The sequence below is a fragment of the Antechinus flavipes genome, chromosome 3 (assembly GCF_016432865.1).
Source record: "Antechinus flavipes isolate AdamAnt ecotype Samford, QLD, Australia chromosome 3, AdamAnt_v2, whole genome shotgun sequence".
Classification (NCBI taxonomy): Eukaryota; Metazoa; Chordata; class Mammalia; order Dasyuromorphia; family Dasyuridae; genus Antechinus; species Antechinus flavipes.
In genome coordinates this window covers 256,166,215-256,310,393 of record NC_067400.1, presented here as the reverse complement: position 1 = coordinate 256,310,393, position 144,179 = coordinate 256,166,215, and the positions used below count along the sequence as shown (strand labels likewise).

Sequence of the window (144,179 nt, the reverse complement as noted above, 5' to 3'; positions counted from 1 at the left end):
AACTAATTAATACAAGGCTTGTGTTCACACCTTTACTCATTGGAGTTCACAAGTATGCTAGCTTCACAAAGTACACTTTCTAACTTCAAGGGAGTCCACACCTCCCTTAAAGCTTTTTGGGCCAGAGAGCACTGTGGGAGAAAACCCATAATCCCTCTCTCTCGTATCCCACAATTCCTCCCTCTTGGATAAAAGAAACAGACAGAGGCTCTCGGTCAGATTTCAGTGGAATTACGCCAGAAGTCCTCTCTCCGAGGCAAGGCAAGAGAGAATACATTTTTTTCCACTTGGCTGGCTGGTGGCAGAGAAGAGCTTTCAGAAGATAAAGCTACGAGTGAGAGTTCAGTGGACAACCAGATTCATCTTCATCTCACACCACTGTAGTTGGTGGCTGGGCTCCCCAGAAGGAGACAAGAGAGACATTCCATCTCTGTGTTGGTTGGAGGCTGAAGAAAGCAGAGGCAGAGGCTGAAGGACAGAACCTTTGGATTTGGAGACATTCGGAGGGCTCTAAGCCTCTAAGCCCTGTGTTTTGAGAAGAACAAGAATTCCAACATTTGAACTCATAACATTTTCCAGTTCATTTTACAGATGAAAAAACTGAAACAAATAGGGTTAGATGACTTGCCAAGGATCACACAACTATTGATTGTCTGAAGCCAGATTTGCACTGAGGAAAATGAGTCTTTCTGGTTCCAAGTCCAGTGTTTTTTTCCATTGCACCATCCAGCTGTCCATCTGGGGGATATTTAAGTTATTAAAGTAGCCGAAGCTACTCAGATAAATTCATGCCCAGTTTTTGTCCTGTCTTTGTAAATTGACAAAATGATAGGGTACACTTTACCATTGATCATAGAGAGAAAGAATATGGTTTGTAAATTTCCCTGGTAGAGAATGAGCTGTGCACAGGGAAGAACCAGGAGGTAGGGGAAGGGGAAATGGGAAGCCCTTGTTCACTTGGATTCTAAATAAATCTAGAGTTGTAGCTTTTTTGTATCATGGACCTCTTTGACAGTCTGGTGAAGCTTATGCAGCCCTTCCCAAAACAAAAAAATGCTAAATTTCCATTTGGAGATTTGATGAAATTAATGATGTAATTTCCCCCAAAGTTTATAGATCCTTGAAATCTATCCATGGATCTCCTGGACTTCATGTGAACTTCAGATGAAGAATAAATCCCTGATTTTTATGGAGTGACTCAAGATAAATAAAATATAAAACTTTCTGATTCTAGAAACTGACAAAGAAAATGTCAATAATATTAGCAAAAAAAAAAACTTAAAAGTATATCATGGCTAAATTTTTATAAGGGCTAGTTGTTAAAAGATTTACTAGAAAAACTCTATTTCTCTGAGACTTCCTAGTTTAAATCAAACCCTCTGTATTAACATTATGTAGACAACTGACTTTTCTTTGGTCACTTGATATATTAAAAGCAACAAAATAGAGGTAGCTAGATGGTGCAGTGAACAGAGCATTGGCCCTGAAGTCAAGAGGCCCCAAGTTCAAATCCACCTTCAGACACTTAACACTTCCTAGCTGTGTGGCCCTGGGTAAGTCACTTAACCCCAATTGCCTCAGCAAAAAAAAAAGTAACAAAATATTTTCCTCATGGAATGTTTGCATGTTTGTCATAGAAAGGAAATGAGTAGGAAGGGTTATTATAATGTATGAAAGGAAAAGCAATGCAGTCCTGGAGGGTTGAATTGGTCTCCCAACATTGTTAACAGTCAAGTTTTTGGTAACTATTCTGGCTCTCCACCTCTCTCCAATTGGCTATTCCAGTTCCTGATGAGAGTTCAACTCTGGAAAGTCTAACAGTAGTGACAAATTTCTTCCATGTCATTTCTCTCTATTCCTTACGTCACAGTAATAACAACCATATACATGTAAGTGTTTATGTGTGTGTGTGTGTGTATTTCTTGATGTATACTTATATCGTGATTATGCCTAATTATAAGAATTTATTTTCAATGAAGTGGGGAGTAGAAGGGATAGAAAAATAGATTTCTCTTAGTTTAAGAGAATAAAAAGGTAAATTAGATATCGAATATTGCATGCACTTTCAACGGAGGTCATTGCATTATTAGTCTTTTTTTTTTTACTTTATTACAAAAAACTTTTTATGTGTGGTAATAATCTATAAATGTTTATAATGTAAAGACAAAACACAACATTAATTATTTTTTAAAAGAGTATTATATTCAGTCTTCAGTACTACATTTTAGAAGAACTTTCACAAATTCCAAGGGAGGGTCCAACAGGCAGATACTTGGGATGTTGAGAAGACTGAAGACACTGATACATACAAGAATTGGTTAAAGAAACTGGGGAAGTTTAACCAGGAGATAAGAATTGCAAGGAATGGATAGAAAGAGAGGTAGACTAGAACCTGCTCAAACCTTCTTGAGAGAGCAAATTGTTAAATTTTCATTATGAACATTTACTCTTTGGAAACTGCTAAATGTCATAAATGATTTGACTTACTGTGTTGTCAAAATTTAAGAAACTGACAAAGAAAATGTCAATAATATTAGCAAAAAAAAAAACTTAAAAGTATATCATGGCTAAATTTTTGTAAGGGCTAGTTGTTAAAAGATTTACTAGAAAAACCCTAGGAGGGAAGACACACCATTACCTATTTAAAAAGCTTTCGTGTGATAAAAGTATTAGATTTGTTCTTGTCCCAGAGGGCAGAACTAGGACAGGTAGGTAGAAATTGTAGTAAGGCAAATTTTAGCGCAAGTATAATCCCAAAGTTCATTGGTATGTAATTCTTTCCTCATTGATAGAAATGAGGGGTAAGCAGAATTTATAAGAATGGAAGAGAAACAAGATGTGGTCTCTTCAAATTCTCTCTCTCTCTCTCCCCTTTCTCTCTCTTTCTTCCTCCTTCCCTCCTTCTCTCTCCCTTCCTCTTCCTTTTTCCCCTCTACCTCCCTCTCTCTCTCTCTTTCTTTCCTTCTTTCTCCCTCTCTCCCTCTCCCTCCTTCCCTCCCTTTTTCCTCCTTTCCCCCCCTCCCCCCTTCTCTCCTCTACTCTGGAATGGAATTATCTCACTCCTCCAAAAAAAGAGACCTTATTCAACCTCTATTTCCTGGTATATATTTTTACACACACACACACACACCCCTTCTGATTTTTATGTTTCTATTAACTTGAACAAATGGGTTTCTTTACTAATTGCTATGGGCATTGATTTGGTATTTCACAGGAAGAGAGCATTGTATATAAATCTTGGGCTGCAGTGTTCTTCTCTAAAATGTAATATTCTCTGGGAGCAGGTTTCTTGGGGGGCTTCTGGGAGCAGCCTTAGTTTCAATTTTAGAGTAATCATCCCAAATGCAGCCAGGAGTTAAAGTCCAAATCCTTTATTGTCTCCTTCAAAGTCTTATCTCTTTCACTTGGGGCTCAGCTAGTTTTTCTTAGAGGCCTTCTGTAATCTTGGTTCTGAGAGCTTAAACTGCCTTCCCTGACTTGTGAATCTCCTCGACTGAATCCTGGCTGAGACTTCAAGAGCTTCTACTGGGCTTGTGCTTTCTGGCCCTAACAGCTCCTCCTTATATGCCCCACACTGAGTATACATCAATCATTATATCAGTAGGAAACCATTATTTGTTGTAGTATTAAATCAATGCTAAACTAGATTTAACCACTGTCTCCTCAGTTCCATTTACTTAGCATCTTGTTTCAAGTTCTGGCCCATAACATCGGGCCTCTCTTTTTCCCCTTTAGAAAGAGCAAATTAGAGGGCAGCTAGATAGTACAATGGGTAGAGCAGGGGTCAGGACTCAGGAGGCCATGAGTTTAATCTAATCTCAGACACTTATTAGTTGTGTGACCCTGGCCAAAACACTTAATTCCAATTTCCTTCAAGAGAGAAGGAAGGAAACAAAGAAACAAAGAAAAAATTAGCTTGAACATAAAAGTTAATTCCACTAAATCAGTACTATTTAAAGGAGCAAATAGATATAATACTATCCTGTTATCTACTCTCTCTGAAGAGAAAAGAGTGATTTATCTCTAACCCCACCTCTTGTTTCTTCTCCATTGATAAAGGACTGGAAGAGGAGCCATTAGATATATTCAGCCCCCTCATCTGCCCCTCCCTCAGAGCCACAAATATCAACACAGCTACCTACTATGTAAGAAAAAAATTCTAACAAATTCAAGTTGTCCAAAAATGGAATAGACTACTTTAGAAAGCAATGGATGTCCCATCATTGAAGGTATTCAAGAAGGGCCTAAATAATCACTTGTTAGAGATTCTGTGAAATGGATTCCTATTCTAGTACAGATTGGACCAGATAATCTCTGAACTCTGACATTCTGTTAGCCTCTGAGTCATAGCTGTGGTAGTACCTGAAAATTTCATTGGTATATGTTAAAAAAACAGATTGTCTTGTTGACTAAGTTTGGGGTTCCCCCCCCAAAAAAAATGACTTGCAATCACACAAATATGATTCTCTGTAATACTAAGTCTTCAAAGTAAGAAAATAGATCTACAGTTGGAAGTCTCAGACCAAAAGCCATACTAGAAGGAAAACAGGTCCCTGAAACTGGGGAAAATGTGCCTGCCTAGAGTACCAATTGGAAGAGAGGGGGGGATGCGGAGAGATTGGAGAGTATTACTTCTCATGATACATCTTATTTCACATATATCTTTTTTACTTAGAGTTGTTGTTCCACTCTTTGTAACCCCATTTAGGGTTTGTTTTTCTTTTTGTTTTTGTTTTTGTTTTTTTAGCAAAGATACTGGAGTGACTTGTTACTTACTTTCTCCAGCTTATTTTATAGATAAGGATACTAAGCAAACAGGGTCAAGTAGTTTCCAAAATCTCCTAGGTAGTAAGTGTCTGAGGCTGGATTTGAACTCATAAAGTCTTCTTGATCCTAAGTCTAGTGCTTTATCTATTGTACCATCTATATTAACATTGGTTTTATTAGTTCCATTGGTAAGAAAAAGTTCTTATATCCCTATCTCCAAATGAAAAACTATCATAAAAAAAATAGTAGGAGAATTAATAACTATCTTCCTCACCTGATTAGAAATGAGCCCATTCATCATGACTACTTGTTTTAACATAAAAGAGCCTCTGATAGTATTTTATGCTTGACTTTTTTATTAAAGCCCTGAATGGGTTTTTTTCCAGAGGTATGAAATCATATACATTAATTACCCTATAATTTTGCAAAAGTTTTTATTATTATAATAAACTTAATAGTCATCAATAAACATGAACATTTTAAGATATCAAGAATAAAAAAATTACATAAGAAACCATGACTTTCATTAACACTGTTTTGAAGTGTATATTAATTTAATGCAACACTACCACATGCTCATCTTTTTACATTATGTAATATCACTATCAAAATCAAAGTATAGGAGCAGCTGGATGGCACAGTGAATAGAGCACCAGCTCTGAAGTCAGGAGCACCTGAGTTCAAACTTGATCCTGGACACTTAACACCTCCTGTCTGTGACCCTGGGCAAGTCACTTAACCCCAGTTATCTCAAAAAAAAAAAAAAATCAAAGGATGTTCAACTTTCATTATAATACTGTCTTCAAATCTGGTTCACACAGTTGGCCTTTTTTTTTTTTTAAACTGAACTTCCCCTATACTAGGTCTTGTTAATGTAGATTAAAGACAGCTTATTAATTCTTATTAGTCCATCTTTGGAGACGGTTTTACCAGGTGTGCCCACTGAATATACTACAACTTTTTGGAGTCACGGGTGAGAGTTAGTTGGTAGGTGTACAACAAAGATGGAAGAGGAGCCCTGAAAAGGGATTATTAGCAAGCCCTCACACTAGTCCTCCTTGAACACTCCACATGTACCAGATTGAGAGTGACCGACAGACTTCAACTCCATCAGTTGGTTAGGGACCCTGTGAAGACTTCCCCTGGCAGAATGGAAAGATGTGAACAATATGTTCCAACCATGACTGAAGCAGGTGCTGTGGAGTTCTTAGAACTTGACATCCAAAATGTCATGGTTTCCATTGCATCCCAAACAATCTTTGGTTAATTTGACATTTGTCTTGTCACTGGACATCAGTGACCCTGGAAGAGAGTAAATCCATTTCACACAAAAGTTAAGACATTACCAAATGATGTCATTAGTCCTCTTTGAAAACAAAGGATGATTTTTAACTTTAACTACACACAAAATCATATTGCTAAATAGTGACATAACTGACACTAGAATCTGGGTTTCTGACTTTGTAGTTCAAAACCATTTCTTCTAGATTCTGCTTTAAGGTTGCTAAATCCCTTGCTTGGGGATTCAAGACATACTGAATTATGAGGAATACTACTTTGTTGTTATACTCTCTCCTGTAACTTTTCCCAAACTCTTAAATACAGAAGACCAAAAGTTCTGTTATTGACCTTCATCTCATTTCTTTAGTCTTTCCCTTGGTCTTTTCATCCGCAAATGTGGGCTCACTTCTATACAGATATCTCCCAAACCTCCCTTCTTCCCAAAGCTCCAATTCTACATCTCAACTTCCTGCTAGAAAACTTATCTCAAAAAACATGCTAACCCTTCTAACAACATATTCAAAACTGAATTCATCATTTTCCCCCAAATTTTCTGCTCTTCCTAATTATCTTTCAGTCATTCTTGATTCTTCTCTATTCCTTATTCCCCAAAGTCTTAGAATTTCTACATCTAAAAAAAAAAAAAAAAAAGAATTTCTACATCCATCTTTCTATTCCATCTGCTACCACCCTATTTCAGGACCTCACTGTTTTTTTCCCAGACTATTACAAAAGTCTCATAAGTAATTTTCTCACCTCCAGTTTATCTTCCTTCTAATCCTTCCTTCAGGGCACTTAGGTGGTACAGTGGATAGAGTACCAAGCCTAGAGCAAGAAGATTCATTTTTCTGAATTCAAATCTAGTCTCAGATTCTTCCTCCCCATATGACCCTGGGCATGTCACTTAACTCTGTCTGCCTCAGTTTCCTCCTCTGTAAAATGAGATGGAAAAGGAAATGATAAATCACTACATTATCTTTGTCAAAAAAAAAAAAAACTCTAGTGTCAGACACAACTGAACAACAATCCTTCTTTCACACTACTCACTAGCCAAGTAATCTTTCTAATATACTACTTAAATCATGTAACTCATGCACTCAGAAATTTTCATAGGATCTCCATTATCTATCTTTTTTAATTATTATTTTTATTTTTGCTGAGGTAATTCAGGTTAAGTGACTTGCCCAGGGTCACACAGCTGAGAAGTGTTAAGGATCTAAGACTAGATTTGAACTCAGTCCTCCTGACTTCAGGGTGCTTTAACCATTATGTCACCTAGCTGCCCCTTCTATTATCTATCAAAGAAAATGCAAACTTCTTATCCTGATATTCAATCATTCTATAATCTGAATACAACCATATTTCCAGCTTTATTTCATAATGTAGAATATCCTTCAGCCAAACTGTCCTCTATTCTTGTTATGTGCTCTCCTGTCTCTCTAGCCTTTGATTTTTACCATTCCTCATTTCTGAAATTGATTTCTTCCATTTCTTTTGAGATTCTTCCATTCTTTCATTTCAATTCCACTGGACAAGTATTTATATTAAACACTTTATATGTGTCAGGCATTATGCTATAAGACAAAATAAAACTGCTCCGTCTTTCAAGAAACTCATATTCAATTGGAGAGGAATAAACATTCACAAATAAGTAAATATAAAATATAAAGTAATTTAGGACAGAGATTTTAGAGGGCTTAAAAGAATGTTAAGGGATATAGGAACAGGAATAATGGAGGGATGGGCTGACATGGATGGATATGAAACATCAGGGATTGGTCATCAGAAAAGACACTTAAACTAGATATTCTCCCACTCAAAAGTAGTGATAAAGTACTGAATAGAAGCTTAATTAATAAATAAATATGCCATAGTGAATGAAAAATGTTGTGACCTAAATATTAAAGGTCATCACATTAAAAAAATTAGAGGAGAATTTGATCAATCAATTTTTATAGCTTATAGCTAGAGACTTAGGTCTTAATTATAAAAAAGGTTAGGAAGAAATAGAAGTGATCACAAAGGATATAGACAAATTTAAATTATATAACATTGAAGAAGTTTTTCATAAACAAAATTAACACAATTTAAGATAAGGGAAGGGAATATGTAGGTATAAAGATAAGGAGGATGATATGAAGGAATATGAGGGAAAAGGAGTGGAGAGGAAAGTATGTGCAGCATGCAGTCAAATGTCAAGACTTCCTTTGAGATGTTTCATAATACTTCCTGTTTCTGGCCAGATCAAAAATATCATGAGAACCATATATAAAGTATTTCGGTACTTCTGCTATTTTGGCCCTAGTCAAAAGTAGGAAGTGCATAGAGGCATGAAAATGAGACAGAAAAGAATAATAAGATGATTGAAACATAACAAAACCAGACACCTTGTTGGGTTTCTTTAACATAACATAAAATACCTTATTAATACCCTAAATGTTGTTTCTCTAATTATGTGATCTGAACTAAGCTACAAAAGTTTCTCTCAGATCTTCCAGATGATCTCTTAAGGTCTCTTTCTGTTCTAGTATTCCATAAATCTGACTCAACACCATCTATTTACTTAAGGAACTTATATTTACCAGAGGGAAACAGCATATGCCCAGATTAATAAGTACAAAATATGTTCAGAGTAAATACAAAAATAATTTTGTGAAAAGTACTAGCAACTAAGGAAATCAGAAAATGCTTTTGTAGCACCTTAGTGGAGTAACCTTGGAGTCATCCTCTACTCTTTACTCTCCTTCACCCCATCGTCTACCATATCCAATCAGTTGCTTACTTTTCTCAATTCTGCTTCATCTCAAACCCATTCCTTCTCTAAACTGAATTGGTTCAAACATTCTGGAAAATAATTTGGAATCACTAAAGAAAAGTCACTAAATTATTCATACCCTTAGAACCAAAGATCTCACTACTAGGCATCTAATCCAAGGAGATCCAAGGCAGAAAAAAAAAATCATGTCAAAATACTTAGAGCCATATTTATAAAAGCAAAACAATAGTAAAAACTGGAAACAGTATATGACCATGGATTGGATAATGATTGAACAAATCAGTATATAATAGAATACAATATATTATGTATCTGTAAGAAATTATAAATATGAGAAATTTAAAGTATATATGGAGACTTTATCAATTGATTGAGAAAGAATTAAAGAATCAAGAGAATAATAAAATGACAACAATGATACAAATGAAAATAACACAAATTGATTAATCACAGTCCTGAAGAACATATAAAACACATTTCCTGGCTCATAGTGGAGAAGAAGACTTCAGTGATACAAATACTATCAGTGCTTTTGTTAATCATTTTGCTTAATTGTATTTCTTTGTTATAAGAAAGGCTTCAGTGATGATATATTGGGAAATATATGGCACTTGGAGGGATATATATATATGAAAATGATTATTTTATTAAAAACAAACAAAACTTTGAAATAATATAAATTAAATAATAGATTTTTAGATATGTATGTGGGGAGTATTGGTTATTGTTGTTTAGTCATTTCAATCATGTCCGACTATTCATCAAATTCCATCTGGTATTTTCCTCTCGTTTGTACCAAGAACAGTCAAGCAAATCCTCTTATTTGTCATGTCTGAAAATATGCTTCAGAATCAATGCTTATTAATTGAAAAAAATTACACTGAAAATATATACACACCTCATTGTGTACTTATACTCTGTTAATTCTGTCAAAAGATATGAAAGTTTATTTCATCATCAATCTTTTGGAGTCACGATTAAATACAATAATCCATCAACAAGTATTTATTAAGTCCTTATTATATGCCAGGAATTATACCTACGTTCTGAAAATAATAAAGGAAAAAAAAAACCTAAAGGATCTTTCATTCTAATGAAGGAAAAACATATACATAAATAGGCATACACAAGATAAATAAAGAGTGAGTGGAAGGCAATCTTGGAGGGGAAGGCTATAAAGGAGGAGGGAACATAATTGGAAAATGCTCCCAGAAGAAAGTGGCTCTTGAGCTGAGTCTTAAAGGGAGGCAGGCTAGAAAGGAGAGCATTCCAAATATGGGACAGCCAGAATAAGAGCATTGAGGTGGAAGTTGGAGCATCACAGTTGAGAAACAGCAAGTAGATCCCTATTATTGGCTCATGGAACATGTGGAAGAGCTTTAATATGGTAAAAACTATAAAATAGTATATATATTATATGTAAAATATATATAATTATACATAATATAGCACATATTATAAATATATGAGGGGGCCAGTAAAGAGCTTTCAGGGGCAAACAGAAGAGCTAATATTGGATCCTAGAGGTAGTAGGGAGTCAATAATAACTACTGAGTGACAAGTCTATGTTCAGGAAAAATATATTGGCATTTATATGGAAGATGAGTTAGAGGGGACAAAAATGAGTTAGGAAGTACAACTGGAAGGCTATTGTAATAGTTTAGGTTATGAGAACTTGAAATATAGTGGTGGTTGTTTTTGTTGCTGTTTTTTTTGTTGTTGTTGTTGTTGTTTATCCTTTGTTCTGGAAGAGGACCAATGACAACACAGGGATGAACTAGAGTAAAGTGAGGCAGAGCTGTTCAAAATTGTCAGTCTATCTCTTCTAGTCATTGAAGTCCAGTGGCAGGACAAAAGTCAAGACAACCTGTGATGGCCCAGGATGCAGTGGATGATTTTGGTTTTTTTGATGTCTGACCCAACCTCGTAGTACTCCATAATACCCACTTCAGCCATCTTTGTGGTCATTGGAACAAAAATTTCTCATCTGTCCATTCCATCAGAGGATGTCTTCACACACTTGGAGTAAACATCCCCCTAATTCATGACAAATTAGAGGTCCTTTGGTTATCCTCAATCTGGTTTAGCTCTTCTGCTGAAATAGTTTTGCCTGGAAGTGGTTGCTGTGCCATGGTTGAGAGATGAATTATTGTAGTAATTCTGTGAGTAGGGAAGGGACCATATTCCAGAGATGCTGTCTAAATAGAAATTAGAAAGTTTGTCAACAAATAAAGGATAAAACTAACGTTTTATACGTGGGTGACAGAAATGAGCTCAACAGTAACAAGAAAGTTCAGAATGGGATGAAATAATAAGTTCTGTTTCAGACATCTTAAATTTAAATTGTTTTTCTTTACAAATGTTAAAATTACTATATAAATTATTTTCCTGGAATTTTTCCAAATTGAAGTCCAGTGAACTGATACACTTGAGATAGTGTATTAATGTACTTGTCATTTTTTTTTGGGGGGGGGTCATATTTGCAAATACAATGATTAGGAAGTAAAATTTAAGCATTGTTTTAATTTTCATTTTTCTTAATTTTACTATTTGAAATATTTTTTCATATGATTGCTGATAGCTTGAATTTCTTCTGTAATAACAGACTCACTCCTCCTAAGGTCAAATATGTTACATTTCACTCTTTCATAAGGATCCCCTGATACACATAAGAGTAATGGGGCAGAGGGAGTGTCCTAGGCTCTCTAAAATTGGTTCCAGCTCACAATGATGTTGTTCCCTCAACTGTACATGGGAGTCCCCTGCACCCTGGACCATTACCATTAAAAGTTTAATTAACATTTTTTACACAAAAATATTAACTTCAAAAGATATTATCATAAATATAAAACCTTATTTCTCCAATACATGGGAGGCATAATTCCACTCTTACCTTGCACCACCTCTAGAGAGTAGAAAAGGATCAGTTAGTTGACAAATTAGTTTGGATCCTATAGAACACAGTCCAAATTCCATGTCCAAATTTTCCTCAGGCTTGAATCCCAGACACTCCGGCGTCTCAGGGCTTCCACAGTGAGCTGGTTGACTACATCATCCTGCCTGAATCCTGGTTCCAAGGTCATCACTGTGGCACAGACTCTTGGATCTAATAGGGATTGCTACTGGCATCTGAAACTGGATAAATGAAACAGAACATCTCTAGGCTTATTTGTCAAATTCCAGGTAAAAGAGAGGGAACAAGGGAAGGAAATCATTCCCTTTTTCCTGATTCAATTTGTTTTGGATGAATGCTTCACCCTGTGAAGAAGCACATCTACCTTATTTTCAGTTCTTTTATACTGCAGGTTCAATGGATATGAACAGTTTATTGCTTTCAAGAATGTCCATACTAAAGATAATGTGGAATGTTGGAGGGGATGTGGGAAAACAGGGACACTGATACATTGTTGGTGGAATTGTGAACACATCCAGCCATTCTGGAGAGTGATTTGGAACTATGCTCAAAAAGTTATCAAATTGTGCATACCCTTTGATCCAGCAATGTTACTATTGGACTTATACCCCAAAGAGATACTAAAGAAGGGAAAGGGATCTGTATGTGCATGAATGTTTGTGGCAGCCCTCTTTGTAGTGGCCAGAAACTGGAAACTGAGTGGATGCCCATCAATTGGAGAATGGCTGAATAAACTGTAGTATGTGAATGTTATGGAATATTATTGTTCTGTAAGAAATAACCAACAGGATGATTTCAGAAAGGCCTCGAGAGACTTACATGAACTGATGCTGAGTGAAACGAGCAGGGCCAGGAGATTATTATATACTTCAACAACAATACTATGTGATGACCAATTCTGATGGATCTGGCCATCCTCAGCAATGAGATGAACCAAATCAGTTCCAATGGAGCAGTAATGAACTGAACCAGCTACACCCAGTGAAAGAAACCTGGGAGATGACTAAGAACCATTACATTGAATTCCCAATCCCTATACTTTTGCCCACCTGCATTTTTGATTTCCTTCACAGGCTAATTGTACAATATTTCAGAATCCGATTTTTTTTTGCACAGCAAAATAACAGTTTGGTCATGTATACTTATTGTGTATCTAATTTATACTTTAATATATTTAACATCTACTGGTCATCCAGCCATCTGGGGGAGGGGGTGGGGGGAAAGGAGAGGAAAAATTGGAACAAGAAGTTTGGCAATTGTCAATGCTGTAAAGTTACCCATACATATAACCTGTAAATAAAAGGCTATTAAAATAAAGAAAGAAAGAAAGAAATAATGTCCATGCTATTTTACAGCTTCATAATTAATGCATCAGTGTGTCTGTTCTCCTGGTTTCTCTAATGATTATTACTTTCTTTTTTTGTCATCTTTATCATTCTGATGAATATAATGTAGAACATGAGAGCTGTTTTAGTTTTCATTTCTCTTGTTCTTAGTGACTTGAAACATTTTTGTTTCAAATGATTGTTGATAGCTTATATTCCTTCTGTTGAGATTCTCTACTTAGATCTTTTGACCATTTATCTTTTGGAGACTATATTTTATTCTTATTTTTTTGCATCAATTCTCTATACATCTTGCATATCAGATTTTTCACAGAGAAACATACTATTAAAGTTTTTTCAATTACTTATTTTATTTTTCATTCTAATTTTATTGGTCCTATTTGTGCAAAATCTTTTCAATTTTATGTAAATAAAATTGTCTCTTTATTTGCTGTGATACTTTCTATTGAATGCTTGGTCAAGACTCTTCCTTTACTCTTTATAGTTGCAAAATATTTCTCCTTCTGTGTTTACCTAATTTGCTAATGATAGGAGATTTTCTGTCTAGTTCATGTATCTATTGCAGTTTATTGTGGCATATGGTCTGAAAGTTGGTTTAAGGTCTAATTTCTGCCAGCTTTTCTTAATTTCCCAGGAGTTTTCATTGAAACTTAACTTACCTTTAGGCAGCTATGTGACATAAATCAGTAAGACTCATTATCCTGAATTCAAACATGACCTCAGACACTTATGAGCTGTATGAACTTGGGCATGTCACTTAATCTTGTTTGCCTCAGTTCCTTCTCTATAAAATGATCTGAAGAAGGAAATGGCAAGTCAAACCATTACGTTTGCCAAGAAAACTCCAAACAGAGTTATAAAGAGACAAATACAAGTAAATCATGTCTGAGCAATAAACAACCAATTTACCTTTATTCTGATAGTTGATGTGATTGGGTCAATTAAGTAGTGTGCAATTGCATTCTCAATTGCAATGCTTTTGGATTATATATAATCTGTTTAATTTATCAACTTTTCTATTTTTATCATCTTCAATAGTTTTGATTATTGATGTTTTATAGTATAGTTTAGGTCTATTACTGAGTATGTTTATTTTCTTAATTCTTCTCCAGGCCAAACTCAGATTACAAAGCTTTAATTTATTATTTTTGTATTATTTTTCTGTTTTCACTGTTATAAATATTGTTTTCCTGATTCTGCTTAATTCTTTATCAATTCAGACAAATCCTCTGACATTTCTTGGGATTCTTTATATTTATACTTTCTTAATAGCACATAAATATCCTGTCACTTTCACATAGCACAATTGATATAGTCATTCCACATTGATGGGCACCTACAATTTTTCCAGTTCTTTTGGTATTAACTGTTCTTGATCTAGTCAATATGAGTCCAAAGGAACATAAAATTAATGTTTTTACATTTATATTCAAAATGAAAATAAAGGTTTTTAATACCAAAACTAAGAATCAAGACTACAAATTATATTAAATTTCCTTGCTCAGTGAGAAGAGCTAAAGTGATGAAGATGAGCCAAATGCTATTTATTCTGAGAATGTAACAAGATTTTAAAGTTGTTTGCTCTAGAGATTTGTAACTGTTTTTAGGTATTCTTTTAAATTTTTTGACATTTTCCTTCTTTTTTCAACTTTGACAACCTGATAGATGTGAGATAGAACCTCAGAGTTGTTTAATTTTTATTTCTCTATTAATGATTTGGAATTTTTTCCTATGATTATAAATAAATTGGATGTTTTCCCTTAAGAACTTCCTCTTCATATCTTTTGACCACGGCTATTTTGATCAATAGTAGAATTACTGAAATAATCATTCAATCAAAACTATTGATTGACTACCTTCTTTACATCAGACATTTTACTAGGTACTAGGGATAGAAAGAATGAAATAATCCCTATTTATAGGAACAGGATGACTTAAGGACAATATTCACAAAATAACAGAATAAAAAGTTGAAAGAGACTATCAGAAGGTTCAAAACATATGGTAATTATAGCTAACATTTATATTGCACTTAATATGTGCCAAACACTGTGCTAAATGTTTTGTAATTATATTTTTGATCTTCATAACTCTGGGAGGTATTTTTATTATTATTATCCTCATTTTATAGATGAGGAAATTGAGGCAAACATGAATTAGATGATTTGTCCAGGGTCATACAACTAATGCCTAAGACCGTATTTGAACTGAATTGTTTTGATTCCAGGTACAATGCTCTATTCATTATGCCACTCTCTTCAGATACAGAAGGGAATTCCAGGCAAAAAGTAGTCATCCATTTCTTTTTGAAAACTTCTTATGAGGAGAGATTGATTACCTCTGGAGGCAGTCTAATCTCCTTCTGAAATACCTCTACTTGTTAAGAACATTTTCCTGTTGTCAAAATTAAATTTACTTCTTCTACCTTTGACTATTGCTCCTGGCCCCTTGCAGCCAACCAGAACAAGTCTAACTCTCCTTCTGAATAACAGTTTTTTAAAGTTTTGAAAGATCTTGCCCCATGAGTCATTGCTTATTCAGGTTAAACATATCCAGTGCTTTTAATTTATTTGTGTATGACATGGATTTAAAACTCTTCTTTTGGTCTCTAGTTTATCAATACTCTCCTTAAAATGTTATATCTAGAGCTGGGCATAAGATTCTATATGTAATCTCTCAGAGAACAAAGGGATTATTCCCTAATTTCTCTTAAAATAACCTAAGTCCCTTTTTTTCCTATTTTGACAACAACACATCATTTTGACATCAAATTGAGTTTGCAATTTGCCAAAATTCTCTACTTGTTTTTTAAACATACTTTCCCCAGACCTCTACTTGTTAAATTGCTTTTTTTAACCTAAAAATGGAACTTTCCATTTTTCCCATTTAATTTCTTATTAGATTCAGCCTACCTGAGTTCTTTTGGTTCCTGCTTCTATCATTATCTAATCAATAAGCCATATAAGCATCTACTTGCTCTGTGCCAGGCACTGTTGCAGTTGTTGGGGATGGGGGTGCAAAGAATAAAATGGTCCCTACTAACAACTCACATTTTAATCAAGGAGACAATAAGCATATGTTTTAAAAATACATCATAAATAAAAACACACACACAAACACATACACACACATACACACATCCCAAAACCCTATTGCAGTTTTAAGCTACTAATGAAATAATATAACATTACTAAATTTTTAAAAATCAGAACAAATAAATACATATAGAACGTCCCATAAGTCTTAGCGAAGTTTTAAGCTATTAATTACCAAAACTCTTAGTGCAGTTTTTAAACTATTAATCATGCATCACTCAATAAAAATAAATGCAGCATAAATAAATACATATTGGGTGTCTCATAAGTATTAGTGCAATTTTAAACTTTAATAGCTTAAAAAAAATTTAAGCTTAACAACTTTAGGGAGGTAGAGCAATGGGAAACAAGCATATGGAAGATGTTCTCATTTCCTTATACTTCCTCTATCTTATAAAGGCAGTGACTCAGAAAGATAAATGGCAACTCACAAGCAAAACTCAACATTGGTGATTTGGACTAGCTGCTTGCCTCTGATCACATAAGGTAAATTATTATTGAGAATCACTTTGGGATTTTTCGAGTAGGACAATAATAAAACCAAGAACTTTCTTATTAAAAAAAAAAATAAGCTTTAATAGCCTAAAATTTTTTTAACCTAAAAGTCTTAAATTTTAATAGTCTAAAACTGTACTAAGAGTTTAGGGACACCATATATATATACACACACACACACATACACACCAAAGTAATTAAGTACAAAGCTCTGTGTAAGAGTAGTAGTTCGATTAAGGGTGTATGTGCAGGTGGAGGAATCAATAAAGATTTCTTTTAGCACATGATGTCTAACTCACATCTTAAAAGAAAGAGGGATTTATAACTCAAAGGTAAGGAGAAAGTACCTTGTAAGCATGAGGAACAACCATTACAAAGCCATGTAGATAGGAAATGAACTTCATGAGTCAAATAACAAAATGAAGGCTAGTTCAAAGAATCCAAGGTTTTTAATTATTGCTCCCAACTTTGTCTCGGCAATCACTGCTCACACAGCTAGTAAGGAGGTAAAAATAAGAGAAATAGGAGTAAAAGAACTAAACTTGAAAACAAGTCTTAAGTTTGACATTTGTATGGCTTTGAATAAGCTATTTTCCTTTCTAGATTTCTTTTTCTTCACCCTATTCTGGAAAAGAAAACATTTTTTTAAAAGTTATTAGGGAGTTGATTCACAAGTAAATAATTTAAATTACCTAGTAGAGATTTGGAACAACAGTCAGTGAAATTGGTAAAATCATGGAAAACAAGAGATACAACAAGAATGGAAAAGAGAACATGGTGATCCAATTAAAAAAAATTTTAAGTTAGGGGAAGGAAATAGGTCCTATAAACTATAAGCCACTGAGCTTAATCTTCAGTTACTGGGAGAAGTCTAGAGTATATCATTTAAAAAGATTATTAGTGAATATATAATAATATTCCATTACATTCCATAATTTGTTTAGCCATTATCTGATACAAGATCATTCACTGTTTCCAGTTTTTGTTTTGCTTTCAAAAGCACTACTTTTTATGCATCACATTTTCACTTTTTTTCTTGTTTGCTTGAATTTTATTTTCTTTATGATTTTTCCTTTTTGATCTGATTTTTCTTGTACAGCAAGATAATTGTATAAATATGTATGCCTATATTGAATTTACATGTGTTTTTGTTTAACATATATTGGATTACTTGACATCTAGGGGAAAGGGGGGGTAAGAGGAGAAAATTGGAACACAAGATTTTGCAAGTGTTAATGTTAAAAAAATTATCCTTGCATATGTTTTGAAAATAAAAAGCTTCAAATAAAAACAATACTACTTTAAATATTTGTGGTCATTGGTTTAGCAACATGAATAATTCTAGTTTATTTTCTAAAATGTGGGATCAAGTAGAAGATCCAACAATAATGTTTACCTAGATTTTTCAAAATTTTGATGGCTTCTCTAACTTGCTAATCTTATAGGTGAGATACTTAAATAAATTTAGGAAGCATTATTAAGATCCTGCTGTTAAGCACAGTATCAAGCAATAAGGTAGGAACTGGAGATGCAGAGAAAAAAAGGAAACAATGTCTGCCCTCGAGGAATTTATATTTTACTGGAGAGAAACAACATATACACATTTACATAATTATAAAATATAAGAACAGTAAGTACAAAATAAGTACAAACAGTAAGTACAAAATAAGTACAAACACACATACTTAGTTAAGTAACCTTGAAGTCATCTTCTGCCCTTCACTCTCCATCACCCTCCCTGTACATCCAATCAATTGCCTACTCTTATTCAGTTTTTCCTTCTCTCATTCCCTTCTCCACACTTACACAGGCAGCATCCTAATTCCAGTTCTCACTAGCTCTTACCTAGACACTTAAATTATATCCTAATTTTACTGGCTGCCTCCATTCCCTGCCCTCTCTGATCCCTTCTTCAAACAGTTGTCAAATTGATATTCCTAAAGCAGAGATCAGACTGTTTCTGATCAAGAGCTCAAGAAGTTTCAATGACTCACTCTTTCCACTAAGATAAATACCAATTCTTCTTTTCAGAATTTAAAGCTCTTCACATTCAGATTCCAAGATATTTTTGAGGAATTATTTAACACTACTTCTCTTCATAGGCACTACACTGCAGCCAAACTGATATTCCATATCCAGTCTCTGTACAGGCTTTGTAAGGCTATATCAGCCTTTGTGTATGCTGCTCCCTGTCCTGAGAATGCCCTTCTTCCCTCTGTCTTTGGAATATTTAGCTTTCTTTAAGGCCCAACTAACCTTTCTAAGTCCAGATTCCTAACCTATCTATCATATATATGATGATAATATTTACACTATTTTTTTTCATATAGTCATTGTGAGGAAAGTGTTTTGTAAACTTTAAGCACTATATAAACATGAGTCATGATTGGTTTTGTTCTTTCCCTCAAGTACTCAGAATATTTGTGATATATTTATTCCATTCTCCATTCTGGACCTTCCACTGTAGACTGAACTGTACCAAGGTGGTTTTAGAGGCCAACCTTTGTCCCCTTTATCTTTAAAACAAAAATAAACACAATGGTATTTTAGCACCTCACATGCAGTTAAGTGGAGAGAAGTCATGCTCCACAGCTCAAAGAGCTCATTTGTGGTATTGAAAGTGTCTGAATCCAACCCAGGAGAATAAATATACTAGCACCAGTAGCATAAATGATTGTGCATGGATCTAACTATGTTTCTTCTTTGCTCAGAAATCTAAGGTGACTATCTATTGCCAGCTAAGTAAGATTCAAATCCCCAGCATCAAAGTCTTTATCACAGCCTAGTGCCAGCTAATGTTGGCAGCTTCCTCTCAGATTGATCCTCTCTATGCATTCCACCCTCCAAGTCATACTACTTACTATTTGTCCTTTTAGACATGCTCTCCACTTATCTTCCTCCTGACATTTAATTAAGCTGGTCCCCAGACCTGGAATGTCCCCTTTCCCAGGCTGAATTCTGCCCCCGCACAGGATTATGCAGCTAGTAAGTATGTGAGGCCAGTTCTTACTGACTCCACTGTTCTACCCATTGAGCCAGATATGTTTGTATATTGTCTCCTCCATTAGATTGGGAGCTTCTTGAATATAAGGACTGTCTCTTGCATCTATTTGCATCCCTAGTGCCAGTGCCTAGCACACAAAAAGTGCTTAATAAATACTGACTGACTGACATGTATTTTCAAAGACAGAGACACCGACCTTTGGGCCATTCTACAAACATCTCTTAACTCCTGGTCTTTTCTCTGGATGTCCTTTATGCCTGGAATGCTCTCTCTTCTCTACTCTGACCATTATTCCCTAGTTTCCCTTAATCCTCAACTAAAATTTTTTCTTCATCTGGAAGCCTTCCCCAACTCTTCTTAATTCAAGTACCTTCTCCCTGTGATTTGTTTTTCTATTTATCCTGTATATAGTTTGTATATATTTGGTTGCATGCTGTCTCTCCCATTAGATTATAAAACTTCTTGAAGATAGGGACTGTTTGTGCCTCCTTTGGTATCCCCAGCACAGCACAGTCCTGGTAAATAGGAGCCATTTAATAATTTTTTATTGATAAATGCTTTGATTGATGTGTGAGAGACTAAAGTGTGGATAGCCATACTCTTTCCCACAAGACTGCCCCTTGATTTGCATAACTCTTCATCTGCAGCCTACCTGATTATTATTCTTCTCTAATTTCTCTGCTGTCCCCCCAGGGTAACCTCCAATAGTTACATGCCAAGGCTGAGGCTGCTGGCAATTCTTGTTTGCCTGAAGCTCAGGAAGTTCTTTAAATTTTAAATCAACATGTCCTTGAAAATATTTCTTCTATGCCCAACTTATAGTTCAGCAAACATATGGGTTCTGTTTAGCATCATGTCATATCCATTCTCTGTTCAGACATGCTTTTAAATCTACCCACATTCCAAATTTACTACCATCCTCCTTACCTTTACAATCCCTAACTTTTCCTAACTAGCTTTTGTTTACCTATACCTTATCTGACAGCTGTGTATTTGGTGAGATAACTAAATGTTAAATAGATTTAAGGTCATAAATTACAATGACAAAATTATTTAAGGAGCCATAGGTAGTCAGCCTTACATCATTAACAGCAGATCTGGAAAGATCAGCTCCAGAGAAAGGTCAGTGCCAAGTTTTATTCTGTCATAAGGTAAAATAACATTTCCTAGCCACTGCTCCTCTATATGCAGTTCTCCTCAAATGTAAACTTGTTGATGTAATGACCGCATATTTAAAATCAGCTGGAGTCAGGAATTCAGGTTAAGGGAAAAATCTTCAATATTTATTGAAGTGAAGAGGTGAATAAAGATTGCAATAGCAATATGGGCAAGAAAGATTGCTATAGCAATATGGGCAGCTGCGACAGGAAGCCAGCTAACAGAGAGAGACCTGAGCTGAGCAAACCATCGCAATAGCAATGCCAAGAGTCTCTCCTTCCCCTTCTTTTTCCACTCCCCTGCCTCCACCCACCAAAATCGTCATTTCCTATACAACACATCAGGACTTGCACAAAGAGTGGGCGGGGGCCATTCTTTCTCCAAGCTTATATATTAATAGAGTATGGTCCAATTACTATTTAGCCTCATGTGCTTGGGACCTCAGTGCATCAACTCAAGCCTCAGCGCATTACATGTTGAGGGCAGGAAAGGCCCCTTTTTTGTGTTTATTTTTAACCCCAATTCTTAGGACAGTATGGTTCCTAAAAGTTGCCCAATAACATTTTTTTCATTCATTCTCCATGGTAATTATCTCTACTAAAATCCATCCTTAACCAACTTAAAGGAAGTTTTCACAGTAGTTCTTGTATCTGATTCACACATAATAACTATATCTTAGCATTATAGACCTAGAGCTGGAAGACACCTGAGCATCCCCCTAGTCCATCTCCCCTCATTCTACATACAAGGAAACACTGAGGTCCAGGGAAGTGATTTTCCCATTGTCACATGAGTAATAAATGTCGGAGGTAATATTTAAACCCAGGTAATTTGACTTCTGAGCTAGAGAAATCTACAGATGGACTTCAACCATCCCAATGCTAAGTAAAACAGAGGACCTGGAGGACTGTAACTTACTTATACAGATGAAGAAGGGGTCCAAGATGCAGGATCTGAAGGAAGATTGATGGAGTAGCTTTTGAGAAAAAAAGAATCATCAGGCTCTAGGGTTGGAAAGGGCCTTAAAGAGTCAACAATCCTTGTTTTAACAATAAGGAAACTAAGGTATTGACAGGGAAAGTGATTTGTTTAAAGTAGTCAGTGACAGGGCCTGCATTTGAACTTAGAGCTTTTGACTCATAACCAATGTTAATTCTATTCTATCACATTGTATCCAAAAATTACAGATCATTAATACCATATGATGCCCAATTTTCCAATTTAGTAATGTTTGCTGATATCAAAAAAACAAAGACGATATTATACTGTGACCTAAAGACCTTCCCATTGCTTCCACTTTTTAAAAAATTTTTGACCAGATCAATTGAAAGCAGTTCTTATTATCAATACTACAACCTGACACAAACATGAATTCCTGAATTCCACTCAATAGCCTAGAGCTGGTAGGTTTATCTGATTAGTATAGACCTAGTCTAGGATACTCCCAAGTATATCACAGTTCTAAAAATTAATCTGTCCTTCTAGGGGGTTCAGTAAACCTTTGCAGGTTCTAGTTATGCCCAAACTAGTCATTTGGACCCACCCCCTTTTGATTCATGTCTTCGAAATAGCTAAGAGATGTCATCTCAATTATGAATTAGGGTTGCCTATATAAAGGCTTCCATCCTAGAGTTTATGGAAAAGATGAGAAGACTTCTCAAGATACCAGAAGGGTAAATAAGATCCACTCTATAGTTCCCCCTACTATAGGAAAAAAATAATGTGGGCCAGGTAGGTGGCACATACCTACAGTCATAATTCCTGGGGAAACTGAGAATGGTGGCTTTTTCTTAAGTCTGGGGACTCTAGGCTGCAATGGTCTGTGCTGAACAAAAATGTACTGGGTTCTGTGAGCAATCCTTATACTTTCAGCCTGGGCAAGATAAAGAGAAACCAGTCTTAAAATATAATAATGTGACCAAGTTGCCTAGAGTCTGTCAGAGGTTTAGAAAGTTATTAAGCCAATCTACACCCTATGGGCAAATAGTGTTTATCTGTTTGTATAGTTGTGTACCCAGAGCAACAGAGTATATGGGAAAGAACATTCCATTAGGCCAAAAAGGTCCTAGTTCTATTCCCATATCTGCCCCTAACTAGCAGCCAAAATGTTTTGTTTTCCCCAGGTGGTATCAAAATTCTATATAATTCAATTGAACAAACATTTATTCATCAGTTTTACTATGTGCAAAGCACAGTGCAAGGTCTAGGATTGCTGCACATGTGGTAGAGATTATGGAATCCTGAAGAAAATAAAAAGTATCCTTTGGGGAAGTAGAGAAAGGAGGGAGAATCTCGGAGCATATTATCTTCAAATAATCTATTTGCAAGGCTGTGGTTGTCATACTATAAGATGGCACACTTAGTACTTCATATGGCTCCTGGCACATAGTGGGCACTTAATGTTTATTGGCTGACTATAAAGCCGATTGGTTGCCTGAATACACAACAGCCAAGAAGTGAGGGGCTAGAGTTCCTCCCTCCATTCTTTCATTTTCCCTTTATGAGCACAGAACTATTCCTATTTGTCTATAAGTAGGATTATGAAGCAGAAGTCCCAGGAGTTATTTTATTAAAATAAAGGAATCAGATGTGATTTTGGGAATTCTTGAAAAATGCTGTTCCTCTAACCCTCCCCCAAAAGAGAAGATAGGAGAAGATATTTCCATCTACTCCTTTGCAAAGTGCGAGGTCCACTAGTGTGGAATATTGCAGATATTATCTGTTTTTAAAACATTTATTTTTGCTGATTTTTGTTCTTCCTCTTTCTATTTAAAAAAAAAACAATTCTTTGTCATAAGAGAGGGAGAGAAATACAAGAGGAAATTAAGACAATATAATAACAATCAATAAGAATTTATATTTAAAAAAGAAAAGTACTTTACCATTTTTAGTAGAAATAACAATACAAAAACAAAGTAAATGTCTATTGACTGGGAAATGACAACACAAACTGAAGTAAATCAGTTCCATCATGAGGAAAGTGAGCCTTGGGGAGCCTTTTTTGCCAACTTTCAGCTTCTATCTTCCTAGTGTTTCCACCCAACTCAAGCTCCAGCACCAGAACCCACCTCCACCTCCACATACTCTTGACCAGACTGCCAGATTGTCCATGTAGGTCACCACAACTTCCCTTTCATAAAGTCAGGGCTAGTGAAGGATTATTGGACCCCCAGGAGTACAGATTAGTTTTTAGGACTGTAGTCTATTTAGCAGTTTCCTAGATTAGGTCATGTGAGGTATCCTTGCGGATAATGAGACTGGATTTACCTTCTAAGTCTTGTTTAATGGAGAAGCCCATTGTGTTCAACTCAGACTTGGAGGTGGGGAAGGGAATGGGAAGAGTATATCCTTTGTCTAGATTGCCCAAGGCTGTAGGTGATCTGTGATGGAGAGTGATCAAAGTCATGTCCCCTCATTAGAATGGATCCATCTCTCATTTATAATTCATTCTTCTCATTAATTGTTAACCAATTAGAGTTGATTGCCACCCTTAGGAAAACCTACTCTTCCAAGGGCATATAAGGTTTGAGTTCCATGAGAGATCTTTACATCCAAGAATGCCACTGATCCCTTTTGTTAATTATTCCTTAGAATAATTAATAAAAATGATTAGTTACTCAGAAACTATGCCTCTTAAGTAAGGCAATGTAAAAAGTAATAGATTTAAAAGGTGAGGATTCTGGGATCCTAACATTACCATATATCATCTTGAATATCATCTTGAATCAGTCACATCTCTTTAGAAGAAAGGTTCTTCATCTGTAAAATGAGGTGGTTGGACTACATGAAACCTCTAAGGTCCCTTCCATCTCTAAAATAATCTGTCTTCTGTTAAATGTCAACTAGACCACAACCAGTCTCTACCTTGTGGATAACCACAGCGAAACAGTGGAGCCATTTTCAGATCTCTCAGCTCACAGAGGCCAGGGACAACTCATCAGGAAAGGTTTGGGATACTAGGATGTGAGAGGAGCCCCAGTCTGGGATCCGATTTTTGGGAGCCACTGAATCAACAGCAGTAGCAGCAATGGCAGCTTCAGAAGATCTCAGCCTCATTTTAGTGGGGCTAAAACAGTTGGTCAGAGGGAGATTCCAGGAATCTCTTTGTAGAACTAAGGTAGGACTCTGTTGCTTTGCCCAGAGTCCTCAAGCTCCAGCACCAGAACCTACCTCTACCTCCACATCCTAGACCAGGCTGCCAGAATGTCCGTGCCATACCCTTTTGTAGGTCACCACAACTTCCCTTTTCATAAAGTCAGGACTAATGAAGGATTATTAGACCCCCTAGGAGTGCAGATTATCCTATGCCCATACTCAGATCAGGGTAGCAGTTCTGGCTCACAGTACAGGTCTCTAGAAGGATCTCTGAAAACAGATGCATCATATACCTAAAGCTTAAGACAATACATCCTCCTCCCTGGAAAAAGAACTCTAATAAAAAGTTAAAAGTCAAGTAATAGGCTGGGTAAATGATCAAACAATAGAAAAAGATTCTGACCATAGAAAGCTACTATGGTGACAAGGAAAATCAAAATACATACTCAGAAGATGATAACAAAGTCAAAGCTCCTATATCCAAAGTCACCAAGAAAAAATAAGAATTAGTCTCAGGCCAGGGAACAAAATAAAATCAATGTAATTCACTCAATTTCTACTATTAACCAATTGTTATCTTTATCTTTTCAATACACTATTGGTTAAATCAATAAAGCTTTTTTTTTTTTTTGTAATTTCATAATTGCCATTACATTAAGTCAGGTACAGATCAAACTACTTAGAGATTTCACAATGCACTAGTTCTGAGAAGGGCTATTTACACGTCACCCTTGCACCTGTGCTGTCACACTAAGTGCTACTAGGGACAAAGGATCTTCCCAGGCACCAACTAGGCAAGGTCTGCTGAGGGCTGGGCCTGCACCGGAGACCCTGACTGGGCTTGGGTGGAGGAGTGAGTCATTCCAACAGAGGGCACTGGCTGAAACCCAGGGACAGTGACTGGAGCCAAGACCTTTCTGTTAGTGGTAGTTGCAGAGCCAGGGCAAAGTGAAAGCTGACCATGGGGCTAGACTGGCTCGCCAACCCCAAGATGCAACTTTGGCACCAGGTGCTGCTCAGGCTAGGGCCAGTTGCAGCTGCTGGGATAGGATGAGCAGAATGTACTGAATTGGGGTGATGCTTCCAGACTTGTCTAAATAGGCAGGTTGCAGAATACCTAGAAGCACAAGGCTGTTGGGATCATTGTCAGTGGGCACATACAAATGCTGCCCCCTTTCCACCAGGTAAAGCAGATTGTAATTCAAGTTTCCCTATATTTTTCCAGCATTTTGGGGGGGAATCTTCTCTGGGATGAGAAGGGTTAACAGAGAGTGGGAGAGACTCTGAGATATGTGTTGCGATGGTCTTATTACAGATCTCCACAACTGAGGTACATTCATGACTCCAGGGAATGGGAATGGAGAAAGCAGAAGGGTTTAAAACCCAAGGACATCTTTTACCCATATCTGAGCAAAGAGATATTTCCAAGAGGTGTCAGGTGAATAATGGGTATGGTCTGAATATCCCCAAAGGCACATAGTTCAGAAGTGTATGAAACTTGGAAATTTAGCAGATGCATGCAATAAAGCACACAAGGCATGCAGAAGCCAATTACAAGAAGTATACAGTTAAAAAAAAAATCTTACCGGAGTAATCCAGGATGGAACAGGCCAAGGGATAGGCCCTGGAGTTTTCCTCACAAAAGCAAGCTCAAGCAAAGTATAAGTCCAGGAATTAGAATAGGAATAACCTGACTGGACTCACCAGATGAGGGGAATGAGGAAATGTCAGACTTCAGAGAAATCTCCAGTGGTATCTAGCCCCTCCCACTGGTACCAGAACATCCACTTGGCCCAGTTTCATCCAAACTCACTTCTGACACCAATTTAAATGTCAACTGAACTACAACCAACCTTACTGGAGCCAAACAAATCAGACTAGAGACAAGAGAGTCAAGAATCAAACAGAAGTTTAATTTCAAAGTGAGGCAAACACTTGCAAACAGAAGCCTTCCTGAGAAGGAGGGCTTATGGATTATGGCAGGGGTAAGGTTTATAAGACTGAAAACCACAAAAAGTAAACAGTTCCCACAGTGGCATTTGGGGGCTCAGGTCCTGTGTCAACAGTCCCCAAGTTGATTTTCTCAAGTCTTAAGGGTTATTGAGCTTTGTGATCATTCAGCAGAACTAGAACTAGAGTTGGCATAATGGAAGCAGACGTTCAGCCCCTGGTTTGGTTCACTTAGCGATTATAGAAACATAGAAATTGTTAGAGTGCTAGGAGGTTTGATTTATCTCTTTCTGCTGTAGCCTGTTGGCTGCTTCTGGCTCTCAGGTACCTGGAAAGTTATTGATTAATATGAAAGTCATAAATCACTCAGAAAATACCTGGTACTGATCAAAATAATACATTTTGCTTTGCATTTCCATTCTCCTTCCCCACTGCTGTTGATGAGTGAGATCAAGAGGGTGAATGCAAAGGAATGTTTACTTTTCCAGAACATATTGTGCTTCTGGGTCTTAACTCTGGAAACAGGATTGTCTCCAAATATCTTGACAGAATACTTTGAATGTAAAATGTTTTCATCACCCACCAATAAATATTAGTATCTGCCATACAGTTTCTAGAGTGCTTCTGTTACTACTCTCTACAAATGGAAAGGCAAGAGGTCAACTATCCCAAGAAACTTCCATGGGCAACAGAACATAGAAATTGTCTGGAATTTTATCTGAGATTCATTGAGACTATGTGATCTCACCTAGCCACTCTGAAAGCCCTAGAGGAAAATGGAGCAGAAGTAAAGGAGAAAGGGAGGAATAGAAGATCTAGAAACATCAATGTAGAAAATATGACATTTAGGGAGATTCTACCTTGGATCTCTCTGATGAATATACTGTCTTACTATTAATCTTCCTTTACACAGCTAACAAAATAATATCTCCACACATAAGTTTGATCATGAGTGAGACTCCTTTGCCAAAAATCTTCAATGTCTCTTTGCCTCTAATATAAAATATAAGTTTCTTTAAACCATAATCTGGCTCAAACCTACTTTTCCATCCTTATTTCACATCATTCATCATTCCCCTTTATGCACTCTATGTTTAAGCTAGGAGTCCTAGTTTCCTTTAAGGTTCTCAGCTCATGTGCTTCATATGGGAAGCTTTTCTTGCTCCAAATACCCAGTTGTTAGGGTACCTTCCTGACTCCATAAATGATATGTGTATATATGTACAAAGACACATAAATATGTATGTGTCTCTCTCTATATGTGTGTGTGAATATTATATGTGTTCATACATGAATACATGAACAATTTTAAGCTATTAGATTTCATAAAGACTTTTGCGATATCCTCTGTATGTATATACATATACATATGTATATATTATGTATTTATATTTAATCTGTTAACATGTTATATCTCTCAAGAGACTGCAAGCTTTTTGAGGGCAGTGATTGTTTTTCATTTTGTCATAGTATCTATTTCTAATGTCGAAAACAGCACTTTGTAAACAGTGAATGCTAACAAAATGTTTGGGCTAGAAACTGTATTGTTTCCTCATTTTAATCCTGTCCTTTGTATACTTTAGAGAGCTATGCTATCCATTTAGTGAAATCCTTCTCTTTCTTCAGAGTCCAACCAAGATGCTAGCACCTCCATGATCCTCTTTAGGTGAAAACATTTTCTCCTGTCTTAAATTTTGCTGCTGTTTTCTGGATCTCTCCTTTGCTCTTATCACATTCTACTTTGTAGCATATTTATTTGTGTTTACATTGTATCCCCCAACTAAACTGTACATTATATACTCCTTGAGGACAGTAACTGTTATTTTTCCACCCTTGACACTAGAAACAGCTCTTTTTCTCTATTAGACATTTAGTAATTTTTTAATTGAATTGACTAAGCCTCAAGGTCTAAGGAAAGAGAAAAGAAGGGGGGAAAGGAAACAAAGAGAGAAACTGAGAGACAGAGACAGAAAGACAGAGATTGAAATATATAGATATATACTGATTCCCAAGACAAGAACAAGCACACCTACTTTTTTGGCTCTATCTTATATCAGGGCATTCAATGCTTCGACCAACTGAACTTTTTCATGCATTTCCATTCTCCTTCCCCACTGTTGTTGATCTTTACCTATTTTCTAAAGTCCAATTAGAATTCTTCCTTCCAGAAGCCTTCTTTGAATCTCTCAGTCCTCCCCTTTTTGCATTTTCTAAATAACTAGCATGCATTCATCTGTATTATGGTTATATCTTCCTGACTATAAGACTAGCTGAGCGGGGCAGGAGGGAAGGCTATTAGTAATTATGTGTAATAAACAGTCCCCTAACCTCAGGAGGGTGGGGTACTTTTCTTAGTTAAACTTAAGTTTCTCTGTACTTCAAGAGAGTTCAAATATCACAAAGGCAGGAAAAGAACAGATGTCCATGGGGAACAATTTCAGTGTGCAGTCCTCCCTTTCCCCATTCCTCTCAACAAGAGACAACATACAATTAGGTAGATTTCAGATGGGTAAAAGTACAAAAGTTATTATACTCAAGTCAAAACCTCAAGGTACTTCAGGGCTCAAATCTGTATAAATTTTAGACAAAAAGTAACATAGCCCCAATAATAGACTGCCCTATCATCCATAGGGGAAGACACTAATACAATTGGGACCAACGAAATAAGAATATTTTTTGAATTGTCTAAAAGCCAGGGGCAGGGATACAGGAAGTTTAACTGTACCATCCAGCAAGAGACTAGAGGGATGGACAATAAGAGGATAATAATCCCTAGTCTTTAAGTTTATTTTGTTGTTGCTGTTATTCATTTTCAGTTATATCTGACTCTTCATGTCCTCATTTCATAGCAAAAATACTGGAATGGTTTGCCATTTCCTTCTTCAGCTCATTTTGAAGATGAGGAAACTTAAGGCAAATGAGTAACATAGTCACTCAATTAATAAGTGTCTGAAGCCATATTTGAATTGAGGAAGATGAATCTTCCTGATTTCAAGCCTCAGGCATTATCCATTGTGCCACTTAGCTACCCTCTGAGTTTCTTAGCGTTTAGCATATATGCATACGAGGGGAATTGAGACTTCAATGGCAAACTAAGACTTCATCAGTGTTACCCTATTTTCACCAGTTCACACTCTCTTAGCTCCTAGTATAGTAATCTGCATATAGTTAGAATATAACATTTGTTTTAATTGAACTCAAAGATCTACCTTAAGACATTAAAGGCAACAAAAGACTCCTTTTACTCCCAGGTAGAAAACTAAAAACAACTTGATCCAGAGCATCAATTTCTAACATAAAGAAAAACAGATGAAGTACAGTGGGGATTTACAGAGGATGTAGAAGACATGGTCCATCACTCCAAGCTGTTCATGGTCTACATTTTTTTAAATAAAAAATAAACCACATTTAAGTCAGAAATGTGAAGTAATTGCCTTTCCTCTTTTTTTGTGTGTGACATTGCTTTAGATTTTTGGTTTCTCTTTTTCTTATTGGGCTTGCTTTGCTTTTCACAGGATGTTTTCATCCTCTCATACCTGGGTTCAGAGTGAGTTAGGAAATATGAAATGCAATACTATTTCCTAGTTAAGAGGATGGTATGTTTTTTTTTTTAATAATGCTATCTAAGAGCCTTTTCCCAATTGACAAATCATCAAAGAATATGAACAGATAATTTTTCTAGGAAGAAATAGAAACCCATAAAATCCATATCAAAATGCTTCCAATTATTAATAATTAGATACAAATTAAAGCAATTCTGAGGTTCCACTTTTTTTTATTGTTATAGCTTTCTATATACAAAACATATGCATGGATAATTTTTCAATATTGACCTTGTAAAAACTTCTATTTCAACTTTCCCCTCCTGTTGTGAGTCCAAATGTTGGGTTCTTGTTCTTCTCAAAACACAGCCGGTTTAGCTTAGAGCCCTCCGAATGTCTCCAAATCCAAAGGTTCTGTCCTTTAGCCTCTGCCTCTACTTTCTTCAGCCTCCAACCAGCACAGAGATGGAATGAATCTCTTGTCTCCTTCACTTGGGGCTCGGCTAGCTTTCTGGTGAGTCTTTCAGACCAGCTTGGTCTCAGTGGGGGAAGTGCAGGAGCCCAGCCACCAACTCCTCTCCAATGCAGCTGAACTCTCTTCTGCGACCAGCCAGCCAAGTGGAAAATATATCCTCTCTTGCCTTGCCTCGGAGAGAGGGCTTCTGGCGTAATTCCGCTGAAATCTCGACTTGTAGCTTCTTCACTCTGAAAAACTTCTTTGACTGGCCCATTGAAGCTCTATTTATGCTCCTTCAAGAGAGGGATTGTGGGTTTTCTCTCATAGTGCTCTCTGGCCCAAAGGGAAGTATGAACTCATAAAGTTACAAAGTTTACTTTGTGAAACTCCCATACTTGTGATCTCCAATGAGTAAAGGTGTGAACACAAGCCTTGTATTAATTAGTTCTACTTAGTACCTTGTTTCAGGTTCTGGCCCAAAACATCTTCTTGTAAGATTAGATCAACTCTAATCAGTTAGCAGTTTGTAAGGATTCCAACACCCTCCTTCCCTCCACCCCTCCCCTAGCTGGCAGGTAGTCCCATACATGCTAAATGTTAAAGTATATGTTAAATACAATATATGTATACATGTTTATATAGTTATCTTGTTGCACAAGAAAGTTCAGATTTTGAAAGATAAAAATAACCTGAGAAGAAAAAAACAAAAATGCAAGCACACAATAATAGAAAGAGTGGAAATGTTATATTGTGGTCCATACTCATTTCCCAGTGTTCTTTCTCTCTGTGTGTAGCTAGTTCTGTTCATTACAGATCAATTGGAACTGATTTGGATGCTCTCATTGCTGAAGAGGGCCACATCCATCAGAATTGATCATCATATAGTATTGTTGTTGAAGTGTATAATGATCTCCTGATTCTTCTCATTTCAGTTAGCATCAACTCATGTATGTCTCTCCAAGTCTCTCTGTATTCATCCTGCTGGTCATTTCTTATAGAACAATAAAATTCCATAACATTCAGATACCACAATTTATTCAACAATTCTCCAATTGATGGGCATCCTTTCAATTTCCAGTTTCTAGCCATTACGAAAAGGGCTACCACAAACATTTTTGCACATACAGGTCCCTTTCCCTTCTTTAATTCCTCTTTGGGATATAAACCCAGTAGTAACACTGCTGGATCAAAGGGTATGCACAGTTTGATAACTTTTTGACTATAGTTCCAAATTGCTCTCCAGAATGGTTGGATCTATTCACAACTCCACCAACAATGCATTAGTGTCCCAGTTTTCCCACATCCCCTCCAAAATTCATCATTATCTTTTCCTATCATCTTAGCCAATCTGACAGGTGTGTAGTGGTATTCTGAGGTTCCACTTTAAACTCAATAGAATGACAAAAGATGACATAAAAGGACTACAGGAAAATAGGCATATTAATACACTGTTGTGAGTTGCTGGGAGGTGTGAGGTATGTTGCCTCCCTCATTATATTGTAAGCTCCTTGAGAGCACTGATATTATTTTGCCTCTTTTTGTACCTCCAGTGTTTAGAACAGTACCTGACATATAGTAAGCACTTAATAAATGTTTACTGATTAATTCAGTTATTCTAGAAAATAATTTGGAACTATGTTCCCAAAAAAGTTACAAAATAGTACATACCTATGATCCATCAATACCACTAGTGGGCCTATACTAAAAAAGGGGGGAAAGGAAAAGGACTTATATAAACAAAAATATGTAAAAGCATCTCTCTTTGTGGTGGCAAAAAAAACCTGGAAACTAAAAGTATGCCAGTGTCCATTAATTGGAGACTGGCTGAACAAGTTGCAGATATAATGGATTACTAATTGTGTTGTGATGATGAGGAAACAGTCTGGGAAAACTTATATGAACTAATATAAGAAGATAAATGAGAAAACAAACAACTATAAAATATTTAAGAACTCTGATCACCAAAATCATTAGTTATTACTCCAAAGGACCAGTGATTACATACACTACACACCTCCTGATATCAGAGTACTAGAGTACTAGACTTGGTACAGATTGACATTTTTGTTTTTGCATTTGGTCAGTGTAGGTAGTTTATTTTTTTGACTGAACACCTCTTACAAAGGTTTTATTTTTCTTTTTTTTCCCTTTAATGGAGGGTGAGAAAAAAATTTTGTTCCATTTAAAAAGTAAATTTAAAAATTTTAAATGCTATATTGGACTTGAGAATAAAAAATTTGGAATAAAAACTTATTGACTCTGTGAAACAGACAAGTCACTTGAGTCATAGTTTTCCTCTTCTTTAAAACTGATATATTTATATTATTCACTTAAATCATTCAGTTAATTAATCAACAAGCATTCAACCCTAAGTGCCTAATCTGTGCCAGGCACAGAAATAGGTGCTGGGAATACCAAAAAAAAAAAAAAAAATGAAACTCATCTCAAAATGAAAGCCCCTCATCTAAAGAAATCCTCATTCTTTTAAAGGCCTAATTTCTCAAATATAGAGAAAACTGAGTCAAATATATAGAAATAAAAGCCATTCCTCAACTGATAAATGATCAAAAATGAACAGGCAGTTTTCAAATGAAGTAGTCAAAGCTATTTATAGTTATTTTTAAAAATTCTTTAAATCCCTATGATGAAAGAAATGCAAATTAAACCAACTCTGAGGTACCACCTTGCATCAATCAGATTGGCTAATATAACAGAAAAGAAAAATAACAAATTTTGGAAGGGCTATAGGAAAATTGGGACACTAATACACTTCTGGTGGAATTGTGAACTGATTCAGTCATTCTGTAGAGCAATGTGGAATTATGCCTACATGACTATATATCATGCATATCCTTAGATCCAGAAATACCAGGTCTGTCTCAAAGAGATAAAAACAAAAGCAAGAAGAATCTATATGTACGAAAACATACATAGCAACTCTTTTAGTGGTGGTAAAAAGTTGGAAATTCAGAGGGTGTCCATCAATTGGAGAATGGCTAAACAAGTTATTGTACACGACAAGCAATGCTCTCAGAAAAACCTGGAAACATTTACAGGCACTGATGCAAAGAGAAATTAGCAGAACTAGAATACTGTATACAGTAACATCTATATCATATGATGGTCAACTGCGAATAACGTCTTCAGCAGTACAATGATCTAAAACAATAATAAAAAATAAAACAATAAATTTATGATGAAAAATGCTACTCATCTCCAGAGATAGAACTGATAGAGTTTAAATGCAGATTAAACCAGGCCTTTTCTTTATCTTTCTTAGGGTTTTTTGGTCCATGTTTTCTTTCACAGCATGATTTACATGGAAATATGTATGTGTGCCCATTATAATTTGTATCAAATTGCTTTCCTTCTTAACGAGGGAGGAGGGCAGGGAGAGAGGAAAAGAATTTGAAAAAATTTGAAAAAAAGAATGTTAAAATTGTTTTTATATGTAATTAGAGGAAAATAAAATGTTAAATTTGAAATTTAAATCATGTTCTTATCAGAGGAAACAACATATATTTATACATGCAAAATAGTTGATACACAACTCATGTTATTACTGTGAATATCATGAGATACTATCTGTAAAAACATTTTAAAATTTTTTTATTTAATATTTCCCAGTTACATTTAAAGCAACTTTTTTCATGTTTTTTTAAACTTTTGAGTTCCAGATTCTCTCCCTTATCCCCACCCCCAATTAAGAAACCACATGAGAAGTTATGCAATACATTTCCATACAAGTCATGAAAGAAAATACAGATCTTCCATCCTAATTTTTAAAAAAACCTTCAAGAAAGAGACAGACAGAAAGAGAGAGAGAGAGAGAGAGAGAGAGAGAGAGAGAGAGAGAGAGAGCATGATTCAATCTGTATTCATACAATCATTTTCTTCTCAGTATGGATAGGATTTTTCATAAGTCCTTCAGAGGAGTCATAGATCACTGTATAATGAGAATAGCAAAGTCATTTACAGCTGTCCATTCCAGAACATTGCTTTACTTTGTAAACAGCCCATTTTATTTTGCTTGAGGACTTTCCAGGTTTTTTTTTGTCCCCAAGAGCATTCTGTTCATCACTTCCCACAGAACAACAATATTCCATGACAGTCGCACAGCACAATTTATTCAGTCATTCCCCAATTGATAGGCATCCCCTCAATTTCCAACTCTTTGCCCTGAGAATTGCTACAAATGTTTTTTTTGTATGTGTATACAGAGAGAGAGAGAGAGAGAGAGAGAGAGAGTTTTTTTCCTTTCTCCCTCCTTCCCCTCTTTTAAAAATTTCTTTTGGTATTCATGCCAAACAGTAGTATTATTAGGTCAAAGGATATGCATGAATTTATAGCCCTTTGAGCACAGAATATATCTTTTATCAAATGGGGCATGGCTCTTTTTTTTTTTTTTAATAAATTTGACTCAATTCCATTTATGTTTGAGAAATGAGGCCTTATAAGAGAAACTTATTTCAAAATTCTTTTTACAATTATCTCTATTTCCCCCAGTTTATTCTATTCTCTTTCTCTTTTCACCCTGTCCTCAAAAGTGATTTGCTACTGATCACTCCCTCCCCAAATATGCTTTCCCTTTTACAACCCTTCCCTCTTTCCATATCCCATTCCCCTCCTAATTTCCTGAAGGGAAAGATAGATTTCTATATCCATGTTGAGTGTGTATGTTATTTCCTTTTTGAGCCAATTCTGATGAGAGTAAAGTTCACTAACTCTCCCTTTCACCCCTTTCTACCCCTCCACTGTAAAAGCTTTTTCTTACCTCTTTTTTAAGGCAGATAATTAAAACCATTCTACTTCTCTCTCCCTTTCTGAGTACATTCCTCTCTCCCCTCTTAATTTCATTTTTTAAATTAACCCTTCATATTCAACTCACACCTACACTGTCTTTATATTCCTTCAAACTGCCATAATAATGAGAACAAATATCATTCTTCCATGTAGGAATGTAAACAGATAAACCTTATTAAGTCCCTTATGATATCATTTTTCTGATTACCTCCTTATGCTTCTCCTGAGTCCTGTATGAAAATCAAATTTTCATTGAGCTCTGGTCTTTCCATCACAAATGTTTGAAAATCCTCTATTTCATTGAAAATCCCCTATTTCATTGAATAACCACTTTTTCCTCTGAAGGAGTATACTCAGTTTTGCTGGGGTGATTCTTGATTGTAATCCTAGCTCCATTGCTTTTTGGAATATTGTATTACAAACCTTTCTGTCCTTTCATATAGAAGCTCTAACTCTTGTGTTATCCTGTGGCTCTACTATATTTGAATTGTTTCCTTCTGGATAATTAAATTTCACCCACCAAGCTTTTAGAGCTTGTTTCTCCCTGACTTGGGAGTTCTGGAATTTGGCTATAATATTTCTGGGAGTTTTAATTTTGGGATCCTTTTCAGGAGGTGAGTGGTGGATTCTTTCAATTTCTATTTTACACTCTGGGTCTAGTTTATTAGGACAGTTTTCTTTGATAATTTCTTGAAAGATAATGTCCAGGGGCAGCTAGGTGGTGCAATGGATAGAGCACCAGCTCTGAAATTAGGAGGACCCGAGTTCAAATCTGATCTCAGATACTTAACACTTCCAAGTTGTGTCATTCTGGATAAGCCACTTAACCCCAATTATCTCAGGAAAAAAAAAAAAAAGATGATGTCCACCCTCTTTTTGATCATGACTTTCAGGTAGATCAATAATTTTTAAATTATCTCTTCTGGATCTATTTTCTAGATCAGTTTTTCAATGAAATATTTTACATTTTTCTATTTTTTATTTTACTTTATTGTATTTTAATTTCTCATAAAGTCATTAGTTTCCTTTTGCTCAATTCTAATTTTTAAGGAATTATTTTCCTTAGTGAATTTTTTGTACCTCCTTTCCTATTTAACCAATATTGCTTTTGAAGGCATTCTTATCCTCACTGACTTTTTGTATTTCCTTTTGCACTACTCTCAGTTCTTTACTTAATTTTTCTTCTATCTTGATTTTCAAAATCCTTTTTGAGCTCTTCCATGGCCTGAGCTCAATTCTTATCTTTCTTGGAGGCTTTGGATATAGGAGCTTTGACTTTGTTATCATCTTCTGAATGTATGTTTTGATCTTCCTTGTCACCATAGTAACTTTCTATGGTCAAAAACTCTTTTTGTTGTCTACTCATTTTCCACCTATTACTTGATTTTTAACTCTTTTGTTAATGTAGGGCTCTGTTTCCAGGATAGAGAGTGTATGGTCCCAAGCTTCAGGGGTTTTGTGCAGCTGTTTTCAGAGATCCTTTTAGAGACTTGACCACAAGCACTCTTCTCTGCCCTGGAACTGTTAGGAGTATTCCCAGCCCAACTGAAGCTGTAAGATCTATTGTGCTAAAGCAAGAATCCCACTTTGCTGACCCCCGAGGCCAGTGCTGAGCCTAGGGCTGCACTACACTGGAACTACATACCCAATTTCCACGATGTTGACATAGACCCTCTCCACTGAACTTCCAAGACCTCCCAAGTATCCCTGAACCAGGCCAAGAGGTCCAGAAGCCAACAATGTTGCCATCAATTCAGAGATCCTGCCTTTCTGACATTGGGGCTAGGGCTGAGGCCAGGCTAGGAGTGAATCTGGGGCTACGCTGGTACAGCCTGTGCTCGAACTTCCTGGTAGGCTCCAATTCTGGTTCCACAAATCTTTTCTGCTGACCTTCCAGGTCCTCTTTGATGTCTCTGGGCTAAGAGGCTAAAGTTTTTAGTACTGCTACTGATTCAGAGCTCAGGACTGGGACCACAGCTGGGGCTTCGCTGGCACCAGGACTGCACACTGGACTCCCACTCTGGTAACACAGGCATTTTCTGCTGAGCTTCTTAAGTTGCTTTCGGCTGGAAAATGTTCCACCCTATCTTTTTGGATTTTCTGACACTCTAAAATTGGTTTGTAATCGTTATTTAAAGGCATTTGGAGCACTTTGTGGGAGAGGATGGGAAAATTCCTACCTTTACTCTGCTATCTCACCTCCACCTTTTGTAAAAATACTTTGAAACCAAAGCATTTTCCAGATCACAGGCACACCATGCCCCTAATATATGCCATGTGGAAGGGATAACTGTATTCATTCTCCAATTTTCCAAAGCACTGTCAACCCATCATTGTATGTACAACCCAGTTTTATACTTCCTTAATATGATGGTTCAGGGACATCAGAAGACACTTTTAAAGAAGCTAATAAAAATTTTGTTTTAGTCACTGAATGTTGAATTAGGTCTACCCTGACATTTTTCCTAAAAAATAAAGATACCATGAAATGGAAGTGATTTAAGAGGATGGGAATGGTGAGATTCAAAAGTACGATTCATTTCTTATCTTCTCTGTGACTATTTTACCCTTAAGCTCAAGGAAAATGAGGATAGCAACAAAACATTCCCAACAGATGACAAATCCCTGGTAACAGACTGCCAACACATTTTTGCTAAGCTGCAACAGTCATTTTTGGAGGAGAACTCTATACTTACTCACCCACTCCTTTCCCACCAAGGATATGATAGATCTGTCAGAACAAGATACCTGTACGGGAAAAAGCCATCTCAGATACAGCAACAAGCAAGGATTTCTTTATAGCCTATGCCTCAGTATTATTTACAAACTAAGTGGGAATAAAGAGTCTCTCATTACAGCAAAAATTACTGGTAAGTAAAATTATCCCAAAAAAAGCCAGAACTAACCTTTTGAGGTATGGGGCTGAAGGCAAATTACACTGTACTTCCCCACCCACCATCTTATACATTAAGGTGACATGATATGAAAATTAACAATGTAGTATAATGAAGAGTGGTATATTTAGAATCAGAGAATAAGTTGAATCCAGCCTCTACTATTTCCTATCTACCTTTGTGACCTTAGATGGGCAGCTAGGAGGCATAGTGTAGATAAGAGTGCCTGGTTTAAAGTCGGGAAAACTCATTTTTTTGAGTTCAAATCTGGCCTTAGACACTTACTAGATGTGTGATCCTGGGCAAGTCATTTAACCCTGCTTGTTGCAGTTTTCTTATCTGTAAAATAAGCTGGAAAAGAAAATGGCAAATCATTCTAGTATCTTTGCCAAGAAAAATCCAAATGGGGCTACAGAGTCCAAAAGACTTAAATAATTGAACAACAATAAACATAATCTTGGGCTAATCCAATCTATTTAATCCTGTTCCCTCATTTTTTAGAATCAGAATAGCACTGTTCCAATTCTAATTTCAGATCTATTGTCCCATTATCAATAATCGTCAGGAAAAGGAAAAGAAAAAGCAATGTGGAGCCTGACAGGTGTGAGCAGGATGCAAAGAGAGAGCACTTTGAAAGGACCTTATCATAGAATTTTAGGGCTATTTCGTTTCTAAACCAGCTAGCTTAAAAGCTGTTTTTTCTCCTCCTCCTCCTCCTGTTCCTCCTTTATGCATTCCCCTCAGCCTCCATCTCAAAAAACATATTATCTGCAAAGACTAGATCCTTCCCCCTTATTCATGAGACCAATCCCCTAATTACTGTCTTGTTTCTGTGGATGCAGTAACACAGCAGGAAACAAGGATACAAGCTCATAGCTTACACATCTTCCAAACTACAAAACTGCTCTATCACCACCCTCTGGTGGCAGAAAATGCTTCTTCCTCAACACTAAAAATAGGACCATCAGATTTAGAGCTTGTAAAATATAAGGATTACTGAAGCTGATCCACTAATTTTACAAATGAGAAAACTAAAGCCCAGAAAGAGGAACTGACCTGCCAAAATTTTGGTTTAAAAAAAAAAAGTCTAGTGGGAAAAGTAAAGTACCCCATTAACTAAAATGAGGTTTGAGAATCACCTCTGGAGTTATATTTCTTTGGGATAGCTTTAATACTCAAAAGACTCACATACCATAAACCAAAAAACAAAACAAACAAAAAAAAAAACCCTATCTTCCTACAGCAGGAAAATAGGTACATAATAATTGAGTGAGCTTTCTCTACTTTGTTTCTCTGCTTTTTCTGAATTATTTTTTCCAGGAAATTAAGAATGATTTTAACATTCCAAGTAAGAAGTCAGCATTGGAATCAGAGCTTTGGATTCATTCCATTGGAATGGATGGAGTCTGTAATTTAGGAAAATTTTAAATAGAGGAATATGATATAGTAGAATCAGTGCTACATTTGTACTCAGGAGGAAGCAAGACTCATCCTTTTCTAGCTATATGTAAAGTGAGATGAGAGGGTTGTTGTGATGAAAGTTTTGAGTGTTAAGGAAATGTGACTTGTGAATCAAGCACTGCTTTCTTCTGGAACCCTACCTGTACTTAAAATTTCAAAATTGTCAACTGGATTGTATGCCTCTTTGGTACTCTTTGAACACATTCCCTCTAATACAAAACCAGAAAAGAGGTACTCATTAAATCCAGGGGCCAATTATGACAGTTGCTAATAAAACGGTCCTTTTCCTCCCCAAGGCCAACCTGACCCCTTTGTATGTTTTCTTGTTTAAAATTTTATCTATAATTTTGAAGTATTATACTAATCAAAATGGTAAACTTTAGCTAAAAGAATGACCATCTCTACCCTCATGACCTGCCCTCCAATTACCCCATTCCTCTATCCTCCTACTTTACCCCCAAGATCCCAGCCATCAGGCTATTTCAAAGTTTTGAGGTCAAGGCTTCTGCATTTTTGGTACTTGAGACTCAAGCAAGTCCATGTGGCAAGGAGACTGTTGACTGAGAGAGCTTTGGAGATTTGCCACAGGATTGCTCAAGAAATATACAGCTGCAGAGCAAGCTCACGTTTCCTATAATTGTTTCTAATCTGCTTGTCTTTTTTAATATGTATTCTTAATTCCATATACTTCTAGCAGATTGCCCCCACAATCATATCTCTCCTCTCTCTAAACTTCAACCTCTCCCTATCTACTGGTTCCTTTTCTGCTTCTTTATAAACATAACACAAGTTTTTTTTCCTCAATCCTTAAAAATTCTTCACTTGTAGTAATCATTCCTGTGAAGAAAAAATTCAAGTTTCTCTGCTTAAAGACCTCATTTTCTCAAATATTTAGAAAACTGAGTCAAATTTATAGAAATAAGGAATATTCCTGAATTGATAAATGGTCAAAGAGTCAGTTTTCAGATAAAGTACTATCGGTAGTCATATGAAAAAATGCTCTAAATTTCTATTAATTAAAGAAATGCAAATTACCTCTTAGTTTGGTCATATTGACAAAAAAGGAAAATCATATCGACGTTGGAGGGGATGTGCTATTGGATTGTTGTACACTGATTCAACCATTCTAGAATGTAATTTGGAATTATGTTCATATAGATATTAAAAATGGATAGTAATTAACCCAGTAATATCAATACTAGGTCTATATCCCAAAGAAATTTTTTTTAAAAATGTGCAAAAATACTTATAGCAGCTCTTTTAATGGTGGCAAACAATTGGAAATTGAGGAGAAATCCATCAATTGGGGAATAGCCAAATATGTTTTTGTATACAATTGCCATGGAATATCATTGCGTTATAAGAAATGACAAGCAGGATGCTCTCAAAAAAATCTAATTAGACTTACATGAACTGCTGCAAAATAAAACGAGAAGAAACAGTAGAACTGTTGTACTGTATTAGCTATTCTCAACAATACAATGATCCAAGACAATTCTGAACTTATGATGAAAGGTATTGTTTATTTCCAGAGAAAGAACTAGTGGAACCTGAATGCAGATCAAAGATACTCTTTCTTTGCCTTAATTTGGGGGCGAGAGGGAGAGAAGACAATTTGGAACTCAAAAATTTGAAGAAAAAACATTGTTTTTGTATATAATTGGGGAGAGAGAAAAATTTAATTTTTTAAAATCCTTCCTTATCTAGTTATTCTGAATGCAATTTCTCTTTACAGTTATTTCTATTGATCACTGCATTGTTTTTGCCATAAAAACAAAATCAGATACAACTATTTTAGGTGGATTTATTTTCTATACTACAACTTTGATTAAGTTATTGTTTCAATTAATTGACTCCCAAGATTCTTTATGTATGCCATTTTATCACCTGCAAAAAAAGAATTAGTTTTGTTTCCTCTTCGTCTATGCTAATCCTTCGATTCCTTTTTGTTGTTGTTGTTGATGGCATAGCTAGCATTTTTCTAGCATGAAGTTAAATAGTAAAGATAATAATGGGTATTGTTGCTTAATTTTTTAATTTATTAGAAAAGCCTTTAACTTTTCTCTATTATATATTCATATTACTATATCTTATATATACATACACATATATATTTATATAACACATATGCTCTTGAATTTAGATATTTACTACATGAAGGTCCATTGATTCCTATAATTTCTAAAATTTTTAATGGAAACAGTATTAGCTTTGCTCAAAAGCCTTTATCAATCTATGGATCAAAACATATAGTTCTTATTATCATATTATTGTGGCTTATATCTTTGGTGGTCTGTGTGTTGACCCAACTTTGCATTTCTAGTATAAACTTAGCATGGTTGTAGAATATAATCTTCCTAATGTATTGTTCTAGTCTACTTTATCTCATTTTTAGTCATTTTAACTGTTGTGTGCTTCAACTCAACTATAAAGTATAATTTTTGTGAAGATTAAATGAGATGTTTGTGATATGCTTAGCACACTGAAAGGCAGATAGAAGGCATAAAAATAATATATGCTAGTTTCTTTCCTTCCTATTTGCTAGTATTTTTTAAAATTTTGCATCAGTGTCCATTCCAGCTCTGTCCCGGCTCTCTTCTCACTCCTGAGATGAGTTCACTCTGTGGCTTCCTTTCTCAGATGGGTCAGTCAACACACATTTATTAAGTACCTATTAGATGCAAGGTACTATACTAAGAGAGAAGGATATAAAAGCAAAAAACAATTCCTGCTCTTTAATGAGGGAGACAACATGTAAACAAAAAAAGCATTATAAATTGAAAATAATAGAAACAGTAACATTAAAAGGGTTTGGGAAAGGCTTCCAATAAAAGGTGGATTTCAGCTGGCACTTGAATGAAGACAGAAAAACCAAGAGACAGATGAATAGAGAATTCTAGGCATGAGGATAATCAGACAGTGAAAAGCCAGTAGACTGGAGTGTCGCATGCACAAAGACAAGCAAAGTGGCCAGTTGTCACTGGATCACAAAAACATACAAAGGTCTGTAAGATGATAAGCCTGGGAAATATGCAAAGTGGTCAAGTTATGAAGGGCTTGAAAAGTCAAAAGGGATTTTATATTTGATCCTAGAGGTTTCTAAATGGGCTGTGTATGCTATGTCAGACCTGCACTTTGGGAAGATCACACATAGCTGAATGGAGAACAGGCTTGAGTGATGAGAGGCTAGAGGCAGGAAGACCGACTAGAAGGCTATAGTTCAGTTATGAAGTGTTAGGAGCCTGCACAAGGTGGGTGGCATTGTCAGAGGAAAAGAGGGGACATATCAAAGAGAAGTCACAAAAGTAAATTTGACAGGACTTGGCAACTGATTAGAAATAGGGGATGGGGTGAAAGAGGGTGAAAAGGTAAGGATAACATGTAGATTGCAAGCTTGGACGGGGAGTATCATGGTATGGTCTACAAAACCTTATTTGATGAAATGCCTGGGTATTTTCTAACAGCTCCTCTACTCTAGCACCTCCTCCCATGCAGGGCTGCTTTACTCTCTCATACTTGTATCCCAAGTAGCTTGAACTATATAGTAAGTGCTTATACCTGCTTTCTCTATTTATGGATTGAACTTAGAAGCTAGCCACCATTTATAATACTGTTTAAATAGGAAAACTCCACTTAAATCCTACTCGGATGACTCCTTATGAAATGAAGGCTTGATTTCCAAGCAGGAAAACATCACTAATAACCAGGGGTTGTTAACTCATTATGTCAAATAAGGCACTCACTTGGGGTAGGCACATAGACATACACACATAGACACACACTCACAGTAAATACAGTGTATCTTGGAAAGATTACCATATCTCAACTTGTAGTCAAAAGTCTCATACCCTTTCAAAAAATAACTGCATCCTGCTATTATCAAGAGGCTCTTGCAGCTAGGTGGCACAGTGGAGAGAGAGTTTTGAGTCTAGACCTGGGTTCAAATGTAGAAAATCACTTATTATTTATCAAATAATTATTATATTACTAATTACTTATCATGTTCTTATTAGCTTTATGGCTCTGGGCAAATCACAACCTCTGTTTACCTCATTCTCTACATCTGTAAAATAAGGATAAATGATAGAACTGAACTCTCAGAGATGTTGAGGATTAAATGAAATACCTGTAAAGCACATAGCACAGCACCTAGCACATAGTAAGAGCTGTATAAATGTTATCTATTCCATTAGACTGTAAGCTCCTTAAGGAGAGACTGTATTTGCTTCTTTTTTATATCCCCACTGCTTAGCACTGTGCCTGGCACATACCGGCATTTAATAAATGTTTAATGAATTGAATTGAATTCTAAGAATTAATGGCTCATGGGGAGGACAACTAATGTATATTTATTTTAAAGGAAAAATGGAAAGGAGATTCCACAATCAAGAAAGAAAACAAAATAATAAAGGCTATTTTCATGGCCTTTGCATCAGTAAATTTTATTTTGTTTTTACATGTCTGGAGATCTGAGCCAACTGTACAACTACTTCAGGAAATTTTAACAAGGTTAGGAAGCTGGGATAATAAAGTTAAAGACCTACAATTTCCCTTTCTTCTCCCCAAGTATGGAAGTGATATTTACAATGAAAAATTGAGACTCAATCAAAAAAACACCTTCTTGGTACCACATTTATTACTGTATCAAAAGGCCCAACACTGTAAAAATGTAATTTCACTGAAGAATTAAACACATTCTCTTTGGTTAGAGGTATTTTTTGCTACATGTCATATACATCAGTACAAATTCACAAACAAATACAAAGTATTTATTTCTTTTATTTTATTGGTTCCATTTACATTCAGATTTGGAAAATGAGAAGTTAAACATTATATCCCTCCATTTCCAAATAATAAAAAGTATTGATATAGGATTATAAAATATTATGTTTATTCAATTAGCATCCAGAAAAAACTGGTCTAGGTTTTAAATTAAGAGGTATGTTGTAAAAAAAAAAAAACACATTACAACTACTACTATAAATTCTGGGAATTCCCTCCTTCCTTTAACGAGTGAATCGAACCAATGCTATGATGAAATGTCTCACCTCTAAATTAGCAACTTAAAAAGTCCTCTCCTTGGGTAGGAAATAAAGATTTTCATCATGGAGAGGCAGAAGAAGAAAAAAGGCAGCTTTTTTGCCCTATCTGGTCAGACCTTTATCAACACACAAGAAAAAAAAAAATAAAGGTAACCAGGTCAAAGTACTTTATAGCTGATATTGTTCTACTCAAGCCATTTGTTGCTACAGAGAATCTGAGTTCTTATTTTTTAGTTAGTTTCAAAACATTCCGGACCATCAACCCAATCCCATCAAAAATATGGTGCAATGCTGTTTCACACATAAAAGCTGGAGTTGTGACAACTTTGTTCTTGGTGTCCACATGAGCTTCGTAAGGAGAAGTTATGGAAAAGAAAAAGTCAACAAACAGCCAGTTCATCTGGTACTTATCTAGATAATATTTAATTATTTATCTAGTATTTACCCACCTGCACCTGAGAACCAATTCCTAACTTTCTTCTTGATATTGCTGAGTAACTCCTTATTGAAAGGTCTCGATTATTTTGTGACAATTGAGCCAATTTGCCATGAAAGTTATATTAGTTGCCTGACATTTGAGAATATGGAAGACAATCCAATCATCATTTAGGGAGGAGACATTAAGCTTGGAATCACTTAGAACTGACTTCAAATATGACCTTAGATACTGACTAAGTTATCTGATCCTGAGCAAGTCACTTCTGTCTGCCTCAGTTTTCTCAGCTGTATCATGGACACAAAACACAGTACATAACTCCTAGCATTGTTGAGAGAATTAAAAGAGATATTTATAAAGGGCTTATCACAGGGCTGGCACATAGTAGCTACTACATACTACTTATTTCCTTTCCTACTTACATGAAACCCATAGTAATATAAGGTCTTCTCCAAAGGAAGGAGCCCAAGGTGATTAGTCCAATTTGTAACATTTTAAGCTTTGTTTATGATGGCAGTATCTGACAAAAGACAGAAAACTGCTGACCTGTTTACTGACAACCTAAAAGGATATAGTTACTTCTTTCACACAGTGCTTTGCTCCTAAGGCTTTAATGGTTTCTGCAGTCCCACAATAAGGCCATTTCCCTTCTTCTTCTTGTTCATGTCCTACTGTCACTTCTGTACCCTGAATTACTTTGGCTGCAAGAATTGGTGAAATACAGCACAAGCTAAAAGAATAATGAAAAATAAGAAGTTAAACTTTTAATGAAACATCATGCAATTAGTTCCACATAAGAATATACAGCAAAAGATTTATCAGTCTACAATGTATTCATTCTTTAATCCTCAACTGCAAAATGGGAATAATAACAGCATCTACCTCCTGAAGCTACTGAGTGGATCAAATGAGATATTTATATATCACCCAACATAGTGCCTACCACCTAGTAAAACATCTCTGTTCAGTCATTTTCGGTCATGTCCAACTCTTCATAATGTCATTTGGGGTTTTCTTGGCAAAGATAATGGAATGATTTGTCACTTCTTTGAATGATTTGACATTTCTTTCTCCAGAGTAAATCCCTAATAAATGCATATTCTTTCGCATCTTCCCATCTCTTGAAAGGAGAACCAAGATGGCAGAGTAAGGTAAAGAAACAAGATCCCCAGCCCCCAACCCAATTCTTCTAAAAGAAACAAATAAAAAAAGACACTAAACTTAAATCTTGATTGGGAAATAAAAGAAAAAATGCCCAGGGTCTGGCCAGGAACAATAGCTATATGAAAGAGTCAAGTCCAGAAAATGAAAGATGATGGAGGCTGTATACTAAGAAAAAATAAGAAAAAAAACCATATGGGAATACCATGAATTTATGCAAGAGGAAACAATTATCAAATGGCAGCATTGATCCAGAATGAAATAAGGAGGGAAACTATACTCAGGGACAATGCTCCAGGGTAGGGAGAATTCTTGGACTCTAGACTTTGCACTGAGTAAGGAGCCAATCCAGATGCAAGTTGCAACTGCCTATGTGGCTTTGAGCCTAGGACTCTCAGTCTGAAGAAGAAACATTAGAACAAAGGGAGCCTACAGATCTATTCCTTTGAAACGCAGAGCATCCCAGCTAGCTGAATGGAAAGGTTTAGCAGCAGTTTTATGATGCTTAAAGCTAAATCCAGGTAAGCAACTTGCTAAAATCAAACCAGATGGGCAGCAATTACACTTACCTTGGCTCAAGTCATTTTGTGAGTCCAGAAAGCTTACAGGCCCCTAGACTGAGCTGTTTCTAAGATAATTCCAAGAAAACAACAATGGGATTAGCCCAGGTCTTCCCTTCTAGTTTGTATGAAGTCCTACCCTAATATAAAGTCTGAAATGTGAAAGAATGAGCAAACAAACAAAAAAATTCCCACGACAAAAAGCTATTATAGTGGCAAGGAAGCTCAAGACACAAACCCAAAAGAAGAGAATAGCTCCACAACATCTACAAGCAAAGGTTCTAAGCAAAACACACTTGGTTGTGTATAAATTCAACTAGAATTTTTAGAAGAGACAACATTTTAAAATATTTTTAAAACCAAATGACAATTAATAAGAAAAAAAATTTTTAAAGAAATGAAAGTGATGAATAGAGGAAAGAATTGGAAAGAGAATTAGCTTGGCACAAGAGGTTCAAAGCTTTGCCTAAGCAACAAGTTCTCTAAAAATTAAAATAAACAAAATAGAAATTGATAACTTTACAAGAAAAAAATAATAAAAATATTAAAGCAAAGTCAAAATATGATGAAAATGGAAGCCTTAAGGTAAGTTGCAGCAAAAACAAGGAAACTGGAAAACAGATCAAGGGAAAATGATTTAAGGATGACTGCACTACCAAAAAGAAGCCTAAACATTACATTCCAAAAAATCTTAAAGAAAACTGCCCCACATCTCTTAGATCCAGAAGACAAAATGGAAATAGAAGAACCCACTCAGTCTGGAGTCATTCTCTAAAACCCCAAAGTGGAAACTTCCAGCAACATCATAGGTAAAATCCAGAGCTTTCAAGTCAAAGAAATAATACAAGTAGACAGAAAGAAAAATTCAAATACCTAAGAGCCAAAGTAAGGATCATACATCATTCAGCAGCCAACACTATATGTCTGAAGATAGTGGATATAAATCTGACCAGAAAAACTTACCCAAGCAAAAAAGACCCCAGCACCCACTAAGAAACCACATGTGAAGCTATGCAAAACATTTCCATAGAAGTCACATTGTAAAAGAAAACAAAGATCTCCCACCCTTAAGAAAAAAAAAAAAAAAAAGTTTAAAAAAGAGAGCTCAGGACCAGATTATTATTTACCTCCACTAAATTTCTGCAATGATTTTTGCATTCCTATTAAAATCCAAAATGACTACATTGTTTTTACTAGTTTACAAGTTCCAATGCTTTCCCTACTGGAAAGGGGGGAAAATAAAATGTTATAAGCTATGAATAAATGATTGATAAGAAGGCATGTTCAGCACAAATACATAAAATGTTAAGGGTTTTTTAGATAGTTATATAAGACTGATGGAAAAAAAACAAATTTAACAATTAAACTTAACTAGCAAAAGTGATGCATAATAGTGGTGACATTGAACATATATTTTACTTGTTTTTTAAAAGAAATATTCTAGTCTGGTCTTGATTTGTACAAATCTGAGTAATCGAACTTTAAGAGACCTTTTAAATTTGAAAGATTCTATACAGCGTATTTTTTTTTAATTGTAACATTACAGACCATTAATAGCTTTATAAGCCCAAAGAATAAAATCAGCCCATTATCTGAAACTTTGTTTTCAGCATTGTGGTATTATTATTATGTATCAGTGGTTGAGTTCTTTAAAACAGTTCTGATTTTGTACCAGATTACTGAACTCATTTAAATCAGTTTCCTATGTAATTATACCAAATTATGCCAATGAGTTACAGAAGTGCCTATCAGAAATCTTCAATGGTCAAGTATATGTATATACTTTTGTAGACTAACTGCTTCTGATTGCAGTGTTTAGATTAATTTATTGTTTCAGATGGCAATAAATATATTTACTGTTTCCTGTAAAAAAGAGAGAGAGACAAAGTATGCTTCAATCTGTATTCTGACCCAATCAGTTTCTTCTCTAGATATAGATAGGATTTTTCATCTTAAGTCCTTCAGAACAGTTATGTATCAATGGACTGATGAGAATAGCAAAGTCATTTACAACTGGTCATTCCAAAACATTACTATTTCTTTGTATATAATATATTTCACTTTACTTGAGTCCATAGAGGATTTTCTGGGTTTTGTTTTGTTTTTTTTTTTTTTTTTTTCCTGAGAACATCCTGCTCATCATTTCCCATAGAACAATAATATTCCATCCTAATCATATACCACAATTTATTCAGCCAGTTCCCAATTAATGGATATCCTTCATTTTCCAAACTTTTGTCCTTTGAAGAGAGCTGCTACAAATAGTTTTGTGCATACAGAGTTTCCTTTTTTTTTTTTTTAATCTCTTTTGGTATTTATGCCTAATAGTGACACCATTAAGTCAAAGGATATGCATGAATTTATAGGCTTTTGGGTATAGATCATATCTTTCGATCATTTATCAACTGGGGCATGGCTCTTACTTTTTTTATAAATTTGAATCAGTTCCCTCTATGTTTGAGAAATAAGGTCTTATCAGAGAAACTTGCTTCAAAATTCTTTTTACTATTACTACTGCTAACTATATCCACCCCCTCTTTATTCTACTCTCTCTCTCTCCTTTTATCCCGTCCCTCTTCAGAAGTGTTTTTGCTACTGACCAATCCTTCCCCTAGTATGTCCTCCTTTTATCACCTTCCACATCCCATTCCTTTTCTATTTTCCTGCAGGATAATATAGATTTCTATATCTATATTGAGTGTGTATGTTATTTCCTCTTTGAGCCAATTCTAATGAGAGTAAGGTTCACTCTCACTCCCCTTTTCCTTCCCTGTAAAAACTTTTTCTTGCCTCTTTTTTATGGCAGATAATTTACCCAAAAAATGGAACCATCTCATTGGAAAGAAAATGAACTGGAAAATAGATCCAGGAAGAGACAATTGAAAAATTATTGATCTACCTGAAAATCAAAACAACAACAAAAAAAAGTCTGGATATCATCTTTCAAAAAATCATCAAGACAGAAGTGAGTGCAAGGGATAATGTTGTAAAAAATTACCCATGCAACCAGATGGATTTACATGTAAATTCTACCAAACATTCAAAGAACAATTAGCCCCAATGCTTTATAAACTATTTGAAAAAATAGGGAATGAAGGAGTCCTACCAAACTCCTTTTATGACACAGATATGGTACTGATACCTAACCCAGGTAGGTTGAAAACAGAGAAAGAAAATTATAGACCAATCTCCCTAATGAATATTGATGCTAAAATCTTAAATAAGATATTAGTAAAAAGACTACAGAAAATCATCCCCAGGATAATACACCATGATCAAGTAGGATTTATACCAGGAATGCAGGGCTAGTTCAATATTAGGAAAACAACCAATATAATTGGCCAAATTAATAATCAAATTAACAAAAACCATATGATCATCTCAATAGATGCAGAAAAAGCACTTGATAAAATCCAACATCCATTCCTATTAAAAACTCTTGAGAGTATAGGAATAAATGGACTTTTCCTTAAAATAATCAGTAGCATCTATTTAAAACCAGCAGTAAGCATCATATGTAATGGGGACAAACTGAAACCATTCCCAATAAGAGCAGGAGTAAAACAAGGTTGCCCACTATCACCATTACTATTTAATATTGTATCAGAAATGCTAGCTTTGGCAATAAGAGTTGAGAAAGAGATTAAAGGAATAAGAATATGCAATAAGGAAACCAAATTATCACTCTTTGCTGATGATATGATGGTATACTTAGAGAACCCCAGAGACTCTACCAAAAAGTTATTAGAAACAATCCACATCTTCAGCAAAGTTGCAGGATATAAAATAAACCCACATAAGTCATCAGCATTCTTATATATCACTAACAAAACCCAACAGTTAGAGTTACAAAAAGAAATTCCATTTAAAGTAACAACTGATTGTATAAAATATTTAGGAATCTATCTGCCAAGGGAAAATCAGAAACTTTATGAGCAAAACTACAAAACAATTTCCACATAAATTAAGTCTGATCTAACCAACTGGAAAAATATTAAATGCTCTTGGATTGGGCGAGCAAATATAATAAAGATGACAATACTACCTAAGTTAATCTATTTATTTAGCACTATACCAATCAGACTCCCAAAAAACTATTTTGATGAATTAGAAAAAATAACAACAAAGTTCATATGGAAAAACAAAAGGTCAAGAATTTCAAGGGAATTAATGAAAAAAAAAATCAAATGAAGGTGGCCTAGCTGTACCAGATCTAAAATTATATTATAAAGCAGCAGTTACTAAAACCATCCGGTATTGGCTAAGAAATAGACTAGTTGATCAATGGAATAGGTTAGGTTCAAAGGACAAAACAGCCAGTAACTTTAATAATATAGTGTTTGACAAACCCAAAGACACCAGTTTCTGGGATAAGAATGCATTATCTGACAAAAATTGCTGGGAAAATTGGAAATCAGTATGGCAGAAACTAGGCATTGACCCACACTTAACACCGTACACCAAGATAAGGTCAAAATGGGTTCATGACCTAGGCATAAAGAATGAGATTATAAATAAATTGGAAGAGCATAGGATAGTTTACCTCACAGACCTGTGGAAGAGGGAGGAATTTATGACCAAAGAAGAACTAGAGATCACTATTGACCACAAAATAGAAAATTTTGATTATATCAAATTGAAAAGTTTTTGTACAAACAAAACAAATGCAGACAAGATTAGAAGGGAAACAATAAACTGGGAAAACATTTTTACAGTCAAAGGTTTTGATAAAGGCCTCATTTCCAAAATATATAGAGAACTGACTCTGATCTATAAGAAATCAAACCATTCTCCAATTGATAAATGGTCAAAGGATATGAACAGACAATTCTCAGAAGAAGAAATTGAAACTATTTATAGACATATGAAAATATGCTCCAAATCATTATTAATCAGAGAAATGCAAATTAAGACAACTCTGAGATACCACTACACACCTGTCAGATTGGCTAGAACGAGAGGGAAAGATAATGTGGAATGTTGGAGGGGATATGGGAAAACAGAAAAAAGGGACACTGATACATTGTTGGTGGAATTGTGAACACATCCAGCCATTCTGGAGAGCAATTTGGAACTATGCTCAAAAAGGTATCAAACTGTGTATACCCTTTGATCCAGCCATGTTTCTACTGGGCTTATACCCCAAAGAAATACTAAAAAAGGAAAGGGACCTGTATGTGCCAAAATGTTTGTGGCAGCCCTGTTTGTAGTGGCTAGAAGCTGGAAAATTCTCCATCAATTGGAGAATGGTTGAGTAAATTGTGGTATATGAACGTTATGGAACATTATTGTTCTGTAAGGAATGACCGGCAGGATGAATACAAAGAAGACTGGCGAGACTTACATGAACTGATGCTAAGTGAAATGAGCAGAACCAGGAGATCATTATATACCTCAACAACGATACTGTTTGAGGATGTATTCTGATGGAAGTGGATCTCTTCGATAAAGAGAGCTTCAATTGATCAAAGATGGACAGAAGCAGCTACACCCAAAGAAAGAACACTGGGAAATGAATATAAACTGCTTGCATTTTTGTTTTTCTTCCCGGGTTATTTATATCTTCTGAATTCAATTCTCCCTATGCAACAAGAAAACTGTTTGGTTCTGCACACATATATTGTATCTAGGATATACTGTAACCTATTCAACATGTAAAGGACTGCTTGCCATCTGGGGGAGGGGGTGAAGGGAGGGAGGGGAAAAATCGGAACAGAAGTGAATGCAAGGGATAATGCTGTAAAAAATTACCCTGGCATGGGTTCTATCAAAAAAAAGTTATTTTAAAAAAATTACCCATGCATATGTACTGTCAATAAAAAGTTATAATAAAAAAAGGAAAAAAAAACAATAATAATGTTGTTCATGTTACAAATCTCTGCAAGGCATTTCCTTTATAGCCATCACTGCCATTTAGCAGTCCAATAACATCCTAATAATACCTATAGAGTTCTATAGAACATCTATTGAGAGAATGCTAGTGCCAGAATCAGGAAGCCAACTCAATCTGGTCTTGAACACTGGTGGTTTCACTCTGAGTGGATTACTTAACTTCTCTGTGCCTTTGTTTCCTCAAAAAATTTCTGCGAAGATCAAATGAGATGATATTTGTAAAGTACTTAGCAGAATTTGTAAAGTACTTGGCACATAGTAAGCGTTTAATAAATGCTTGTTCCTGTCATACAAAAAAAAAAAATCAAGGAAAACTGTTCTGATATTTAAGAAGCAAAGGGTAAAATAGAAATTGAAAGAATCTACCAATCACTTCATGAAAGAGATCCCCAAATGAAAACCCCCAGGAATATTATAGCCAAATTCTGGAACTCCAAGATCAAGGTGAAAATACTACAAACATCCAGAAAGAAACAATTCCAATATAATGGAGCCATAGTCAGGATAACACTAAATGTAGCAGCTTCTACATTAAAGGCCAGGAGGGCTTAGAATGATATTCCAGAGATCAATGCAGCTAGGAATTCAACTAAGAATCACCTATCTAGCAAAACCGAGTATAATCCTCCAGGAGAAAAGATGGTCATTCAATGTTCCCCTCCCTTTCCCCCCAATTTGTTGAGGCAAACAGAGAAGTACAGTTTAGAAATTATAGAAAGACATGGGAATTATCTTCAAATATTTTAAGAATTATCATATGGAAGCATAATTAGATATATTCTGTTTGGTGTCAAAGGCCATAAGTACCAATATTTAAGAGAAATTGATTTTGACATAAGCACTTAGTGTTGAAACAGAATAGACTGCTTTTGGGAGTGAATTTCCTGTCATTAAGTTCTTCCAGAGGCTGAATGTCAAGAAAATTACAGATTGAATTTATGCTTTGGATAAGAGGAAATCTAGATGATATATGAAGTCATTTCCAACTTAAAGATTCTATGATTCTAAGTAATTATAAACTATATATTTTCAAGTATGATATATATCTACATATCAGTATCTTAAATAGCAATCATAATTCTTCATTAATCCACTGACAAACATTCAGAGCTCAAAGGAGCATGGATTTCAAGGTTAAAAGGACTTCAAGAGTCATTCAGTCCAAATTCCTCAATTTAGAGATGAAGAAATTGAAACCTAGGAGGTTAAATGACTTGCCTAGGGTCATATACCTATGAAATGGCAGAACCAGCATTTGAAGGTAGGTCCAAATTTATCATCACACTGGCTGGCCACTCCCTTTGTCTGAAAAGCAATTATTGTTGCTATTTGTTTCAGGCAGTCATTAGAAAAGTTTATTTAAATTCCCTCCTCTGAAATCAGAGAATTGACTCCTTTCAAGAGGAGATGACAATTCCTCTCCATGGATATAATCACTCAAAACAATTTGCTTTCTAGGTCAAAAGTTTTTGCTCCTCATAACTTTCCTTTTACTGTATCTTTCCATGATCCACAATTAAGCTTTCAATGAGATCTCATGTTTTCAAAAAAGTACATAAGGTCAGAAAGGGGATTTTTAAACTCCCTTACAATTTCACTTCTGGGTTTCTCCTTCAAACCCACTTTTGGTCTTTGAGAAGCAAGAAAGTGGGCAAAGCATGTGGTTTTCATTTCAACATCACTTTCTTCTCTATACCAGCAAAGTCCACAGTCATTTTATCAAATTATCAAGTTTTATCAGAATTAACAAGAAGTTGCACAAGATATACTAAAGACTCAATGTTTCAAATTACATTAGTATGTCTTGTTCTATGAGCATAATAAAGATGTTAATGGGAAAATCTTGATAAGTTGGGAAAGGCAACTGTTTCTATTTATGATATTTTTGAATATTTATAAAAAAGTTTTATTCCATTCCTTACATTATTCTCCAAACACAAAATGCCACACTATGTTATTCTAAGTGATTAAAAACTTAATACAGTTTATAATTTAAGAAATAACAAAACTTCATTATGCTGATAAACCAGGTTCATCTTCAAAGGTTGTAGCAACCTTTACAGTGAAGCAATCATTACAGTGGATATTATACAAAAGATTCCATACCAAACATTTTATTTTGGCTCTTTCAAAGATGGTGCACAATCAGAGCAGAATGCGATGTATCTATTTCAATACTTCAAGTATTATATAGGCAATATTTTAACCAATTCAAACACAACAAACTCCAACACCATCTTAGTAAACTGTCTAAACAATTTACTGCAGTCAAAAAAGATAATTATGTAGCAGTCTACCCACTGACACCAAAGGGTAGGCTACTATATAAGTATATAACTACAATCTGACTATATATAAATATGATGGAATTAGTTTTGTTTTCAGAGAAAACAAATAAATTATCTTTTCCTATATTTCTCTGAATTCTACATGTGCAGCAGTTCTTACAGCACAGTACTTTGTTTAGCCCTTCCCCAATTAATGTACATCTACTTTGTTTCAAGTTCTCTGCTACTACAGTACAAATTGCTATGAATATGCTAGTACATATCATATAATGGCAAAACTTCACCAAATTAGGCAAACTGGCATAAATGTAACATAAATAGACAGAACATGAGTTCTCCCTTTCTGATTAGTTGAACTTTATAGAATCTCCATGCAAATGGTATAGCAAGCATCCTTTAAGGTTAGTTCACATCTTCTCTCTTTTCTGTTAAGATTATAAACAGAGGAAGGGGAAATCAATCATAGAATCATTTTATCACTAGAAAATTATCTCTGATTTAAAGACTCATAGCAATAAAATGAACATGAGGGGAGGTCATTTGGTCCAACCCATTCCTGAAGAATACACTCTATAGCAACCTTGATAAGTGGTCATCCAAACTTTACTTTAAGTCTTGAAGCAATGAATAGCCACTACCACTCAACATAATCAATCTACTTTTGAACAGCTTTAACTTTTAATAAGTTTTTCCTTACACTGAACTAAAATCAGTTACTATGCAATCTCTACCCACTCCAAGTTCTGCTCTCAAGGGCACCATACAAAACAAGGCTAATTTGTCTTCTATAAATGAATTCTTCAAATGCTTAGGAGACAAAAAAAAAATCTTTCATGGACCTACCTGTTCCGACTCACATTTTCTCTTCTCCAAACTAAACTTTTTTAGTTCTTTCCATAGAGATCTGACTCCATTCTAGCATTATTTGCTATCATGATCTGGTTCACACTGTCTCCTTCTTCTATCTAGAAAAATCTCAGTCAGAGTACCATGGATGGAACTAAGATAGCAGAGCCTGAGCTCTCCCAAATTTTGCTCCTAATAGCTTTAACTCTAGAGCAACAGAATCCACAAAAGGATGTGGTGAAACAATTCTCCAGCTCAAGACAACTTAGAAGGTCAGCACAAAAACTCTGTCACATGGGGGTGAGAATGGAATGTAGTCCATGCAGGCTCAACCAACACAGACCAGGTCCTAGAAAACAGGCAATATGAGCAAATGAAGCGACAATGGCCAGCAGCTGCTTCCACAGTTGTCAGCCTTCAGACAATAAGGAGGTCAGATCACTGATGAGAAGACTAACCTTTGCTGTCACTGGGAGCACAGCTCTGTTCAATTGCCCATACTTGGATCCAGACCAGAGTCCCCAAGAAAGAGGAATACTAGCACAACTAGTGTGACATGTAAGCAAGGACCATGATCAAAGTTTCAGGACATGAAAGAGAACATGACTTTACTCACATTCCAAAGCATGGACCAGGAAAGTAATAAACACATTTCTCTTTAGATCACACCATCCTGGAATAACTAAAAGCTTTTACAGACTCCCAGAGCTATCTCTGAAAACTGCTACACAAAAACCCTAAAGCTTCATCTCAGAAGCTGAGTCCCACCTTAGCATATTGTTAAATTCAAGAAATAGGCTGGAAAAGAAGTAAAAAACAGGAAAAAAAATCTCACTACAGAAAAGTTAATATGGAAACAAGGAAAATCAAAATACAAATTCAGAAGAAAACAACAAAGTCAAAATTGCTACATCCAAAGCCTCAAAGAAAAATGTGAATTAATCTCGGGCCACGGAAGGATTTTAAAAATCAAATAAGAGACAGAGGCAAAATTGGTAAGAGAAACAAGAATGATACAAGAAAATCATAAAAAAAGAGTCAGCAGCTTGGTAAAGGAAGAACACAAAAAATGTTGATAAAAATAACACCTTAAGAAAAAAAAAAAAAAAAAAAACAGGCCAAAAAACTAAGAAGTAAAAAAATCCATTGAAGAGAAGAATGCCTGAAAAAGCAAAACTGGCCAAATAGAAAAAGATATAAAAAATTTCACTGAAGGGAAGAGCTCTTTAAAAAAGCAGAAATGGCCAAATGGATAGATTTTTAAAATTCACTGGACAAAAAAAGCTCCTTAAAAAGTAGACCAGCCACATGGAAAAGGAAGCACAAAAAGCTCACTGAAAAAATAATTCCTTAAACATTAGAATTGGCCAGGTAGAAACTACTGACTTTTATGAGATATCAAAAAACAATAAAACAAAATCAAAAAAATTAAAAGTAGAAGAAAATGTAGTATCTCACTGGAAAAACAACTAACCTGGGGGGAAAAAAAGAGCCAGAAGAAAGAATTTTAAAATTATTGGATTATCTGAAAGCCATGATCAAAAAAAAGTGCCTAGACATCATCTTTCAAAAATTTATCAAGGGAAATTGCTTTGATATTCTAGAATCAGAGGGTAAAATAAAAATTGAAAGAATCCACTGATCAGTTCCTGAAAAACATCTCAAAACAAAAACTCCCAGGAATACTATAGTCAAATTCCAGAGCTCCTAGGTCAAGAAGAAAATATTGCAAACAACCAGAAAAAAATTCAAATATCATGGAGTCATAGGCAGGATAACACAAGATTTAGTAGTTTCCACATTGAAGGATCAGAGACATTATAATATTCTAGAAGGCAAAGGACCTAAGATTACAACCAAGAATCACTCACCCAGCAAAAGTGATTATAATTCTTCGAGAGAAAAAAAACAGATATTCAATAAAATAGGAGGCTTTCAAGCATTCCTGATGAAAAGAACAGAGCTGAAAGAGAAGTTTTGTCTTTCAAATATAAAACACAAGAGAATCATGAAAAGGTAAACAGGAAAGATAAATCATAAGGGTTTTAATAATGTTCCTACATGGGGGAAAATGATACTTGTAATTTCTAAAAAAATTTCTCATTACTAGGGCAGTTAGAAAGAATTTATATAGATAGAGAACACCAGTTGAGTTGAACATGATGGGATATTTAAAAAAAAAAAAAACCTAGAGTACTAGGCCTCCATTCTCACCTCTAAAATAAAATTTTAAAATTCATTAAGCTCTCATTAATTACATACATACCCAATTGGTTTCCCTTCTTTATGGAACTGACTTAGGATTCGTTCAACATCTTTATTGACTTTACAATCCTTTCCATCGACTGCAAATGTACACCTGCCAAAACCAAAAGCATTCCATGAGTACAGGGATGAATATTTATTTTATAAATCTATAAAGTCAATTTATTCCAGAAATCTCAAGACACTATGCCATAATTTTTTTTTAATTTTTTTTTTTTTACAAATTGAATGGATGCCCATCAACTGGAGAATGGCTGGGTAAATTGTGTTATATGAATGTTATAGAATATTTTTGTTCTGTAAGAAATGATCAGCAGGATGAATACAGAGACGTTTGAGAGACATACATGAACTGATGCTAAGTGAAATGAGCAGAACCAGCAGATCACTATATACCTCAACAACAATACTATATGAGGATCAATTCTGATAAAAGTGGCTATCTTCAGCAATGAGAGGATCCAATTCAGTTCTAATTGATCAGTGATGAACAGAACCAGATACACCCAGTGAAGAACACTGGGAAATGAAGGTGAACTGCTTGCATTTTTGTTTTTCTTCACAGGTTATTTTTGCCTTTCTAAATCCAATTTTTCTTGTGTAACAAGAGAACTATATAAATATGTACACATATATTATATTTAAGATATACTTTAACATGTTTAACATGTATGAGACTGCCTCTAGGAGAGGGGGTGGAGGGAAGGAGAAGAAAAGATGGAACAGAAGTGACTGCAAGGGTCAATTTTGAAAAATTACCCATGTATAAGTTCTGTCAATAAAAAGCTATGATTAAAAAAAAAAGAAAAGTGAAAAAAAATTTTTCACATTATCTTTATTTCCAAATAAGTCCCTCCCCTCCCTTCTTATAATTTAAAAAGAAAATGGGGGAAAGGGAAAGTAGTTCAGCAAAATTAATTAACATATCCAGAGTCTGACAATACATTGTGGGGGTTGTGAATTTATGTTTTTTTTCATATTTTGAGAACTATATTCCAATGCAATTGGTATCCTTCACAATTTCATGTAATTTTGTGTATTTAAAAATATTCTGAGAATGAGACCATGTGATTCACCTGATTGCCCAAAGAGCTATGTTGCACAAAAAGGCTAAAAAAAAAAAACCCTAAATATAAGAATCCCTTTACCTCTACAAAGGAGAGTGAGAGGTTCGTTTGCTTGATTCTTCCTCAGGACCAAATTCAGGCTTTTAGTTTCATTTTTTATACAGTTTCTTGGTTCTATTTATGCTACTTCTCAGTTCACATTAAGTCTTATCTAAATGCTAGATACACATGCATAATTTCTTACAGCACAGTTACTTATTTAGTCCTTTCCCAATCAAAGTGCATCTTCTTTGTTTCAAATTCTTTGCTACCACAAAATGTGTTGCTAGAAATACAATGGTATTTATAGAATCTTTTTTTTCACTCTCTGACCTCCTTCAAACACATAGAAGAGTAGGATTTCTTGGCCAAAGGATATAGACATTGTAGTCACCTTTTAAATAATTTCAATTCTTTTCTGAACAGCTGTATTAATGCACATGTTTTTGACAGTCCCTCCAACACTGACTATTACCATCTTAATCAATTTACCGTGAGGCAAAACCTTAGACTTGTACTGATTTGCATTTCTCTTATATTAGTGATTCAGAGAAAGTTTTCATTTGGTTGTTAATAGTAAGTAATTCTTTTGAGAACTCTTCATTCATACCATCTGACCACTTGTTCTATAAAGAATAACTCCTGGTCTAATATATTCTTGTTAAATGCTCACTGAAAAAATAATTCCTTAAACATTAGAATTGGCCAAGTGGAAACTAATGACTTTATGAGATATCAAAAAACAATAAAACAAAATCAAAAAAATGAAAAATAGAAAAAAATGTGGTATCTCACTGGAAAAACAACTAACCTGGAAAAAAAAAAAAAAAACAGATCCAGGAGAGAGAATTTTAAAATTATTGGACTATCTGAAAGCCATGATCAAAAAAAAAAAAAAAAAAAAAAAAAAAAAAAAGAGCCTGGATGTCATCTTTCAAAAATTTATCAAGGGAAACTGCTTTGATATTCTAGAATCAGAGGGTAAAATAAAAATTGAAAGAATCCACTAATCAGTTCCTGAAAGACATCTCAAAACAAAAACTCCCAGGAATACTATAATTATATTCCAGAGCTCCCAGACTTTGATATCAGACTTTTATCAGAAATACATGATGCAAAATTTTTTCCTAATCATAAATTTCCAATCATCACCTACCTCTCCCAGTTGCACTAATCTTAATACAAAAGCTTTTCATTTTAATGTAATCAAAATTATTTATTTTATATAGTTGTCATCTCTATTCCCTCATTTAGTTATAAACTCCCCTCAGCCAAGTGAAATGTATCTAATCTGATTCTCTTCTAATTTTTCATTTGTGGTATGACTTTTAAAATTCATTCAATGTATACTCATTTTGACCTTACTGCACTGCACACTGCAAAAAGGCTTGGCTCTCAAATCAGAGGAACTGATTAACATGGATTCAAATTCTGCCTCCAATGCCTATTACCAGCATGATTTTGGGAAAGTTATTCCTGGGCCTTAATTTCTGTAGATGTAAAATGAGAGGTTGAATTGGATAGCCAGTGAAGTCCCTTCAAAGACTAGAACTAGGATGTATAGTCTTCTAAAACTAATTTCTGCCAAACTTCTTCTGATTTTCCCTAGTAATTTTTAGAACCAAATGTATTCTAAAAGAAATATGATTTTAGGATGCCAAAGCTTATTATAATGTAAGTTCTTCTATGCCCAAAGAGCTATAAAACTATGCATACCTTTTGATTCAGCAATACCATTGTTAGTTCTATATTCCAAAGATATTTTTTAAAAAGGGAAAAGGATCTATTTGTACCAAAAAAAAAAAAAAACCTTTTTTTTTGGCTGAGCTAATTGGGATTAAGTGACTTGCCCAGAGTCACAGAGCTAGGAAGTGTTAAGTGTCTGAAGTCACATTTGAATTCAGGTTCTCCTGACTTCAGGACTGGTGTTCTATCCATTATGCCACCTAACTGCCCCTGTACAAAAATATTTATACCAGGTCTTTCTGTGAAGACTAAGAATTAGAAATTGAAGGGATGCTCTTATTTGGGAAATGGCTACACAAGCTAAGGTATATGATTGTGATGAAATGTTATTGTGCTAAAAGAAATTATAAGTAGGATGATTTCAGAAAAAAAAAATGGAAAAATTTACATGAACTGATTCAAAGTAAAGTGAACAGAACCAGGACAATGTTGTACACAGTAGCAGCAATGATATTTGATGAAGAACTGTAAACAACTTAGCTAATCTCAGCAATACATCCAAAACCATCCCAAAGGACTAACTCATGAAGCATACTATATGTCACCAGAGAAATAAATGAATTGTTTGAATTGACAGAAGCATGCTATTTTTCATTTTCTTTTTTTTTTCTTTTATTAGTCTTCTTATACAGAATGATTAATATAGAAATGTTTTTACATGATTACACATGGATAAAATATTACATCTAATTGTTTGCCTTTTGAGGGAGGAAGAGAAGGAGAGAGGAAGGAATAGAATTAGGAACTCAAAACCTTAAAAATAAAGCTTAAAAATTATTTTAACATGTGATTGGGGAAAAATTATATATGCAAGTGTGTATTTTGAGAAGAAGTCAAAAGAAGTCAAGCTCTCTATAAAGGTAGGGACTTTCTTACTTTTCTATGTGTTTCTACAACTTTTAGCAAAGTATTTAGCTCATAAAAAGCATTTAATAAATGCTTTTTGCTCATTCATTTTATTTATCTGATTGGCTCTACTGTATTCTCCACAATAGCTATGCCACTTTTGCTCTTCAAGCTCCCCAAACATTGTTCCACTCACCTTCCTCAGCAGATTTCTTCACTTCCTATTGAGAAAAATAAGTCCATGTTGTCATAAGTTTCCTCACCTCCCCAATCCCATCTTTTCCTCCATTTACCTCATTTTGTCTTAGTTCTCCTTTGCTCCATAACACTTTTCCGGTATCATATTAACTGGGGGTGAATACAGTTTACCTCCTTTGAAATATAAACCCTAGGGAGCAAGGGATGATTTTTTTTGTCATTCTAACCCCAGTACCCCCCAAATCAGCAAAATACTCACAGGTTTTTGGCAACTCCAAATCCCCCAGGAAAGATAACAGCATCATAGTCCTTAGAATTAAGTTTTGACAAGTCAGTAACCTTGCCTCGAGCAATCCTTGCTGATTCAACCAAAACATTCCTTGGGAAAAAAAAAAAATCACATATAGAAAGAGGCCTGGAAAGTGACATGAATATAGGAAAAATGTCTGATCTATAAATTCTTTTTTCTTTTAAAAAAAAATGACAAAAGAACATTATTTTAAAGTTAATTTTTCCTGGAAATGCTACCCTAAAAGGAAGAGAGCACTATAAAGAAAACAAAATTTTAATAAAGCCTAAGTGATATATGTCTTATTCTTAAAAAAAAAAAAAAAAAAAAAACACCAACCCAAACACACAGAAACAGTCATCAGTGTCTGAGGAATTTCTGTAAAAACAAAATTAGCTAATAATTTAGGTTGAAAATTTCCATTTAGGGGCAGCTAGGTGGCGCAGTGGATAGAGCACCAGCCCTGAAATCAGGAGGACCTGAGTTCAAATCTGGTCTCAGACACTGTCTAGCTGTGTGCCCCTGGGCAAGTCACTTAACCCCAATTGCCTAAAAAAAAAAAAAAAAAAAAAAAGAAAATTTCCATTTAACCAATTTCCGATCCCATCTAAAAACAGTTACAAAACCAGAGCTGCCTCCATTAAAGTCCTCTTCCAAAGTCTCACTGTGGCATATCTAAAGTTATCTCCAAGTAAAAACTAAAGATGATTATCAGAGGACCAGTTTAACTAAACACAGACAGGTTGATCACCAATCAGTCACAAGGCTTTTATAAAGCACTTGTTATGATCCAGACACAATAAGTGTTAGGGATATAAATAAAAATTTAAAAGGCAAAAATATCCCCTGACCTAAACAGTAGTTTACAGATACAAACAAAATACCTATAGGGTAGATGGCTAGTAACTTGACCTCCAAAAGTTAGGAGTGCTGGATAGGCTCCTTGAAGCTTATTCTTAAAGGATGTCAGGGATTTTGAGAGATGGCGATAAAGAGGGAAACCATTCCAGTTAACTGGGAAAAGCCAGTAAAGATATATAAACAGAGAGTCAGATAGATAGATAGACAGACAGACAAACAGATACATAGATAGATAGCAACAGATAGTAACAGGTAAACTAGAAAGGCAGAAAGGAGCCAGGTTGCAAAGTGCTCTGAATGGCAAAAGACTTAAAATATATTTGATCCTAAAGGTAGAAAGGAGTCACCAAAGTCTACAGAATAGCATATTTCTATCAATCCTTCAGGAAAATCATTTCAGCAGATGTGTAAAGGATGGATTAAAGAGAGGAAAGACCAACCAGAAAGCTACTGCAAACAATAAGATGTGATAAAATTCTAAACCAGAGTGGCAGTTGTCAAAGTGGAAATAGACGTAGGTAAAAAATTCTGTGAAAGTAGAAATGACAGTGACAACAAATTGGATATATGAGGAGAGTGAGATTGGGAAGTCAGGCGTGACGACAAGGTTACAAAGCTATATAACTGAGAGGACAGTGGTTATATACCACTCAACAGTGGGGGAATATACAGCAACGGGGAAGTTTAAAAGAAAAGGAGTAGCTTACACCCAGTGAAAGAACTCTGGGAGATGACATAGGATTCCCAATCCCTCTATTTTTGTCCACTTGCATTTTTGATTTCCTTCACACGCTAATTGTACATTATTTCAAAGTCCAATTCTTTTTGTACAGCAAAATAACTGTATGGACATGTACACATATATTGTATTTAACTTATACTTTAACATATTTAACATGTATTGGTCAACCTGCCATCTGGGGGAGCGGTGGGAGAAAGCAGGGGAAAAGTTGGAACAAAAGGTTTTGCAACTGTCAATGCTGAAAAATTACCCATGCATATATCTTGTAAATAAAAAGCTATAATGAAAAAAAAAAAGAAAGAAAGAAAGAAAAGGGGTAGCTTTGGGGAAACATAAGTTCAGTTTTGAAAATGCTGAATTTGAGATACATATGCAAAATGTACAACATACAGGTGTCAGTCAATAAGCATTTATTAAGCATCTATTACATATCACTCAATAAACATTTATTAAACATCTACTATGTTCCAGGCAATATGCTAAATGCTAGGGATAGAAAAAAAGCAAAAGATAGTTTCTTCCCTGCTAGGAATTTACAATCTAATGGGAGAAGACAACATGCAAACAAATGTTTGCAAAGTAAACTATAAAGAGGATAAATAGGGGAAAAAATTAACAGGAAGATGACACTAGAATTAAAAGGAATTGGGAAAAACTTACTATGGAAGGTGGGATTTTAGTTAGAACTGAAAAACCAGAAAAGTTGATAGTCAGAGTAGAGAAAGGATGACGGATGCAGGAAAAATCTGGAGCTCAAAGATAGTGTCTTGACTGTGGGATAGCCAGGAGGTTTGTGTCACTAGACTGCAGAGTACATGTTGGGGAGGAAGGTGAAAGAAGACTAGAAAAGCAGACAGGAGCTAGGTTATAAAGGGCTGTGACTGCCAAAAAGTCAACAGAGATTAAAGTGGGGAGGAGGAGGTAGGAGGGTACAGTTTGGAAGCTTTAACATGATTAGACCTAAGCTTTAGGAAAATCACTTTAGTGGCTGAAAGGAGGATAGATTGCAGTGGGAAGAGACTTAAGGCAGACAGACCTCCTGCCTTTCCTCCTACCCAAGTTAATTATAGCAATTTTCTAGACATGGGTTGATAAGGGCCTGCATAGGCATGATGTCAGTGTCAGAGATAAAAAGAGAACATAAATGCACTATAGAGATAAGACGAGAGATTAGAGCTGGGTATACTGATCAAAAAATCATCTGCTAGAAATATTATCAAGTGAGAGTATATAAAGGAAAAATAGAAGAGGACCAAGGACAAAGGTTTGAGAGACATCCATAGTTAGGTGATAAAAAAAGTTTAAAAATACATAAAAGAAAATTAAGACATTTATTATCCAGACAGGAAAAGAAGCAAAAGAAAGTAATGTCAGAAAAATCCAAAAAGGAAAAAAATATGTGGGAAGAGGTGATCATCAGAGTGGTCAAAAATACAAGGACTGAGAATCTGATAATCAAGGCATTTTGCTAGAAAAGATAGAAAGAAATAGGATCAAGAATAAGGGACTAGCACCAATTAAAACAGGCCATCTCTTTGTCAGAGACTATAGTAGAAGAGGAGAGAATGAGGGAAGATATCGGAGTGATAAAAGGAAGGAAAAAGAGGAAACTCTCATCAAATTGCCTTATTTATTTTTGGTGAAGTATAAAGCCCTCAGCTGAGAAAAGCATTCATGAAGACTTTCAGTCTTTGCAAGATACAGAATTGCTACTGTGGTGAGGAGAATAGCAAATTGATTGGGGAGTATAAAAGGACTGCCTTCCTTCAGGAAGAGCTCAATTGAGATTATATTACATAAATTTTTAAGAAGCTCTATAAGCAGTGTTGTGATTTTTCTCCAGCTCTGTTCAGCAATACATGAATAAGAGTTGAGAGTGAGAGTAATTCAAGGTTAAGATTTGGTAACAGCAAGAAGCCAAGGGATTCAAGAGCAGAAGTTAGCATAGAGTTGAAAGGGTACATAACATAGTCATGACCAGAAAGGGAAGAAAGTGCAGTTGGTGCAGAGATGGTAGCCCAGGAAAGAACTAAGAGGAAAAGAGATTGGAAGTCCTAGTTGAGGACAAAGAATAGTCAGCAGTCATAAGACATAGGGAAAGATAGAATGATAAAAAGATTATGATCATATAAAAAAGGAAAACATTTGTGGTAACAGCAAAATTAAAGGTATCATCACCTCTTTGGGTAGCAGAAGTGGAGTGAAAGAGGAAGTCATAGGAATTTTATTAGACAGAGGAACTGGTAAGTTGGAGCATTTGAAGGAATATCAATGTATATGCAGAATTCTCCTGTTATTAGAGTAGGAGCTGAGGTAAAGAAAAAGAATATCAAGCACTGAACTCACTGAGAAAAGGAAAAATAAATCGGAAATGAGTAGATAATAGCTGCCAGGATTTTGATTGAGTAATAAATCTGGATAGTATAAAACTCAAAGAGGGTTAAGGCTGCTCATCTGGAGTCAGGTTCAGAATCGGTAGGAAGGGGAGAATATAAGGTTCATTAACAAAGACAGGTGATTAGACAGCTCAAGGTTGCTGTAATAAGTCTGATCTATCCTATAAAAGTCAGAAGAGAATAACAAGAAGTGGTATACACTGGAGAGATGAGAAGCTGATCAAGAAGCAGGGGATAGCAAAGCAAGCAAGATATTTGAGAGGCTAATATGAAACAAGACTAGAACGAGGCATGCAGATAAGTCGGGAATCTGAGGAAAATCAGGCTATTCTGTCTTTAAGGCCTATCATTCCTTGCAATGAAGCAGTCTTTGCTTCACTAGACTGCACTAGTGAACTAGACTAGTTCTAGAAACTTGCTAAATGCTAGGGATAGAAAAAGAAGCAAAAGACCGTTCCTTCCCTGCTAGGAAATTTACAATCTAATAGGAGAAGACAACATGCAAACAAATGTTTGAGTTAGAACATTCTTAGGTAAATAGTCGTATATTCAGCAAGGATTTTTTTGAAAGCAAAAGTAAAACAAAGATTAGTAGTATGCTTCTAGAACTCGTACTTAGCATATGGTGAAAAGCCAATTTTAAAAACAGTAATGGTAGATGTCATTTATATAGCACTTCTAGGTTTGAAAAGTGCTTTTATAAGTGTTATATCATTTAATTCTCAGAACTAGAGAGAACACTAGAAAATTGACTTATGAAGTAATAACTTTTTGTGGGCACTGCAGCTCTGGAGAGATCCTAATCTACACATGGAGACAATGTTATGGAGTGGAAGGGGCTAAACTTGGCCATGACTGGACCAGAATTCAAACCCTGACTGTCACTTACTCTTGTGAGATGCTCAGCAAGCTCTCTAATTTCAAGTACTTTCTTTGTAAAATGAAAGGACTTGCTAAGGAACCTTCTAACTTTAGGTTATTTTTCTATAACTAGTTTACAAAACAGCCACAAAGTCAGATAGTTTCAATTATTAATACCTTCCTTAAATGTCACAGTGCCACTGCATCATATCCACAAACAAAGCCCCTAGAAATTCTCTAATAATTAGCTACTCTAATGTCTGGAAAGATGGTATCCCATGTTTATTGCATGAAGACGTTGGTCAAAGCATCTTTAACAAAACACCTCACAAATCTATACCAAGACTTGAAGAGCAGCAAATCCAGAGATTAAAAGAGGTAGGTAGAGAAGACTGGGATTCTTAAAATAGAAAACATTAGAAAGACGAAGTAAAACCTCAAGAATGGACAGGAAGAATCTTTGACAACCCAGAGTGAGGGGCTCCAGCCTCCATTGCCTGGGGATCTGGCTGCAGCATCATTCATCTTCCCAACAAAACAGGAGAAAGTGACTCAGATCTCCCACCTCTGGCTCTGGTCAAGGTACCACTCTCTCTCTGAATCTCATTATCCATATGTTAACCCCAAGCATTCTTAGAACTACCAATCTCCTACCATGTGTTACTCTTTCCTTTTTCAGTAAATCCAACACTAAGCTCATAATCAACCTTTTCTTTTCAACTTCTGCCATTATATAATAAGGAACTTCTATCCCTAGGGAAATGTTCCTTTCAATTTCCCAACTTCCAAATTCTTCAATCTCCTTAAATTCCAAAACCTCCTCCTTCCATCCACTTCAGCCAAACACAGGGATGTGCTAACACTGCATCTCATCATAAAGCACAAATGTTTCACCTTCTTAATCAAAAATTCTGATACTTCTCCATTTAACCATAACTTTCACTCTCCCTACTTACCGTTTTTCATTCTCTGTTGGTTGTCCCTTGGTATGGTCAATAACATGCATTTGAGGAACATCAGGTGCATACATCTTAACTTCAGCACCTTCACGACTCAAGTGAACCAATATCCTGTGAGAGAGAAACTTGAATAAGGCTAAAAGTCTTAAAAAAAAAATCCTAATATTTAAATCTAAGTTTAAACAGCATAGTGAAAAAAGCACGGGACTTAAAGAAGAAGACCTGAATACAAATCAGCTCTGTGACCATGAACATTTCCCTCCCCCTCTTTCTGGACTTTGTTACAATACCCAAGTATCATTTCATCCCTAGAACATCCTTCTACCATGCCAGTCTCTTTCTTTCATTGGTGAATTCTCCCCAGATCTACCATGGTGGGAAATGGGGTTGCTGAACAATCAAATCTTCATTTTCCTCCTCTAGTTTTCCAGAATTAAATATCATGCCCCTAACTCAGGAATCTTCCCAACTCCCACCTCACTTTTTCAGATCCTTTTTGAATGCTCTTTGAGGACATGGATTATATTTTTATGCTTTTTTTTGTATTCTCCATGCTTAATACAATGCACATTCTTAATAAATGATTGTTGTCTTAACTCTCTAAATCTCAGCTTCCTTATCTGTAAAATGAATATGGTATCTATAAGTACCTCACAAGCTTGTTCTGAGAATTAAATGATGTAACACTTATAAAAGCACTTTTCAAATCCTAGAAGTGCTATATAAATGACATCTACCATTACTGTTTTTAAAATTGGCTTTTCACCATATGCTAAGTACGAGTTCTAGAAGCATACTACTAATCTTTATTTTACTTTTGCTGTCAAAAAAATCCTTGCTGAATATACTATTTACCTAAGAATGTTCTAACTCTAATAATAATTAGGTTTAAGGCTGAATTTAACTAATAACAATACAAATCCTCATTATCCTAGTCTCTTGAGAAGAAAACCAGTGGACACTACAGCTAAACTGAAATTTTATTTGTCCCAAGGTTCTCTAATACTGCATTCATCAAGCAGTACAGGGTAACTGGAAAGTACTTAAGTCATGTGTGTTATGTAAGGCTTTTCCCTAATTTTTCCCTTTCCACTCTTCCCACTCACTGATCTGACATATTTTGTACCCATAGTGACCTTTAGGTCACTACTAAAGTAATTCAGCTTTTCTAAATAGGCAGTCTATTTCTAGACTTTGAAAGTTACTGAAACAGAAGAAAATAATATTGTTTCTGGATTTGGATTATAGTAATAACAATAGCTACAAGTATATAGGGTTTTACAGTCTGCAAAGTACTACAAAGTGCACATACACACAACATACACATTTGAATATGTGTGTATATATATATATATATATATATGTGTGTGTGTGTATATATATATATATATATGTGTGTGTGTGTATATATATATATATATATATATATATATATACACATACCCATGTACATACTACCTCTTAGAGTCTTATGACATACCTGTAGTTATTACTACCATCTAACAAGTGAAGATATTAAAAGTTTACAAAAGTGATTTGTCCATGGCCATAATAAATATTAGAGGCAGGATCTGAAGCTTTGTTTCTTAACTTAGGTCCAGCCCTCAAACCACTCTACTACAGTATCTATTGTCATAAAGAAATTTTATATATAAAGGGGGCTTACGCTGAGGCCTCATGAATTTCTGTGCCATCATAGACACCAGATCCAGACAAAATCTGGAAAGAGAAAAGAAAAATATTCATTCTACAGAATTTTTTGAGCATCTACTATAGCCAAGAAAGTGGATATGAAACTAAAAGAAAGTGCTTTGGTTTGAGTGTCTTATGGAAATGAAAGGTTGTGAAAGTTACCTTTAATACTTTAGAGGGGGAATAAGATAGGAAAGCAGGCTGGTGTAATGGAAAGGGCACTAGAAGTAGAACTGACAAAATCCCTCAATTATAAAAATGGTTCTGCCACTAGCTTTGTGATTCTCCCAGACTCTTTTTCCCCATCAGTAGAATGGCAACATTTAATCTTACAAAGCCAAGTGAAAAACACTCAACAAAATCCATCCTTATTATTTTGAGTTGAAAATCAATGATTAACAACTGCCAAGCTGCAAACATGTGGAAAGTTAATTTTTCCTTTCTAAACTATATCACTGCCCTTCCTGGAAAATCAATGCTCCTTGGGGAGAAATAAGGATGTTATACTCAGAAAGTTAACAAATCTCTTCTGCAGTGCTAGTTTTGTTGTTGTTCTTTCCTTTTTGTATACCCAGGACTTAGCACAGTAAAGACTGTTGACTTGTTTGGCACTTGGAGCCAACACTAAGCTTTCTTTTTTTTTTCTTTCTTTTTTTTTTTTTTTTTTTTTTTTTTTTTTTTTTTTTTTAAACAAGCTATTGCCACTAATTCTGGAGAGGGTGATTTTAAAAATTAACATTTCCTATTGTACAAAAAAGTTCTCAATTTCACTCATTTCTGCACTTTGCCACATCTGGTCACATCTGAATATCTTTTACCTCTGGCCATAGCTGATTGTCCTTTGTCTTCGAAAAACAGTGACTTGTCATTTTTACCTTAGCAAAGGCGCCATAGTGCACAAAGTGCTGACCCTGGAGTCAAGGAAGGTTCATCTTTCTGAATTCAAATCTGACTTCAAACACTTACTAGATGTGTGACCCTGGGCAAGTCATTTAACCCCGTTTCCCTCAGTTTCTTCATCTATAAAATGAGCGGGAGAAGGAAATGATAAACCTCTCCAATATCTTTGCCAAGAAAACCCCATATGGGGCCTCGAGGAAGTCCGGCACAGCTCAATGACTATCCTCCTTTACTTTTGTAAACTGATGGCTCTAAGTGCGATGGCAAAGGAGAACACACAAAAAAAAGGGCACTGGGGCAACGTAGGCGGTGACAGCTAGAAAGGACTTTAGGGATCGAAGTCTAACCTTAACTCTCACTCATGGGATGGCAGGGAGGCTCAAGGAAGAGAAACGTTTTGCCCGGGTCAAAAGAGGGGACAAAGGCGGGACTGAACCCCATGTCCTCCCACGACCCCCTCGCCTCTGCTCTTTCTACTATGGGTCCCAGCACAAGAGCGCCCCCAGCCGAGAAGCCCGAGGTAGCGTGGCAGCCTCCCCAATCGGGGACAGCCAGTGCCCTAGGGCCCGCAGCTCCTCTCTCTGCCTTACTCACTACAGCGACTTTGGCCTTGGGACGCTGCGCGGAGCCGTGAAAGGCAGCTAGGGAAAGGAGCTGCTGTCCGCCGGACCTCAACCAAGGCAGACAGCCGGCGAAGACAGGCCTGCAGGCCGCCGCGGACCTCACAGCAAACATTGCCGCGTCCGCTGTCGCAGGAAAGACAGAAAACCAGTAGGTAGCGGTGACGGCGGTTCCAGAAGGTGAGGGGAGGAGCACCACGTGACCTTTACTTCCGCCCCCACCCTCCCTTCGGGCGAATGAGTAACTAGAGCATAGCCAATATGGGGCCAGAATCGCTCTCCCTTTAGTTGATTCACAGCCCCAGAAGGTACTTCCTTTCCGTCAGGGGGCGGGGACTAACACTTTTGAGTGGCCGGGAGGAGAGAAAAGAGAAAACTACCTATTTGGTGCCCTCTGTTGGATGGAAGAACCATAGCAAAGAAAATATTGCAACTCCCGATATCCATCCCTAGAGGCCAATTTGCAAAATTCTTTTGTATTAATTGCCTAAAACAATTCCCTCACACCCCGATAAATTTTTTTTCAACTTTTATTTCTGTTGTTTCTAATATTACAAACATTTACAGATCACTTCCACTCCCTAAAAAGTCTCTTGTAAATAAATAAATGAATGAATAAATGAAACTAACAAGTGACTTCTTTGGACAGTGCGGGCAACATGCATAGTTTAATCTAAGCTTGGGGTTTAAAACTTGAATGACTGTGGAACAGGTATGGGGGCAAAGATCAACTGTTCCATTCTTTGGATAGGCAGAAAGCAAATGGAGATTTGGGGCTGGAATTCAGGAAAGTGATGAAAACTGGATATGTAGATTTTGAATCTGTTGGAGGAGATGAGAACACTAAGAGAAAAGGAAGCCCCAGAGGAGTGCTTTAGGGGAATTCCAAGCTTGAGGGAGCAAAAAATGGATCATGAACCAGAGCAAAGGAAACTGAATGATCGGGGCTAAAGGAATCAGGAGAAAAGTCCTGGAAGCCAAAAGAATGTTCAGAACAAGATGGTATTAACAATGTCAAAAATTGCAAAAGGATCAGAGAATGAGAAAATGCAATTAGATTTATCAATTAAGAAGTAATTCAATTCTGCATTAGATAAATGGCCAAAGGACATAAACACTTCTCAAAGAATTGCAAACTATAAATAATCAGATGGGAAAATGCTCTACAGTACTAATAAGAAAAAGTGAAATCAAAGTAATTATAGAGGTATCTCCTCCTAGAGGATTGGCTAAGATTGAGAAACAATGTGAATAGTTAATATTGAAAGAAGTATGAAAAGATGAGATACAATAATTCATTGTTGGTGGAGCTGTGAATTAGTCCACATAGTCTAGAAAGCAATTTAGAATGATGCAAAGCAGTTGAAATGTCCACTCGGATCATCATACACGCCAACAACAAGACTATACGATCTTCAATTCTGATGAACGGGGCTCTCTTCAACAATGAGATGATTCAAACCGTTTCCAATTGTTCTGTGATGAAGAGAACCATCTACACCCAGAGAGAGTACTATGAGAATGGAGTGTGGACCACAACATAGCATTTTCATTCTTTCTGTTGTTGTTTGCTTGCATTTTGTTTTCTTTCTCCATTTTTTTCCTTCTTGATCCTATTTTTCTTGTGCAACAAGATAATTCTATAAATATATATACGTATATTGGATTTATGTATTTTAACATATTTAACATGTATTGGATTACCTGCCATCTAGAGAAGGGAATTGGGGGAAAGGAGGGGATAATTTGGAACAGAAGGCTTTGCAAGGGTCAATGTTGAAAAATTATCCATGCATATGTTTTGTAAATGAAAAGCTTTAATAAAAGAAAAAAAGGAAAAAAAAATGCCCACTCAGCTGTTACCCAGAGGCCATGGATAAGTTCTCACACCAAAATATTTATAGTAACTTTTTTTACATAGTATAGAACTGGAAACAAAGTAGATACCCATCAACTGGGGATGTCTAAACAAATTGTGTCACATAAATGTAGTGAGATATTAATGTGCTGAGAAATGATGTATATAATGAATATAGAGCACAGAAAGATATATATGAATGAATACAGGGTGAAGTAAGCAGAGCCAAGAAAATATATATAGTAACTACAACAATGTAAATCGAAAGAACTACACACACAAACCAAAAGTCAATGTTGCCAAAATTATAAAGAATAAGCATGAATTAAAAGAGATAGAAGACATTCCCAATCCACCTCTTCAAGCTGTAGCTGTTGCATATTGCATATTTCCAGATCTTTTCAATGTTTTTATATAAAAGTTATAATAAATTTTTCCTTTTATTTTCTTTTTTTTAAAGTACTGTTACATAAGATGGTTCTACATATATATAATATGCACTTTTAGGAAAGGGAGAAGAATTTTAGAGAAAGCTATGGTGATATAAAAATCATCAATAAAAGTTTATTATTTTAAAAAAAGAAAAAATAAAAATAACTCCTCCCCCCAAAACACTAATGTATAAAATTATGACCAAACATGGCCCGAAATTAGAACTATAAAATAACCTCCTTCTCATGGATACCTTGTGCTCAGAGCATTTTTCTTTTTTTTTTTTGCTAGTTTTGCTGGACTTTCTCCCTCCCTTAATTCTTTATATGGGATGGTGTTCTAGGAGGGGGAAAAAAGATACTTTGAGAAAAATAGGTATATGAAAAAAGTATTTTTTTTAATTTTTTTAAAGAGATGCTTGAAAATTTTTAAGTATGTAGTTTCACTGGTGTTGCATTTAGAAGTCAGATAGTAAGGTATTGGAATGGACTATGTTAAGGTATTGGCTGCAACTCATCCAGACTTTCTAAGAGTTTTAAAGCAAAGTTAGAATAGATATAGTATGATAGTTTGAGGAAACAACCCTATGGGGTTTGGGTTTTTTTAAGGATAAAGACCACTTGAGCAACTTTGCAGATATCAGAGAAGAAAATGAAGATAAGGGAGGTGTGAGTGTTAATCAAAAATGAAACAAGTTTCTATATACATGGATGGAGTGAATGTCAAAGAGAAGGTTGCCAAGTGACAGTGGTGGAAGGCTGATTGTAATATATAAATAGTGTGGTGATTCTATGTTGTCAATGATTAAAGAGACTCCTACTGGAGCAGTGGGATTTGGCACAGGACAGCTAAGTTACAACTCTAGCTCTACCATCCAATATGACCTTGGATACATTACTTAATATTCTATGCCAATTTCTTCATGTGCAGAGTGAGACATTTGAAAATAAATGATTTTCAACTGTGAAAGATTTGGCTATTCTGATCAAGAAAATTATCCAAAATAATTCCAAAGGGTTCAGGATGAAAAAAAGGCTAGCCATGTCCAGCAAGAGAACTGATAATGCAGATCAAGGAATACTTTTTTTTTTTTGCTTTATTTTCCTTTATTTATTTATTACTTTATTACTTTATTTTTATTACCTTATTATTTATTACTTTATTTATATTGCTGCTCTCTGGGAAATTTACTGTCCTGCATTGTGCCCCCCTTTTTATAACTGAGACAGATCTTTCTTTCCTAAAAACTATTTTACCATAGTATGACAGAAACTAGGCATTGACCAATATCTAACATCCTATATCAAGGTAAGGTTCATGATTTAAACATAAAAGGTGATACTATAAGCAAATTAGGAGAACATGGTTTGGTTTACCTTTCAGATCTGTGGAGAAAGAAGGAATTTATGGCGAAAGGAAAATTAGAGAACATTATGAAAGGAAAATGGTTAATTTTGGTTAAATTTTAAAAGTTTTGTACAAACAAAACCAATGCAGCCAAGATTAGAAGGGAAGCAGTAAACTGGGGGAAAAAAAATTTATATATACAAGGGTTCAGGTAAAGGCCTCATTTATAAAATAGAGAATTAACTCAAATTTATAATACAAGCTATTCTTCCACTGATAAATGGTCAAAGGATATGAACAATTTTCAGAAGATAAAGTTATTTCTAGTCATATGAAAAAATGTTCTAAATCACTATTGATTAGAGAAATGCAAATTAACACAACTCTGAGGTACCATTTCATACCTCTCAGACTGGTTAAGATGACAGGAAAATTGGAACACTAATACATTGTTGGTAGAACTGTGGATTGATCCAACCATTCTGGAAAGCAATGTGGAACCCCAAAGAGCTATCATACTGTGCTTACCTTTTGATCCAGCAATGATTCTACTGGGTCTGTACCCCAAAGAGATCTTAAAGGAGGGAAAAGGCCCCACATGTGCAAAAATGTTTATAGCCGCATTTTGTAATAGCAGGGAACTGGAAACTGAGTACATGTCCAGTTGGAAAATAGCTGAATAAGTTATGGTATATAACTGTTATGGAATATTATTGTTCTATAAGAAACAATCAGCAGGATAATTTCAGAAAGACTTAGAGAGACTTACATGAACTGATGCTAAGTGAAGTGAATAGAACCAGGAGATCATTGTATATGGTAACAGCAAGATTACACAATGATCAACTGTGATGGACTTGGCCCTTTTCAACAATGAGATTCAAGACTTGTGAAGGAGAAAGCCATCTGCATCCAGAAAGAAGACTGTGAACATTGAATGTGAATCAAACATAGTATTTTAACTTTTTTTGCTGTTTGCTTACTTTTTTTTTCTCATTTTTTTCCTTTTGATCTGATTTTTTCTGTGCAGCAATATAAATGTGGAAATATGTTTAGAATTGCACATGAATGTTGCACAATCCAATCTGTATTAGATTACTTGGCTGTCCAGAAGGGAAAGATGGGGAGTGAGGGAGAAAAATATGGAACATAAGGTTTTGCAAGAGTGAATGTTTAAAATTATCTTTGCATGTATTTTTAAAAAACAAAAAATTATTATTAAAAAATACAGACTGTTTCAGCCCATCTTTTTGCTGGTTCTGCTATAACAGGATTTGTTTTAGGGTACTATTTTATGGTTGTTTGGAGTGATTATGGGAGAGTTATGGCGGTTGGCTCCTGGAAATCTAAATGAAACTTAATATTTTTAAAAAAAGATGATGTTAAAATTTTTTTCAAATGTAATTGGGAAATATTTAACAAAACAACAAAAAAAAGTTAATGATCCTCCAGAAAGCTTCTGTAATTCCTCAAAATTAAATAAAAGCAGGAAAAAAAATATGGAATTCTCCATCTATAATTGTTGCAATCCAGCTGGTAATAGGAAGACCCACCACCATGGAAAGCATCCTACTCTTCCTTCTCTTCCCTTCCTGCCCCCTTTCCCAGGGATAGCTAGGATGTAAGATTTACCACTACCCTCCTAATCCATCCCCATTGTCTAGCTACTTGACTCACAACTCTATTCCCTCCATCAAATGTCCAAAATTATTTTTCCTAGTTTTTTACATTTTTCTTGTTTGTCTTATTTATAGTCATCCCCCAGTTTTCATCCTTGAGTGCCCTTGGGATGGCCTTGCTTAGCAGGTTATCTTGGCAAGTTTTCTTTAAGCTGGTTTAATCTTCCACAACAGGACCAGTAACCTCCCTCCTTCCTCATAAGATTTTACAAAGGTACATTATAAACCAGTGTTCTTCTTTCTCCTAAAGAACTTACTGGATTCCTTTGGTCTCCATTGATTAAACTTATGGATAAAATTATGGTTAGTGTTTATGTAATTTTTGTTGTCCATTTCCCATTTAAAGTATTAGCAGTCAAAATGAAATCTAGTAGCATAATACTGTGATGACCCCTGGCCTACCTTCCTGCCATACTGATGGTTAAGCATTTCTTTTTTTTTTTTTTTTCTGAGGCAATTGGGGTTAAGTGACTTGCCCAAGGTCACACAACTAGGAAGTGTTAAGTGTCTGAAGTCACATTTGAAGTCAGATCCTCCTGACTTCAGGGCTGGTACTCTATCCACTGCTCCACATAGCTGCTCCCAAGTATCCTTTATTTATAGGATTCCTTGCCATATAGTACTCTCTATATACTTAGTACAAAATATAACTCAAAAAAGGACACAACTAACTGCCTCTAGTTTAGTAAGGACTGGGACACATTGCACTACAGGCAATAGAATAATGTAATTTCATTATGGAATTCTTAAAAAAAATAATTATACTTTGCAACTTCTCACTTAAATATTTTGTTATTCAAATAAAAATCATGTTTAGTCTTAACTGTATATGAATTAATTCGGCAATAGATATTAAATGAACTAAAGTCCCTGCTACCAAATACTTCCCCTATCTGTTATCTCATCCCTGAAAGTCTATAATTACAGTAAATGGGAAGAGAGAGGGGAGTAAGGTTGGAGGAGGAGGGGTGGAAAGAAGGGGGAAGAGGAGAGAAGACAGATATCCTGTAGATTCATCCTTTTAAAATAACAAATTGCCTGGGAGGGGCAAAAATATAATCTTGGAGAGGACTTCTGGAGTCATCTGGTTGAACAAAGATGGTTTTCAAACCCAAGTTTTGAAAGTGAGGAATACAGAGGACCTGAAAGTGCAAGATAGAGATTAGACTTCATACCACCAGCTCTCTTACATTTTTATCTTTCTTGATTAAAAAACCAAAAGTTTTTTTTACTATGTTCAAATAATTAAGATTTAACAAACACAGACTTTCTTTTCATATTTTAGATTACTCCAGTTAATGTGCTTATAAACTGACATCTCAATTAATTCTCAAAATAAGTTTCTAGAACCATAGAATCTTAGACACTGAAAGAGACTTCAGAGGTCAACACCATAAATTTTCTAATCATAATAGATGTCACCTCTGCAACACAGAATTAAACAATATCAAAGCTCTAATGGAACTGACATCTTGCCCAACCTTATTTGACACAAGAAAAACCAAGGCCTACATAAGAATTCACTTTTTTGCTTAATTTAACTAGTTGATGACATCCATCTATCTTCTCCTTCAATAATTTCAATGATGGGTTATAGATTTGGAGCATAAGAAATTAATCTTGTCTAAATTCCTTATTTTAAAGATAATAAAAATGAAAACCAGAGAAGTTACTTGCACAAGTTCATAGGTAGCAAATCAGCATCCAGCTCTCTTTACTCATTCTATTACACCATGATACTATAGGGAACTCATTACTTAATAAGGTAGTTCATTCTATTTCAAATGTGTAATTTGTTGAATTCCATTATTAGAAAGCCCTTCCTTAAACTTTCCTATCATTATTTCTTCCCTGAAGAATATGGAAACCATCTTCCACAAAAAGTCAATCCTCAATATATCTTTGAAAACAGCTATTGTTACTTCTAAAATATACCTAGTTCCGTGGCATTTTTCATGCCATATAATATACAAACCCTTATCTTTTTTTCCCCCTTTGGATGAGTTCATTTAATAATAGCATTTAATTAATTTAATTAATAAATACCATAAGAGATTTTTTTAAGGGTTTAAAAAAAAAAAGGACCTATATGTACAAAAATATTTGTAGCAGCTCTCTTCTCAGAATAAAGAACTGGAAATTGAGAAGATGACCATCAATTGGAAAATGGCTGAATAAATTGTGATTGTCATGACATATTGTTTTGTGGGAAATGATGAGCAGGCTGCTTTTGGAAAAAAATCGGTAAAGTCCTCATGAACTCAAGCAAAGTAAAATGTACTTGTACAAAGTAATAGCTATGTTCTGGGATAACTAGCTGGAAATGACTTTGCTATTCTCAGCAGAACAATGATCACAACTATTCTGAAGAACTTATGATGAAAAATCTTATCCATATCCAAAAAAGAAATTGACTGTGTTTGAATACAGATTGACTCATATTCTTTTTTTAACATTTTTCTTGAGGCATTTTAAAGAATTATTAGGATGAGAGACCTGTTTTTTCTTTCATATTACTTTTATGGAAATGTTTTACATAACTTTACACGTGATTTCTTAATGGAGACTGGCGGTAGGGATAAGGAAGAGAATCTGGAACTCAAAAGTTTAAAAAAAAACAAATGCAAAAAAGTTGTTTTAAATGTAACTGAGGAAAATATTAAATAAATAAATAAGAAAAAGGTGGTGGGGGGAAGCAGATCTTTCCAAAGCACTTGATATACATCATCTTATTTGATCCTTACATCATCATACAGTAGGTAACTACCATTCCCATTTTACAACTGAAGAAACTAAGTCTCAGAAAAATTAAGTGATTTGTCCAAGCATACATTGCTATAAAATTTTACAATTTAAACCCAAATTTTCCTAGATCCAAGATAAGAAATATTTTTTTAAAAAAAGACTCAGAATATAGCTGACAACTTCAAGCAACTCTGTCTCACTGAAATCCAATTTACAAGAAATGAGTCAAAAAAAGAAGGCCTAGGTCCAACACTATGTCTATTAGGCTATGATCCTTCTTATAAAGTAGCACCCAAAACTATAAGAATATACATCTAGTTGATAACACAGATTACAGTGAAATTATTACCTCTCTTGATCTACATTTGTATTCATCTATACTAAGCTTGCATTTCAGTCACAATATATTATTAGTTGACTTTATATTCACAGTATAAAGAAAACTAGGTAATTATAAAGATCATCTCAGAAATAACATGTGATTCCTATAAACTAAAATGACCTCTCTTAAGTTTACCAGTCTACTACTTCCTGCAGGATATTATAGAACAGATTTTGTTTGTGCTTGGATTTGCAAAACTTCTGGTCACAAAAATCGTTGATCAGCTTTCTGAGAAGTCCTGTGCTATTAAGTCACATAGAATAAGCCAAGTAACATCTAAAATAATGATAGATTTTTTTCTTCCTGACCTCACCTCTTAATTCTGATTATCTGGTATTCCCTTCAGCCTGTCAATTTGATTCTGCCTCCTCCCCCCACATACACACTATGTATGTTAAAATTTTTAACTTAATTCTATAATTTTTTTTAGCATGGGTAATCTAAAAATATCTCTCTAATACATCTTCAGTAACAACACTGAAGAATCAAATCCTAATAAGTTTGAAAAGAAAAACATATATATATAAAGGCAGATTTTGCAAAGATAGAGTTCCAATATTTGGAGGGCAACTGTTTTCAGGGGACTTAATATCACTGAGTATTTAGAATCTTATTAGAGTTGGATGGAATCTTTAAAATAATCAAGCCCAACCTTTTCATTTTACCATTAATGTTTAAGTGACTTGCCTGAAGTCACAGAGGCATTGACAATCAACATTCTAACCCAGATCTTCTGGCTCCAAATCCAGTGTTCTTTTTACTACATCACAATTTCTTTGTACTCTCCACTTTCTGATCTTAAGTTTCCAAACTAACCAATTTCTAGCTTAAAAAGACCCAAAACTTCCCAAGTTTGGCTACATATCATAAAGTATTATCAGGTTTAATGATGTAGGTCCGTGATAACAATGAAAACTGAATCAGAACTATATTCTTGTAGTTTCAATAATAAACATTCCCAGAAATGTAAAATACATTTTTGGAAAACAGTATAAGATAAATATGTCTCATAGCAAACCCCATATCATAATGTTCTGGGCCCTAATTTTCCAATAAAGAGTTGGACTCTTTTAGTTCTTTAAAAAAAAAAATCAGTCCAAAATTTCAATCATCATAATGTGATTTTATTTCCAGAATGAGAAACTCATGATGATTCTTCTGTCAAGAGAAGCAATCAGACAATATTCCCAAAGCCCTCAAGTTTTATTCCTCATGTCCAGTAAATTTTGATATTAGGATACAAACAAAATGAAGCCACTATAAGGGCCATGTAGTGCCAGGGAAAAATCACTACAAAATCATTTCTTCTTCTCTTTTGGGTAGGTCTTACCCAAAACAGGAAGAATTAAATATGACACAGCTGTACAAAATGCTGCTGCTATATTTGCATCTCTTCTTCTTCCTTCATCAGCTGTAAACTTTCAGTTTCCAAGTCTGAGTCTTCATTACTTCCCAGGGGCTCCAAAGGCCGTTTCACACCCTGTTGTTGGGAAACTCCTAAAGCATATTTTATATTATAGCGATTCCAGTCACAGCTGTTGAAAGAAATGATATAGTAGTTATAATCCTACAGGAAATCCTAAAAATCCCTCAAGATCCATATCCTTAACCATTTCTGACAGATGGGTTTTGTTTTTAAAAAGTCCCAGGAAAAACCAACACATACAGATTTCATATAGTCCCCTACCAGTGTCTTGTTGGTCTTCATAGAAGACCAGAAATTAAACCATGAAAACATGACAGGGAAAGAATGTATTTAGCATGGAACAGCAACTATCACCTTAATTTAAAGAAAATTGATATGACCACTGACCCCACATCTCTTAAGAACAAGGATCAGAATTCTAGGTGTTTCAGATTTCCACCCAATAGGGTTCCCCCTACTTTCTAATCAGCCTCATTAAAAGGAAAAAAAAAAAAAAACAACTTAGCAACAAATAGTAGAAGTATGTACATACAGTTTAGAAACATCATCGAAGTGACGTTGAATACTCTTTTGAAGAAACTGAATCAGGGCCAATAACTTTCCCGCTCTGAAAAAGAAGAAACCACTGGATGTCAAAACAAATACTCCAGTAACCCTTAATTTTTTTTCTATTATTTTTTTCTTTATTAAATCTTTTTATTTTTCAAAACATAAGTGTGGACAATTCTTCAACATTAGCCCTTGCAAAACCCTGTGCAGGTAATCCTTAATTTAATTCATTTTTCACTTGCATGTAAAGTTTTTGTTTTTCTGTGTACTTTTATAGATAAATGGAACAAATGGAGCAGCTTATTAACTTTCATTAATAAATTCTCAGGAATTCTGAACAATTTTACCATAATTTTACAAATAACAATAGCCAACATTTATAGAATACTCTATAAAAGTGGTGGTTAAATAGAAACTGGGGCCATTAAACTATACATAAGGATTCCAGCAGACTACATATATATTAACTTCAAATAACATTTTTTATGACATCATATTTTTCAAATTTTTGTTAAATATTCCCCAATTAAATCTTAATCCGGTTCAGGCCAAATTCGGGAATACTGCAAGGCAAATGTGTTCTATTCCAAGGCTTTTAAAAACGTATAATATGCATCTCATTTGATCCTACATCTACCCACGGAGGGGGGTGCTGTTATCATTGCCCCCACTTTATAGCTGTGGACAGCGAGGTTAATTAACTTGCTCAGGGACTCAAAACTTGCTTCAATCTATGATTAAATTCAAAATTAGATCTTTCTGATTCCAAGGCCAGAGCTCTCTCCATTATATTAGTTGTCTCTCTAGATATTATCAAAAAACAGTTATTAAGTAATTAACTATATGCCAGGTTCTATGCTAAGTGATGAGGATATTTTTAAAAAGTGAAAACAAAGGCCCTCCAAGAAGCTTACAAGCTAATGGAAGAGACAATACCTATATAAATAGGCTTTACAAGATATATACAGAGCAGATGGAAGATGATCTTAGAGGGGAAAGCAATGGCAGTTCACAGAACCAGGAAAAGACTCTGTAGAAAGGGGGATTTTTGAGCTTAGTCTTAAAGGAGGCCAGAAATTCTAAGAGGCTGAGAGAGGAAGGAGAGCATTCTAGGATTGGGAGACAAGTCAATACAAAGGCACAAAGATAAAGATGGAGCAATATGTGTGAGCAATATGCTATATATATATAAAATAACATATATAAATACATATATAAATACACATATATACATATATATGACATATATAACAATATGTATTATACAGTTTGTAACTATATAAAATAAATTATATAGTGTGGTTAGGCTATGGATACAGAAGGGCAGTAATATGAAAGAAGACCGGACAGGAAGGCATAAGGCTTTGAAGAGTTTACATAGAGTGTATCTATATCAACATATGTAGCCAAATGGAGTTTAATAGAGAGTCACTAGAGTTTACTGAGTAGAGTAGCAAAGGGAACAAGAATTGATTTATTCATTTTGGTAACAGTGCAAAGGAAAGATTGTCATAGAGAGAGACATGAAAAAGGAAGATCAATTAATAGGCTATTACAATAATCCAAGTGAGAAATGATAAAGATCTGAATTAGGATGGTGGTATGTTTGAGCAGAGAAATATTATGGAGATACAGATACTTACCTCAATTTTAATTTTGGACCATGCAACATGAGTAATCGCTGGCTCCAAATGAGGTAAAACTCTAAGTGATGGGACACCTCAAAGGCTGAGGCTAAAAATTCAAGTACTTTTTCTACATATAATTCAGGAAGTGATGATGCAACAACTTCAACTGTAAAAAGTGGGGAAAAAAACCTAGTATTAATTCTCTGAAAAACTCAGATTAGAAGAAAATAATCATCCATTTCAATTCCTCATTCTAAAGAAACCCAAGTGTTAGTTATGGTAATTTATGGTTTAGCAAACATTCATTAAATTTAATTTTTTATATCAACTGAAAAGTGAAAAACTGAAGAAATTTTTTTAAAACTTAGTATAGCTCATTTTTTCCCTCAACAGAAATAAATTACTGCAATGACTGCTTATCTTGACATTACCCAAACAAGTTAAACAGAAGAGTCCAGAAGTAACAATTATTTTAGGCTTACACAATTTTCTATCCCTTATGAGTGACACTATATATCTGCAAATTTTTAGTAAAAACATTTAATGATAAGAACTGTGAATTTAAGCTTGTTACCTACTTTCATGACTGGGGACTGATTCAAGGACCTCTTGTATCAACTTCTTCTCATTTAATCGAAAGGCCATCATTATAGCCTTTGTGAATTCCTTCTGTCTCAGCGTTGCACGTACACTGCTGGGAGTGATGCTAATATCCAATTCAAATGGATCAAAGACTAGCCCAGAGTCAAGAGAGAAAATAAGAAGGCCTTCAGTGGTAGTGGCTGCCCAGCATCGCCCTAGGGAAAAAGGAGTCCATTAAATTCCCAAAGAGAAAACAGTTCAGAGAGATTCAGTAGTACAAAGCATAGGCCTTGATGACAAGCATTATCCCCATATAATTTATGACAATTTAGAAGAGGGAAGATTTTTCAGATTCTAAGATGAAAAGGCCTCAAGAGGCACACTTGTGCTAACAGACTATGCTATTTTCTACTGTCCCATAACAAACCGAGTTTGGTTGCCTTGATGAAATTGTGGGCCACAGGAACTTTCAAAGATCGCGTAAGTTCCAGAAGTATTGAACTTTTGGAGGATATATACTGATAAAAATCAAAGATCTTTGAAGTAAAGTCCAAAACACACATTGGCCAATCAATATCCTGAAAGTTCACTCTCTGTGATACTGCATTTAGGTATGGCAAAATGAAAACAAAAGTGCCCAACACCCAATGCATACCATTGGATGAATGTGAATATTCTGTTATATATTAATATAGTCATAAAAAAAAATGATCTCAATGAATACATTACTAAGGTGTGCAGAAGAAAATATTTATTAACAATTATGTAAATTAGTAACCAAAATTTGTAAGATTAAAAAAAATTCCAGCCTCTTTTTCCTTCAAGAAGCTACCAAAATAAAATCAATAGGCACCCTTATTTATTGAGCTTTAATATCTCCTTGGTATAAGAGTGAAGAGGTTTTCAAAAAAGCTGAAATCTTGTAGAAAACCAACAGATTCAGAGGAGGCCTCATACAGGAGAGAACATTTAAGCTACACAGGAATTTAGGAATTCTCTAAGAGGCCAAAGTGAAAAAGAAGTACCTGACAGTTTTGGAAAAGGAACAACAAAACTGGAAGAAGATAAGGAGCAGTACATTTTGGCTGGAATGTAGAGTATGTAAAAAGAGAATGAAAGGGTAGGCCTGGCTTTGTACTTTCTCCAAAAAGGGAAGCGGAGTCACTCTTGACTCCATCTGACCTTTCTAGACTTTTTATAAAATACTGTCCATTACACACACTACAATCCTGCCAAACTGGCCACCTTCTTGTTCTATGTTCCCATTAATATATCCAAACAATTTCCAATGGTTTCCAATAACCTCTTTTCCAATCTTATTTCATAATATTTTCCATCACTCTGCATTCCTCCCAATTCCTCCCAGATTCTCAGAGCAATTCCCCATGTTTAAGGATAGATTTTTCCCCACATTTATGTCTCTGCTCACACAACTCCCATAATTCCACTTCCAAAATCCTGATCATCCAGATCAACGGTAATCTATCCATGAAGCCTCCTCATCCTATTCAGTAATGATCAAACTCTTTCCTTCATCCCAAATCTTGCTTACCATTTTATTTGTAACTCTCTTATACAATTAACGGGTTTTAGTTTATATTGTCTATGTACCAGTCATATTCGTTTGTGAGTTCCAAAAGTGCAGAAAAAAATGAAATCTAATTTCTAACATCTAGTACACTGTTTTGTACATAGCAGGTACTTTTAAATTCTTACCTGTGGGAGAAAAATGAAGTGAGGTCACCCTAATTTCAGGCTTAAAGCGCCGAGAACTCATATCACCTACAAAGAAAATAAAATCATTTCAGTTACTGAGCAACCTCCCAATTACTGCATATTCTCATGATACTATATTGGGCCAGATAAGAATTGACTTGAATGACTTCATTAGTCTGAATACAGGCTCCATTTTCCTCTCAAATGTGGATGGCATAAGGTACAAGTGAGCAGCTAAGTGGCACCATGGATAAAGTGTGCTGTGCCTGGAATCAGGAAGACCTGAGTGCAAATCCTGCCTCAAGCACTTACCAGCTATGTAACCCTGAGCAAGTCACTTAACCCTGGTTGTTTCAGTTTCCTCATCTGTAAAATGGGCTGGAGAAGGAAAGGGCAAAGTGTCTTTTCCAGGAAAATCCCAAATGGTGTGACGAGTTGGCCACGACTAATCTACAAGCACGAGTGATGCCTGCAAGCACAATCCCCACAGTAAAGACACAGTTTAAGCTTCATTGCTGTAGCAACCACATCAAATTCTGAGTCAGTCTGTTAGAGGTCCTTGCTGTGGCTGCCAAGTGAGGGTTTCAGATCCTTCTCATTTCAGTTCCAAGTGACTTTATCTCTCTCTCCCTGAAACACAGTTACAGCTTTGGAACTGACACCAACATCCATACACTTCCTGTCTAATCCCTTTCCTCCAAGAGTATGTACTTTCTTTCCAACCCAGGCCCTGCTTCATACTTATTCTTATTTTTATTTTTATAAGCAAAGGACCCATAGCTGACAATATTTTGAGTCAGACAGCTCACTATCTTGGAATGGAAATGTGTGAAAGAGGCAGGAGCAGTTGATTATAGGGAGTGATGGAGCAAATAAAGATAGAGACAATGATGAATGAGAATGGCCTCTGTTAAGTTTCTCAGCTGGAATAAGTTCAAATTTCCACATTGGTTTGTCATTCTCAATTTTCCTACTAGCTTTTATTTTAATTATGTAGAGAAAAAATTAACTTTGCCTTTGGGGGAGAAAAAGGTTTCCCCAAAATGGATTTTAATTTTTTAATATAGTAATTTTTTAAAATTAATTTTCAGTATATAAATTTATGCTGTAAATTCTTTCCCTTTCAAGAGAAAATTATCATCTAGTAGACGAAAGACGTAATTAATTATGGAAGCTGATTACTAGAGAAGCTCTTATATAAAAATTAAAAGAGCACAAGGTAATAAAACAGGAAAGGTGAAGTTGCAGAAGAGAAGAAAGGATTTCTGCCATTTTTTTTCTCTGATATCTAAGGGCACATTACAGGAACCTACACTCAAAATGATATCTTTACCAGGTGAAAAATATAGGCCAGCAAATGATAATGTCAATGTCATTTATCTAATCAGAAATAGAAAAGTATAAAATGTACATTTTGAATCTTACAGCCATTGATTGAGTTCGATTATATTCTGGCTTATTCAACTAAAAGTTTATCATGGAGTTTAAATTTTTCCTAGTACTGGAAAAGTAAATACATGTCACACCACAAGAAGTATCATGCATTGCATAAAATAGATAATACACAAGTTTAAACTACACAAAGAGGTAACAAAGGCCTGGAACAAGGTCTTACATACTATTTATTCTGCAAGTTACTGAATGTGCTATTTCAGTCATGTATAATGACATCTTACTACATATAACCCTCCATATACTGAATGTTCTGGAATTCTATCTTTAAAGTTACCACAAAAATAAATAATGACTGAATACCACACTTCCCCTTTCCCCCCGCCAAAAAAATAAGAACTTTTCTGCTCTGAGTCCAAGATGATCATGAACTAAACCTTAACTTTTATTATACTAGATTAATAATAATAATAAAAAACATTTATAGAGTGCTATGTGATAAGCACTAGACTAAGCATTTTATATATATCTTATTTGATCCTCATAACAACTCTGGGAAGGTAGATACTATTATTATGCAAATTTTACAGTTAAAGAAACTGAAAATTTTGTCAAATAACTTGCCCAAAGTCACATAGCTATTAAATGTGTGAGTCCAGATTTGAATTCAGGTCTTCCTGACTTCAGATCTGGTGCTCTACCATTGTTCCCTCAATACATTGCTTCCTCAGTAAGTAAAATCCCCTGACTTTGGACTACCAAGCTTATATGTCCCAAACCAAAACATGAGTATGACACACACCTTCCCCTTGTTTCCATCATCAGTAGCCAAAGCAAGTCTTTTATGGAACGCCAAAATAGACTATCAGTAGTTGCCTAAGGCAATTCCAGTTCAAAATCTGTCATAAATCAGCTATACCCTTTAGTTAAGTCCATTCTCTCATCTGGGAAATGTGGCTCATTACTTCATTTACCTCACAGAGTCTTGTCAACCAACAAACATTTTTAAGAATGAACTACATGCCCATCTCAGCACTATATTAAGCACCATAACTGAATAAAATGAAACTGTTTCAAAGCTTAAAAACATTATAAAAATGTCAATGCAATAGCATGGGGAACTCGTGGTGTGGAAACTGTTTACATCATTAAAGATAGTAACTGTCTATGATTTGGTAGCTAAATTTCTAGAGTCATAACAAGGTTAAGTAACTTGGCCAGATTCAGAAATAGGACTTGAATGTGGGTCTCCTTTTACTCCAAACTTCTAGTCCAGGACTATTCACAAAGCCATGCTGCCTCTAAATATATGCAAATATAACATGCTGTTATTAGCCTTAAAACTACAACCAAGAATGTCCATCAGCAAATATTTATTTCATTAAAGCCCACAATCCAGATTTAAAAGGATACTTTCAGAAATCTTAGGTTCCCAAAATTTTTACCTTTTCTTACACCTGGCAATGCCACAGCAATGCCTTCTTCATCTCCAGCATCTTGATCAATCAAGGCCAAATTGCCAAATTCAGTTATTCTCCTTCGATCCAAAAATTCCTAGGAAAAGAAATAAGAGCCATCAAGTCTCAAATCACAGTAATAGGAAATAATTGTATAATGGTGGATAGAATTCCTAAAAGAAATGTGTCTCAGAATCATTCCTTAGTGGAAAGAGACATAATAGGTCATCTAGTCACAATTAGTGAGGATCTTCTCTCTGCTTATTCAAAATTAGTGGTCATTTTAGTCTTTGAAAAATTCCTCAGTGGAAAACAAAGTACTTCTCTAAATTTACAGGATCTCCTGATCGTTTGACTCCACTCCTAATCTGTCCAACAACGTACATTTTCATTTCACTTATTTTAAACTCCATAGATGTTAAATTTTACTCGAAAGGCTAATCTGGCTTACAAAAGCTTCACCAGTGAAGCACACAGTCTGGTAAGACTTCATAAGCTATAAAGACTCCAAGTATGGGACTTGTGCCAAAATGTAGGTCTGTTGATTAAGAGCCCAGTTACCAAAATTCTGAAAGACACATCACCATATGGCTTTATTTGGATCATGGCAATTCATGCAGACAAAAGTATGAAATGGATGAAATCACAAATTTTTTGTTAAATATTTTCTAAGTATTGGTTTGGGCCATACTCAGGAGTGCTGTAGGCCACATGTGTAAAACATCTACTCTAAAGGATGGAAAAATATGTTACATCCATTATTTCATTTGATTCTCACATATCCAGAGAGGTAGCCGAACTGATTGGTCTCCTTGCCTCAAATTTATGCACTTAGCTGTCAAACTAATCTTCCTAAAGCACAGGTCTGACTATGTTACCTTCTCTCCCACATTATTCAATAAACTCCATATAAAACACAAAAATCCCTGTTCCCTAACTTTCCAATCTTCTTTTACCATCTCCCAACTCTGGACATTTCTATTGACTGTACCCTTATGTCCAGGATGTTCTCCCCACTAGTCTAGCTCCTCAGCTTGAAGAAAAATTCAAACCTCAGATAAAATACCATCTTCTGCAAGAAGCATTTTCCTTAATGTCAATGACATCTCTGAGATTAATTCCAACTTGTCTTGTATAAATCTTATTTGTACATAGTTCTTTGCATGTTTTCTTCCCTATCCTTGAGCATAAGGACTGGTTTTGGTTTTCTTTGTATCCCCAGTACTTAGCCCAGTGTCTGAAACCTGGAAGTAGCTTGATAAATGTTGATTTGATTTAACAATACCATGTATATGGTATTTTAAAGTTTTCAAAGCATTTTTTTAAAAATGCTATGAGGTAGATAGCATAAGCATTATTAATTACATTTATGGAAAAAAAAGCATATTTAAGTAAGTTAACAAATCACATAGAAGAGATGTTCAACAATTATGTCAAACTTAATATTCTTCCATTTCCCCATCCAGGCACCTTATCTATAAGTAACTAGAAAGAAAAAAGCATAACTTAGCATAACACTATGCTTGTGTTGGTGCTCCAATGGAATTGGGATACCATGTATATGACATTTATAATCCAGAGTATACCTGTGCAGCATTCTTTAGTAAATCAATAATTTATTTTCAAACTTATCTGGTGAAGCATCAGTTGAATAATCCCTGTAAATCTAGGTCTAAATGATTTTAGTCACCATACAGGGTGAATCTGCCTAACTATAATAACCATAACAGGAACAATGAAGACAACAGCATTTTTCCCACTCTGGCTTACCTCCATTGCATCCAAGGAATAATTACAGGATATTTCAAATTTCTTCATGAGAATTTGTTCCTTAATGTGATAAATACAAACAAACTTGGACATTCCTCCTGCCAGAATACACTGGCCATCTGCTGAATAACACAGAGTGGTAAAAGACCTAAAGAAAGAAGAGGCAAGTTCTTTAAAATGTTGTACTGTTCCTTCCTCTGGACCAGTGGAACCTTTTGAAAAATGAAACTTTTATAAAATACATGGGTCACAAATCAAGGCTTTTAAAAGCAAATGTCAAAATCCATTATCCAAATATGCAACATGCTTTGCCCCTTCTGAGAGTTTGTTCATGCCATTCTTTGAGCATGTGCTACCCTCATTTTCACCTTTACCACTCCTTCAAGGTTCCTTCAAGACTTCTCTATCATCCAAACTTCTCTCTATCCTTCTCTCTCTTCCTCAAGGTATCTGTCTATCTGTCTGTCTCTCTCTCTCTCTGTCTCTATCTCTTTTATCTCTCTTTTTGCCCACCCCACTCCCTCCACCTTCATGCCTCTGCAACAGACGAGACTCTCCATATCTTGACTGAGTATTTTTAGTAGCTTGTGCCTAGAATTCGCTCCTTCCTTATCTTTGTGTTTTTGCTTCCCAGACTTCTTTCAAGTCTCAGCTAAAGCCTATCTACTGCAAGAAGCTTTTCCTAAACCTCAGTGCCTTCCCTCTGGATTATCTCTAATTTATCCTGTAGATAGCTTGTTTGTATGTTGTCTCCCCCTCAGACTGTAAACTATAAACTCCTGCTCTTGAAAGCAGGTTTGCCTTTCTTTGCCTCCTCAGTGTTTAACACAATGACCAATAGCAGTAGATACTTAATTAATGTTACCTAACTAATTCATCTAAAGTCTTATATCCAATCAAGTAGGTAATATTTGTATCCACATTATAAAGAAGTTAAGAGTTAGGGAATTCTTCTAAAAGACAAAAATAACAATTTTAATTAAGTAGAACTAGAAAATGAAGTGGGATGAGATATTCCCCTTCCTTAACAATCAATTAACCAAGTCTTTCATTGTTTCAAAAAGAAATGGCTGTTAGCTAGCAAGAAAACACTGCAATAGCCATGCATTTGACACAGATTCACTTACTTAGTTTAAGGATTGAAAAAAATTAGACTAGACCCAAATTAGGTCAGAAGCTGGGCCAAAGGGAAAATCAGAAACTTTATGAGCAAAACTACAAAACAATTTCCACACAAATTAAGTCTGATCTAACCAACTGAAAAATATTAAATGCTCTTGGATTGGGCGAGCAAATATAATAAGATGACAATACTACCTAAATTAATCTATTTATTTAGCGCTATACCAATCAGACTCCCCAAAAACTACTTTGATGAACTAGAAAAAATAACAACAAAGTTCATATGGAAAAGCAAAAGGTCAAGAATTTCAAGGGAATTAATGAAAAAAAAAAAATCAAATGAAGGTGGCCTAGCTGTACCAGATCTAAAACTATATTATAAAGCAGCAGTTACTAAAACCATCTGGTATTGGCTAAGAAATAGACTAGTTGATCAATGGAATAGGTTAGGTTCAAAGGACAAAACAGCCAATAATTTTAATAATATAGTGTTTGACAAACCCAAAGACACCAGTTTCTGGGATAAGAATGCATTATTTGACAAAAATTGCTGGGAAAATTGGAAATCAGTATGGCAGAAACTAGGCATTGACCCACACTTAACACCGTACACCAAGATAAGGTCAAAATGGGTTCATGACCTAGGCATAAAGAATGAGATTATAAATAAATTGGAAGAGCATAGGATAGTTTACCTCGCAGACCTGTGGAAGAGGGAGGAATTTATGACCAAAGAAGAACTAGAGATCACTATTGACCACAAAATAGAAAATTTTGATTATATCAAATTGAAAAGTTTTTGTACAAACAAAACAAATGCAGACAAGATTAGAAGGGAAAACATTTTTATAATCAAAGGTTCTGATAAAGGCCTCATTTCCAAAATATATAGAGAACTGACTCTAATCTATAAGAAATCAAATCATTCTCCAATTGATAAATGGTCAAAGGATATAAACAGACAATTCTCAGACGAAGAAATTGAAACTATTTATAAACATATGAAAATATGCTCCAAATCATTATTAATCAGAGAAATGCAAATTAAGACAACTCTGAGATACCACTACACACCTGTCAGATTGGCTAGAGTGACAGGGAAAGATAATGTGGAATGTTGGAGGGGATGTGGGAAAACAGGGACACTGATACATTGTTGGTGGAATTGTGAACACATCCAGCCATTCTGGAGAGCAATTTGGAGCTATGCTCAAAAAGGTATCAAACTGTGCATACCCTTTGATCCAGCAGTGTTTCTACTGGACTTATACCCCAAAGAGATACTAAAGAAGGGAAAGGGACCTGTATGTGCCAAAATGTTTGTGGCAGCCCTGTTTGTAGTGGCTAGAAGCTGGAAAATTCTCCATCAATTGGAGACTGGTTGAGTAAATTGTGATATATGAACGTTATGGAATATTATTGTTCTGTAAGGAATGACCGGCAGGATGAATACAGAGAAGACTGGCGAGACTTACATGAACTGATGCTGAGTGAAATGAGCAGAACCAGGAGATCATTATATACCTCAACAACGATACTGTTTGAGGGTGTATTCTGATGGAAGTAGATCTCTTCGATAAAGAGAGCTTTAATTGATCAAGATGGACAGAAGCAGCTACACCCAAAGAAAGAACACTGGGAAATGAATATAAACTGTTTGCATTTTTGTTTTTCTTCCCGGGTTATTTATACCTTCTGAATTCAATTCTCCCTGTGCAACAAGAAAACTGTTTGGTTCTGCACACATATAGTGTATCTAGGATATACTGTAACCTATTCAACATGTAACGGATTGCTTGCCATCTGGGGGAGGGGGTGGAGAGAAGGAGGGGGAAAATCGGAACAGAAGTGAATGCAAGGGATAATGCTGTAAAAAATTATCCTGGCATGGGTTCTATCAATAAAAGGTTATTTAAAAAAAAAGAAGAAGAAGAAGAAGAAGCTGGGCCACTAGACAGTTTTTAAAATGAAGTTAAACTACCCAATCGAGGTCCAGTGTTTATCATAATCCCAGTTTTCATCAATCTTTTCAGCATTTTATTATTCATTAATTATATCCTATTAGTATTTTAGAAGGAGCAATAAAAGGAGGCAATACCCTGAACTTTACTTTGTTAGTGGCTTTCAGAGGGTGCAAAGTTGAAGCTAAGAATTTTTATTGATTTATTTTAAATTCTTTGAAGATTTTATACCAAGAACTCAAAATTGGTATGGTTAGGGCTAACATATTATCCTTAAACTATACCTTTTTTTTTTTACTGTTACTTAGTGCTGAGAATATAAAAAAGTAGGGAAAAACTGAGTAGGCTGTTAAATTTTTTTCAAGGTCATTTCAGTTTTCTAACTTTTTTGTTCAGGCGATTAAAATGATATACATCACTAAGCCTTAAAATTAAAATAGAGATAAAGAGGACCTTAAAGATCATCTAGTCAAGCCACTTCCTCCCCTTTAAGAGGAGAAAACTAGAAGTCAGAAGTGTAAGTGATTGGCCAAATTCATTCATTTAGTTACAGAACCAGGACTAAGACCCAGGTCCTTTGACTGCAAATCCAAAGATTTTTCATTCCATCATATTTAACATAAAAAAGTCTATAATTTCAGAATACCTCAAAGAATCAAGCAACATTTTTTTATCCCTCACAAGGCAAATTTGTATTTTCAAATTAAAATTATATTTTTTCTTTCTAGTATTAATTGCTCTCAGAAATAGAAGAATGGCTAACAATAAATAACTTGGTCATTGGGGGCCATCATTTTAAAGCCATTTATCACAAATAAAAAGCTCACTTTTACACAGTATTTTAAGACCAGCAAAGTACTTTTCTCACAAAATTGTGAGGTAGATGTTACACATATTATCCCCATTTTACAGATGAGGAAATAAAAGCTCAGCAAAGTTAAGTGGCTTGTGCCCAGTCATGTAACAATTATTAATTCCATCCCAGGTCATTCCGCGACTCTAAGTTTAGTCCTCTTTCCATTAGATGAACATTGCCTCCCATAAACCAGCACATCAGGACATTCTCTGCATCCCAGCTCTCTGTTTCCATTCTTTACTCTCCAGGGGAAGATATACTTACTTTCCCTTGGCTGCATGCTTGGCTGTTATCTTGTCCAGCTCTTTTCTACCCACTTTCAGATCATGCCTGCACTCAATAGACCCTGTCTGCACAGCATTTTCATGATCCCAGAAAGAGATCTGTGAATTCAATGTGGCCACTGCCAATTCAACACCATCTGGCCGAAAAGTCACAGCTAGAGCTGCAAAGAGAAAGAATACAAACTCAGAACAAGGGTCCACGCTAATCACACTCTCTGCTGAGAAAACAGTCTGTTACGATCTGTTTATCTGTCAGCCTCAAATATTCTACTTCTAGTTATGTGGTAGTAAAGAACTTGTAAGCAAATACTTGGCCTTTAACTGGGAATTGCCAAACAAATGGTGACAAATGTATTGATATGTTTATTGTTTTATAACAACATATATATATTCAATAAAGATCAGCACAAAAGACATGCAAATTGAAAGTAAACTGAAAAAGAATCAGGAAAATAATATACACAATGACCACAAAAATGCAAACAGAGAAGGAAAGGAACCAAACTTGGCCCTAATTAAAAGCTATCAGAATGTGTTTCCTTTCCTTCTTTGCAAGGGAGAATGTTGTATGTAAAGTTGGACTTGGAACAGTTTTGCTGAACTTTTTTCTCTCTTAAATACCAAAGTGCAGGAAAAATGGAAGCAGGAAACTAGACAAAGAGGATAAACTAGATGTTGGCATGATCAGAGCCTGGAGGCATTGATAACAGACTAGTTATAGGAAATGAAGTGCTTAGATGATTCCCCCCAAGAGTGCTACATTTAAGTGATACTTCAATATCCAAAGCAAAATTGATTAGTAACATCGAAAAGCAGAGAACATTACAAATTGTCACTTGTGGTGACTTTCTTCTCACTACTGCTCAAATATGGACCAGAAAACGAAGAAAAGCAATGACCAAAGCCTAAAACCAAAAAGCAGCCTACATTTAGATAGTACTGACCTCCCTGACCACCATCAACTTTTATTTCTAAAAGGTATTTAAAGAAGAGATAAGCATATGGTCTCAGCTTTCAGTGACCTCTCTGAAATACCGTCACCTCAAAAAATAAAAATAAAGAAAAACATAGTCTGATAAAAATATGATCAGTGAAAAAAAAATTACAAATTAACACTGTAAATCTAAACCTCCTCCTGAACCTCTTCCCATGATATACTCTTGTAGTTTATTAAGAAGTAACATAAGATAAAACTTACCATCTGAGGTTAAATTTAATGTTTCCTTGGTTCTCCAACTATCAAACATGTCCCATAATCTTACTGTCTTATCCCAAGAAGCACTAGCAAGAATGGACTTCATTGGATTAAAACACAGACTGCTGATGGGGCCCTCATGGCCTGACAAAACCTAAAGAATTTTTTATTTACAAAGAAATGGGAAGCAAATAGTAAGAGAAGGTAATATGACAAACAAATGTAATCCCACTCCCCTGTGACAAACATATAATTTTACCATAGAAATATTCAGATTTTAAAATATAATTCTTTTTGGCTTTCTGGGAAGCCACACAATTTCTTCTATTATATATTTTTTCTATTTTTTATCCTCTTTCTCCCTTCTCTCTCCTCCCCCTTGTCCTTGTCCTCTTCCTCAACTTTCTCTTTGTCCTTCATCCTCTAGAATGATAGAAGGTCCAAATTCCATCTGGGGAAGATTCACAGAAAATTAGGTGGTTAATAAAAATAAAGTATGCTCTGTTTACCTACAGATTAGGAGCTATTAAAAACATCAGAATTGTCTGAATTTTTGCCTTTTCCACACTATCAGCCAAGATGAATGAGAGAGCAAAAAGTTCCCTCTTGCCATTCTAATGTTATTCTTTCTGTTTGTAAATGAGGAAATCCTAAGAGGCAGGTATGTTATTTTTTATTTACAACAACCACCCCTCCTCAAAATCCTATACAGTATTCACATTGTGCTTCAGTACCAAGTGTTTGATATATGTTAAGTTTTGTTCCTTACATCTAAGAGTCTACCAGTCTGCATAGACCATATAAAGATCTCAAAGGAATCTTGGGACCCAGCAGTAACAATTTCACCACTGCAATCCACAGCCACACAGGAAAACTGGGTCGGGCGTGGAGATGTAAACGTGCGAAAATTTCGGTATCTGCAAGAGGGGAAAAAAGAGGCAGGGGAGAATGATACTTAATGGTATTGTTAATTTACAGCTGCATTTTCACAAAGACAAAGTAGGCATCACTATTAGGGGTATCAAGCAAGATATGTAACTGTCAGTATCTAAAGAGTTCTCAATAGGTTAGAAAATTTAATATTATATAAAATTTAATAGTGATAGATATTAAATGTTCAAAAAATCAACTTTATAAGTTCAAAATGGAAGAGAAAAGCCTAGGCAAATTTGTGAGACAAAGATGTAGGGGATTAGTGCTAAAATCATGTAATGTAATATCCAAAAACCCCAACTTGATATGGGCATTAAAAGAAGCATAGTATCCCAGAGCAAAGGTTGAAATAGTCCCATTGTACCCTGGGTCATTCACTCCACACTGGCCATATTGTACCCAGCTGTGGAAGCCATGAATAGATAAGAATCAACATCCAAGATAGGGCAACAAAGAAAATGAAAGAAAAGAATGAGGATGAGCTCAAGAAACTAGAGAAAACACAGGGCAACAGAATAGTTGCATTCAAGCATTCCTAGGACTTCCACAGAATTGTTCTTTTTGTTATAATTTAATTGTTCTATTTGGCCCCAGAAAACAAAACTAGGAATGATACATGATAATTGTAGAGAAGCAAATTTTAGCTTAATATGGAAAAACTTCTCAATAGGGGCATGTAAACATGGAATAGACTGCCCCAGGAAGTCATGGATTCCTCTTCTGTACTGATTTTTCTAATATAGAACGAATGTTCTAGAGGGGATTCCTGTGCTGATATGGAATAGACGTCCTCTCAAATTTCTTCCAAATCTGAGATTCTATGATATTCTTCTGGCTCTATTCTCAAACAACTTGTGTTTCAGAAATGATATTTGAGTACCCAAGAACAGTGACAACTGTTTTTTCCATTCTAAATTTTAGTCAATGAGTAGATAGAAAATAATTCAGAAAAGATATTCTGGGCCTTGTTTACTTCATCTGTAAAATGAGAGCTAACCTAGATTACCTTAAGGTACCTTCTAGTTCTAAAATTCTGGGTCTACATTTTAACATAACATAAGCATTTACTACCTGTGGAGGTCAAAGGCTCGCACTGTTCCATCCAGAGAAGCACTAACAATAACATAGCCTGTGGAGGTAAATGTCACAGCTGTGACTCCACTAGTGTGCTCTGTGAATGTGACAAAGCAGAACCCACTCAAGGTGTTCCATACTTTCACCTGCAACAGAAAGTATTTAAGGAATTATCTTAGTGGACTTTATAATATTCCCACAAGTTCCACTCACACTTCCAAAAAAGCAATTAATATTCAATACTTATTTTAATTGAAATTGGTTATTACATATTTACTATATAGTTAGCTATACCTGCTGTTTAAAAGGAAGCTGAATTCTGTACCTTTATAATCCAATTTCAGAAGACTTCTTTTACATCAGAGTAGAGGAAACAAGCTAGACAGTATTGAAGAAATGAGTTGACTGAAATAAATTCTCAAATTTCTTTGGCACTAATGTTTTCATACCTCACCTCATTCTCTCAAGCTGGTGGCAAGGATTAAAGATGCCCACTACCATGGACTTCAAGACAATCAAAATCAGAGCTGACAAAATAGAGTAAGACTGTTCCTGACCTCAAACCCCAACTATCTTGTCCTCAGAATCAAGTAAAACAGAGAAATAGTGGCCAAAAGTTTAAAAAAAAAAAAAATAGGCATGAGTTTGTCAAACTGAAAAAAGCACACATAAATAAAACCCTCCATAATGTTCAGTCTGGAAGCACAAATTATACTTTACAAGTATTGTAGTGTCTTAAATGGTGATGCTGATCATACAGAATTAAACACAACCAAACACACATAACAAGACTGAATTTTAACAGAAACAAAAATTTCAAAATATATAAATACTTAGTTAAGTTGTTAAATTGTTTCTTTCTTAGAAGGAAAGAAAATATAAGGAATTACTTAGTTCTGTGTATGAATTAAACTAAGCTATATGATTTCAGATTCATGAAATGATGGAAGACTATAGAAATACTCTCCTAAGGAGTATCTGTTAATTGGTTATGTATGAATTAGTTAAGGGTCTATGAATTAAATAACAAGAAGTACATTTCTTTCAGAGAAACCATTACCCTAGGGTCTTACAAAAGCAAGTTAACATTTGTTTTAATTACAGTTAATAATAAATTCCCAGCTTACTTTTCCATCAATACCACCAGTCACTATGTACTGTCCATCAGGAGAATAAGCCAAAGACACCATGCTGTTGAAATGACCTTGCTGCTTCAGTACATAGGACTCACTTTGCCATTCCCACACCAGCAACTGACCTAGACCTGGGGACCAATACAACATTAGGGAAAAATAAGTATGTGAATGAATCTACTGTAGTAAAGTATTCCCATTCCCTATTATCAGGCGCCAGACCTATATGTTTATTTAATACATGCGTTCCAGGGGAGACAGGTACTATAATCTGGGTTACTGAGATACTACTTTACTTTAAGTTCTCATGGAAAACATTCTTTGGCTGTGAGTGGGGTCTAGGAGTAATGAGAAATATGGAGAAGTGACCTCACAAAGACAATAGTAGAATTTCCTCCTTTAAAAGAGGGTAGTCCTTAAGAACCATTACATAGAATTCCCAATCCCTATATTTTTGTCCACCTGCATTTTTGATTTCCTTTACAGGCAAACTGTATACTATTTCAGAGTCCAATTTTTTTTGTACAGCAAAATAACAGTTTAGACATGTATACTTATTTTGTATTTAATTTATACTTTAACATATTTAACATGTATTGGTCATCCTGCCATCTAAGAGGAGGGGATGGGGGGAAGGAGGGGAAAAATTGGAACAAAAGGTTTGGCAATTGTCAATGCTGTAAAATTACCCATGCATATAACTTATAAATAAAAAGCTATTAATAACAAAAAGTAATTTTTTTAAAAAAGAAAAAAAAAGAGAGTAGTCCTCACTTAGTTGACCCCTACGCTGTTATACCCACTAAAAAGCATGAAAAATTTTTTTTCATAATTATGAAGTAATATTATCTACTCAACAAAAATTCTTAGGGAAACTGTAAAGCAGTCTGGAAGAAAAATAGGCATAAGTTTAAAAAACAATCTTATAATATGTACCATCAATAATGACAAAATGACTACATAACATATATGAAAAGTCACGAGCATGAATTAGAGAAGGGAAAAAGATATAGCAATTTCAGTCCATAAAACTGAAAAGCTTTTACACAGAGACAACCAATGAAAGGGGAAAAAAGTGCAAACAAATCTCTGAAGCAAATTTCTGAAAGAAATGAAAATAAAAACTGAAGTCCCACTCTCATCTATCATATTGACAAAGATGACAGAAAAGGAAAATGACAAATGTTAGATTCCAGGAAAACAAGTACACAGATGATAGAACTGGGATTAATTCACCCACTCTGGAAAGCAATTTGGATTCAAAAAGTTGTATACATCCTTTGACTCAAGGTTACCATTGCAAAAACACAATCTTTAGACAGAGTAAAGTCCCATACATAAATATTTAAGGAAATACTTTTTATTGTTTCAATGACTGAAAACAAAGTAGGCATCCATTAACTGGGGAATGGCTAAAGAAATTATGATAATATGTAGTAGAATATTATTACTTTTAGAGCATCAAGAAAAAAAGCTACAAATAGGATAGAAAGGGGGAAGCTTTTAGTTCCACAATGTTTTCCAGAATAGTTAAATTAATTCACAGCTTCTCCATCAATGAAATTGTGGGCCTGTTCTCCCAGAGTCTTTGCAATTTATGCCATTTTCCTTTTTTGTAATGGTTGTTTATCTGATGGGTATGATCATATTTTTTAAAAATTTCATTTTTGAAAACTTCCAAATAAAGTTACATATACCATGTTTTAAAAAGTGTGTGTGTATGTGTGTAATCACACACTCACAATTTAATGTGGTAGTTACAAAATTGCCCTGCTTGTCTATATCCTCTCCTGAACTTCCTTTTTTTTTCAAAATGTTTCAAAGATCTTTCATATTTCTTTAATATAACTATTACTATTTTCTCCCACCAATCTCCAATAATTATTTCTTTCTTTAACATATAAATAGATTCTCTCTTTTGCAATCAGTAAGTACAATCAAGAAAAATCATTTCATTCACTATGTGAAAATATGTATGTCATTTAAACTACTCTAGTCTCACTCTCCTAAGAAGTGAGAAACATCATGAATCTTCTGCAATTGTGATTAGTTCATGATTTGGAGTTCTTTCAAAGTTATTTTTATTTCTAAAACTAACATTTCATAATTTTTCTGTGGTTTTTGACTTAATGATGCCATAAATAAGCATATGCCCCAATGAAGTAAAAGAGAAGGACTCTTAAGTACAAAAATATAGCAGCATTTTTTAATTGTAGCAAATAACTGTTAAAATAGGTGCCCATCAATTGGGGGAATATAAGAGATTATTACATATTCAATGAAATCAAGAAAAATATTTACGAACCCATGGAGAGCGAGATGGGCAAAACCAGGAAAACAATTTATATAATAACCATAAAAATCTAAAAAAAAAAAAACCCTACTCTGAAAGAACTAATTCTGATCAATACAATACCACAAGATTGATGTTAGGAAGCATACCTCCTTGGAAAAGAGGTGATGGACCAGAGGTGCTGAATAAGGTATCAGTCACTGTCAGAACTGGCCCATGTCTATTTTGTTTAACTGTACCTACCATAAGAAAGAACTTTGATTGAGGTTTGGGAGGGATAGGACCATGTAAATGATGCAGGAATTGTGGGTAATGATAGTGATGAAAAGAAAGAAAAGACATCAATGAAACTTTTTTTAAATAGCCAGAAGACAGCCAAAGTAAGAAGTGAACACAAAGCGGGGAGGTCATGTATTGGCATGTTAAATTTACTATATAATGAAAAAACTATAAAATGTACATTAAAAAATTCCAATTTCACATAAGATCCTCTTTTTTCTGTATTTCTTTGTATATTGAATCGTGATGATATGTTAAGTTCACAACAAAAAAATAATTCTCGAAAATAACAAAAAACTCAAAACTTAAAACTGATTTGTCATATACAAAACCTCCTATCTAAAGTCAAACACAACTCCCTTCAAGTCCTGTTGCAAAAGACAAAGATGGGAAAAGAAGTCACTGCCACCTCTTTGATATTACCTTAATAGTAAGAGGCCTGTGATTTGGCTCATGGTGTGCAAGAAACTACTCTAGCGTCAATGACCATCTAACTAGAAGCTGCCTCAGCAGTTAAGACCAAGTCTGCTGGGGACAAGAATTAAGTGAATTTTCTGTGTGTTGCCTGACTCAAGAGTCACACACCTGGACATCCAAAGGCAATCCAGTCTCCTGTGCTGTTGATAGAAATAGACGCAATCTTCTGATCTGAAATACTAAAGGAAAGACCAAAATCAAGATAAATAGAGAGAAAAAAGAAAAAAGGATAATGCCAATTGAAGTTTTCTGAAATAACTTTTATGGACTGTATACTTTACAAGGCATTTGAGTGATATAATAGAAAGAACACTGGACCTAGAAAAAGCAAAGTCCAAGTTCCAATCTAGCCTCAGACACTTACCCAGCTGTAAGACACTGGATAAAAAAGTGACTTTACCAGTTCCTTCCTCAGTTTTCTCATTTAAAAATCAGGATAATAAGAGCACTTTCTTCCCAGGGTTGTGTTAGGATAAAATGATATTATAAAGCACTATATGAACCTTAAAGTACTAAATAAATACTAGCTGACCTAATGATAATAATGAGAATTTTACTGCCCATATATTAAATTCAGCAATGATTCAATGAGCATTCAAAAGCAAAATGAATGAGTTGCCATATAGCAATTTGCTTCACCCCACCAACAAAAATTTACTAAAAAAGATTTAAGGGGAAAAAAATGTTAACTCACTGAAAGACAGTGAGTAAATTTACCAATAAATATTTGTCACCAAGTTTCTAAGTCAAAGACCACCTATACCACTTTCACTGTATAAAACAGATGCTCTAACATGGGACATTTTGATTAAAAAAAAAAAAATAAGTTAAGCAACCTAACAATGTGCAAGCTTTGAAATCTTAATCCTCTTTGGAATTTACCATAAAATGAAGAATTTGTATACACTTACATACATACACATGCTCACATGTATATGGATTTCATTTTTTTTTTTTATTTCATGGACTAATTCCCTAATCTATTTCCTAATAGTTTCATTAGAGATTTATTCCTTATTAAAGAAATTCTGTCACAGAGCAAAAGAAAACTATATTCCCTAATAATTTCATTAGAGATTTATTCCTTACTAAAGAAATTCTGTCAGAGAGCAAAAGAAAACTATATCATGTAGTAGGAAAAACACCAATACCAGAACTCTTTCTTTGGACTGAGTACCCAAAGTTCTTTGACTTTACCAATAATGAAGATTGCCAATATATACCACCACAGCCAGGAAGTGAACTCACCTGAGGGAGTGGATCAGATTGAACTCAGGTAGTTCATGCAGATGAAAGATTCCAGAAGCAAAGCCAGTGACTAGAAGATGAATTTTCTTGTGATATGCAGCAGATGTAAGATTATTAAAATCTCCCTCTTTGTTGAAAAAGTATCTAAATCAATGTGAAGGTAAAAGAACCCATGGTTAAGTTAGGAAAAAATTCAAGTGGCCATGAACACATATAAAAATCCCCAATATAGTTGCCTTAATTATTTGGGCATTTTAAATAGAAGTAATTTTTTAATGAATAGAACCCAATAAAACAATTCAATTTAACAGAAGATGAATACAATTCTTATGACCAGGCCAAACTACCCTCATTTGTTATTTTCTTCTATACTGTTTATATTTTAAGTGCTGTACTAATGAGATTTCAAATGAATCTGAAATCCTTTACAATGTTCGTTATATCTCTTATTAGCACTGCCACTACATTATAGCTCAGGTCCAATATGTGATATCAACTTAAAACTAATCTTCCCAGACAAGTGCCAGAAACACAAGAAAAAGCATTTCTAACACCAGGACACCATGACTTCTGGGAGAAGTGAGGTTTCTATTATTGCAAGAAAACATAAGTAAATAGTCTTTTTTGTAGTAGCAAGGAACTGGAACTGAGTGGATGCCCATTCAGGTGGGGAATGGCTAAATAAAGTTATGATATATGAATATAATAGAATAATATTGTTTTATAAGAAATAATTGGCAGAATGATTTCAGAAAGGAGAGACTTATATGAAGTGATGCTAAGTGAAGTGAGTAGAATCAAGAGAATTTTGTACACAGCAACAGCAAGATTATACAATGATCAACTGTGATGGACTCAACTCTTTCCAACAATGAGGTGATTCAGGGCAATTCTAACAGACTTGTGATAGAGAGAGCTAACTGAATCCAGAGAGAGTATTTTCACCTTTTTTGTTGTTTTTTCTTTATCAATTTTTTCTTTGCCTTTTGAACTGATTTTTCTTGTGCAGCATGATAAATGTGTAAATGTTTACAAGAATTATACATGTTTCACCTATACTGGATTACTTAGTATCTAGGAGAGGGGGAGGGTGGAAAGGGTGAAAGAAAAATTTGGAACACAAGGTTCTGCAAGGAAAAATATTGAAAACTATGCATGTATTTTGAAAAATTAAAAGCTATTATTTTTTTCTAAAAGAAAGAAAACAAAAGTGAAAAACATTTTATTAGGAATAGAATGGAAGTTCCATATGGGACAATGGAAGGGAAGTTCAGAAGGACAGAGGCTTAATGTTGTACTGAAGTTACCATATGTAAAAAGAACTGAGATATAAGTTACTCCATCCTGGTCTCAGAATAGGAAAACTATTAGAAGGCAACACTTCACATGAGGTGCCTCATATACCAAAGTATTTAACATCTGCTTGAAATATAATTATGGAATTTAATTCTTTAAATAAGAACATGGAAGAAAGAAGATCACCTACTTTGCCACAAGTGAGTATCTCACTTTATTATTTTTTTTCTCATCATCTGGAATGGTTTTTCCATGAATAGTATTGTTCTCTTTTTCAATGTCTTCGTCGTCGTCGTCGTCCTCCTCCTCCTTATCCTTCTGTAGCACATCTGCTTGCCAACCTTTAGGAGCCTTTAACTTCAGGTCATCTAGCTCAGTATCACACTGCCAGACACAGAGCGCCCCGTCTTGGCTCAAAGTGTACAGCTGTCAGACCAAAGCATACAGATTAGCAAAAAGATAATGCCTTCCTGCTAGCTACTTGCTCCCTCCATGGAATACACAAAGAAAAGAAATAATTGTAATAAAAAATCAATTCAATTTATCAAAAATTAAGTCTTATTATTGTGTATTGCTTTCGATATGTAATTTTTTTTTTTAAAGAAATAGGAAAAAAAGAATCTAATCATTTGACACAACAAAACCTTTCCTTGGTAGATAGAATGGCCAGGAAAACAATGTCTTGAAAACAATTTCATCAACAAAATTTTTGACAATGCTGTTTATATCATAGTAACTTTAGAAACTAAACAACAAAATATAGAACTATTTGCCCTAAGAAACTATTTTCCACCTTTTTGTCTCTTTCTCACATTGCTTTCATAAATTAGGAATCTGACATTAACATTCTCTCCACACGGGGCAGCTAGTAGGTGTAGTAGATAGAGCACCATTCTAAGTGTCTGGCCTCACACACTTAATACTTCTTAGCTGTGTGACCCTGGATAAGTCACTTGACAACAACTGCCTCAGCAAAAATAAATAAATAAATAAATTCTCTCCACAATTACAAAACTTTGCAAAACAGGGAGTATCTAAGAATATAATGAAATCCAATTTCCTTTTAGGAGAAAAGAGATAAGTTTGAACAGATAATGTGGAGAATGGACAGAATAAATAACTGAAGACTAGAAAACAGTATGGCCAAAACTAGGTACAAACCAACATCTTAGTATACCAAATCATAGTAGAACCAAGAGAACATTGTACATAGCAACAAAATTATGTGATGATCAATTTTCTAATGGACATGGCTCTTTTAAACTTATGAGGTGATTCAGGCCAGTTCCAATAGATTTGTGATGGAGAGAGCCATCTGCACTCAGAGAGAGGTCTATATAGAGAGTGAATCATGGATCACAATATAGTTTTTTTACCTTTTTTGTTGTTGTTTGTTACTTTTTGTTTTCTTTCTCATTCCTTCTTCCTTTGTGATTTCATTTTGTGTGTATGTGTGCAGCATGATAAATATAGAAATATGTATAGAAGAGTTTTACATGTTCAACCTATATTGGATGACTTGCTGTCTAGGGAAAGGGATGGGGAAAAGGGAGGAAGAAAAAATTTGGAATACAAGATTTTGAAAGGGTGAATGTTGAAAATTACCAAACTATCTTTGCATGTATTTTGAAAATAAAAAACTATTATTTAAAAGAAAAAGAATACAAGTCATTCCCTAATTGATAAATAGTCAAAGAATATGAATAGGCAATTTCAGAAAAAGAAAGCAAAGCTATCTGTAATGATATGGAAAAAATGCCTTAAATCACTATTGATTAGAAAATTTCAAATTAAAACAATCTATCAGATTGACTAATATGATAGAATAGAAAAATGATAAATGTTAGAGGGGATGGGGTAAAACTGGGCACTGCTGGTGGAGTTGTGAACTGATCTAATGATTCTATAGAGCAATATGGAATTATGCACAAAGGGTTATAAAGTCTTTAATCCAAATAGTAATACTGCTATTAATTCTGCATCCCAAAGAGATTTTTTTTAAAAAACGAAAATAACCTATTTGTACAAAAATATTTATAGCAGATCTTTTTGTGGCTAAGAATTGGAAATTGAGGGAATGCCCAACAATTGGGAAATGGCTAAACAAATTGTGGCATATGAATGTAATGGAATGCTATTATGCTAAAAGAAATGATGAGAAGACAGATTTCAAAAAGATGCATAAAAACTTAGATGAATTGATACAAAGTGAAGTGAACAGAATGAGAATTCTACACAGTAATAGCAGTATAGAGCAAAAAAAAACTGTGAATGACTTAGCTATTCTCAACAATGATCCAAGACAATCTAAAAAGACTCACAATAAAAAATACTATCTGCCTCCAGAGAAAGAACTGATGTCATCTGAATACAGACCTAAGCATACTATTTTTCATTCTTTTCTTTCTTTTTTGTGTTATTTTCTTGTACAATGCCTATATAAATAGACTATTTACCATTTCAGGGAGAGGGGATGAAGGGAGGATCAGAATTTGGAACTCAAATTAAAAAAAAAAAGTTTAAATTGTTTTTATGTAACTGAGAAAAATAAAATATTATTTTAAAAAATAACTGAGAAGGGGCAGCTAGGTGGCACAGTGGAGAAAGCACCAGTCCTGAAGTCAGTAGGAACTAAGTTCAAATCTGGATGCAGACATTTAGCACTTCCTAGGCAAGTCATTTAGCCCCTATTGCCTCAGCCAAAAAAAATAAAAATATAACTATAAAATAAAGAAATAAAAGAATTGGCAGTTCTTTGAACACAATCTAATAAACTATCTGAGATTTTTGTCAAGGCCAGATTAAATTAGCTTTTATCTACGTGTGAAATTCCCTTTTCTGGATCCATGCAGTCATGTAGTTTATCCATGCCTGGACTATACTATCCTCCTTACCACCTCCCATCTCAAGTTCTATTTACTTTTTGAAGACTTCTTGGTTCCCCTATAGTAATGGAAGAAGTCTCCCTCTCAAAATTACAGGTAATAACAATTTGGAGTATCTGAAAAGGCTTTCACAGAGGAAGTAGAAACTGAGCTAGATCTTGCAGGAAGATAAAGATTCTGAGATTCCATCACTCATGTCTATGCATTCAAAAGTATGCTTCTTACCGCTTCAAAGTAAGAAATGAAGAAATGGATAGATGTAGATAGATATAAAGACAAAGACATGTAAATAAATATAAGTATATATCAGCACATATAACTATCAGGGAGGAGGAGATAAAGCAAAGCAGATAGCTATTATGAAAAAGGATGAGAGATATTCAACCCAACAGTTGAAATATTGACTAGAAAGTCCCTTGAGCTTTTTCCACTCCCCTGCTTTTCTAGATCACAGTTCTTTCTTTCTTTTTTTTTTTTTTGTTTCTGAATTAAAGCTTTTTATTTACAAAACATATGCAAGGATAATTTTTCAATACTGACTCTTGCAAAACCTTCTGTTCCAAATTTTCCCCTCCTTCCCTTCCCCCCTCTCCTAGATGGTCCAATACATGTTAAATATGTTAAAATATATGTTAAATCCAATGTATATATAATATACATATGTTATGTATACGTATTATATGTAAATGTATATATAATATGTAATATGTATAAATATTTATAAAGTTATCTTGCTGCACAAGAAAAATCGGATCAAGAAGGAAAAAAAAACCTGAGAAAGAAAACAAAATGCAAGAAAACAACAACAGAAAGAGTAAAAATTCTATGTTGTGGTTCACACTCCACAGTTCCCACAATCCTCAGCTCTGGGTGTAGATGGCTCTCTTCATCACTGAACAATTGGAACTGGTTTGAATCTAGACCACAATTCTTTAACAAAGTCATTATCTGCATCTATGATTTGAATCAAACTTTTCCAATGGATATTTATTGGTCTACATACATCCAAACTTGCAGCTTCAAAGAAACAGGCAACAATAGCATCCTTATGACCTCCTAGTGAATAGTAGATCAAATTATCCCATCGTTCTGCTCCAAACACCCAGGTTGTCATGTCTTTGCTCCCAATCACAAAGCACCTATAAACACAAGAAAACACAACTCAAGTAATAGTCTTCTTTTATGATCCCATCACCAAAACTTTTGATCACCATGTTATCACAAATAAAATCTCAAGGAAATTTAGAGAGCGCAAAAGTCACTATGTTCACATCAAAATGAACATCTCTTCTTGAACCTATCTGACAAGTGATTATCCAACTCTAGCTTGAAGATTTTAGTGAGAGAGAACTCACTAAAGTCCATTCTACTTTTGTAGAGTTCTACTAGTCAGGAAATTACATGAATCCTAAATTAACATAAATGCAATTGACAACTACTATTCCTATTTCTGTCCTAGTCCCACTATCATATTTGCAGACCTCTGTCATGTTTCCCCTGAGTCTTGTCTTCTCTGTATCACAAAAAATTTTCATATGGCATGACCATAAGGCTTTTCATAATTGGCTACACTTCTCTGGGTTGTTTCTAATTTATCAGCAATTTTCCTAGAATGAGTAGGAGAGGAAAAAGAAGGTAATAGTGATGTAATGGTGCAAATAAATCAGTTGGGTTTTTTTCTTTTTTTAAAGTCTGAGTAAGTATAAGAAGATTCCAAGATCAGTATATAGTAGGAAAAAAAAAATTGAGATAATTTTAGGCTGTATTAAGAAAGGTGCAATAACCAAAATAAGGAAGATAGTTAAAAGTGACCAAAGTCACACAGCAAGATTTAAACTCAACTCTTTCAGATTCCAAGGCCAGTTCACTAACACAGCTCTATTTACTACCCATCACTTTTTAACATATTGAAAATATACTATCATACAAACCAGTTTCCAACTAAATCAAGAATTAATGTTGACAAACTATATGTGAACATCTCCCTCAAATCTGTAGACTCTGCTGTCCGAAAACTATAATATTACTATATTAAGAAATAAAATATATGTGAAGGTGCAGGTATTGTTTTAAGATCTATATGTCTCAGGTTATTTATACCTTCTGAATCCAATTCTCCCTGTGCAACAAGAGAACTGTTCGGTTCTGCACACATATATTGTACCTAGGATATACTATAACATATTTAATATGTATAAGACTGCTTGCCACCTAGGGGAGGAGGTGGAGGTGTTGAAATCTTTACAAACTGCTAACTCATTAGAGTTGATAGATTATTGATCTCATCTTACAAGATGTTTTAGGCCAGAACCTGAAATAAGGTACTAAGTAGAACTAATTGATACAATGCTTGTGTTCACACCTTTACTCATTGGAGTTCACAAGTATGGGAGATTCACAAAGTTAACTGTGTAATTTTGTGAATTCATATCTCCCTTGAAGCTTTTAGGGCCAGAGAGCACTATGGGAGTCTCGCATAAAAGAAACAGACAGAGGCTCTGGGAGAGATTTCAGCAGAATTACATGAAGAGTGGAGCTGGATTGGAGGCTAAAGAAAGCAGAGGCAGAAGCAAAGGACAATCTGCAAGAACTCTTGGAACCAAGCAGAGAGATAGGCCTCAACTAACCAGACTATTTTGGAAGGAGAAAATAAACATTTGTATTTTTACCAGCTGGGTGCATTTGGGGTAATTATTGATCTGAACTGATACTAAGACTGTCTCCAGAAAACCTCCCCCGAGAAACCTATCTTCTCCCAAAGAGAACCATCATCTCTTATATTATTTTAAAGAAAAAAAAAAATACCACATGGAGGGAGGGAAGGGAAATGTCAGAACAGAAGTGAGTGCAAGGGATAATGTTGTAAAAAAATTACCTAGGTATATGTTCTGTCAATAAAAAGTTATTAAAAAAAAAAAAGATCTATATGCCTCATCACATTGTAAAAATTCTCACACTATATGACATGATCTGAACTTGAACACTATTTGTATAACACTGGGCAAATCATATCAGCTTTCAGCATCTCAGTTTCTTCATAAGTAAAATAAACAGGTCTTTTCCAATTTTTTAATCTATGTTCTTGTTACTTATAGTATCAATATTTTGAAAGCAACTCTATGACACTCGGGCAACATCTAACAACAAAACTTATCTAAACATTTCAGGAATCATTCCTGTTGGTCAAACTGCATAGTACCATGTGTAAAATGCAAAGAAAAATATTCATTATTATCTATAACCACAAGAGATTAGTTTTTTTCTTACCTGATGCAAAAAAAATTTTTTTTCAAGAAAAAATACTGACGTAACCTAGATGTGCTAATTAATTTACTTAGATCCAGATTATTATGGTTTACTTGTTAGGACATTTGCCTTCAGAATAAAACTTATAAAGCAACAAATGGAGTGCTAAATAATATATCCTAATCTTCCATCTTTCTTCACCCAACACAAGGTCTCTATCAACATGCATCACCAATAAACAATACACAAAAATACTTACTTAGAATCATCAGTCCAATCAACGAATGTAGTTTCATCATATGGCCCAAAGTAAGTTTTGTCCAACACAAAAGCATTAAATTCTCGCTTCTTTCCAGGAGCATAATACATTTGGGCAAGGTTGTCTTTTGCCACCACAAATCTCCTGCCAAATGAACAGCAAAAAAGTGATACAGCAAGTTTAAAACAAAAACCTCAAAGTTATTGCTACTGTTGAGAGGATTAGAATAGATAACTCAAAAACTTTACCCAATGACTTCAAACTCTTATCAAAATAAACATGTTACATATTTGATTACTTGACATTTAGGGGAGGATGTGAGGGAAAAGGAGGGAAAAATTTTAGAACACAAGGTTTTGCAAGAAGGAATGTTGAAAATTATGGGGGCAGCTAGGTGGCGCAATGGATGGAGCACCAGCTCTGAAGTCAGGAGTCTGACTCAGACACTAGCTGTGTGACACTGGGCAAATCACTTAACTCCAATTGTTTCAGTCAAAAAGAAAGAAAGAAAAAGAAAATTATGTTTAGAAAATAAAAAGCTTTAATAATTTTTTTTTAAATAATCATGTTATGTATGGTACTACATGCCATCTATGGGAGGGGGTGGAAGGAAGGAGGGGAAAAATTGGAATAAAAGTTTTTGCAAGGGTCAGTGTTGAAAAATTATCCATGCATATGTTTTGTCAATAAAAAGCTATTTTAAAAAAAAAAGACAGGAGCAAAATAAAGAAATAAATAAACATGTTAGTCATAACTAAGAGCACAAATGACTTGTTATCAACCATTCCCCAATTCTGTCTATAATCCAGTGCTGATTGACAATGATACAATTTAAAGATATGAAATAAAGCAGAAAAAAAATGATAATTCAAACTATTTGATCAATTCCTGAAATACCTGAGTGTACTGTATAAAATCAGCACACAAATTCTCTGAAAGGTGCTTTAAAGTTAGATCTTCTGCCTCAATCCCTGTTTTCTTGACTCCACAGACATTACTGGATAGGACATCCTTAATTCTTCTAACACATTAAGCAACTTGACCTTCTAAGTTATTACTGATGAATGCTTCTCTAGATAGTAGACCTATCAACCCCAAAGGTCAAACTATACTAAACAAGAGAAAAAGAATTATCAGTCATTGAAGATTGGTTAAAATAATAAGTTCATCAGTGGAACAGATCAGGTACACAATATATAGAAGCAAATAAAAATAAGACATAGTATTACATAAACCCAAACACCTCAGCTCCTGGGGTAAGAACCCAAAATTGAGAATGTGGGGAGAGGAATAGGAAAAGAAACATTAAAAAAACCAGAAAATTAGTCATGCAGAAATTAATTTTAGACCAACAGCTCATATCATATTTTACAATAAATTCCAAAGAATCACATGACCTCAATATTAAAGATCACAATCAAACTACAAACAGAGAAGAAGATATCTTTTAGAACTAAGGATAAAGAAAGCGTTCTTGACCAAAGGACAGGGATGATCAAAATTCAATTGCTAAAAAGGATCTATCATCAATTCAAGAGTTCCTTCCAAGAATGCAGATCATAACTAATTCATTTTTTGCACCTTCAGTCAGATTCTTGTCTATATCTTCTCAAAAATTCATCTCAGGAAGTCCCTCCAACATAATGGAGGGCTTCCTCAATTTTTACTAAACTCTTGAAGGACTCCATGGAGCATTCAGGCACATTGGCTCTCCCTCTTACCATGTGAACAGCCAATCTTCTCTTTCTGTCATACAATTCTTAGTGACATTCTTTATTCATGCTCTTTGTTTGGAGTTTTTAACAATTCACACATTGTAAATGGCTCACATCCATTACATACCTTTCCACTGCCTTACAGGATGCTCATTTTTAATTCTTCTGAAGTAGTGGTATTCAGGTCTCACTTACATCTCACATAGTGAAGTTGTGTTAATGTATTAAATTGTGTTAATGTATTAAAATTATAAGCTGAGGACTTCTAGACACAAAATTTACCTGGAAGCAGTCTATACAATTCCCCATCACCTATAAACATCTGAAATTCAAATCAGACCAAAAAACGATCAAGAAGTCTAATAGGAAATTACAGTGACTTTTTCAACCCCAGAACTACACCAAAAGTCAATCATCAGTCCAAGGGCAACAGGTAAAGGGACCACTAAAAAAGCAGTTTCAGAACAAGCATAAAGTTATATAGCTTTCCAGTACAACCAGAAAAGGGCTCTCTGTCCTGAGCAGAGGATTCTACAGAGAAAGTCCCAGAGAGAAGTAGCAATCAGTTGCCAGCACAGCTCAGACCAGGTCACCCCACCCAGAGCTCCAAAGTCTCTACTACTATGTCATGGCATAGTCCTGAGGGTCCTTAAGATTCAGAACTTTAAATTTCAAAGATCCACAGGTGCCTACCCCTAAGAAATAGAGGGAATTCATTGTAGGAACCTAGATGATTCAAGGCGGATCAAACAGTACTATTTTATTCAAAAATCACATCAAGGAAGACTGTTCAGGAACTAAGGCTGGAAAAATAAACCAAAGAAAACTGACCTCTATAAAACAACATCATCATCAAAAAACTGTTGCAAATCTAAACATTCCAAAAAGGAAAGTAACTGTAGCAACTATAAGCAGAGACTCAAAGGAAAAAATGCATTTTACATGATTACTAAGAAGAAATTAAGCAAAATAGTTTAAAAATGAAATAAAATCTCCAGAGCAGAAGTACTGAAAGAATAAACACGTTATGAGAGAGCTAGTAATAAACCTCTCCAGAAATGGAATCCCTGAAAACTAAACAGATATAATAGAAACCAAAGACTTCTTGAGACAGGGAGTAAGAGCAGAACAAAATCAAAAAGTTGAAAAAATAGAAAAAAAAAAATCCAAGAGAAGTGGTAACAATAACAACTAAACTGGAAATCAAGGCCTGAAGAGATAATTTAAAGATCTTTGAACTCCCTGAAAATCATTATAAAAATAAAATCCAGACATTATAGTTTAAGGAATCCTAAATGAAACTGCCCACATCTTTTACAGCCAGAAGGCAAAGTGAAGATAGAAAGGATTCATTGATTATTTCTTTAAAAGAAGCCAAGAAAGAAAGCTCCAGTGTTGTAAAAAGGAGACATTATGGAAATTGGAGTTGTGTCAAAAAAGTCACTTAAATGTGACCCAAAGTTACTACTATAAGACATATATATATATTACAAAAATTGAAAGCTGATAAAAGGGCCATATGTACAAAAATATTTATGTAAGCACTTTTTGTCATAGCAAAGAACTGTATTCAAAGTAGTTGTTCTTCAATTGGGTTAAAAAATTATAGTATAGGAATATAATGGACTATTATTGAACCAAACCCAAGAAAAAAGAATAACAAAATTTGTATGAATGAATGCAGAATGAATTGAATAGAACAAGGACCACAATATATTTACTGACTGAAACACCATAAAGGATTAAAAACCCTGATCAATACTTCTACCTGACACATGAGGTAATAGAAATGATGACAAGGATGGTTTCAGAAAAACCTGAGAAGACTTATACAAAGGGAAGCAAAGTGAAATGAGCAGAACTAGGAAAATATCATACACATTAACAGCAATATTGTAACAATGATCAATTGCGAAAGACTTAGCTAATGTGACCGATACAATTATCCAAGACAATTTCAAAGAACACATGATGAAAAAATGCTATTCACCTCCAGAAAGAGAATTAATGAACTCTGAGGGCAAATTGAAATATAATTTTTTCTTGCCTTTTTTTTTCTTTTGCAAATGGTTAATATGGAAATAAGTTTTGAATGTTTTCACATGTATAAATGATCCCATTACTTGGAGATGGAAAGAATTTGAAACTCAAAAAAAAAATTTTAATGAATGTTAAAAATAATGATTTTTTTAAAGAATATAATATATTTTAAATATCCTTACAAAAAATCTAGCATCTTCTTACCTGCCATCTGGAGAAAAGGAGACACAGTGAACAGAGCCATTGAAATGGAAATGATGCAGCACAGATTTGCAAACCAAACTGACAAGCAAGGCTGCTCCTTCTGAAATTAAAACAAAGACTAGATGACAGACAGAATATGGAAAAAGAGAATCACAGAATCTGAAGTTTGGAAAAGAACTCCATAGTCATAGCCAATCCACACACAAAATTAATCCCCACTATAATATACCAAACAAATGGTTCAACCATCTTTAAAGATCTCTAAGGAAACCCCCCCTACCTCTTGAAGCAGCACATTCCACTTTGAGGCAATTCTAATTTTTAGGAAGTTTTTCTTAAAAATCAAAACTAAATTTGCCCATTGTCTAACTTCCATCTATTCATCCAATTATATCTTCTAGGATTAATAAAGAACAATCTGGTCCCTTCTCCACATTTTAAACCTTTCTTCAAATAATAATGATGATGTTGATTTTTATGATATGATACAAGCATTTAAAGCACTTTAAGGTTTCAAAGCATTTCATAATATTATTTCATTTAATAGCCTTGAAGATGTTATTTTTATCACCATTTTATGAGGAAACTGAGGCATGCAAAATGTCTTGCCCAGAGTCATATGACTAAAAATGTCTGGGGAAGGATTTGAATTTAGGTCTTCCTGACTAAAGATATACATCCCAGAGAAGTCAAATAATTTCTCAGTGCCTCCCAGGTAAGTTTTGAAGAAACCAATTTGCACAACATGTGCCAATTCATACTAGTAAACAAAGTTTTATATTTAGTTTATATCAACAGAATAACACGCCCCACCCAAAAAATAGAAGACTTCAACAATCAACTTTTTCCCTCAACTCCTTTCAAATAAAAGGATATAGCTAGTTTTGTCAAAGCATAGTGCTCCATGTGGGAATAGATCAAGAAAGGTATCAATGACATACCATTCTTCTTTACAGCATCCACTAGATACTGAAGCCCAAAGCATTATTTCAATGGGATAGCCATTGTGTGGAAAAGATAGTAACTGAGATACAGACTGCTTCCCTGTAATGTGGCACCATGGTACAATAGTAAAAGCTAAGCCACTCCTAGCAGTGTGACCCTAGAAAAGGATTTTTCACCTTTCTGAACCCCAGTTTTCTCAGCTGTAACATGGGTATAATAATTTGCCCTACAGATTTGCTATGAGGTAAGTATTTTGTAAACTTAAATATATATGATTACAATATTTATTATAAAAGGACTTTATTTACATATTTCAACTAAGTGTCAAGCTACCAAAGGACAAAAGTGGAATATAAAAGCTTCATCCTAAGACTGGATTTACCAACATTAACTTTTACTGTTTTAAGAAACTGAAACATATACTAAATGATTACCTTCATCAATGACGATGGCAAAGCAGCCATCTGGAGAAAGTCCCACACATTTAATGTTATATTTGGTCGCCAAAGGCAGGGTTTCAGACTTGTTGCTATAAAAGAGGAGAGAAAGAATACAAGCCTTTAAACTCATTATAGAGGTAAATATCAATTAAATACTGTTTTCTTTGGTTCCAACCCAGAATCTGATCTGAAAGCCTAACCATGTCAATCAAATCAATCAACAAACAATTCCTGAGTAACTAGCATACAGCAGGCACCATGGTAGGTGCTAGAGACATCAAACAAAAAGACAACAGTTCCTATTCTTAAGGACTTTACATTCTCTGGGAAAAGACAACATAATGTACATACAAACAAAAGTATACATGGGTTATTCTGCAAAAAAGACCAAGAAAAGGTTCAAGGAATCAAGTGATACTTGAAAAGAGTTTGGAAAGAACAGAGGGAATATAAGAGGTGGGAAAGGAAATGCATGGAGCCTATACAAAGGCTAAAATAGAAAATGGGTTGTTGTCAATGAGGAACTGCAAGAAGGCCAATTTGGTTAGTCTGAAAAGTTTGTAAAATGGAACAGTGTACAACCAGGTTATAAAATTAGCATGAAACTAAATTGTGAAAGACATTAAATGCCAAATGGAAGGGTCTGGATTTGATCCTAAAGTATTAGAGGTCACTACTTAACAAAGACATGTAGGAAAGCAAAATAGGAGAGCAAAGATTCTTAAATTGTGGGTCATGACCCCACATGGGGTCACATAACTGAATGTGGGAGGGAGTGGGAGATCATGAAAAATTTGACAGTAGAAAAGGTATCAAATTTCCCCCCAAGATTTAATTTTTTATGTAAAAATAAATTTCTTTATAATTTATTATCAGTAAATATTTGATTTGTACACCTATTTTAAATGCCTATATACCCAGGGTCATGTAAAAATTTCTTGAGTGAAAAAGGGTCAGGAGTGGAAAAAGTTTAAGAAGCCCTGTGAAAAAGCAATCATAAAGATCAAGTGTATAGAATGTTAACCTTAGATACCATTTTATTTATTTTCTTTCCTTTATGTAATAGAAAATTAAGTACAGAACAATTCGGAAGAAAAATGAGATATCAGTCATACCAAAAAGTGAATTCCAGTTAATAAATTAAGAGAGGGAAATTCTTTGAATGAGAATTCAACTTTCCTATATTTAAAGAGGGAGGGAAAGAGGGAGGGAGGAAAAGAAGGAGGGAGGGAGGAAGGGAGAAAGGGAGGAAGGAAACAAGAAAAACTAGTGACTTGCAGAGTAATAGAATTTGGACAAGAATCTAGCTATCAACTCCCAATCCAACGTGCTTCTGAGCACAAAAGGGGATCCTGAATTTCTTTAATTTTAATCTCTATTCCCTATTACAATAAAGTTGTAACTTGGTCTCAGTTGCATGTAACAATACCATGTTGCTCCATCCAATTCACTACCTATTCTGTAACCTTACTTTCTCTCATTTAGCCATAATAAAAGTCAAGTCTAATTAAGTTGCCTCTTTCTTTGCTATACTACATCAAGTCTAAACTACCATCCCTATGTGTTTTCCTAAAATTATATATAATGTTCTGCTTTGTATATTCCAAGATCAATACAAAATTACTTTATAAGATGGAATTTTAGTCATGAGATTAGAATTAGAGGTGCAGTTTAACCTATATTGGATTACTTGTTATCTTGAAGAGGAAGGGGGTAGAGGGAGAAAAAATTGGAACACAAGAGTTTGCAAAGATAAATGTTGATAGCTATTTTTGCATATATTTGGGAAAATAAAATACAATTAAGAATTAAAAGGGGGCAAATTGTACTGCCCATTCTTCCCCGAACTTGCTGAACACTGCTCTAAATTTGCTCTAAAAATGTGTTCTATAAAACACAGTTGAAATATGCTCAATTCACAACTATGCTGCAAATTAAAAGGGAAGATAGCCGACGAACACTGGGAAATGAGTGTGGACCACAACATAACATTTAGACTCTTTCTGTTATTGTTTGCTTGCATTTTTGTTTTTCTTTCCAAGTTATTTTTACCTTCTTTCTAAATCAGATTTTTCTTGTGCAATAAGATAAATGTATAAATATGTATAAATAAATTGTATTTAACATATACTTTAACATATTTAACATATATGGGACTACCTGCCATCTAGGAGAGGAGGTAGAGGGAAGGAGGGGAAAAGTTGGAACAGAAGTTTTTGCAAGGGGCAATGTTGGAAAATTATCCATGCATGTTTTGTCAATAAAAAAAAAATTAAAGGGAAGAAAAATAGCTTTGAAATCCAGCTATGCCAACAGGTGTTATAGAGGTAGAAAGTATTAGTATTTCAACATACTCACTTCTTTAGATCAAAGATGGTAACTCTATTTCCCACTGGGCTGATGACAGAATTTCCATCAGGAGTAAAATTCAAGTTCCCACAGCGATAGACTGTGCCCAGCAAATTTGAAAACTAAAGGAAACAAAATACATTTTCCTTAAAACCAAGATTATTATCTTGTTATTCCTAAGAGGCGATTGAAATCTTAAATATTCCACAAAACAGCAATGAAAAGCCCTGGTACCTTCTAAACACTGGCCTAGCTCACAGAGAAGTTTCTCACTGCCATACCTTCTAAGAATTCTATTATATATAACCCAGTTTAGAAGGTACCACGATGACTGCTGCTGATATGTATCTAACATTTATGTTAGATATGGGCAAAAAGCTTTGCAGATATTACCTCATTTTATCCTCACAGTGACCCTGACAGAAAGAGGTCACTATTATCCCTATTTTTCAGATAAGGAAAATGAGACTAAATGCCCAGCCTAGGGTCACACAACTACCAAGTATTTAAGGCCAGATTATAACACAGGTCTTCCTGACTTCCAGTACTTAATACAATATCTGACACAGAGTAGATGCTTAACACGTTTTTTTTTTTTTTTTTTGATTGATTATTGCAGACCCACCACAGCCACCCATTTTCTAAAGTCCAAATGGCAAGCCATTGGCTCAAATAGCTTGACACACAGCAGTATTCCCCAAATTAAAAGAAATTGCAAATTTATCCTCCCCCCATTCTCCCCACCCCCCACCCCCAACAAGAATTTGACCAAAATTCGCGGCTGGAACCCGGACTTTCCGCTTCCCCCAGGCCGGTCCTCCCCCTCCTTAGAGACAGCAGGGAGAAACCTCCGAGCCTCGGACCCTGCCAGCCCGCGGCTCCAATTCCGTGGTCCCGGATTACGCAGCCCCATCCCAGCCGCTCTCCAGCACGACCCATGCGCTGTGAGAGGCCACGCTACAGAGTCCCGGGAGTCTCTGATTTCGGTCTTGGGGGTTTCGGATTCCCGACCCAGGGGCCTCTATCTAGGGACTCGGGGACCTCTGATTCCGGATCCGATGGCCTCTGTTTACAATCACGGGGCCATTAATTTCTGCCACCGGGGCCATTAATTTCTGCCACCGGGGCAATGATGTCTGCCGCTGGGGTCAATGATGTCTGCCGGTAGGGACAATGATTTCTGCCGGTAGGGACAATGATGTCTGCCGGTAGGGACAATGATTTCTGCCGGTAGGGACAATGATGTCTGCCGGTAGGGACAATGATTTCTGCCGGTAGGGACAATGATGTCTGCCGGTAGGGACAATGATTTCTGCCGGTAGGGACAATGATTTCTGCCGCCGGGGCCAAAGATGATTGCCGCTGGGGTCAATGATGTCTGCCGCTGGGGACAATGATGTCTGCCGCTGGGGTCAATGATGTCTGCCGGTAGCGACAATGATTTCTGCCGCCGGGGCCAAAGATGATTGCCGCTGGGGTCAATGATGTCTGCCGCTGGGGCCAATGATTTCTGCCGCCAGGATCAATAATTTCTGCCGCCGGGGCAATGATGTCTGCCGCTGGGGTCAATGATGTCTGCCGGTAGGGACAATGATTTCTGCCGGTAGGGACAATGATGTCTGCCGGTAGGGACAATGATTTCTGCCGGTAGGGACAATGATGTCTGCCGGTAGGGACAATGATGTCTGCCGGTAGGGACAATGATGTCTGCCGGTAGGGACAATGATGTCTGCCGGTAGGGACAATGATTTCTGCCGCCGGGGCCAAAGATGATTGCCGCTGGGGTCAATGATGTCTGCCGCTGGGGACAATGATGTCTGCCGCTGGGGTCAATGATGTCTGCCGGTAGCGACAATGATTTCTGCCGCCGGGGCCAAAGATGATTGCCGCTGGGGTCAATGATGTCTGCCGCTGGGGCCAATGATTTCTGCCGCCAGGGCCAATAATTCCGGACCCCAGAGCCAATAATCCCGGACCCCGGGGCCAATAATCCCGGACCTGGGGCCAATCATTCCGGACCCGGGGGTCCATTAATTCCTGACCCCCGCGCCAACAATTGGGGACCCTCCAAGTTTACCCGGTAATTGAACTTCATTTCCGCGGCGTCCACATGGGAGATCCACTGTCATAGAGTTCAGCAAGGCTCGTGAAGAACAGACTTCCAGGGAAGCGGAAAGGAAGGCAATAGAGGGAATGAGTATTCGATTGAGAAAGTGATGCTCCCCCTGTTGGTTTGGAGGAGAGAATGCTCCGTTCCAAATTAAAGGGATGCCCATCAATTGGATGGGCAAAAGGGATGCTGAGTTGTAATATAGTGAATATAAAGGAATACTACTGTGCTATAATAATGAACAGACAGATTTCAGAAAAACCTGGAAAGACATGAATTGATGCAAAATGAAGTGAGCAAAACCAGGTGAACTTTGTACGCAGTAACAGCAACATGGTATGATGATCAACTATGATAGTCTTTGCTCTTCTGAATAATACAATGATTCAAGACAATTCCAAAAGACTCATGATGGAAAGTACTACCCATATCATCGTTTTCCTCTTTTGTGCTAATTAATGTAGAAATATGTTAATATGATTTTACATATGTTTACATATATCAGATTGCCTGCTGTCTTGGGAAGAAGGGAGAGAAGGAGGGAGAAAAAAAAATTGGAACTAAAAATCTTATAAGAGTGAAAATTGAAAACTATCTTTACAAATAATTGGAGAAAATAAAATGTTATTAAATGGGGGGAGGGGAGAGAAGAGTGCTCCATTTAGGTTTTTAAGATTTGCAATTCTATTTTGATCCTCACCACAACCCTGGAAGGTAGGAGTTATTGAAACCGTTCATAGAATCAGGAAGATTTCAGTTCAAATTCTGTGCTTACTAACTAGCTTATTCCCATTTTACAGATAAGGAAACTGAAGCAGGTAAAAGTTAAATGATTTGCTTAGTCACACTAGTTATGTAGTAACTACATAATTAATATATGAGACAGAATTTGAATTCAGATCTTCCTAATTCTATGTCCAAGTTCACTGTGCCATCTAGCTGTCTAATAAAGAAAATAATATATAAAAGCATATCTTCTTTTTAGAGCCATCATGATTGTAGTCTTGCTTCTATAAAGGACAATCCTCAAACTTTTTGGTCTTATACCTATAAAAATTATTGAGAACCTTATGTAGATTATATTTATGACATTTATTGTATTTTGTATTGAAATTGTATCTTGTTCTGAAGAACTGTATCTTGAATCTTGTTCTGGTCAATCTGACTCTTTCCCCTTATAGTTAGTTTAGTAAGTTTATAAGTAGCCAGTCTAAAGTAATAATAGCTATAAATAAGATTGCAAAGGGGAACATAGAAATCACTTATAGGTTGTGCAATAGATCAAAGGAACATATTTGTAGACTTTAATATGTATTAATTAAAAATCACATCCTAAGATTATGTACTAACTCAACTAGATCTTGCTTTAAGAACCTTTTGATCCTGCTAGCTGCCTCTGTAAACCTCCGAGAAGTTCCCATTATCTGCAGACAGATCAGCAAAGTACCAAATATTGCTGATGACTTTAAGATGATAAGACAATGCTAATGAATTCACCTTAAAGTTGCATGTATAAAGAGTCTGTCTGCCATCAAAAATAACCTATAAAAATGAAATTCCTGGTCCTCCATCCCACTACCAAGTGTTCCCAACTATAATTCATGGTTACATAAGTGACTCCCCACCCTATTCTCTTCCCCACATTGCCTGCCTTTCTCTACCATCTTATTCTTATCTTCCTCTATTACCGCACCCCAAGCCATTTGTTTCTGTATATTCAGTGCCATTTACCTCATATTCTCTGGGTTGCATTAAAGTGTGACTGAAGCATTATTCTCTGCACCCATAGTTTTTACCAGCAAAAACTCAAAAAACAAGGCATGCTTACCCCCATGTAATAATTCCATAAATGATAGCAATTCAATTCTAGATAAAAAACTGATGCATTTTAAAATATGTATTAATTCATTTTAAAATGACAATAAGCCCATTTCATGTTAACATTACATATTTTTATGAAAATTAACTGTTCTACAAAGCAAAAACTGAAAAGAATAGCATTGTTTTACATATTTTTGCAAATCATAATGTCTTACTTAACAGAAGACAGCTGGATTCTCATTTCTGCTACTACATTCAATTTTTTTTATTACTATAGCTTTTTATTGACAAAACATATGCATGGGTAATTTTTCAGCATTGACTCTTGCAAAAACTTCTGTTCCAACTTTTCCCCTCTTTCCCCCCACCTCCTCCCCTAGATGACAGGTAGTCCCATACATGCCACATTCAATCTTGCAATCTGTTGTATTAGTTCAAGTATATAAAGAAAATCTAATCCCATGCTGGTATTTAGTTGAAATAGAGGAGTATTTTAATAGGCAAGTGATGTCAATTTTATTATGAAAATAGTTTTGACCTAGGGGACCATAAAGGATTTCAGGGAATCCCCAGAATCCAAACTTTGAAAACTATCGGTCTAGGGCATCTTAACATCTTGGCATAGCCAGTATTAATTGTTTTCTCCAAAGCATAATAGTCTACATACATTTGTGTTTTTCAATTCTTCTTCAATACAACCACTATGAAAGTGCTATAGTGATGGACTCTATGATGATGCCATTAACCAAAAAATTCTTGAAATGATGTCTAACATCATCTATAAAAAGAAATTCTCAGATGTCTCTCTGAATGTGAATCAATGACCTATGCCTATGCTTTGCTTCTCTAGTATATTCCAAATCTTTGCTGTAATGAGAACATACTTGTCTTTTTGATTTTCACTGAAACTTAGGACTCTATTGACACAGAATGATCTGGACATATGAGAACTAGGATGTCCTCTGTTTTGACACTTGTAATTTCCTTCTGAATTTTCTAAATTACTACAATGTATACCAAGGATGGATCATTTGAAACATTTATTCCTCTAAGACCAAATTCTTCTAGAGGCTGTAATGGCACTTTTTAAAAATATCTCCCATTTAAAAAAAAAAAAAGCCTGGAACATAATGTTTACTTGTATTCAGCTATTTAGGATAATAGCACAGACCACATGCTCAGTATCTTATGTCACCTCCACACAAGATCCTACTAATGCAAATAGAAAAGAACTACTGGGAATCATATTCCCAGTATGATGTAATCATATTCTTGGGTTGCAAGGAAGAGCTAGAAAGAAAAATTCCATTTAAAAACCTATGTACAATATAAAAAACTTGGGAATCTACTTGCTAAGACACACACAGGAACTATATGAACAATTACAAAACATTCTTCACACAATTAAAAAAAATCTAAACTAAAAATAAAATAATATTGAATTTTAAAAATGCTTAGCTTAAGCATTATATTGTACAAGAGGTCTTTGATGTTCCCCTTGTGCCTCTCTTGGAATTTTACCTTGTATCTACTTTGTATATATTTTATATAAAGATGTAGGAGTATTCAGTGTTTCCCCCTACTAGAATGTAAACTCCTTGAAAAGAGAGAGAGTTTTCTTTTTTTTCCTTTTTTCTTTTTTCTTTTGTAACCTCAGCACTTATCACAGTGCTTAGCACTTAGTAAGCATTTAATAGGGCAGCAAACTGGGCGTGGAGTTAGGAAGATGTGATTTAAAAATCCAGTCTCAAACAGCTATGTGACTCTGGACAAGTCACTTAACTGTGTTTGCCCGGGTTTCTTCATCTTTAAAATGAGTAGGAGGAGGAAATGGCAAATCTATCCAGTATCTTTGCCAAGAAATCCTCATATGGGATCACAAAGACTACCATTACTGAACAGCAACAACAGTAAACACTTAACAAATATTTGTTGTTTGTTTGATTGATTGATTGACTGATTGCTAAGAGCCACAATTTGAGTTTGACATTATCATTAGATACAAAGGAAAATGTTATCATCTCAATCTCTCTCTTGGGGTAAGGGTAGAGACTTGCTTGTAGCAAGTGGGGAGTAAGAGGGGCGAACAATGATATTCCTGAGCATGCACACATGCCCAGAATGATTCTGGTAGACTGTGGAACTAAGAGAGCAGAAGGGAGATTGACTTAAGAGTCTCGTTAAGGAATGTCAGAGCATTGAAACACTCATGTCAATGTCTCCCTTATGTGAAATCATTCAAGTAAATGATTCTTTGAGAAAGGCCTGGAGAGACTTATATGAACTGATGCTAAGTGAAGGGAGTACAATGAGGAGAACATTGTACACAGCAACAATAAGACTATGTGATGATCAACTGTGATGGATTTGACTCTTCTTAACAATTAGATGATTCAGGCCAATTCCAATATATTTATGATGGACAGAGCCATCTTCATTTAGAAGGATGAGCATGGGGACTGATTTTTGATCTGATTTTTCTTGTGCCGCATAGAATATATGTGAAAATATGTTTAGAAGAATTATGTCGATTTTAAATTTGGAACACACAGTTTTACAAGGGTGAATGTTGGAAACTATCTTTGCATGTATTCTGAAAATAAAATGCTGTTAATTTTTTCTAAAAGATGCTGTGAAACAGTTGATAATGCAAAGAGCTACAGACACTATAAGGATGTTTTCTCTAATGTGGTCTAAAGAAACAAGGAAGTGAACTGCCTTTTAGGTATTAAATTACCAAAAGAAACCCCATCAACATTTAGAAAGGCAATGAGAAAAGAGATCACAGGATATGACAGACTCACAGGTGAACATCATCAATAGGAGAAAACAAGAAAAGCAGAGCTACTTTCCAAACTATAGAGATAGACATATGAGACATATGGCAAAAGGATTCAGTATCAGTTCTGGAAAAGCTTAGGGCTGTAGAACCAGTCTCAGAAAAAGTAGGTGAGACCAGAAAAGGAAATTCCTCCAGTTCTTATAAGCAATAAGTATGGACACATGAGAGCCAGGACACTTTAATTTTCTTGAGAATTTTCAAAATTACCACAATCTCTCATCACCAATTGTTGTATTGCTATCACTAGCATTTCTAGTATAATACTGAATACTCATAGTAATAATGGACTTCTCTGTTTCATCTCGATCTTTTTGGAAAAGTTTCTAGCTTATTCCCATTATTCTTGGAGTAAGTATTTGCTCTTGGTTTTAGGTAGTTACTATTTATCATTTTAAGGAAAGCTTTTATCATTTAAGAAAAGTATAGGACTAACTATACTTTCTGGTGGTACATATATTTTGTTAAAAGCTTTTAATGCATCTATTGAAATAATCAAATGGTTGTTGGATTTTTTTGTTAATATAATCAATTATCCTTATAGTTTTTTCAAATATTGAACTAGTTTTGCATTTCTGTTATAAAACTAACCTGATCTTAATATATGATCTTGGTGATACATTCCTGTAATCTCCTAGCTAGTGTTTTTATTTAATTTTTGCATTAATATTCATTATAGAAATTGGTCAATGGTTTTTCTTTCTCTGTTTTGACTCTCCCTGGTTTACATACCAAGATCATATTTGTATTATAGAAGGAGAAAGGATCTCTTCTTAATTCATTTACAAAACCAGTTTATATAGTATTGGAATTAATTATTCTTTAAATGTTTGTTAGAATTTACTTGTCCAACTGAGTTTTTTTTCTTTGGGAATTAACTTATGGTTTGTTCAATTTCTTTTTCTAATATAGTGTTATTTAAGTATTCTATTTCCCATTCTGTTAAACTGGGAAATTTATATTTTTGTACATATTCATTCATTTCATTTAGATTATCAAGATTTTTACTTGCCTAGTCTTGAGTCATGAAGTTCCAAATAATTGTTTCTTCATTAATTATGAAGTCACCTTTTTCAAATTTTATGCTGGCAATTTGGTTTTCTTTTTGATTTTTCTTAGTCAAGTTGCTAATGGCTTACCTATTTTATTAGGTTCCCCCCCCCAAAAAAAGCTTCTAATTTTATTTATTATTTCTTTTAATTTTCAGTTTTGCTAACTTCTCCTTGGATTTTCAAGATATCCATTTTGATATTTAACTGGAGGCTTTTAATTTATTAATTTCCTAGGGTTTTTTAAATTGCATTCCTAATTTGCTGATTTACTCTTTCTTTTATTTATGAAAGAGTTTAGAAATATAAATTTTCCCCTAATTCCCTAATTTGACTGCATCCCACAGATTTTGACATATTGTCTAATTGTTGTCATTATCTTCAATAAAATTTTGATTGTTACAATGATATTTCTTCTTTGACAACTTATTTTTTTAGGATTAGGTCATTTAGTTTCCAATAAATTTTTAATTTTTGCTTCAAAAGGCCTTTATTGAATGTAATTTTTATGGTAGATAAACTATTGTATTGAATGCAATTTTATGGTATTTTAAAAAATTTAATATTTCTACTTTTCTGTATTTATTTGTGAAATTATTATACCCTAATATGATCAAATTTTGTAAATGCTTGCACATATGCAAATTGAGAAATAGGTATACTTCTTTATATTCCACTTCAATACTCTCCAGAGGACTAGCATATCAAATTTTACTAAAATTCTATTTAAGTCCTTAATGTCTTTCTTATTAACTTTTGGTTTGATTTATCTGAATCTGAGAAGAGTAAATTAAGATCCCTAATATAATTGTCTGGCAGCCTGTTACTTTCTCTTTCTTATTTAACTTTTCTCTAAGAATTTAAATATTCTGCCTTTTAGTAATATATGCCCAGTATTGATATTAATAGTTTGGCTATTTTCCAAAGTATGGGCACCTTTTCGATTTCAAATTCTTTGTCACTAAAAATTGCTGTGAGTACTTTTGTGTATTGGGGTCCTTTAAATGTTTCCTTTCCAGATTGTACTCCAGATGCTCTATCTTCCCTCAGAGTCAATCCAGGTAACTTCTCTAGTCCTTTTCCACTTCTTATATGTTGTCTTCCCCTAATATAAATTCCTTGAGGACAGGAACTACATGTATTTCTGTATTCCCAGCTCAGCATAATGCCTGGTACAATAGTAAGCATTTAATAAAACCTGGTTGACTGATTCAACAGTCTTTTGAGCTAGAGTATAGAAAAATAATCAGAAGTACAATCCTTGTCATTGTTTAAACAAAGGGCAAGGAAAAAATAAAACTGGAGCTTTTTTTTTTTTTTTACTTCTTTTTACATTTTTTTTATTTTGAAATTTATTTTCTTTGTCAGTTTTTTTAATAGCTTTTTATTTACAAGTTATATGTATGGGTAATTTTACAGCATTGACAATTGCCAAACCTTTTGCTCCAATTTTTCCCCTCCTTCCCCGCCTCCCTCCCCTAGATGGCAGGATGACCAGTAGATGTTAAATATATTAAAGTATAAATTAGATACACAATAAGTATACAAGACCAAACCGTTATTTTGATGTACAAAAAGAATCGGACTCTGAAATATTGTACAATTAGCCTGTGAAGGAAATCCAAAATGCATGCAGGCAAAAATATAGGGATTGGGAATTCTATGTAATGGTTCTTAGTTATCTCCCAGAGTTCTTTCTCTGGGTATAGCTGGTTCATTTCATTACTGCTCTATTGGAACTGTTTTGGTTCATCTCATTGCTGAAGATAGTCAGGTCCATCAGAACTGATCATCATATAATATTGTTGTTGAAGTATGTAATGGTCTCCTGACCCTGCTCGTTTCACTCAGTATCAGTTCATGTAAATCTCTCCAGGACTTTCTGAAATCATCCTGTTAGTCATTTCTTACAGAATAATAATATTCCATAATATTCATATACCACAATTTATTCAGCCATTCTCCAATTGATGGGCATCTACTCAGTTTCCAGTTTCTGGCCACTACTAAGAGGGCTGCCACAAACATTAGTGCACATACAGATCCCTTTCCCTTCTTTATGATCTCTTTGAGGTATAAGCCCAGTAGTAATACTGCTAGATCAAAGGGTATGCCCAGTTTGATAACTTTTTGAGCATAGTTCCAAATTGCTCTCCAGAATGGTTGGATGTATTCACAATTCCACTAACAATGTATTAGTATCCCTGTTTTCCCACATCCCCTCCAACATTCCACAATATTCCCTGTCATTCCGGCCAGTCTGACAGGTGTGTAGTGGTATCTCAGAGTTGTCTTAATTTGCATTTCTCTGATTAATAATGATTTAGAGCATCTTTTCATATGGCTAGAAATAGTTTCAATTTCTTCGTCTGAGAATTATCTATTCATATCCTTTGACCATTTATCAACTGGAGAATGGCTTGATTTCTTATAAATTAGAGTCAATTCTCTATATATTTTGGAAACAAGTCCTTTATCAGAACCTTTGACTATAAAAATATTTCCCCAGTTTATTGTTTCCCTTCTAATCTAGTCTGCATTAAAAACAAGAGCTCTTAATACAACAAAATCTGGGGATGGACAAGAGTCAGTTCTTAGCAACAGCCCTTCATCAGGGATAAAGATAGACATATTGCACCTCACACCACATAAAATGATTAAAGGATGGACTAAATCTGGGAGCTCTTAAGACAGATATTGCATCTATATGATTGGATATAGATAATCACAAATATATATCAGCAGGAAAAACAGTAGTGGGAAAAGTTGTGGTGAGAAAACCACTAGGTTTGGAGTGAGAAGATAGATTTGCCACTATTGTGGGCAAATCATTTAGCCTATTTCTCATTGCTTCATCTGTAAAATGAGAAAATTGAAATAGATGACCTCTTAAATTTCTCCTGACTCTAAATCTATAATCCCAGGAATGCCTACAATTAAGAAAATAAGGAAACAGCAGACCCTGGGCTAAGAGCAGAGGAAAATACCCCGCCACCCCATCCCTAAGTATAAAAATGACCAAGATTAAAGCTATCAAAAGCATCAGAGAAGAAGTAAAGTCAGGACTACAATTCCTAGAATCTTCCGTATAACAATCTCTTCGGGTTTTATTCTAACCAAAATGTTTACCTGACTTGTAGACAAACCACCCAGCTTATATATATACTTCAGCAAAACCCTGAAGTTTATACCAGACTGAATAATATCAAGATCCAATGATAAATTACAGTAAGTTATTTTTCTATCTTAAAACTGTACTGAGTTCAGTCAGAAGCCCAAGGGCAATAGGAAAAAAATGCTACCAGCAAAATCAGTGCTTAACCTATGGTAAATTTTCCCAATGTAACCAAATCAAAGGAAAGATGATAGGATATGGACTGGAAGGAACCAGTTCCTCACCTTTTCCAAAGGGTGAAAGTCATCCTCAGTCAATCATTGTCTTCTACAGATGTATTCCTGCTGATTACATCTGAGAAGGAATAGAAAAAAAAAAAAACTACAACTCCCAGCCTGACTTGGTTCAGGAAAAGAGGCATACAGTACCAGTGCTCCCAGCAGACATACAAATAAATAACTAGTTCCCACAGACTTTTGGGAGTTGTAGTTCTACTTCTATTTTCCCACTTTACCTAGAGACTTCTAGGAGTTGCCGTCCTCACAGTGGTATATGTAGGTAAATGGTGCATGGATACAGTACTATACTTAGAGTCAGAAATACTCATCTTCTTGAATTCAAACCTGGCCTCAGACACTAGAGTGTATGATCCTGGGTAAGTCACTTAATAACTTTGCTGACCTCAGTTTCCTTACCTGTATAAAATGAGCAGGAGAAGGAAATGGCAAACCACAAGAAAAGTCCTCATACCATGTAAGCAAAATACTGAGAATTGTAGTCTTGGCCCTATTTTTCATCCTCTTTAGGTTAACTTTTTACTTTTTAAAATTTGTTTTGAAAGTTTAAAAATGGATTTTATTTTTAGTAATAAATATAATCTTTTTTTGGCACCTAAATAGGACAAACTATGTCACTTTGAATTGATGGGGAAAAAGAAAATTACTTAGCTCAAAAGACAAATTGGTTCACGTTCCAGAGCAATCCTTATTCTGTGGTATTTCTGATCCTTCATCACATCTTCAGGATCCAGCAGGACTCCTAATCCTAACCTTCCAACTCAGTATGAACCTTTAAATCAACATGACCTGCATTCTCTCCCCTGAAAGGGCTTTATTCTTTGCTTACCCTGTTATCCTGAGAGGTGCTGCCACCATTACAACACAATGAATGTCTCCTTTTTTACTACTCTGCCCCTCAGAGCTACCCAAAGCTATGCCTGATGATTCCTGAAAATTAACTGAATTACTGGCATTAACGGACTCAGCCAGCTCAGGATGTCCTTATTTTAAAGTGTCCAAATGCTTCTCCCTCCAGGTCAGGATTGATACACAGTGGCACAGGGTGGCTTACACTGCTACAATCCATATTGTATTTGTTGTCCACCATTTCTCCAATAACTTTGACCTTCCTCATTTTGTCTAGTCAATAAGTCAGATAACAAGCATTTGTTAAATGCTTACTGTGTGCCAAGAACTGTGCTAAATTCAGAGGATACAAAAGCAAAAATAGCCCCTGATCTTAAGGGGCTCACATTTTAATAGGGGATACAATACATAAATAACTAGGTACACACAAGCTATATACAAAGTAAATGAGAGACAATCTGGGAGGGAACATTTGCAACTGAGGAAACTAGGAAAGGACTCTTGAAGAAGTTGGTGAAGTTGGTGAAGGAAGTCAGAGAAAATCAGAAGGTAAAGATGGAAAGCATTTTAGGCAATGGATACAAAGACAAGAGACGGAGAGTTCCATGTTTGAGGAACTGAAAATAGGACAGAATAATTGGAATATGAGAGGAAGGAAATAAAATATCAGAAGACCGAAATTGTAGAAAGGGGCTAAAATATGAAGAGCTTTAAATTCCCAAATGAGCAGTTTATATTTAATTGTGAAAGTAATAAAGAGCCACTGGAATTTATTCAGCAGGGGAGTAGGGAGGTAAAGTAACATGGTCAGGCCTTTGTTTCAGAAAAAAAAATCAACTTTTCTAAATCACAATCTAAATTAAAACAACTCTGAGGTACCATTTCACACTTCTCAGATTGACTAAAATAACGGGAAAAGATAATAGCAAATGTTGAAGGGAATCTGGGAAAACTGGGACACTAATACATTATTGGTGAAGTTGCAAACTGATTCAAACATTCTGGAGAGCAATTTGGAACTATGACCAAAGGGTTTTCACACTATATATAAACCTTTGATCCAATAGTGTCTATTGTGTCTGTATCTCAAATAAATCATAAAAAAGGGGGAAAGATCCACATGTACAAAAATATTTGTATCAGTTCTTTTTGTAATAGCAAGGAACTAGAAACTGAGTGGATGTCCATCGGTTAGGAAATGGTTGAATAAGTTCTGGTATATGAATGTAATGGAATTTTATTGTTCTATAAGAAATGATAAACAAGGACAACTAGATGGCTCAGTGGATAGAGCATTAGCCCTGAAGTTATGAGGACCTGAGTTTAAATCTGGTCCCAGACACTTAACACTCTCTAGCTGTGGGACCCTGAGCAAGTCACTTAACTCCAATTGCCTCACCAAAAGAAAAAAAGAAATGATGGACAAACTGATTTCAGAAAATCTGGAAAGACTTAGATGAACTGATGCTAAGTGAAGTGAGAGGAACCAAGAGAACATTGTAAACAGCAACAAGAAGATGTAAGATCAATTGTAATGGACTAGGCTCTTTTCAATAATGAGGTGATTCAAGACAATTCTAATAGACTTGTGATGAAAAGAGTCACCTGCATCAAGAATGAGAATTGTGGAAATTGAAATGTGGATCAAGGCATAGTATTCTTCTTACCTTTGGCTGTGGTTGTGGTTTGTTTGCTTGGTTTTTTATTTCCTTTATCCTGTTTTTTTTTTTCCCACACCCCATCAGTTTCATTTGTCCATCCAATGGGAACATCTTCACACCCTTGGAGTAGACACCCCACTCCACCCCAACTCTCAACCTGGTTTAGCTCATTTACCAAGATGGTTTACTGGAGTGTGGATGCTACATATGCTTCAGCTTTTTGGAGCTCACAGGTATGATTTGAGGGTTATTGTGTGGGGAGTACTCAAAGTGGAATAATATTTCTAGTATGAGGAATTGTCAAGCCCTTTTCAGGGCTAGTCAATCCACTTTGTGTCTCTATCTGGCACTCTAGAAGCATCTAAAGAAAGGTCCAATCCTTCTTCTATATTGGTCAACAGCCTGAGGGCAGAGATATTGTCAGAGCCTAGTGTAGTTCCTGGCACATAGGAAGCATTTAATAAATACTTATTTAATGATTGAGAAAGTAAGGCAATTCTCAGTCAGTCCTCATGATGGCAATAGAACCTTGATTATAGTGGCCTAGTTTGTCCTAAGATTTTATCTCCTAGCAAATATGAGGAAAGAATAAAGTCAAAACTACAATTTTCAGTAGCTCTTTGTATTTGGAAAGAGAACAGATAATACCTTCAAGCAGCCCTTGTAAGGATGTTGTTGCTGTTGTTGAATCATTGTTCAGTTGTGTCTGACTTTTTGAGACCCCATTTGGGGTTTTCTTGGCAGAGTTACTGAAATAGTTTGCCATTTTCTTCTCCAGTTCATTTTGCAGATGAGGAACTGAGGTAAAAAAGATAGAGTGGTTTTTCCAGTGTCACACAGCTAATAAAATGTTTGAGGCCAGATTTGAACTGAGAAAAATGAGTCTTTTTGACTCCAAGCCCAGTGCTCTATATGGCAAGGTTAGCACCAAGATTATCTCTTCCAACAATTTCTAATCCAAGAATAGACCCAAGAAGAAGGTTTTTTAATACTCTTTAAATGGCACAACTTCCCAAAATACAGTTTGCAGCAACATATTTGGCTGCCAAAGAGGCAGAAGACTACAGGCTTCAGAAGCCCTGAGGTTTCTATGGAGTCAGGACTACATACCTCCAGAACTCTGATTCTATATAGCCCCTTAAAAATTCTATGGGGACTGAAATGAATACTAGTATAAAATTTTTTTTTCTATGGGGACTGAAATGAATACTAGTATAACATTTTTTTTAACTAGTTCCCATTTTTTCTTTTCAAAATCTCCTGCCCTAAACTAGCCAGTATTAATGACATGATCTGTATCGCAATAGAGCTAAAAAGGACAATTTATTTAAAATAGAAATTCAGGTGTAACCTTTTGGTCCCTGGACTATAGCCCAGTAAAAGTTGTCATAGAAACATCAGACTCCAAAAATGGCTAAATGGCCCCAGCACTAGTTTGGTGATGTTTTTGACCTTGGTATGAAGACTTCTAAGTAGAAGAAACATGAAAAGAGTACTGAGGCAAAAGATACCCTAACAACATTAGGATCCCCAGGTCAGTGTCATGGGAATGTCAAAAGAATTCACAATCTCAGTTTGTCTTCAACTAAGGGGCAAAGATTTATTATGCTGCTGATAGGCCTAAGTTCCAAGGTAATTTAGCAAAGAATCAGAAGCAAGAAGATAATTTTATAGGAAAAAGAAAGATCAGATTCTTTAAGTCACTGATTTCCTAATTTTGTGGTTTAGAGGTAAAATTGAGGAGCTGATCTCAGGGGTGGAGTTGAGAACTATTAGATTCTATGGCTTAGACATGGTGTTGCACCCCACTATTGAATTCTCAAAAACTTTGTTCTTACTGATCAACAGATTCTTATCTCACAGCCAGAATTATTTGTGGCACTCCCCAAACTGGGTAGCCTTAGGATTATTACTATATCCTCCCTAAGAGCTAAAACCCATCATTCCCTCCCTCAAGCAAATGGATCCCAAAATCATTTGGGGTAAAGGGACAGAGGTCTTACCTTATGGAGCTGCTTCAGATTGATAAAAACCTGCCTAACTGAATCTAGACTGAGGTAGGGAGACTTGATGATGATGAAAGAGGCATCCAGGGGGTGTTGAGTCTCAGGTTGGGAAGGTTATGGCCTGAAGTCTAGAAGATATAAAGCTTACAAGTAGTATGGGAGAAAAAATTTATGTTGGAGGAAGTAGAGGGTAACAACAACAACAAAAGGACAGGATGAGGAAAAGGATGACATAGAGACAAGTTCACCTTTCTCCATCTAGTACGTTTCCAGTGTTTCCAGGAGTTTCTGTGGAACAGTGTTTTCAGATCCTCTATGGATTCACAGGAATATCCAGGAATGTCTGAGAGAGAAGAGGTAACAGTAGTATTTTTAATTCTAGAAACATTAGTCTTGGAGGGAAGGCCCTGACGTTTAATTGAAGTTGGAGTAGTCAGAATGACCCTATATGGTCCTCTCCATTTCATACCCAGAGAGTCAGTACTTTGCGCCTTCCAAGATTTCAAGTACATCCTGTTCCCTGGATTCACTGGGAAGACAGTCTGGGCTGAATATCTGTGGGCTTAGGGAGATGTTTATTTGCATTTTCAGAAAGAGCTTTCCAAATTGTGCCAAATTGTGTGGCAAACTGAGTGACCAGATGCTGTTCTGGATCTACAAGAATGTTAGAGGTTAAGAAGAGCCTCCACACAGAAGTTCAAAGGAGCTAAATTTAATGTTCTCCCAAAGGGTAAGCTAAATGTTTTTCCAAGACTCTAAGTAGTGCTAATTGGAGATTCTTCTCCCAGTCCTCTCCCTTGAAGGTGTGATTTATTTTCTCCACCTTTCCAGAAGACTGAGACTGTCAAGCAGAGTAGAGATAAGTAATCTTAACTGCCTCAGCCACAGCTTGGGTTGAGAAGTAAAGGTTGGGCCACTATCACTCTGTAAAAAGTTGGACAAGTCATCACGAGGTATGATCTCCTTTAGTAAAGACTTTGATACCCCCAGGCTTTTTTTAGTTCTACAAGTGAAGGCTTCTACCCAATTAGTACAGGTGTCAACAAAAACCAAAAGTAGTTTTGAAGTAAATTGTGCTAGGAAGGCCCTGAAACTGTGTCCCCTTGAATCTGTAAAAGAAGGTGATTCGGGTCTCAAGCTCTCTGCTGGGAAAAGCATACCTTTCCCAGATAACACCCAGTTAAGTGATCTTATTTAATTGGAGATCTCAGCCTGATAGTCCTATTGAGTAATTCAAACTCCCAAGATAATTAATTTCTTTTCAATTGGAGATCTAGGCTGGAGGCATTGTCAACAATTGAGTAATCTCATTCAATTTTGAATTGAATTGAAGCTCTCTTCTTGGCAAGCTGCTCTGCCAGGACTTTTGTACACTGGCAAAGATATTCTCTTCTCAGTGTTAACCTTTGTTATCTTCCTACAAGGACCTTTTTTACCCACTAAGAAGTCTGTCTTTCTAGCAAGCTGGCTTCTCGGTGCCAATAAATCCCTTTTTGTCACACAGATTTCAGGTTTGAGCATTCTTTTTGCATAAGACCTGTACCTCCAACCAGAGGGGATTTTCCACCCCAATTCTTGTACCTTCTCACTACTACTACTAACCTCATCATTTGTACCTCTTCAGTTTGAAGCCCCTGCAAGGAAGCACCTGTACAAAATCTATTTGCCAGCCCTCCCCCGGGTTTGTACCCCTCCTCTGGATGGGCTTCAGAGAGAGGGAGGGGTGTTTGACAGCCCCTTCAGGATTTATTTGGGCATAAACCAGGCAGACCTGACAGACATGTTGAATTGTTTCTCCCAGCTTGTGACCAGTAAAAATAAATTTCACAAGGGATTGGAGGGCATTTTCTCCCAAGTGAGCAATAGAGCAAAGAAAAGTTTCCCCTGATTTACCTTTGGGATTAGAAACTGGCCTGAGGGTTTTGAAACCACCTAGAAGTAGAAAGGGTCTATCCTCTTTCTTTAGCAAGGGCCTGTTCCTGGGAGCCATATGAAGATGTATTGGAGTAAGGTAGTTCGAGGATCAAAGGTGCCATGGTCAGGGACAAATGGACAGCATTATGGACAGCTAAATCTGCAAACTTGCATCCCTTGGCCTAAAGTGAATCCCCCTTCTGGTGTCCTTTACAAAACATAACAGAAACCTCTCTGGATCCATGGACAGCTAAAAGTTCTTCCTCATACTTAATGAGAGAATTTTGGCTGCTAAAAATCTTCTTTCTTTCTATTTAGCCCCATGAGCATAACCCAGTAGAGAATGGCAGCCATGGGATGGCCCACAAGTAGGTTTTATAGGGAAAATTCATTAGACAAGGATGGACCTCAGTAGAGAAAAAGAACAAACTAGGTCCAGAGGGATTGGAGACTGAGAACAAGATGAATGAGGAAATGTATCAAGAATGGTATGAGAGGTCTTCAAAGGATAATGAACAAAAGAAGAAGGATTGTGTAGAATTAACTAAGTAAAGATGCTGTCATGGGAATATAGCTTTTTTTTTTTTTAATTGTAACTTTTTATTGACAGAACATATGCCTGGGTAATTTTTTTACATTATCCCTTGCACTCACTTCTGTTCCTACTTTTCCCTTCCCTCCCTCCACCTCCTCCCCTAGATGGCAAGCAGTCTTATATATGTTAAATATGTTATAGTATATCTTAGAAATAATATATGTGTGTAGAAACGAACAGTTCTCTTGTTGCACAGGGAGAATTGGATTCAGAAAGTAAAAATAACCCAGGAAGAAAAAGAAAAATGCAAATAGTTTACATTCATTTCCCAGTGTGCTTTCTTTGGGTGTAGCTGCTTCTGTCCATTATTGATCAACTAGAATTGAATTAGATCTTCTCTTTGTCGAACAAATCCACTTCCATCAGAATACATCCTCATACAGTATCATTGTTGAAGTATATAATGATCTCCTGGTTCTGCTCATTTCACTTAGCATCAGTTCATGTAAGTCTCTCCAAGCCTCTATGTATTCATCCTGCTGGTCATTTCTTACAGAACAATAATATTCTATAACATTCATATACCACAGTTTACCCAGCCATTCTTCAATTGATGGGCATCCATTCAATTTCCAGCTTCTAGCCACTACAAACAGGGCTGCCACAAACATTTTGGCACATACAGGTCCCTTTCCCTTCTTTAGTATTTCTTTGGGATATAAGCCCAATAGAAACACTGCTGGATCAAAGGGTATGCACAGTTTGATAACTTTGGGGGCATAATTCCAGATCGCTCTCCAGAATGGTTGGATTCGTTCACAACTCCACCAACAATGCATCAGTGTCCCAGTTTTCCCACATCCCCTCCAAAATTCATCATTATTTTTTCCTGTCATCTTAGCCAATCTGACAGGTGTGTAGTGTATCTCAGAGTTGTCTTAATTTGCGTTTCTCTCATCAATAGTGATTTGGAACATTTTTTCACATGAGTGGAAATAGTTTTGATTTCATCATGTGAAAATTGTCTGTTCATATCCTTTGACCATTTATCAATTGGAGAATGGCTTGATTTCTTATAGAGTCAATTGTCTATATATTTTGGAAATGAGGCCTTTATCAGAATCTTTAACTGTAAAAATGTCTTCCAAGTTTGTTGCTTCCCTTCTAATTTTGTTTGCATTAGTTTTGTTTGTACAAAATCTGTTTAATTTGATGTAATCAAAATTTTCTACTTTGTGATCAATAATGATCTCTAGTTCTTCTTTAGTCATAAAGGGAATATAGCTTTAAACTGTACCTTAATTGTGACTTGAGACTTTATAATAACAAATAGAGCTATAGCCAAAAAAAATTGCAGATATTTGTCCCCTCCTGTTTCCTACCACCTTTTAAATAGCATTTAAATATCTCTTTTAAAGGCAATTTGTTCTTTTATTTCTGGGAAAGATTTCTTCCATTAGGGCATAAGCCCAGGATTGCCCAAACAAAGGGAGAAAAGGGGAGGGGGGGCGCTTCTGCATTCAGCCTATTTAATCTTGTGTTTTGTAGTTTTTACTTTGCACTTCTTTTTTTTCCTGTCATCTTAGCCAATCTGACAGGTGTGTAGTGGTATCTCAGAGTTGTCTTAATTTGCATTTCTCTCATCAATAGTGATTTGGAACATTTTTTCACATGAGTGGAAATAGTTATAGAGTCAATTGTCTATATATTTTGGAAATGAGGCCTTTATCAGAATTTTTAACTGTAAAAATGTCTTCCAAGTTTGTTGCTTCCCTTCTAATTTTGTTTGCATTAGTTTTGTTTGTACAAAGGCTGTTTAATTTGATGTAATCAAAATTTTCTACTTTGTGATCAATAATGATCTCTAGTTCTTCTTTAGTCATAAAGGGAATATAGCTTTAAACTGTACCTTAATTGTGACTTGAGACTTTATAAAAACAAATAGAGCTATAGCCAAAAAAAATTGCACTTTGTCAGATGGGAGATACCCTTTCTCATGAGATCATAATAAATACCTTTTTTGCTTTTTCTTACTCTGAGAGTCTCTCATTATTTTTGTGGTCGATACTGTCCTATACAACCCTAATTATTTCACTTTGAGAGTCTGCTACTTCTCTCAATTCTCTAATTCAGCACCTCAATTAGAAGGGGTGCTGAATCAAGATCATGAGGGAGAGAAAAAGGGGTCTGCTTCCTTGTATCAGAGGGACTGAGGAATGGGGACCAGAAGGTTTCAGATTATAGCTTAAGAGGTAAGGGTCCAGGGGACCCATAGGAAGGGGACTGAGTTGAAGAAACATTTTTGGACATAAGGTCCAGACCTTGATAAGGGGTGATCCTGGTAGGGATTTTCAGGTCTCTTGATGAGAACCGCCTGAAGGAACAGGTGGGGGATCCTTAAGGATATAAGTGGATTGTCCTATCTTTGCCCCAAGCCTTAGAATTCCTAGACCTATAGCACCTTACTTCCTCTAGCATCCCAGGGAGGGAGAAAAAGTAGCAAACATTCTCTAGTCAAGAAGGAACTATGCTGAGAATTGCAAGAAATTCCAAGTCCAGAAAAGTTTGCTGAGCATGGAGCTTCTAACAACCCAAGAAGCCTTCTTAGGTGGTGTGATCTATGATGTGGGATTTTTCACCAAATGATGGCAGGCACCAAAAGTTGGGATTCAGTCATGTGAAGAATTCACAATAGCCATTCTCTGGCAAAAGGTAGATTTATTTAGAGAAGAAGTTACAGATAAAATGAAGGGATACAATAGATACCAGGAATGGTAAATATGAGATAGAGTTGGAGAGCATAAGACAGACAAGTTCCTCAGTAGAACTCACAGTAGAAAGGAGCCCTATGAGGTTGGAGCATGCTCTTAGCTGGCAGGCTAAATCCTGAAAGGCTCTTAGCAACTAAAAGAGTTAGTTAACTATAAGGAGGAGAAGTGGGATCAAAAAGCATAGTGGAGTTAAGGGATGCCATGTGGCCTGGGGGAAGAGGAAAGGGAAAGACACCATGAGGCAGAGTGCTGGTGGCTGGTGGGCTGACTCAAAGGAAGGTAGCAGTCATGGGATGGCCCACAATTAGGTTTTATAGTGAAAATTTAACCTTAGGTGTCATGAGTATGGCAAAAGAATTCACAACCTTAGAATTGTTGTGAGCTAAGAAGCAATGATTTATTATGCTGCTGATAGGGCTAAGTTTCAAGGGAATTTAGCAAAAAATCAGGAGCAAGAAAATAATTTTATAGGAAAAAGAAAGATCAAGTTCTTCAAGTCATTGATATGCTCATTTTATATCTTAGAAGTAAAATTGAAGAGTGGTTGCATCCATGATTGAATTCTATGGCTTAGAAGTAGAATTGTATCCCACTACTGAATTCTCAGAAACTTTGTTATTATTGAAATTACTGAAAAATTATCTGACAGCCAGAATTGTTTGTAGCACTCCCAAGACTAGGTAGCCTTAGTGTAATTGCCATCTCCTCTCTAAGAGTTACACCACATCAAGAATACACGAAAGAAACAAAATATTTTACCAAAAACTCCATTGACTCACTTTTTAGTGAATTAAGAAAAGATTTACTTTACCTTCTTGCAAGAATAGGTGCCTAGGTTAGTAAACATACTTTTGGAACTACAAAGGCAGTGTTTTATTTCCTATTGTAAGAAAGTGAGGCAGGATAGAGATTAGAGAGTTTTTAATATTTTATTAATTGGAGAGTATAATTGACTGGACAGGACTCTCATCTCAAAGTATTCAGCGATGAATGGGAGAATTCCGAATCCTTATATACCTTTTACAAACAAAGAAGAAGAACAAAGTGGGAAACTTCTTCACATTTGGTTCTGTCAGGATGGAGGGAGGCCATAAATTCTTACTAAAAGCCAGAATCAGGATGTCTGAATAAACAGAAGTAAAGATGTCAATGAGATATCTGGGATAGTCTTATCTTTTGGAATATTTTAGAGGGGTAGTGTCATAAATTCTTGAAGGCAGAAGGAGTTAGAAGTCAGGAAGTCTAATCTCCCCCTCATCTTGAGTCTCACAATGACAATTTATAACATTAGAGCAAATGGTCCTCAGTCTTAATGGACCAGAGGGGAGGTTTTACAACTAAGGGGATTGATTCAGAACAGTTAAGAAAACTGAGACAGAACAATTCAGGGAAACTCAGTCAGGACTATAAGGGAAACTAGTACAAGGAAACTGAGGTAGAACAGTTCAAAGAGACTGTGGCATAACACTATCCTGAAAGGCAAGTCCCTCCTCCAATTTTCCATTCTCAATGGTGTTACAGAAATTACAGAATGTGAATCTACAGCTCTCCTTACATAGCCAGTCCCTGCCTCAAAGGAGCTTCTATTCTACAAGGGGGAAGGTAACAGAGGAGGGCTAAGGGCAAAGAACAAAGATTCTTTTCAAATCTCAGGTCACCCCTTCTCTCCCCATTACAAAAGCCAGTCCCTGTTTTCAAGGAGCTTACATATTTTTCTTTTATTGTTTTTTTCTTGATATATATATATATTTTTCTCTTCCAACATGATTCATAAAGAAATGTATATTTTAAAAATTAAATATATATATACACACATTGATTTTTTTAAACATACATTTCTTTATGAATCATGTTGGAAGAGAAAAATCAGATTATAACTTGCAAAATTGGTATTGACTTGCACTGATAGAAGTTTTCTCACATATGAAGTCTATATCTAGTCTTATTCCTATTCCCCTCTCAACTCCAAAAGTTAAGACAGAACCAGGAATGTATATCTTAAGGGATTCTAGGTGAGAACAGAGCCAGGCATCCTGCTTATATCTGCCCATGGACAAAGATAAAGCCAGGATTACAATATGAAATAGACTGAGGATTAAAAAGAGCCAGGACTAAGTCAGAACTGTACTTCTTAGTAGCCCTTGGGGAGACAATGGGATAAATCCAGAACTACAGCTTCTAGCTAGCTTTTAGCAAGAATGGAGGCATGCCCAGAACAAATCCCTCAGGGTTTCTCCATATTGGGCAATCTGAACCTGTTCTAAAGGCAAACCCCTATTACATAAGGCAAAGCAAGCCCCCATTATATGATTATTGGCTCCAACACAGGAATACTGGCATGACAACTGATTTCTAAAGCTCCCCAAATGACATGGGGCAATTAATTTAAAAACCTCCAACTCTTAGTGTTAAGGTTGAGAAAGGAGGACCCCAAGAGTCCCAAATCAGTGTTGTGAGGTGTCTCAAAATAATTTGCAGGCTTAAACTCATCTCCTAGTCAAGGGGCAAAGTTTTATTGAAAGTAATGTGATGCTGATGCATTGTTGGTGGAGTTGTGAACGAATCCAACCATTCTGGAGAGCAATCTGGAATTATGCCCAAAAAGTTATCAAACTGTGCATACCCTTTGATCCAGCAGTGTTTCTATTGGGCTTATATCCCAAAGAGATACTAAAGAAGGGAAAGGGACCTGTATATGCCAAAATGTTTGTGGTAGCCCTGTTTGTAGTGGCTAGAAGCTGGAAAATGAATGGATGCCCATCAATTGGAGAATGACTGGGTAAACTGTGGTATGTGAATGTTATGGAATATTATTGTTCTGTAAGAAATGACCAGCGGGATGAATACAGAGAGGACTGGCGAGACTTACATGAACTGATGCTAAGTGAAATGAGCAGAACCAGGAGATCATTATACACTTCGACAACGATATTGTATGAGGACATATTTTGATGGAAGTGGATTTCTTTGACAAAGAGACCTAACTGAGTTTTAATTGATAAATGACGGACAGAAGCAGCTACACCCAAAGAAAGAACACTGGGAAATGAATGTGAACTATCTGCATCTTTGTTTTTCTTCCCGGGTTATTTTTACCTTCTTAATCCAATTCTCCCTGTGCAACAAGAGAACTGTTCAGTTCTGCAAACATATATTGTATCTAGGATATATTGCAACATATCTAACATATATAGGACTGCTTGCCATCTAGGGGAGGGGATGGAGGAAGGGAGGGGAAAAATCGGAACAGAAGCGAGTGCAAGGGATAATGTTGTAAAAAAAATTACCCTGGCATGGATTCTGTCAATATGAAGTTATTATTAAATAAAATAAAATAAAATTAAAAAAAAGTAATGTGATGCCATTACTGAGCAGACTGAATTCTAACAGAATCCAGTAAAGAAACAGAACCAAGGAGATACATTTATACAGCTTTTAATCACAGATATGTTAATTCTATGGCTCAAGGGTAAGGCTAGGAAGTAATCTCCAGATGAATTGAGGGTGGTCTCAGAAATTTGATTATCACTGACCAGATCATCAATCAACAATGAACTGAAAAGTAGTCTATTCAGAATCAGACAGATTGGGTGTAGGAGTTTCCTGAGGCCAGAAGCTCTCTAACTAAGGAGTGGTTAGAGCCACTTTGGAGCAAATTCTAAAACCAAAAAGTTTTAGGGTTTCATATTACTTTACTAGTATCATCTAAAATAGGAATATATATAACCAAAACTTCCAAGAGCTCTAGAGTACATATAAAAATACCACTAGAGCTATAGAAGTCAACAGAAAAATAAAGAACTAAGACTCTAGAATTCCAGGAAGAAGATCTATATTTTCTGATCAGATTTAGATCTGGCCTGCCAAGCCTAGAGCTCACAGGAGTTGTAGGTAGTTCCTAATGTGTGGGATAAGGTGCTAGAACCCTCCTTCCCCAAAGTGACTACCCAGAGGTATCTCCAGATACAAATAGAAAATCTTCATTCTTTCTTGCAAGAAGAGGACCAACACACTCACTAGGCACTGTATAGAAGCAGAAGGTGGGTTATATAGCTGAAAAGCTGCAGATCCCTCTTCTTACCCTGTTGATTTTTAAATTTATTAGTTGGACTGAATTCTTTAGGAACATGGAAGGGACTATTGACTGGGTGGAATTAGCTGAGTGAAGACCTCTCTTGGGAATATAGCCTTAAACTATACCTTAATTGTGACTTGAGACTGTATAATAACAAGTAGAGCTATAGCTTAAAAAAAAAAAAAAAAAAAGTTGCA

General features: G+C 35.4%; 2 protein-coding genes and 1 long non-coding RNA gene across 4 annotated transcripts; all 3 read right to left on the bottom strand.

The window, feature by feature from the left end:
- Positions 1-9,726: 9,726 nt before the first annotated feature.
- Positions 9,727-12,798, bottom strand: LOC127557898 (uncharacterized). Its single transcript, XR_007952649.1, has 2 exons — positions 11,718-12,798; positions 9,727-11,022 (listed from the first exon to the last, which is right to left on the bottom strand). It is a non-coding gene; the product is annotated as an uncharacterized LOC127557898 (long non-coding RNA).
- Positions 12,799-44,656: 31,858 nt separating this feature from the next.
- Positions 44,657-71,953, bottom strand: LOC127553891 (putative glutamine amidotransferase-like class 1 domain-containing protein 3B, mitochondrial). Its single transcript, XM_051984979.1, has 6 exons — positions 71,719-71,953; positions 70,199-70,251; positions 68,530-68,643; positions 62,684-62,803; positions 58,530-58,622; positions 44,657-46,246 (listed from the first exon to the last, which is right to left on the bottom strand). The coding sequence occupies exons 1-6, from the start codon at positions 71,857-71,859 to the stop codon at positions 46,078-46,080; spliced, it is 690 nt and encodes a 229-aa protein (XP_051840939.1). The 5' UTR covers positions 71,860-71,953; the 3' UTR covers positions 44,657-46,077.
- Positions 71,954-81,289: 9,336 nt separating this feature from the next.
- LOC127553890 (periodic tryptophan protein 2 homolog) lies at positions 81,290-130,177 on the bottom strand. 2 transcript variants are annotated; one of them, XM_051984978.1, is made up of 22 exons: positions 130,160-130,177; positions 121,019-121,099; positions 118,951-119,063; positions 116,587-116,681; positions 115,208-115,307; positions 111,249-111,392; positions 108,747-108,882; positions 105,049-105,284; positions 103,563-103,706; positions 102,423-102,493; positions 99,260-99,396; positions 98,130-98,278; positions 96,895-97,042; positions 96,129-96,279; positions 94,911-95,091; positions 90,708-90,855; positions 88,926-89,034; positions 86,089-86,154; positions 84,369-84,587; positions 83,806-83,956; positions 82,146-82,220; positions 81,290-81,722 (listed from the first exon to the last, which is right to left on the bottom strand). In XM_051984978.1, the coding sequence occupies exons 2-22, from the start codon at positions 121,034-121,036 to the stop codon at positions 81,566-81,568; spliced, it is 2,748 nt and encodes a 915-aa protein (XP_051840938.1). In that variant the 5' UTR covers positions 121,037-121,099; positions 130,160-130,177; the 3' UTR covers positions 81,290-81,565. The 2 variants fall into 2 exon arrangements, with proteins under 2 accessions (XP_051840938.1, XP_051840937.1); XM_051984977.1 differs by lacking the exon at positions 130,160-130,177 and having other exon boundaries at positions 121,019-121,118.
- Between the last annotated feature and the right edge of the window lie 14,002 nt (positions 130,178-144,179).

Excerpts from the sequence above, each read along its gene's own strand:
- LOC127553891 (XM_051984979.1), bottom strand. The coding sequence starts at position 71,859 with ATGTTTGCTGTGAGGTCCGCGGCGGCCTGCAGGCCTGTCTTCGCCGGC. Across the intron at positions 70,252-71,718 it reads CCAAGGCCAAAGTCGCTGTA|ATTTTGTCTGGATCTGGTGT; the intron begins GTGAGTAAGGCA and ends TTCTCTTTCCAG. Across the intron at positions 62,804-68,529 it reads CCAACAGAGAATGAAAAACG|GAATGTTTTGGTTGAATCAG; the intron begins GTAAGTAGGGAG and ends TTTTTTCCCAAG.
- LOC127553890 (XM_051984978.1), bottom strand. Across the intron at positions 97,043-98,129 it reads CGAGCCTTTGACCTCCACAG|ATACCGAAATTTTCGCACGT; the intron begins GTAGTAAATGCT and ends CCCCTCTTGCAG. Across the intron at positions 82,221-83,805 it reads GGTCCAAAATTAAAATTGAG|AGCGGGAAAGTTATTGGCCC; the intron begins GTAAGTATCTGT and ends CTTCTTTTTCAG.